This window comes from Salvelinus fontinalis, chromosome 7, assembly GCF_029448725.1.
Source record: "Salvelinus fontinalis isolate EN_2023a chromosome 7, ASM2944872v1, whole genome shotgun sequence".
NCBI lineage: Eukaryota > Metazoa > Chordata > Actinopteri > Salmoniformes > Salmonidae > Salvelinus > Salvelinus fontinalis.
Genome location: NC_074671.1, coordinates 36,966,169 through 37,110,347, shown reverse-complemented (window position 1 = coordinate 37,110,347; position 144,179 = coordinate 36,966,169). Strand labels below are relative to the sequence as shown.

The 144,179-nt window shown below is 40.7% G+C and overlaps 1 protein-coding gene across 1 annotated transcript; it reads right to left on the bottom strand.

The window, feature by feature from the left end:
* Positions 1-37,173: 37,173 nt before the first annotated feature.
* Positions 37,174-83,374, bottom strand: LOC129859457 (cadherin-10-like). Its single transcript, XM_055929271.1, has 12 exons — positions 82,983-83,374; positions 75,578-75,930; positions 57,738-58,032; positions 55,573-55,692; positions 53,201-53,368; positions 52,375-52,562; positions 51,502-51,761; positions 50,333-50,469; positions 49,851-49,972; positions 49,650-49,758; positions 40,304-40,552; positions 37,174-38,290 (listed from the first exon to the last, which is right to left on the bottom strand). Exons 2-12 carry the CDS (start codon positions 75,791-75,793, stop codon positions 37,797-37,799), a joined length of 2,358 nt encoding a protein of 785 aa, XP_055785246.1. The 5' UTR covers positions 75,794-75,930; positions 82,983-83,374; the 3' UTR covers positions 37,174-37,796.
* Between the last annotated feature and the right edge of the window lie 60,805 nt (positions 83,375-144,179).

Below are 144,179 nucleotides of genomic sequence, written 5' to 3'. Positions count from 1 at the left end.
AAATAGGCTACAACATCATAGGCGCTGTATGAGTTTCATGTTTGGGGAAGCAGCTCATACCCAGCTAGATAATTTTTTGGGCGGGGGGGGGGTTTATTTTGGTAAATACATTTCATACAATTTTACGACAAGTCTGGAGACATCATCAGAATCTTTAATAACAGGCACCCTATGTAAATGACAGACTAGGCCAATCTGCTGATACTAACAAACCAAGATCAAGAAAAACATTGAATGCAACCATCTAAACTAGGCCTACAAAAAGGGGGTATGTCATCCATCTAGATTGTATGAGGAAATTATTGTCCTAAAATTTCCAGTGGCGCTGACTCACCCAACGATGAGGACAGCGAATATGTGCACAATATGGTCAACACTCTCTGCTAGTGCCAAGAGATTAGACCTGGTGCGACCTACTAATGGGAAAAAAATACACTTCGCGCTTAAATTATTTTAAAGGATCAATCAGAATGTGACTTTTGTGTTTATCCCGTGATTGAACTTTTGCGATAGGCATAGGGCTAATTTAGATGCTTCTCTATCACGCTCTGACCTTAGATATCTATGTTGTTTTCTTTATATTTTGGTTAGGTCAGGGTGTGACGAGGGTAGGTACGCTAGTTTTTGTATTGTCTATGGGTTTTTGTAAGTCTAGGGTTTTGTAGGTCTAGGTGATGTGTATGTTTATGGTGGCCTGATATGGTTCACAATCAGAGGCAGCTGTTTATCGTTGTCTCTGATTGGGGATCATATTTAGGTAGCCATTTTCCCCTTTGTGTTCGTGGGTCCTTGTTTATGTGTAGTTGCCCGTCATCACTCTTTTGTATAGCTTCACGTGTCGTTTTATTATTTTGGTTAGTTTGTTCAGTGTTCATTCTTAAATTATTAAAGAATGTACGCATACCACGCTGCGCCTTGGTCCGATTCATACGACGAACGTGACATTCTCACTGACAGCCGCAACTGCACAATCAGCTATTTAATATTTGCATGGCAAATTACGGCTTACCCGACTGTAGGCTAAGAGCTTTTGATTTACCATATGATTGTGATACAACCAATTAGATCCCTGGAATCTCCTACTGCATTTTCAACTGTTCTTATTAGTCAGGAGATAATATATCCAATGAATCAAGCATTTTCTTTTAAACAGCCCTGTTCGGTGGACCAATATTCAATCTGGCAGGGCCTGGGCCCAACCATGCTCTGCCATGGCTTCACCCTTGGTTATGGGGCTATTTTGCTTCCATTAGTCCTGGGGCCCTTGTTAAGGTCAACAGCATCATGAACTTTACCAAGTACCAGAAGATTTTAGCCAAAAACCTGCTTGCTTCTGCCAGGAGGCTGAAACTTGGCCGCAAGTGGATCTTCCAGCAGGACAATATCCCCAAGCACACATCCAAATCCACAAATAAATGGTTAATTCACCACAGTCTCCGTACTTGAACCCCATTGAAAACCTGTGGTTTGAATTGAAGAGGGTAGTCCATAAACTCAGACCAAGCAGCGATTATTTATGGATGAATGCTTCCCTCCCAATGTATTCTCCAAAAACATTTTAGAAAAAGGCTCAGCTGCGTTATCCTCACAAGGGGGGTGTGCTGGAGCATTGAAAACAGGGGATCCTGTCACGCCCTGACCTGATATATCTCTGTTTTCTTTATATTTTGGTTAGGTCAGGGTGTGACTAGGGTGGGTACGTTAGTTTTTGTATTATCTAGGGTTTTTTGTATGTCTAGGGATTTTGTAGGTCTATAGTGGCCTGATATGGTTCCCAATCAGAGGCAGCTGTTTGTCGTTGTCTCTGATTGGGGATCATATTTAGGTAGCCATTTTCCCTTTGGTGTTTGTGGGTTCTTGTTCTATGTTTAGTTGCCTGTCTGCACTACTCATATTAGCGTCACGGTTCGTTTTGTTATTTTGTTTGTTTGTTCAGTGTTCATTCTTATATAAAGAATGTACGTATACCCCGCTGCACCTTGGTCTCCTCCTTACAACGGCCGTGACAGGATCCAATAATATTTTAGATTTGTTTATTACTTGTTAAACAAAATCTATTTCTCTGAGCAATTGTGTTAGTATAAAATCATTTTTACAAATATGTTTTTTAGCATACAATATAGCTCTGTATTTGTATCTATTTTATAGTCTTTTTTGCTCATCTCATCAGGGGATCCAATAAATCTAGACCCCACTGTATCTATGCAACAGTAGACTTGTGGACAAACCATTTTCCCCTGTTCTGCAGCCAAATGGCATGATGTCCATGAGGTGCATTTTCCTGAAACATATTACTTACAGATGCCAAGATTGTGAAACCCTAGCTACCCACATCCCATGGGACGATATAGGATAGATCGGCCACAAAAACCCACTGTTGATTCCTTGGTTACAAACCATTTTGTATGCATACTGTACCTGTTCATTTGAACTCATTAGTTTGAAATGAAGTCCCTGCTACTGTTCTTGATATGTATCTATATGAATATAGAGGGGAGGTGTATTAGATACTCAGTTCAGATATAGGTTTAGCTATACTGTATGTATTGCATCGGAAACGATATGCATTACAAACAAACATGACAGTTTAACAAGGTCAAAAGCTAAATGTATACAGCTGCCATGAAAATGGTACACCCAACTTGTCATACATACATATCATTGCTTGATATATGATACAGTATAGGGCATGTGGCAAGGTCAAGGTTGGATCTGCAGTATTGACATATCATTTGTTATCATATTGACATATATCTAATCATATTGAAACATCATCTTTACTCATATTCACTGTATGTCATTGATATAGATATTCTGCCATAAGTGTATTTTCTTGTCCGTCCAGCTCAAAATAAAGATACAGTGTGTTAACCTGTCCAGCTCAAACCGGAGCTGCAATACATCCGCCACTACAAAGTGGTAGCAAACGCTTACAAGACAGCACAGATCAGTGCATCTACAGTCTTCTGTGATTTGGGTAGGGAAGCTCTGTAGTCTCTACTGTACCACATTTAAAAGTGCTGATCCTGATATAATATTGACAGTCTGACTCAGCCAGGGTCTTTTGGGTCTGACATATTAAGGTCATACTACCTTCCTCAAATATGTTCTGCTGGCTGAAGCGCCAGGCTAAATAAAGCACCGGCCCATATCGAAGCCCAACTCAAAAAGTGAGACCTACGTTCCAAATCGCACCCTATTACCTACATAGGGTACTACTTTTGACCAGCGCCCTGGTCGGAAGTAGTGCACTATATTAGGAATAAAGTGCCATTTGGGACACAGACAATGTTTGTAATTAAATATGAATGGCCTTTTAACCTTTCTCGCCCCGGGGTTCCGCTAGCGGAACACCCACAACATTCCGCTGCCTTCGCAGAGCGCGAAATATATATATATATTTTTTGAAATATTTAACTTCCACACATTAACAAGTCCAACACAGCAAATGAAAGATAAACATCTTGTGAATCCAGCCAACATGTCCGATTTTTAACACCTATATCGAATAAAATCAGAGCCGGATATATCTAAGGGCTATAACGGGAGCTTTCTAGAACGCCATCCTGAGGTCTGTCTTGCATCATGGCGAAGGGAAGAAAGAGAGGACCCCACGTTGCCAGCCCATTTATACGGCCACAGATCTGCCTAGCAACTCCATTTCAATTCTCACTATTTGCTGACATCCAGGGGAAGGCGTATGCAGTGCATCTCAACCAATAGAAGACATGCAAATTAATAAACCGACCTCAGAACAGCCTGCAGATTTCAGATTTCTCACTTCCTCATAGGAAAATTGCTCCAAATCGAGTTCAGTTTTACTCACAGATATAATTCAAACGGTTTTAGAAACTAGAGAGTGTTTTCTATCCAATAGTAATAATAATATGCATATTGTACGAGCAAGAATTGAGTACGAGGCAGTTTAATTTGGGAACGAAATTATTACAAAGTGCAAACAGCACCCCCTATTGAGAAAAGGTTAATGATATTTAGATTCTAGTATTTACTTGTGACGCTATGCTAGGCTATGATAGTCAGCTTTTTTACTGATGGGGGTGCTCCCGGATCCGGGATTGTGACCAAGCAGAAGTTAAAATGTTTTACAGCAAAAACACAATATATATTTATGTTAGCTCAGCACAATAGCCAAACACACAATGCTATTTATCCACCGCATAGGTAGCTTTCAAAAAACCGACAAAATATAGATATAATTAGTCACTAACCAAGAAACAACTTCGTCAGATGACAGTCTTATAACATGTTACACAATACTTTTATGTTTTGTTCGAAAAATGTGCATATTTGAGGTATAAAATCATAGTTTTACATTGCAGCTACAATCACAAATAGCACCGAAGCAGCAAGAATAATTACAGAGAGCAACGTGAAATACATAAATACTCATCATAAAAGATTTATGAAAAATACATGGTGTACAGCAAATGAAAGTTAATCATCTTGTAAATCCAGCCAATATTTCAGATTTTTTAAGTGTTTTACAGCGAAAACACAATATAGCATTATATTATCTAACCACAATAGCCAACCACACAAACGCATTTATCAGCAGCAAAATGTAGCGATTGCAAAAACCAGCAAAAGATATTAAATTATTCACTAACCTTAACAAACTTCATCAGATGACAGTCCTATAACATCATGTTACACAATACATATATGTTTTGTTCAAAAATTTGCATATTTAGCAGTACAAATCGTGGTTTTACAATGTGAATACGTAGCCAAACTGCACAAAATTATCCGGAGATATTTTGGACAGTCACCTAATCTAATCAAAGAACTCATCATAAACTTTACTAAAAAATACATGTTGTACAGCAAATGAAAGATACACTCGTTCTTAATGCAATCGCCGTGTTTGATTTTTAAAAATAACTCTAGTACGACATACAGCTTACGTTATAGCGAGACAGCGCCTGCAATGAGGGTGGAAAATAGAACTAAACATTTACCACAGAAATACGAAATAACATCATAAATGGTTCCTACTTTTGCTGAGCTTCCATCAGAATCTTGTACAAGGAGTCCTTTGTCCAGAATAAATCGTTGTTTGGTTTTAGAATGTCCTCTTCGCCTGTCGAATTAGCAACCTTAGCTAGCCAAGTGGCGCGAAGATGTCCATCTTCACCAAACGCAGAGAACGGAAAACGCCAAAACTCCCGATAAACCTTCAATAATCTGATAAAACTATATTGAAAAAACATACTTTACGATGATATTATCACATGTATCAAATAAAATCAAAGCCGGAGATATTAGCCGTCTATACCGAAAGCTTTTCAGAAGGCAATCTGGGGTTCCTTCCCGCGCCTTGGCAGGCAAAGGAAATTGGGGTCACGTCATTCCAAGAGCTCTTGTTCGACCTCAGATCAAGCTAGACACCCCATTCCACCTTCCACTGCCTGTTGACATCTAGTGGATGGCGTATGAAGTGCATGTATATCCATAGATTTCAAGCAATTGAATAGGATGGCCCTGGAACAGAGCCTCGATTTCAGATTTTTCCCTTCCTGACAGGAAGTTTGCTGCAAAATGAGTTCTGTTTTACTCACAGATATAATTAAAACGGTTTTAGAAACTTGAGAGTGTTTTCTATCCAATAGTAATAATAATATGCATATTGTACGATCTAGAATAGAGTACGAGGCCGTTTAAATTGGGCACGATTTTTTCCCAAAGTGAAAATAGCGCCCCCTACACACAGATTAATGTTGAACATGACACCTGACAACAAGGAAATTTAGGTTTCTCTCCAATTTGAAGTAAATGTCAATCAAAGGAACGTGTTGGAATGTCTTATAATAGCCACCGTGCTTCTACATCTGCATTGCTCACTGTTTGGGCTTTTCGGCTGGGTTTCTGTATAGCACTTTGTTATATCAGCTGACGTAAAAAGGGCTTTATAAATACATTTGATTTATTGATTGATTGATAATGGGTGTTCCAATCAAACATGTATTTGTTGGATTGGAACACCCACTAGGTAGGTAGCCTAGTGGTTAGAGTGGTTAGAGCACTGGGCTAGTAACCAAACGGTTGCTGGATTAAATCCCGAGCTGACAAAGTAAAAATCTGTTGTTCAGCCCCTGAGCAAGGCAGTTAACCCACTGTTCTCCAGGTGCTGAAGATATGCATGTTGTTAAGGCAGTCCCCTGCACCTCTCTGATTCAGAGGGGTTGGGTTAAATGCAAAAGACAGATTTCAGTTGAAGGTGTTCAGTTGTACAACTGACTAGGTATCCCCTATATGATTTAGTTAAATACATGGTTTTATCTGTAGCACAAACTGAATTAAATATAGGCCTATCGATGAAGGTGAATGAGTTAACCTACAATTTTATACTGTTTTTTTTAGTTGGGATTGACAATATCTTATCCAATGCATCAGTAAGTTTTCAAATTAAATGTATCCTCTTGGCTGGCATAAATAATGCATCATAGGCTCTCACAGTAAGATAGAGAGGAGGTTATAAATATGAAGCATATGTATTGTATTGACAAGGCCTAGCCTCAGTGGCACCCGTCAACAGCCAGAGAGAGGTTGGAGATGAAACACCAGACAAGTGTCCTCTATCCGCTCTGTTCTCCATCGAAGCACAGCAGGGGTCAGGTTCACACACTGAGCAGGGATTTAGATTGGAGAAACCGTGTCAGATGAGACCAGAGTCTCATTGCTCTGTAGTTGGCCTTTTGCATAAAAAGGAAAGTTTTTTTCGTATGTTCAGCATTGATAAAATATGAATCAGTACACTGAGACGTGCATGATCATAACTAGCAGTTTAGTGGAATTTTAGAGCAATTTCCGAAGAACATTTTCCAAAAATAACGCACAGTTGCTACAGTTTGGTAACAGAATGTCAGTTTGTGTTGTTTGTGCCTTCATTCTGTTACCAAAATGTGCATCTCCACCGTTGTTCAAGTAAATGTCAATTGTTTGGTGGAAATTGTTGAAAGCAATATAAAATTGCCATTGGAGTATATGAAGCTATTGAATGCCTCACATTCTATGGCCTATGTTGTACAGTATCTTGTGTACAATCGTTTAAAAGCTTTGTGCAGTTAGTAGCATACGTCCCATGAAATATGTCTCTATCTGGTCTTTTTTGAGAGATAATATCAAGGTTGTTGTCTTTTCGAGCTAGTATGGGTGCTCTATTACCCCTGCCTTTAGGCCGTTATTATGTTATCCAACTCAAGGGAGTACAGCAGTACGGCACTACTGATCAAATTCCAAGTTTTCCTTTTCTATTTTAATTCATTTTGAAATCTGGCAGTACTACTGTCCCACATGCCATATGCTTCTTGGTGTGAAACCGATAAGCCAATGCCTATTATTAGGAACATAGTATTTGTACAAATTTCAGTACAAACATACCAATGGACAAACATAACGAAAATATGAAAAGGTAAACTAGGTAATAAAAGAGGGAATAGAGAGAAGATTGCTTTGTTAAACAGTTATGCTTTAGTTGTCAACAGGCATACCTGGAGTTTATTTTGGGGCCTTTCACTGACTGCCACCCAGTGTTCACCATGTTGAACTGCAGGGACGCGTACAGAGGCAATGGAATTCATCTGCATCCTTTCTCTTATTTCCCTTACATTATTATTTTATACTGTAATAGTCTTATGGCACTTACAAAATTGAATACAATTACATATCACACATTAGTAAAAATAAATGTTTTATCACAAAAAAAAAAGAGTAAATGACATAACATGGTACACGGAAATTAATATTTTTCTTTGCATGTCCCTGACAAAATACAATGCATCTTCCAAAGACAATTCAACTCTTCAAAAGAATACACAATTCAATTGCCTGATATAGTCCTTCAGACTATCCAACACTATAGAGAGCAGAGCAGCAACCAGATCAGACCAGCAGTCTCTCAATGGCCATCTGGGTAGACTGGATCTGGGGCTTCAGCTTTGCTTTCACGAAAGGTTGCTTTTAATCATTGTAATATGATGAAAGCAGAATAAATGACAAAAACAACAACTGAAAACCCTAGACCTTGACCTAATCCTAGCCCTAACCCAAGGATAATTTTAGCCCAATACATTCCAAGTGCTCCACAGCTGTTGCAATAGAGATAATTTACGCACATGAAGTGAAAATGGCACATTATTCCCTGTATTTAATTTCAGAACTGTAGTTGCAAGTGATTAACATGAAATTATACAGATAACAATAACTACTTTATTCAAAAAGTTGACTCAGCATACTGACATAGCTCAAGCACTTCCACAAAGGGTAAGCTAATTGCCTACTTCAAAGTAAAATGTGTATGGTTAGTTGTCATCCTGTTTCACTTTATACCAATCATATTATATTTATATGTTCATAGAATTGAAATGACAAAATAATAAGAATTCATAATCCAGTACTGCTTACATAACTATTTTCCTTTTTCAAACCCTAACCCTGCTGTACAAACAGCTTTACAGTGACTTGCAAATGTATTCATCCCCTTGGCTTTTTTCCTATTTTGTTGCAATACAACCTGTAATTTAAATGGATTTTTATTTGGATTTTATGTAATAGACATACACAAAATAGTACAAATTGCTGAAGTGAAGAAAAAAAATCAAATAATAAAAAATAATAAAAACCAGAAAAGTGGTGTGTATATGTGTTCACCTCCTTTGCTATGATGCCCCTAAATAAGATCTGGTGAAACCAATTACCTTCAGAAGATACATAAGTAGTTAAATAAAGTCCACCTGTGTGAAACCAATTACCTTCAGAAGATACATAAGTAGTTAAATAAAGTCCACCTGTGTGCAATCTAATTGTCACATGATCTGTCACATGATCTCAGTATATATAGTTCTGTTCTGAAAGGCCCCAGAGTCTGCAACACCAATAAGCAAGGGTTACCACCAAGCAAGCGGCACCATGAAGACCAAGGAGCTCTCCAAACAGGTCAGGGACAAAGTTGTGGAGAAGTACTGATCAGGGTTGGGTTATAAAAATAGAAAAAACTTTGAACATCCCACAGAGCACCATTAAATCCATGATTCAAAAAATGGAAAGAATATGGTATCACAACAAACCTGCCAGAGAGGGTCGTCCACCAAAACTCACAGACCAGGCAAGGAGGGCATTAATCAGAGAGGCAACAAAGAGACTAAAGATAACCCTGAAGGAGCTGCAAAGCTCCACAGTGGAGATTGGAGTATCTGTCCATAGGACCACTTTAAGCCGTACACTCCACAGAGCTGGGCATTACGGAAGAATGGCAAGAAAAAATCCATTGCTTCAAGAAGAAAATAAGCAAACACGTTTAGTGTTCACCGAAAGGCAGGTGGGAGACTCCCCAAACATATGGACGGTACTCTGGTCAGATGAGACTAAATTGTAGCTTTTTGGCCATCAAGGAAAACATGTCTGGAGCAAACCCTACAACTCTCATAACCCTGAGAACACCATCCCCACAGTGAAGCATGGTGGTGGCAGCATCATGCTGTGGGGATGTTTTTAATCGTCAGGGACTGGGAAACAGGTCAAAATGGAAGGAATGATGGATGGTGTTAAATAGAGGGAAATCCTTGACTGAAAGCTGTTTCAGTCTTCCAGAGATTTGAGACTGGGACAGAGGTTCACCTTCCAGCAGGACAATGACCCTAACCAAAGCATTCTGCTAAAGCAACACTCAAGTGGTTTGAGGGGAAACATTTAAATGTCTTTTAATAGCCTAGTCAAAGCCTAGACCTCAATCCAATTGAGAATCTGTGGTATGACTTAAAGATTTCTGTACACCAACTTGACGGGGCTGGAGCAGTTTTGCCTTGAAGAATGGGCAAAAATCCCAGTGACATGGTGTACCAAGGTTATAGAGACATACCCCAAGAGAAGTTCAGCTGTAATTGCTGCAAAAGGTGACTCTACAAAATATCAACTTTGGGCGTGAATAGTTATGCATTCTCAAGTTACTGTTTTTTGTCTTATTTCTTGTTTGTTTTACCACAAAAAATATTTTTCATCTTCAAATTGGTAGGCATGTTGCATGCACGCACCAGTTTTCCATTTAAAAAAAAACTTTTTATGATTTGAAACATGTTATTTTTTTCATTTCATGTCACCAATTTAGACTATTTTGTGTATGTCCATTACATAAAAATCAATTATAAATGACATGTTGTATTGCAACAAAATAGGAAAAACGCCTAGGGGGATGAATACTTTTTCAATGCACTGTAAACCAATTGAGATTTTCCCACTTACTCAGTTCTGTGCATGTCCATTTTCTTGAAAACACCACCTGGTCCACATCACATGCACCCACCACAATACGACTATATCTGTTCAAATGTATATTTTTTTACAGAAAACCCGCCACGCAAACTGCCAGATCATATCAATTGATTTAATGAATTTTACAGCCAGTATCCCCGTGCATTTGTCATAGCCTATTCAATGGTTTGTATCTGAGATAAATAACGACCAAATAACTGTCATCATCAAAGCATGGTGAGTGAAAATCCATCCAGGTAGGCCAACGTCGATGATCAGGCTAATACGTTTCCACTCCTTTAACTTTACTTGTTATGTAGGCTACTTTTTTTCCATGAATTGGAATTCCCCTTCCACTCATGTTGTTATCAAATGCTGACATTGTGAGTACAAGACAAGTTAGCTAGCTAGCTCACTAGCTCATAGGTAGAAACAGTGAGTGTGTGAGCGCATTCCTCCGCGTGCCAGATCTTATATGTGCACACTTCAGATATAGGCCTAGCTATTGCATTATCAGATATCTAGTAAAATATGCTGACCATACTGCTTTGGTCAGTCTTCTCGAAGGGGATGAGGCAGAGCACTGACCGGCTCTGAATGATTTTACTGTCTAGTGTGAGTCATCCCATCTAAAATGAAACACATTAAATACAAAAGACATGGTGATTGACTTCCAAAGGAACGCAACCATGCACACACCATCACTGATAAAAGGTGCGACCATTGAAATAGTGGAGGAGTACAAATACCTTGGGCTAGTCATTGACAACAAGCTGTCATGGGATCAGTGTACTGGCACTATTTTTAAGAAAGGCCAACAGAGACTGTATTTCCTACGGAAACAGATTTTTTTTTTATGTTGATGTAACCATCTTTCATACATCATTCATTGAGAGCATTCTGTCCTACTGCTTGACTGGCTGGTTTGGGAATATCAGGGATGCACAGAAAAAATTGTTGGGCAAGATAGTCAGGACTTCCAGAAAGATCATGGGACAGCAAGAACTGTCATCCCTCTACCTGGGCAGAGCCTTTCATAAGGCAAATAAAATAGTGGTTGACTCTTCCCATCCACTCCAACCTGAATTCCAGCTCCTTCCCTCTGGCCGCAGATACAGACTACCTAAGGTTAAAAAAAATAGGGCCAAGTACTCTTTTATCCGGAATGCAACTCTGCAATTTAACAAAATATTGGATAAATTGTACTTAGCACTTGCACTATGAAACTATACTTACCCTGCCTATTTGCTTGTAAATATCCTTTGCTATTTATTTTTTATTTTTATATGTGAGATGTTTTTTGTCTGATGCAAGATGATTTTCCTCTGACGACATTTTTCTGAATCTGAATCCTCCCTCCCAACCCGGAAACTATGTTTGGTAGTAAATATAGAACGTGGTAAATATAGAAAAAAGAGTTGCCTGGTAATGTGTATGTATCTTTTAAATCTTGGAATGTTCTCAAACCATTACTGTCCATGATATCGTTTAGGGTACAGATTCTACATTTAGACCATTTGGGGGATGAAATATACCACCCTGCATTATTGTTACATTTTGGAATATGCTTGTAAATATATTGGGCATGCCATTTTGATTCCCAGTTAAATAGTTTTTCCATTTTGTGCCAAATATAAATTGTGTGAGCAATAATGTGACAAAAGCGTAGTTTGGATTGTTTAAGGGATATATCAGTGAAGACCACCACTTCTGAGGCAATACGAGACACCATATTTCTCTGTATACTCAGCCAGGGGGTAAAAGAATCATGTGTAAACCAATTGAGGATGGGGTGAAATGCTAGTGCCTGGAAATACAATTTAATGTTTGGTACGGATAGTCCTCTTACATCTTTCCCTCTTTGTAAATGTGTTAATTGCACAATTGGCCCAATGTCGTCCGTGTTAGGGGAGGGTTTGGCCTGCAGGGATGTTCTTGTCCCATTACGCACTAGCGACTCCTGTGACGGGCCGGGCGCAGTGCACGCTGACACGGTCGCCACGTGCACGGTAAAAATAAATAAATAAATAGAAATAATGAAGAAGTGTCTGCCAGCTAGAGAGTTACCAAAGAGACAGCGCAAGCCAGCACCTAAAGTCAGGGAGATGGAACAAGAAGATCCTTCTCATGATGCTGATGACACGGGAGGTTTAAAAAAAAAAAAAAATGTACTTGCACAATTGTTTGTATTGGTTCTGAGCAGTGTGTGGGATTGTTTTTTATATCCCACAATGGTAATTTTGACTGCTCAGTGCTTCTAGTGTTAATGTATTGGTCTTTTCAGGTCTGTTTGCCTTTGAGGTTTGAGGATACTCAGCAAAGATATTTGAAATTCACGACATCCTTCAGGAAAATGAAACGCCCATTTTGCAGTTCAACATCTTGCGGCCTGGCGAAAGTTTTGGCAAAGTGGGCAGATGTCAGATTTTACAGAGCTACAGAAGAATATACAAAAGTCAATGAAGAGCCCAGGAAGGCAACCAAAAAGTAGGTGAAGAAGATTCTGCTGACATATTTTATGGCAAGAATTTAGAACATCCTCTTCAGTGTCATCCTTCCCAGCCGCATCTTCTATACCCCCCACCCCACCAGGATAGTGCACATTTCTCCCCTCCCAAGCTCTAATGGGCCCCCAGCCCCACCTCCTATTCCCCCCACACCACCAGGATGGTGCCCACTTCCCCCCTTCCCAAGCTCCAGACTCGGACTCTCTTGGAGCTGGCCCAAGATTGTGAACCTTGACCAGCAGGTTAACACCCCTTTGTTGAGAGATTTGACTCCCAGGGAGTCATTCACGGGCATGCTGCTGTCATCTGAAGAACCAGGTACACTGAATGCATATCCAGAGCTTCAACACCTTCATCTTCTTCTTCTTCTGCTGACACAGTCGTTATTGACCGCAGTCCACAGAGCGAATATGGGGAGCCCATGGAAGATGAACACAGACCATGGCAGCCATGCCAGATCTGCAGACAGCAAGTTTTTAAACTAATGGAGGAAAAGAGGAAAATGGAAGAGGTGCTGCTTGAGCTTGAGTAAGATGTAGTTTCAATCTTTCACTTTGCTTGTCTGATAAGCAGTACAGTATAGTTGTCATTGTCTCATAATACTCTCAAGTAATGTTTTATTACAGGCCCTGACAAAGTCAAAGCTGTGAGAGGCTTGTGTGACAGTCTTAAGAAATTCCAAGAGGTGGCATCTGCCGCACCTACTAGGATGTGCAAGCAGGAGCTGTATCCGGGCTGTGGTCTATACATATCATCATTTAATCTTGCCGCAATTCATCAAACATCACAGCGTGAATGCCTCCGCCTGTTTCATCTCCTTTTTGACCATTTTTTTCAGTGACAAGGAGTGTGTCAACGCTGTTGGTTTTGGACGGCATGGAAAGTGTCCTGAAGGCAAATCGATGCTGGAGCAGGCCAGAGTGAAAGCAATCCTGAATAAGTATAACCTTTGATAAACTAGGGCAACATACAATATCCACACATAGAACCTCACATATCCATTTGGGAGAGATGGGGGATGGGGGTACTGTTCAGAAGACATGAGTTGAAATGTGGATCTGACATTTAAGGCTTTTAGTTTATACTTTCCACCAAACACTTTCTTAAACAACTTCATTTTCTCAGTTTATCAACTGCAACTTATGTCATGCATTTGCATCCATGGACGGCTGGAAGGGGGTGGAGTCTGGTAAACTAAAGAAGGTGCCACGCCCTGACCTTAGTTATCTATGTTTTCTTTATTATTTTGGTTAGGTCAGGGTGTGACAAGGGTGGGTATGCTTGTTTTTGTATTGTCTAGGGGGTTTTGTATTTCTAGGGGTTTTGGTATGTCTAGGTTATTGTAGGTCTTTGGTGGCCTGAATTGGTTCCCAATCAGAGGCAGCTGTTTATCGTTGTTATTTAGGTGGCAATTTCTCTTTTGGTTTTGTGGGTTCTTATTCTATGTTTAGTTGCCTGTCTGCACTAGCCATATTAGCTTCAAGGCTGTTTTGTTATTTTGTTCATTTTGTTCAGTGTTCATTCTTTAAATAAAGAAGAATGTACGCTTACCACGCTGCACCTTGTTCTCCTCCTTATGACGGCCGTGACAGAAGGCCTTCATTAACAAGTGCCGGCCGGCACCGTGTTGTTATTTTAGTTAATAACTGCATTTGAGTTAGGACTCCATTTTGTCAGTGTACATTTTATTTGTCATGATCTTTGAATTATAAGATTCTATTTGGGTCCTGAGATATTGAGCATCAGAGTTTTCCCATCTCACAAAACTGTAATTTAGTGTAGTAAACTTTTATTGCTCAACAAGGTCATCACCCGGAAGGTACTAAGAGTACCAAATATCCACATTCTAGGACATTTAGATCATGCACAAATAATAACTTCACATACATTTAAAGAACAGATTTTAGATCAATATTATGTCAATAACACCGCCCCCCCCAAAAAAAAAAAAATATATATATATATGCCAGATAGAACCTTATAATTCTAAATTCATGTTGGTAATGCTAAACTTGGTTACAAAAAAGTTTACCTTAAAAGCCCCTTGCACACTGCCCAAAAAAACCCCAACCAATGCCAACAAACTCGAACATAAAACAGTGTTTGCCCAGTGTTCAGCAGCACAGTTGAAACAGCTCTAGCTAAGCTAATGACTTTCTTTAGAAACTGATACTGGTCAGTGTTCCATTATATTTCTCCATTAGCTTGTTGTAAGGGCTGGGTGTCGGAGTGCGAAGTCAGGCGCAGGAAACAGAGGATGCAATAACAAATGTTCCTTTAATGAAGCACGGAGAACTTCGGCCACCCTAATATAAACTGCCCCAGACACGGGGGGAACGAAAACAGTCCAGTAACAAACTCGAACATACACAAACACGTATAGTCCGAAACAAACACCACGCTTACAAACTAACAATCCCGCAGAAAGAAACGGGCGGGCCGGCTGACTGATAAGCCCAACTAATTACAAACAAATACAAAACAGGTGTAACCAATAAACACATAAGGAGGGGGAGAAAAGGATCAGTGGCAGCTAATAGGCCGGTGACGACGACCGCCGAGCGCCACCCGAACGGGAAGGAGAGCCTGCCTCGGTCGGAGTCATGACACTTGTGCTGCTTCCAGTTTACTACAGTGCGTCGTGATGGTATTGATCATAGCGTCGTCTTAATTGAACAAATTTCTTAATTGGTTTCAATATTAATTGTCGAATAGACAGTTTTGTATTACGTACTTGGTTTCCGCTTTACTGTATTCATCTTATTTTCCTTGGAAACAAGGGCACACTCATATTCAATGTGTCTCTGTAGATGATGGGCTCATTTTACATGCGCTCAACATTAAAAACATTACATTAAGAACAATGTGCTACTGTGAATACAGTGTTGTTACTGTTATTAAATACTGTTATTTTCAGCTTTGAAATTGCATTTCATTGTTTCAAAAGGTGTGAATAAAATAATATGGTACCTTACAATTACGTCTCTATTATGTCTCATTTATTCTCCATGTGTTGTCATGTAATTCTCAGGCTATTGCTCCCAAACAATTTCATGAGACACGTATAAGACAAGAGTGAGATACTGGGGAGATTATATATATATATCTTATACTTCTCAGATAGTGCTTAAATGTTAATCTCAAACAAAGATAATTTGTCTCACATAAGTATCAAAATGGCTATTTCTCTCTCATGTCTTTTAATTGCTCGAAAGGACCGTTAGGAGAAAACTCAGTAGTCAATGAGCACAGCTATTCATAAATGAGAGAACTTGGTTTACTTATTTTTCTCCAGTACTTCTCTTGTTTTATTATGGTCCATTCTCTTTAGCATTTTCATTGGTGCTCCTAAGGGGGGTTTTAGGAGAAATACTTTGGACTTAAATGATTCCAAAACAATAGTTTGAGAAACACTTCTATTTCTCTTGAGATTGAGAAAAGTCCACTATAAGCGACTGTTTTTTCCTCTGGTCACACATCCCAGGGTCCTTCGTCCTTTCAGTTCGCTGCAGCTAGTGACTGGAACGAGCTGCAACAAACACTCAAACTGGACAGCTTTATCTCAATCTCTTCATTCAAAGACTCAATCATGGACACTCTTACTGACAGTTGTGGCTGCTTTGCGTGCCATATTTTGGTCTCTATCTTCTTGCCCTTTGTGCTTTTGTTTGTGCCCAATAAAATGTGTACCATGTTTTGTGCTGCTACTATGTTATGCTGCTGCCATGTTGTGTTGCTACTGTGTTGTCATGTGTTGCTGCATGCTATGTTGTTGTCTCAGGTCTCTCTTTATGTAGTGTTGTGTTGTGTCTCTTGTCGTAATGTGTGTTTTGTCGTATATTTTTATTTTTAATCCCAGCCCCCATCCCCGCAGGAGGCCGTTTGCCTTTTGGTAAGCCATCATTGTAAAGCATAATTAGTTCTTAACTGACTTGCCTAGTTAAATAAAGGTTATATAAAAATACAAAATAATAAAAGTGAGGAGTGCAAGAGATGAATATATCGAGGGAAGAGGGTGGAAATAAGAGGGTAGAGGAGAAGGGGGCGATGAGGAGAGGAGGAAGGAGAGACGAGGGGGGAGAGGAGGAAGGGCAGGAGAGAGATGAGAGGAGGAGGCTGGGGAGAGGAGAAGGGGGAGATGAGAAGAGAGGAGAGAGGAGAGGAGGAAGGGGGAAGAGGAGGACATCTTCACTCTTATCTATTTTTTTTATTTTTATCTTTAAACATCAATTATCTGAAATCTCGTAAACTCATGTAAGAACGTAAACGTAAACTCAATGTAAGAACAATGCAGCCTTGTGAATGTTAACATGTTTAAAGGTCTTACTCACATCGGCTACGGAGAGTGTGATCACACAGTCATCCGGAACAGCTGGTGCACTAATGCATGGTTCAGTGTAGAAGGTACAGTGCATTCGGAAAATATTTAGACCAAGTTTTATTCATAATAAAAACGGAAATATTACATTTACATAAGTATTTAGACCCTTCACTCAGTACTTTGTTGAAGCAGCTTTGGCAAGGATTACAGCCTCGAATCTTCTTGGGTATGACGCTACAAGCTTGGCACACCTATATTTCTTTCTTCTCTGCATATCTTCTCAATCTCTGTCAGGTTGGATGGGGAGCATCAGTACATAGCTATTTTCAGTTCTACAGAGATGTTCGATCGGGTTCAAGTCCGTGCTCTGGCTGGGCCACTCAAAGACATTGAGACTTGTCCCGAAGCCCCTCTTGAATTGTCTTGGTTGTGTGCTTAGGGTCGTCCTGTTGGAAGGTGAAACTTTGCCCCAGTCTGAGGTCCTGAGTGCATTGGAGCAGGTTTTCATCAAGGATCTGCTCTGTTCATGTTTTCCTGACTAGCCTCCCAGTCCCTGCCTCTGAAAAACATCCCCACAGCATAATGCTGCCACCACCATGCTTCACGGTAGGGATGGTGCCAGATTTTCTCCAGATGTGACGCTTGGCATTCAGGCCCATGAGTCCAATCTTGGTTTCATCAGACCAGAGAATCTTTTTTCTCATGGTCTAAGAGTCCTTTAGGTGCCCTTTGGCAAACTTCAAGCGGGCTGTCATGTGCCTTTTACTGAAAAGTGGCTTCCGTCTGCCCAATCTACGATAAAGGCTTGATTGGTGGAGTGCTGCAGAGATGGTCATCCTTCTGGATGGTTCTCCTATCTCCACAGAGGTTCTTGGTTACCAGTTCTAGGGAGAGACTTGGTGGTTCCAAACTTCTTCCATTTAAGAAGGATGGAGGTCATTTTGTTCTTGGCCATCAATGCTGCAGATATTTGTAGAAATCAAGTTGTAGAAACATCTCAGGGATGATCAATGGAAACACGATGCACCGGGTATTGTGTGTAGATTGATGACTTGTGTGTAGATCCATGGCTTCTGGTATTTATTGAATCCATTTTACAATAAAGCTGTAAAGTAAGAAAATTTGGAAAAAGTCAAGGGGTCTAAACACTTTCTGAATGCACTGTATTAAGCACGTCTGGTAGTTTCACGTGACTGCACAGCTCACTGCTGGGTTTCCCTTTGTAATCCGTGACTGTTTGCAAACCCGGACACATCTGACAAGCGTCAGAGCTGGTGTAGAAGGATTCTATCTTGGTCCTGTATTAACGCTTTGCCTGTTTGATGGTTCGTCGGAGGGGGATTATTCATAAGCGTCCTGATTAGTGTCCTGCTACTTGAAAGCGGCAGCTGTAGCCTTTACCTCAGTGTGGATGTTGCCTGTAATCCTTGGCTTCTGGTTAGGATAGGTGCATACGGTCACTGTGGGGACAAAGTCATTGATGAACTTATTATTAATAAAGGCCGGGATTGATGTGGCAGAAGGTGGCTCTACAAAGTATTGACTTTGGGGTGGTGAATAGTTATGTGCCTCAAAAATCTATTTTAATTCCAGGTTGTAAGGCAACAAAATAGGAAAAATGCCAAGGGGCTGAATACTTTCGCAAGCTACTGTATCTGACCTCATGGACCGATACCGTCTACCCGACCGTAAGGGAGTGAACAGTTCATTGCTGGTGTGTGTGGGGTCCTTGATGATGCTGCTGGCCTTCCACAGGCACCATTTCGAGTAGATGTCCTGTATGCGTGGGAGCATGGTCCAATAATGTACTGTGCCGTCTTTACCACCGGCTGTAGGGTTTTGCGGTCGTGGACGGAGCAATTCCCGTACCAGGCCATGATGCAACCGGTCAGGATGATCTCGATGGTGCAGTAGTAGTATTTGGAGAGAACCCGTGGTGGCGGTGCCTAATTTCTTCAGCCGCCTTAGGAAGTAGAGACAATGTTGCGTCTTCTTGACAAGAGTGGTGGTGTTGCTGGTCAATGTCAAGTCCTCGGTGATGTAGACGCCGAGCAACATAACTGCTGACTCTCTCTACTGCAATCCCGTTGATGTGGATCAAGGCATGTTCCCTCCTCTGCATCCTGAAGTCAACAATCAACTAATTTGTTTTGCTGAAGTTGAGAGATAGGTTGTTGTCCTAACATGACATTGCTGTAGGACACTTGAGTATTGGAGAAAATATTTTATGAAGTGAAAACTAAAATGGTGAAGTAATTTTTTTATTACCATGATTAATAGGGTATTCACCTGCTTGTCGGGAAACTTCCCTCTAAGGAGATCGTAAGTCCGACAGGATGGTGTTGAAGCACTTTTGAAGTCGGAAAACATTTCTTCAACCAACAAGATGTTTGATTTCTACTGTAGATAAGCTAGCTAACGTTGCTAATAAGAAAGTTAGCTAGCTTGCTTAACATTGCCAATATGGTCAAACTAGCTACATTATCCACATTGACAAAACAGATTTGTTGTCATCTTTTGGTTGAAAAGGTGAAAGGCCAGTGGTGAAACTCCAGAACTTAACAACTCGGGTAACACATTTTTTCTTCTTCGAAGTTTCCCACATGTAAATATGACTTGGAGGGTTGTTCAAGTGAAATTCCCCAGTCGGAACTCCAAATTCCAAACTTACAATTGACCCGCAAATTGGTAATCCAACCCAATGCAGGACTCTAGGCCCACACACCTGTCTCACTCTCTCTTTTTCTCGTTATCTCATCTCTCTCTCCCCTTTTACTCTCTCGATTCTCTTCTGTTTTCTTTTTCTCTTATTCTCTCTACTTCTGTCTTCCTCTCACCCTCTCTCTCTCTCTCTCTCTCTCTCTCTCTCCTCTCCTCTCCTCTCCTCTCCTCTCCTCTCCTCTCCTCTCCTCTCCTCTCCTCTCCTCTCCTCTCCTCTCCTCTTCTCTCCTCTCCTCTCCTCCCCTCGCTTCAATTGGTGGTGGGTGGAGGGAATCGCTGGCACAACTCAATTGCGGGGATGGCCTTGGAAGGTGCAGAACCGAGGGGCATATGACAGCTTATCGTCCACCTCTTTCAATGTCTAACTAATTGATGGCCCACTCTGCTCTGCCAGCTCTGACCCGTGCACATTGACATTGTGTGTATTGTCTTGTGTCTGCCCTGGCTATTTGAACACAGAATGGTCCAGTTTGGATACGCTGAGGAGAATGAAGCTTAACAGAGATGGAATCAGAGCTGACCTCTGGAACACACTATGCTAGTACCGGCCAGATGTAGTTACAGGGATTAGCTGTAGAGGGTGCTGGTAACACTTTTTCATTGTGGTAATATATGACACTGGTGTTTTGAAAAGGCACCTCAAAATTGAATATGTGAAGATGAATTGTTTTGATTGAGTAAGGTGAAAGTCAGATAGGTTTTTCATCCCTGTGTGAAGTTAAGATTCAAACACCGATTCAACCACCTTGTTTCCACCTATGCATGCATGCATGCAGTCACTAACTCACTCACACACTACACTACACTACACTACACTACACTACAGTCAGTCTTTTGTGGACCACTGGCAATTCGTTTTCATGGCGCACGATAGATGTTGACATTTTTCCTAAGGCTGTGAGCACTCGTACTCTGACATAAGTATTCTCTCAGGTCTTTTGTTTGGAAAGGGCTCTCTTTTATGTGCACAGTGAATGGGGTGATGGCAAGGCCATGTCTGAAACAGGAACTATAATTCCAGTTTACAGTAGTAGGAACTGTGTCTAAGTAAGTAGTTATGTTACGGTTAGCTTTTGGAGAGCTGAATTATTGACACTGAACTCCTAGGAGTAATAAAGTTGGTGTGAAGATGGGGAAAGGTATGTGTGGTGGAGTTATTCTAATCAAAGGAGCTACTTTTTTAGATTTCTTCAAAACAATTTAACTTTATTAATTACTGCAGTAATGGAGTTGGTCGGTAACCACCCTGGAGGTGATCAATGAGAACTCAGAAGAGCATAACTAAGTTACAGCTCCTTATAGCAAAGACATCCTTCTGAATACATGACAAACAGAAGATGTGTGGATTTGGTCAAGAGGTTAGGATTTGTATGAAAGAAATGAATATAGTATCTGCTGTGAAGACTGTTCTCATTGTACGGAAACCAGGGTTTGGCCCCCAAAACGAGGTTCCTCTCAACCCGAGCTATCTCTCCTTGGTACCTTCCATTACACAAACACCAATTCAGAATATGAACTGCAAGCTCAGTCAGACCAGAGCCATCTCCCTCACATGAATGGAATGTGGCTTGTTAGGTTTGTCACCTAAGGCATTGTAAATCTACTGTCAGCGTTAACACAGACAGATGAGAGTTCTAAGAACCCTATTCTGTTGCCTCTAAAAAAAACAGTGTGAATGTACTAATATAGGAATACATTGTAATATAAATGTAATGTGATTAACATAGTGTTGTAATTCTACGACATATGTCTGTTGTCTGTTTTGACACAAAGATTAACTGTACTAGTTGTTCGGGCTCTGATTTTGTCCCATCTTGATTACTGTATGGTCAGCTGCAGCAAAGAAAGACCTAGCAAAGCTGCAGCTGGCTCAAAACAAAGCAGCACGCCTTGCCCTTAACTGCACAAACAGAACTAGCATCAATAACACGCATGATAGTCTTTCATGGTTGTCTTGTTCAGAAAAATGTCTGTGTTGAAAATGCTTAACCACTTGTATAATCTATTTGCACACACTTCAAACGGACATACGTAGCCCACCAGACAAGCTACTACTGTATGGGTTTCTTCACAGTAACCAAACTAAAAACATATTTAATGCATTGCTCAGTTGTGTATAGAGCCATGTCATTCTGGAATACTCTGCCACCAGAGGTTACTCAGGCCCAAAGCAAGTTTAGCTTTTAGATTAAAAAATAACATATTGTATCACAGCGCCTCTCCTAATAATCTGAACTCGATTAATGAAATCAAATTCATGAATTTATTCATAATACTGACGACAGCATTCATTCAAATTAGATCAGTGGTACAAGTTACATCCATTGTCATTTTCTCCTACAGAGTCAAACCTAAAAACTTTAGTTGTGTGGATATGGTAGTCCTAATCTAACAGCAAACCTGCTTGAACAGTGCAATTATTTTGCCATTACTTTGCTGCCCTCTAAAGGGGATACAGTACTATGCTGCTACTTTCCGCCAAAGTGTCTTTGTCTTTGAATGTGTGTTCCTTGCAATCTTTGCTGACATAAACATCTGTAAATGCAGTCATTCAAAGCCAATGCCTATTGAGCAGAGATCAAGTAAGGTCCGCTCTGCAGGATTTATGCTGATTGGATGACCTTACTTACTGGCCCAATCGTGATTTCCCATTCTTCTCCAGGACCCCTTCACAAAACGCCTCTGCCAATGAATTTGCTTGGGTAAATATTGAACAGCCTCACCACACGTTTTATTTCAATATTTCCCAGAATCTAATTCCACATGAAATAATGAGGATATGACATTATTGGTCAGGTCTTAGATATCTTTATTTGTTTCCATGGGTCAGGTACCCTGGTTAATGGTTCCATATCAACATGTTTGGAATTTAAAATGATTAGCAGTTATTAGAAATGCTCATCAATTGTATTACTTTATATGGTTGACCAGAATCTTAAAAGCAATAGCATGTCCTTTCCAGAAGATGGTGCCACGTACTAGGTAATGCTTCCTTATAGGTCCATTCTTATAGCCACACTGTAAATGTTGTATATGTACTATAATAAATACCTAATATTACAATAAATACATTACTGAGATTAGTACAGTATAACTGTCTTACCTGGTCATAAGGAAAAAACAGGCTGTAAGGTGTAGGTTGTCAATATGCTGTAAGGCCTATCTTCTCACTTAAAAACCTAAAGTAACATACAATTTAGGATGTTGATTTATCTGCAACAAAATGCCAATTATCAACATTGGTACTTGGTTATTGGACCAGCTAGTGATATCTGCAGCTGTGGGAATGGATATGATGGCTGCATGGTAATTTCAGCACAGCAAGGTTTTGGCTATTTAAACAGCAATTACATAAATCATCCCTTAATGTCTCCCTTCTCAAGTCATCTTCTCTTCCCTCTTCCCTTTCTTTCCGTCTTCCCTCTCTTTTTTTAACAATACCGTCAGCATGGCATCCTCCCTGTCAAAATAATGTGCTACCAGTATTTGTTAGGAATGGCATGATTGGCATGTAACTGCCTCCATAATCATCTGAAATGTGATGAATACATATTACTCCACCATGGAGAGCAGCACACAGTACAAAGACAGCATTGAAACCATTCAAAACAGCAATTACAATCTTCCCCCTAAGAAAATAGCCCGGATGGAGTTGAAATATGCAACAATTTGCTTGGTCATTAAGATGCCTATTCAGAAGTTTCCTCTGCCTGTAATTATAACAAACCAGGCAGTGTGCCTCACCATTGATGCACTCCCTCTGGATTTGGGAGTAATTTCCAGTTCCTGAGGGAAACCTATGTCTTCTATTTTAACATTCTCGTCACGTCCCTCTTTCCACTCACACATCGCAGAACAGAGCTTTACTTGTTTACATGAAAGGATCAGGTTATTTCACTGTTAGTGATGTTTGCGGATGACATAACATAGGGTGCATCCCAAATGGCACCCTATTCCCTATATGGGCGCTGGTCAAAAGTAGTCCACTATATATGAAAAATGGTGCCATTTGGGACAAATACAATAGTGTGCTCTATTGGCTATCTGATTCTTACAGTTACTTCACATGGATTTATCTCAGTGCCAAATGCAAGGGATTTATAATATAATATATCCATGTTCATAATTGGGTTAATGTGTGGGAAATTACCGCTTTCAATTAGACTCTGAACGAGGACTCGAAATTTGGAGGGTTATCACAATGTTAGCGGAATCTGTTAAATTGCTTGGTAATTGTTTTAATTTAACATGCAAGAATTATAATGAGGTATGAATAGTTCTCAGTTTGAGCAAATGTTTGGCTCCAGATATCAATTGGTTGTTGAGATGGATATGATGAGTTCATTGATGCTAGCATATGCCAGTTCATGGGCCTACAGTTTGTGATTTACAGTAGGCAACAAAGCACTACTACAGTTAAACATACTTATGTGCAAGAATGTACCATTTTGATAACAAGGCCTATAACTACAGTGCATTCGGAAAGTATTCAGACCTTTTGACTTTTCCCACATGTTATGTTACAGCCTTATTCTAAATTGATTAAATAAATAAAAAATACTCATCAATCTACGCACAATACCTCATAATGACAAAGCAAAAAAAAAATTTTTTAATAAAAAAACCCCGTCATGAGTAAAATACAGAAAAAAATTATTTACATAAATATTCAGACCCTTTACTCATTACTTTGATGACGTACCTTTGGCAGTGATTACAGCCTCGAGTCTTCTTGGGTATGACTCTACAATCGTGGCACACCTGTATTTGGGAAGTTTCTCCTATTCTTCTCTGCAGATCCTCTCAAGCTCTCTCAGGTTGGATGGGGAGCGTTGCTCCAAAGCTATTTTCAGGTCTCTCCTGAGATGTTCGATCAGGTTCAAATCTGGGCTCTGGCTGGGCCACTCAAGAACATTCAGAGACTTGTTCCGAAGCCACTCCTGCTTTGTCTTTGCTGTGTGCTTAGGGTTGTTACCTGTTATAAGGTTAACCTTCACCCCAGCCTTCACCCCAGCGCTCTGGAGCAGGTTTTCATTGAGGATCTCTGTGTACTTTGCCCATTCATCTTTCACTTGACCCTGACTAGTCTCCCAGTCCCTGCCGCTGAAAAACATCCCCACTGCATGATGCTGCCACCACCATGCTTCACTGTAGAGATGGAGCCAGGTTTCCTCCAGATGTGACGCTTGGCATTCAGGCCAAAGAGTCCAATCTTGGTTTCATCAGACCAGAGAGTCTTGTTTCTCATTGTCTTAGAGTCCGTTAGGTGCCTTTTGGCAAACTCCAAGCGGGATGTCGTGCCTTTTTACATGTGCCTTTATGGCCAGTCTACCATAACGGCCTGATTGGTGGAGTGCCTCAGACATGGTTGTCCTTCTTGCAGGTTTCCCCATCTCCACAGAGGTACTCTGGAGCTATGTTAAATTGACCATTGTGTTCTTGGTCACCTCCCTGACCAAGGCCCTTCTCCCCCGATTGCTTAGTTTGGCCAGGCGGCCAGCTCTGTGAAGAGTCTTGGTGGTTCCAAACTTCTTCCATTTAAGAAAGGTGGAGGCCACTATGTTCTTGGGGACCTTCAGTGCTGCAGACATTTGTTCCCCAGATCTGTGCCTCAACACAATCTTGTCTTGGAGCTCTACAGACAATTCCTTCCACCTCATTGCTTGGTTGTCGCTCTGACATGCACTATTAAACGTGGGACCTTATATACACCACAAATACACCATGACAGCGCAATACACAAGGGGTGGAACAGTGGCAAAGGTACCCACAGGACAAACAGAATAATATTAGTATGAGGAGAGATTAAATAGCATTAATACAACAAAAATAATGCTAAACACACCTTTACTTTACAAAGTTAAACAGATGTATTTTTTCTTCATAATAAGCAGGAGTAATATTCTTAGATCAGAATGACAGCAGACTGTACTTCTATCCATGTCACTAAAGACTAACAGAAACAAAAGACAAATTTAACTAGAATGGCTTTTCTTTTCTGTGCCTTTCCAAATCATGTCTAATCAATTGTATTTACCACAGGTGAACTCCAATCAAGTTATAGAAACATCTCAGGGATGATCCATGGAAACAGGATGCATCTGAGCTCAATTTCGATTCTCATAGCAAAGGGGTCTGAATACTTATGTAAATAAGTTATTTATGTTTTTGCAAAAAAATCAAAAAAAATATGTTTTCTTTTTGTCATTATGGGGTATTGTGTTAAAATTGATGAGGAAAGAAAATAACGTAATCCATTTTTAGAATAAGGCTGTAACTTAACAAAATGTCACTCACCACCTGGATTCGGTCTTATGTAGCAAAATGTGAAATTGTGTTATTTACATTGGATAAAAGTAGAGACTCAGAGCTACAAAATGGTATATCATACACTGCATTTGAGGAACAATGGGAAAGTAATTCTGCTTTGAAAGATGATCAACTTGTAAACTCACTTTTTTTAAATCGCCTTTGAATGTTTTGTTATCTATTGAAGTGCTCCTCTTTGTCTACACCCATTCACCATCGTTCACACCCTGTTAAGCTTTAGCCCCACCCATCTCGTTTCGCTCTCGGAGCACACACTTGATGCTCCACCTGTCTAATGTCCATTGCTCGTGTTTCTTGACCCAAGCAAGTCTCTTCTTCTTATTGGTGTCCTTTCGTAGTTTTTCTGTGCAGCAATTCGACCATGATTGCCTGATTCACACAGTCTCCTCTGAACAGTCGATATTGAGATGTGTCTGTTACTTGAAATCTGTGAAGCATTTATTTGGGCTGCCATTTCTGAGGCTGGTAACTATAATGAACTTATCCTATGCAGGAGAGGTAAATCTGTGTCTTCCATTCCTCTGGCAATCCTCATGATAGCCAGTTCCATCTTAGCTACTGATGGTTTTTGCGACTGCACTTGAAGAAACTTTCAAAGTTCTTGAAATGTTCCGTATTGGCTGACTTTCATGTTTTAAATAATGGACTGTTTTTCTTTGCTTATTTGAGCTGTTATTGCCATAAGATGGACTTGGTCTTTCACCAAATAGGGCTATCTTCTGTATACCCCCCCCCCCCCCCCCCCCCCTACCCCAACGCACCTTGTCACAACACAACTGATTGACTCAAACGCATTAGAAGGAAAGTAATTCCAGAAATTCACTTTTAACAAGGCACACCTGTTAATTTAAATGCATTGCATGGTGACTACCCCATGAACCTGGTTGAGAGAATGCCAAGAGTGTGCAAAGCTGTCATCAAGGCAAAGGGTGGCTATTTGAAGAATCTTAAATATAAAATCATTTTTACACTTTTTTGGTTACAACATGATTCCATAGTTGTTATTTCATAGTTTTGATGTCTTCACCATTATTCAACAACGTAGAAAATAGTAAAAATAAAGAAAAACCCTGGAATGAGTAGGTGTTCTAAAACTTTTGACCAGTAGTGTAGCTAGTTAGCTAAACATTGATCCTAGCTAGGTAAACAATGTTTAAAATCACACATGTCATGTAAAGTTAGCTAACGAGTCAGCCAGCTAACATTAGTTAGTTGAACAATAATGACCAACATTCCAACAACGCCACAGTGCTTTGAGCTAACCGATCAGGTCCAATGTTAGCTAGCTAACATTTGGCTCTAACTAGAAAATCTAATGGCCTTGGGAAACAGATAATAATGTAATCTATGGAGCCAGCCAGCTAAAGTTAAATAGCTAGCTTTCTGTCAAAATCATAAACGTGTAATATCTGAAAATGTAGCTAGCTATCTTACCTGTATACATCATTATGCAGGATGGATGCTTTGCCCTGTCAGGAATGCCATACAACGATTGCCCTTAGTTTGAAGATGTAATGCAGAGACAGGTGTTTTCTCCATCTCTTTAGCTATCATACTCTAATTCCACTGATTTCAAAACTTGATCATCCAGAAAGTGGAGAACAACACTTACGCAGCTCCACTACACAATACATAAAAAAGCGGCGTTTGACAGGATTACCAACACAGACTGACGAGCTCAAATAGACAGAAGCCTTGAATATGGCAGACCAATCTGAACTCCTCTCTCGACATGTCCAGCCCACTCATTATCTCATCCAATCATGGCTAGTGAGAAGGTTGCCAACTTTTTCTGTGGCTTAACCAACAAGGCTCGTAATTTAACAATTGTATTCGTATTTACAGATGGCATACAAGTTTGTTACTAAGGCACATGAAAGATAAGATGTTTGAGAAGGCTGTTCTGCCAAAAAACGCATTTTGATTAAAAAAATGTAATTACGTTCAAACGGCTCTCCTGTGAAGTCGTGATTTGCGACATACGCCTAGTTTCCTGAATCGGGTCACAAATGTGGAGGGGTCTGAATACTTTCCGAATGCACTGCACATTTACATTTTGGCCATTTAGCGGACACTTTTATCCAGAGTGACGTACAACCGGTGCATTCAACTCAGGTAGATAAACAACAACATATCACAGTCATAGCAAGTTAAACATTTCTGAAACCTTTGAGAGTGTTGTTGCTGTGTTATACCTGCTACTTGCAAATGTATTTCTATATTTTAAAATACATGTATTCTAATACATTTCAAAATTTAAAATTCTGTAGTTTATTTTGATACATTGATCTTCATGGTATTTTGAAATTGTATTTTGTACATTTTCGCCTATCCCTGGGTACAGTAGTGGTTGATGCATGATAACTTCTCCCCTGTATGTATGTATGCTGTTTCTGTTTTTTTGTTTTTACCTGTTACAAGCACCATACAGTTGAACATACTGTAAATGCATGCAATTATTTACCCTTGAGAGCTAGGCCTTCAGTCTCTAAAACTATTACTATTAATAAAAATAATAATAATAATAACTTTATTTGTATAGTACTTTTCAGTACACAAAGTGCTTCAAATCCTAGAATAATGTATGTATTCCTAATCCAGTTGTACAGTATATGGTTGTGATCCTATCTCTGTTTTTTGGGGGGATTAAGGAAACAAAGCGCTATTAGAGTTGAACCTACTTACATTTGCAAGAACCTTCTTACAGTTATAACTAGGCCTATGGTGCTCCATAGAGAGTTAGATTAGAATTCATGTTGATGATGCTCAGTATGTTCTCCATGGTGTATCCTGTCCTGGCACAGAATCAGTCTTCAGCTTTTTCACACCATAAAATCCAGAAGGTGACGGGTGGATCGCCGGGGCTGTTTATCATCAAGTCACTTTGAGTATCTTCATCCTGACTGTGCAAGCCTGGGTCTTTAGAAAATTGGCTTAACTGTGTCATGGGTATGCTTTTATGAAGTGAAAAAGACTGAAGGCACTGTCAAGTTTAGAGGGGGAGCTGTAGGCCTAGCCAATATATATGTGCTTCAGTAGTCTGCTATATTCTAGTCTTAGCAGAGTTGCCAACTACCGGATGTATATGGTTTTCAGGGATTTAACTAATTCAACCTACGGTAGATTCCTTTTCCACTGACAAAACGGATGTGGGAACTCCACTCAGGTGTTTTCTTTTACTCCTGCTATGTTAGGTTAGCCATATCCCTAAAATGTGACAGTTTACAAATGGAATGAATTGAGGACCAACCTCCGAGCTGCAAAAGACAAGTCAAGTTGTCTATTCACAGAAAATTGAAAACCATAGGCAACGTAAAATACTATGAGGAGAGAATGGACTATCCACCAATCTGATAGCTGATGCCTGTGCCCCATGCTTGCAACATGTCACGTTCCTGACCTTATTTGCCTTTGTTTTACTTTGTTTAGTTGGTCAGGACTTGAGCTGGGTGGGTATGGCTCTCAATTAAAGGCAGGTGTTTGATGTTTCCTCTGATTGAGAACCATATTAAGGTAGGCTGTTCTCACTGTTTGTTTGTGGGTGATTGTTCCTGTGTCTGTTGCACCACACGGGACTGTTTCGTTTGTTCGTTCGTTTTGCTAGTCTTTCCTGTTCGTGCGTTCTTCGTGTCTATATGTAAGTTCTCAAGTTCAGGTCTGTCTACGTTGTTTGTTGTTTTGTAGTTTGTGTAAGAGTTTTCAAGTTTCGTCTTTCTTTAATAAATATCCATTATGTCTGCATACAACGCTGCGTTTTGGTCCGACCCTTACTCCTCATCCGAGGATGAGGCATTAGACAGCCGTTACACAACAATGTCCCCTTCCTTGTAAACCAAACACTTACTCTTGCAGTGATGGGTCCTTCTAAAAATCAACCATCAGAAAAATCCATTACTTAACATTTCCAATGACTAGAACCCCAGCCCCTTTAGGAAATGTATTTTCGTTATTAAAAGATGAGTATTGCGTCTTCTGGGGCCACCGGCTTCAATGATGACTCACTTGATTAATCGTTACCGTCCTCTGCCCAGACGCATCGCCGGACGCACCGCTTAGCTCCACTCAAGTGTGAGTTCAACCTCTAAACAGGGGACACAGAACATGCCTCCCAAATGACACCATATTCCCTATATAGTGCACTACCTTCTACCAGGGCCCTGGTCAAATGTAGTGCACTAAATAAGGAATAGGGTGTCATTTGGGACGCATACACTCTGACAGGGAGAGCTATTCCCACTCCTCCAGGACCCCACCATGTCTCAGGTGGTCTGGATTCCTTGCCCCAGCCTGTCACATCCCATCCACATGCCAATACTTCACCTGAATTATTGATCACTATGGCATAGCGGTCCATGCCTGACTCAGAAAAATTATTCCCTTCTGCGATTTTCAAACCTGATGCATCATAAAAAATATAATGTATTATACAACTTGACACGCAACCCACTTCTCGCTTCTTCTCGTCTGCTTCACAGGGGGTACAATAACATCCCAAATAAAGAAAGTTTTGGATGTAGTTGCTTCAATGTGCTTGCGGGCAATTATTTACGCTGCATGGAGTAGTGTATGTTCAAACTATGAGAATAACACAGGGGAGGATCCCATGTGAAGAAGACAGTACTAAGTTATCTTCTATCATATCTGAGAGACCTTTTTCTCAGAGTTGCTGATGGGACTATTTGAAGACATGAGAGATATCAAAGTCATAGAGAGTCAATCGATGGGGTGTTACAAAACCGATGTTGTGGAACTATACTCCCAACATCCCCCCCCCCCCCACACACACACACACACACCACACACACACACACACACACTAGTGGATCTAGTGGCACAAAATAATGCTAACATTAGAGACAAAATTCTGAACCATTCTGAATATGGTGACTTGACAAGACATCAGAAGCCACAATGGCCTCGGGCTAGAAAGCAATTTGTTACATCCAAATGCTTGTCACATCTGAGGAAGTTAAAGTGTGGGAAAAAAAGATCAGCGATTGTCATCTGCCGCTTTGCACTTAAAGTGCACTGTGAGCAGTAGAGCATTTGCTTACCATGGGAATCCTCTCACCATAATAAGGTATCTGCCATGTATTATTCCATATGACATGCAAACAGGATATGCAAAACATAAGTACTCACAAGCTGCCACATGTGAGGGAGGGAGGTGGAAGATGTGAGTTCTTCCCCTCTGTGTTGTTTTAATGTGCGTCTGAAACAGCACCCTATCCCCTTTTCAGTGGTCAAATCCCCTATGGGCCCTGTTAAAAAGTAGTGCATTATATAAAGAGATTATATCCAATACGCTATATCCACAGTTTTTCACATTTGTGTTTTTCATCAGAAATTATTGCTTATGGGTACCTTCGTGTGTGTGTGTAAAATATCGGGGGACCGGCGGACCGGGAACCCTCGCTGGAGGCTCCGGACTTGGAACCCTCGCCGAAGGCTCTGGACTTGGAGCCCTCGCTGAAGGCTCAGTGCCATGGATCATCGCTGGAGGCTTCGTGCCATGGATCATAGCTGCAGGCAACGGGCCATGGATCATCACTGGAGGCTTCGTGCCATGGATCATCACTGGAGGCTCCGGGACATGGATTATCACTGGATGCTTCATACGTGGAGCCGGAACAGGTCTCACCGGACTGAGGAGACCTACTGAAAGCCTGGTGCGGGGAGCTGCCACAACACGTCCTGGCTGGATACCCACTCCAGCTCGGTGAGTGTGGAGAGCTGGCACGGGACGCACTGGGCTATGAAGGCGCACTGGAGGCATAGTGCGTAGAGCCGGCGCAGGATATGCTGGGCCGTTGAGGCGCACTGGAGGTCTGGAGCACAGAGCTTGTACAACGCGTCCTGGCTGAATCCCCCTGTAGCACGGCAAGTGCGGGGTGCTGAAACAGGCCGCACTGGGCTGTGCTGGCGAACTGAGGATACCGTGCATAGAGCTGGCGCAGGATATCCTTGACCGAAGAGACGCACCGGAGGCCAGGAGCGCTGACCCGGCACAATCCGCCCTGGCTGAATGCCCACTCTAGCACGTCAACTGCGGGGTGCTGAAACAGAGCGCACCGGGCTATGAATGCGAACAGTTCAATCAGGCACAGATACTAAATGGAAAACAACACCCCACAGAACCCAAACGGAAATTGACAACTTACATACGATCCACAATCAGAGACAACGATAGACAGCTACCTCTGATTGGGAACCACACTATGCAAAAACAACAAAGAAATAGATAACATAGATTCTCCCACCTGAGTCACACCCTGACCTAACCAATCATAGAGAATAAATAAGGATCTCTAAGGTCAGGGCGTAACATAGGTGCATTTGATTGAATCCCTATTATCAACAAAAAAAATGTTCATGCTGTTTAGGAAACATATTTATGAAACCTTATGGCTTATTACAGTACACACAGTACCTTTTAGAACGTTTTTGAATTGTGGTGGCATTTGGGTATGGCATTTGGGTATGGCAAAAAATAAAGAAAAAATGTTTAGCACATTTTTCCTAGATTTTGTCAAACTGAAATGCATCTAGTAACACCAATGATGGTCACACCAATGCTACATTTGAGGTAAATTTAGGTTTTGGGAAATAGAGGCCAAATATTCTCTAAGCTAAGGCCATTAATCCATGAAACATATATGATGACTCATTTTTCTCACAATGTAATTGTAATTTCCCTTTATTGACATTGAGTAACACCAAGTGACACTTGGATTTAGAAACCCCAAATGATAAATGGAATCCTAAAATGTATGACAAACTAAAAGGGTGCAATTAGGCAAGAATTGTAGTTAATATAGACCCCTCCTCCGGTAACAGTTTGCCACTGGAGGGAATGCTCAAGGTTTTGTGTATCTTTGTAATGAATGATTTTTAAGGTGGTAACACCAATGATATAAAACTGAGAGATGCATTTTATATTTGTAAAGAAAAAGTAGGTGTTTCAAAAGCCATCTTTGTTTTTTATTGATCTATACTATATATGAAATACTCTTGTTTACTTTCTAGTGTTCAAAATAATAGATAGATATCGCTAAATCCCCAAAACATGTCACTAAAACTCTACTCGGTCAGTACTGGGACAAGCCAATTAAGCAAAAACATTTATGATGTGTAACTTTTTCATTTTAAAGTGTTTTTCATGGTTCCAAAGGTGAAGATCTGAAAATGCCTCCGCAGTCCAAGAACAACCCATAGGCCTCTATTACGTCAGCATCCAAACGTCATAGACTGGTAAAGTGTGACTTCACTGTGCTGACTAGGCTAGCTGCTACACATAAAACTTAGAATCAAACTACCTCACTAAATATAATGGAAAATACATTGACCTTAGATATAGGTCTCTCCCACTTCACAGCACTGATATCACACCATAACTAATGTTGCATAGTACTGACGTGGTGCTTGGAATATTAATGCAGAATTTTTGGCTACAAACGACATGGACGATTCATAGTGTGCCATATTACCGCCTGTGTGTCCAAAATGGCACCATTTTCCTTTTATAGTACACTACTTTTGACCAGATATAATACATTATATAGGGAATAGGGTGCCATTTGGGATGCGGCCCAAGTCTAAAGGTAATGGCCAGTGACAGTGGCACGTCTTTGCAGTCACCTTGGCTTGTCTCTCTGCCCGAATGCATTATTCAGAAAGGCATACTGTAGTATTGGTCGGGTCTCTCAGTAGAGTCAGGAAGCCCCCCTCTTTGTTCTGAAACTACAGCTCCGATTGTGCTTCTAATCAAATGTCTTGGGTGGCTCCAATGAGGGACATAGTGTTGTTCTACAGATGTAGTATATTCCTGGATAAGGCATCAATTCAATTAAAAAGGAAAGGTAGAATGTTACTTGATTTTTACTCACTGTGGAAAGGGGTGTGATATTTACAGTCCGTCAGTTTGGATAAAATCATCTGGTAAATGACGGTGTACTATTACTGCCATAGACTCCCACATTGTCCATAGCAGTCATTGTGTCTATCATAAATCAAGACACCATCTTGCTGGAGGAATAGTAATACTATTACTGCTAATACTATTAGTATTAGATTTACAAACACTAATACTATTAGTATTAGCATGAGATGAGAATGTTAGCTAACCATGGAGACTTCATTAGTAACCATGTTGTGTTGCCATAAGGAATGGCACTTCAAAGAGATAAAACATTATTATATTGTAAAACTAATCATGACCAACCCCACAGGTATACTTCAAAGTTTGGACTGCGGCTTGGACTACTGTGGCTTGGACTACTGCGGCTTGGACTACTGCGGCTTGGACTGCGGCTTTGACTACTGCGGCTTGGACTGCGGCTTTGACTACTGCGGCTTGGACTGCGGCTTTGACTACTGCGGCTTTGACTACTGCGGCTTGACTACTGCGGCTTGGACTGCGGCTTGTGCGGTAAGTAGATTATATATTTAGTTAAACTCCTGATTTATGTTTGTAAGTCTGAGTACTCTGCATTGACTGTGTCCTCTTAGAAGAAATGTGCTATCTAGAACCTAAAATGGTTATTTCGCTGTCCCCATATTAGAACAGTTTGAAGAACCCTTTTTGGTTCTATGTAAAAACCCTTTCCACAGAGGGCTCTACATGGAACCCGAAAGGGTTCTACCTGGAATCGAAAAGGGCTCTACCATGAACCAAAAATAATTATCCTATGGGGACAGCCAAATAACCCCTTTGGAACCCTTTTTACAAAGAGTTTACACAAAATGAGGGAATAGGGTGCCATTTTGGGACACATCCATTTGCTATATTGGATTTGATTCCACCCGTTTCAAAATATGCATACAGCAACATTATCGATAATTGTGCTTGGACTAAACAAGTAGGAAGTTAATGTTGTGTGTAACCTCAGAGGGAAGAGAGAGAAAGATAGCTGGAATGTAATAAATTGGATGGGGGAAAAAAGAGAACTAATTCAACAAGAGAAAATATGTCCACAAAGGGAGAGTCAAGAGCTGTTGATCGTCTTATAAAATACCTCCCTAGCAGAGCCCCAATAGTTTTGAGACCCACATTTTTAGCAACAAAAAAAATTGCTTTTATCAATTATACATAAATAAAAAATGGGGGGGCTTGCCTATTTGCATGTTATTTTGTCATTAATGCGTGTCACAATATAAAAATATATATATAATTGAGTTAATAAAGCAGCATGCAATCATGGTCTCTTTTTTGTTTTCTTGAGTAAGGCAGCTCCAAAATGCAGGTGTTTCAGCCTAGCTCAGTGCTTTCTGTGGTGGTGGGGCAAGCCAGCAGAAAATAGGAGCTTTGCACCATGATTGGCTCAGTGTTCTGTTACTCATGGGGACACTACGTCACAAGGCTAAGTCCTTAGTAAGAGTAGACATCGACTCTTTGGGTCCTGCCATAGAGTTACATTAGAAGAGCCCTTCCAAGAAGGCTCAAGATCATTGGCCACAGATAAAATGGCATCAAATCTGTTGTAAGTACAGTAGCTTTGATTGGAGATGTAAACATCTTACTTTCAAAATCTTAGCTAGCAGTCATCATAAATCTAGTCGACAATATATTGGCTAATTCTTTTTAATCCTTGTCATAGGAAGATAAATAATTAAGAGAAATTAGAGGTAAAGCGTATCGGTGCTCATCGGCCATTGGACATAAAAATTACACAACAAGTTGGAAATTGCAAATTCAACATTGAGTGGTTTGGAAGGAATCAGAAGTCACGGATCCCCTCGTACTGCTGCTCATTCTGGTCACCATTTCCAGAGGTCGACGTCACCGGCCTAGTTTGCACTGAACTGTCATTACGCACACCTGGTTCCAATTCCTCACTGGTTGTGTTTGTATAAATTTGCCCTTTGTTTCCACATTTGGGTTGTCGATTATTGTTCCCATGTCCGTTGCCGTGTGAGTACCTATGCGTTGTCTCAGCCTGTGCTGCGTGTTTTGTTCATTGTGTATTACGGTTTCTCGCCCCGTGTCGTTCTACGAGGTTTACCCTCACTCTTTTGTTTGGGTACATCCCAGTGTTTTGTATACGTGTTTCTTTTGGGTGTATAAAAAACCCAGATGATGTATTTCTGCACCTGTCTCCAATTCCTTTATACCAGCGTGACATCCGTGGCTAACTGCAAGCATTGCAAAGCAACCACTAGCATTGGCTTGCTATTCAGTGGATAATAATTTGGTCTATTTTCACCCCTTAATTTCGCCTACTGTTCTAACTTGGTGGTGCACATGTAGCCTATAACCTGTTTTTGAGAAATGTAATCATCGAATATTGTGAGAGCTTTCATTGTCTGCTATTATGCCCCCTTTATTTATCCTACAGTTCTGACTTGGTGTACAGCGAGTACACTGTAAGAACGGCCCATGTTCTGTATGCTGTCGCTGTACATTTCAAAAGTGCTGAACAAATAGTTATATTGACTATGTCCGTCGTCGCACGCTCATTAATGTGTTAATCGAAATTACGGATTGCCTCTTATCCACTTGTCTTCCTCTTATGCCATAGTTTGTACATCTTAATTGTCAGTAGAAACCACATTTGTTTAAGCAAGTCAGCCATATCAGTTATGCTTTTTTAAAAGGTAGTAATTGAGGATGAATGAACTGTTTCGCTGCCAGACAAGACTCCGCTGATAGCCAGGTGTAGCAGTTGTAAGGTGTTGGGACTCTGCTGTTGGGACAGCTTTATGTAGGCCCTAACAGTTTTGTGGGCACCATTTGTCACCGTTATAGTGCAATTCATGTATTGTTTAGTGCTGTGTTGTGTAGTGGCTTTGCTGGCAGGCTACCCACCTTTTTTTTGCCACATCAAGATTTACATGCTAAAATTGCCACTGGTTGTAGCTCACGTACAGTTTCCTGTAGTTCATATGTGGCCATGTAAGATTTACAATATGCATCATCTGCTGAACAGTGATGCAACCATATTCCACTGATATGATGTATCATTGTATATTTTATAGAGGGCAAGGCATGAACTATGCACTTATCTATGGAAAAATAGGGAAAAAGTTAGGTGTTTTTGGGGAATTTTTATTAATAAAATAAGTATAAAAATATAAATATAAAACAATATGACTTGGCATTCAAACAACATGAATTCAGTGTGTAACAGTTACCCTACAACGTACACGTCCTTATTACATTGTACACCTATGATAAAATGGATCCACAGTTTGACGAATTAACCTTACCAACCATTCACATGAACATTGTTTGTCAAACAAAGATAGTGAATAGGATATAGTATGTCCATCATGGAAAAACAGTTCATACATGTATCTATTTCAAATGTAATTAGCAGGAAAAGCTATTTTTTTTAAACTTTTTTTCGTGAATATGTTTTCCCATTAAACATTGATAGTATACAAGACTACTATCTCGTTCCTCAGTTACAAAACACATTGTCCACACCATTGTTCACAAAATTTCCTAAAATTCAAAGGCATCTTTACTGATTATACCAAAAACAGTAAAACTGTGAGAAATGTCACCACCAGTATTGAGTGTAATGTTCAAGTCTTGAAATCTACTTGACCATTCATATGAATCAATGGATGGGTGGCAGGAAAGTGTGTGAGAGAGATTATTGAGACACAACGTTGATGATGAGCTGCTTTAGTATAGGCCTAATTGTGATCTAGGTTTCTCTCGCCGTGTCCTTCCCTATATACATATCTGCTAGTTTTTTGAACGGGGGTCCCCAGTTGCTGAGGTAATCGTACTCCTGGTCCCCCTCCACACATCCAGACTCCAGGGAGCTGAGGGACTCGGCTAGCGAGCCGCTCCCCTCATAGGCGTAGGTGGCCAGGGAGTCGTAGGGCGGCGCGGTGGGATCCGAGTCGTTCTCATGGAGTCTCCCATGAATGAATTCTCTGACGTCGGCGTTATCCTTTATAGGTGATGTCCTCTGGAAGGGAAATAGCATCTCTGGGATGATATCCCTGCGCAGCTTGTTAGCGTCCATCACCTCTGGGTTGCGCAGCGTGCCAATATCAAAGGCCTGGGTGTCCTCCTCTCCGCCCCCTTCATCGTTGTAGCTGACGACGTTGTCTCTCACATCCTCTTTGGAGATGATCAGAGGCTCCTTCTTCCTCTGCTGCCTCCTCAGGGCAGCGAACAGCACCACGATCACTATAGACAACAAAGAGAGAAAAGAACTTGAGTATGAGATGGGAGAGGAGTCATGTGTCATGCATTAAGGAGACTCAGAAATGCACAGAAGAGAGAAAGACGCATTTGCTATCAGTGATAAATCCGCTGCACTGCCACGGGCACTCACCTCCTTTTATTAAAGATTCAGCAGAAAAGATTTTCTTTCTCTTTTCCGCTTAACTTCACATTCACTGTAGAAAAGCTGTAGCACTTGAAAGAGTGCCTCCTTTTTTTCTCTCTCAAGTCAGACTACACTTACACACATGATTAAATGCATCTTACCATATTTTCATTTCTGAGCAGGACTTTTAATCAAAACTTGCCAGCATGAGCAGAAATTTGCATCCAGAGAGTGGCGCTATGAGAGTGTGGGATTTTCGTGCGGTACAGCTCATTATTTTCATGAAAAAGGAGCAAAAATAGCTCAAATAATTCCAGCCAGTCAGTGTTACTCCCTCCTCCCCCTCTTCCTCCTCCTCCTCGTTCCACCTCTCAGCAGGTGCTGTAGTGCGCTACCTGCCTCCCACCTAGGTGTTAATTATAAAGCTCTCTCTGCAGGAGGGGCTCTTTAGAGGCCCTGTGACCGGACCTTTCTGACTGACCCATGCTGTGGTTTTGGGCGGTTTGGGGTGGCGAAGAGGAGGAGAAGCAGGAGGGCAAACCGTTCCAGCTCAGTGCCTACTGCCTGCCTGCCTGCCTGTCTGTCGGAGGCATAGTAGAGGTGAATTAGACAGCCTGTCATAGGGGTTCAAGCGAGAACCATTGGATAATGAGCAGATGTCATGATATTTCGCTCAAAAGGCAAGCATGGGGTTCAACCTTCAGCACTTCCAATCTGAGTGAGCCAGAAGCCAGAGCTACAGTTGAGCTCTCTTCAGTGTGAGACAGACAAGTGAAGGGAGACTGTGAGGAGGAACAGGCATGCACTGGAAGAAATGTCAATACTCAATTTGCTAGCGAGGATGCAAACATGGATTCTAGTTAAGTGGAGATCATGAAACAGGTGTTTGTGAAAGAAAGATAGCATACACATGAAGAGGTGAACACATCAATAGATGAGCTGGGTCTCTGCAGTATCGCGTGAGGGCTAAGGGCTGTTCCTAGGCACGATGTGAAGTGAAGTACACAAAGAAAACTCATTGGATATGTATGTTGCCGTTAGGTCACTCTCATGACTTTTAATGGGATAATTGAATTTATCAACATCTTAAATAGGCTCCTCCTATATGGTGCTGTTTTGGTGGCACCGGGGTTATGCTTGGCCAAGTGCAGTACCAGGTTCGAAGTCAGTATTTTGGCCATTACTTATTGATATACTCTTGAACATAAGCACTACATATTTTAGCTTTTTGCCATGGAAAATGACATGCATACTTGCATACAACACAGTTTTGCACTGTGTGCTTTTACAATACTGCATTAGCTCACAAAGGGGGCTGAAGTGGTGCTTTAGGAAGTCAGGAAATAGCATGTGACCTACTTTAGCACGGAAAAACACAAACCTTTTTGTCAAGTGGATATATCCACTAATGAAAGCTTTCATCCCCCTGCACCATTTTCTTGAGGAAACACACTGTATTTACACAAGCAGCCAGCAAAGTATGCCTCATCGAGTGGTCCTACATTCAACTATCTTTAGTTGAAGAATGATGATGAAAGGAATACACACAAAGAAGAAGGTGTAGAGTCACAGAAGTAGCACAGTGGAATTAAAGTGCTGTCGAAGAACTTTGTGGCTACAGACCTGTTCAGCACAGTGCAGTATAGTTATTTGTGGTAGAGTCCAACACAGCCCATAATAATTGCCTCCACTTTGTAATACGTGAATTGGATAGGTGAGTTAAACTTTACCGTGTGTTTAGACTTAAAACTAATCGAGTGCTCTGACTCTGATTTGGGCGTCTCCCAAATGGCACCATATTCCCTATCGTTCACTACATTTGAACAAAGCCGTTGAATGTCTGTACCAGTGTAATTTATAGTAATACTTACACAAGAGGATAATGACACAGAGCAGGATAGCCACCAGGGCTCCAGTGCTCAGCCCGGCAGACAGCAGAGCCTCAGTGTTGCAGGACTGCATGTTCCCCCGGCTGTCGCAGGCACACACGTTCACAGTCAAAGTGCTGGTGCTGCTCTGGATAGGGTAGTCATTGTCCGAGATCACCACGGGCAGTAGGTAGGTATTCATCTCACGCCGGCTGAATCCTGCCCTCCGAGTCAGGATCCTGGCTGTGTTATCTAAGGGGTGGATTGCAGAGGAAAGAAATAGAGGATATGGGAAATTAAAGGTAGTTTGTAATGTTTTGAACAAATGGTCCCCCTAAAGCTTGTATCGTTGCAGCTCCATAGGTTACAAAAAAGTACATAATACATCTCACACCATCACACCACTGTAACAAATTGCTGTAAATGTACAGCAACAAATGTACAGTTAGCTACTGTAATTATATATTACAATACAGTACTGTAAAGAGCAATGTATTTTGGGAGCTCAATGGCACTCCGCTACACTGCTGTAAAATGACATTCAGCCAAAACAGGCCTTTCGCAATATTTCAAATACAATTGTGGGAAAAGACAGATTGGAAAGCAAATGGTTCCTGCGGAAAAGAGAAGCCTAATCAGCCTGTAGGCTCACCAAATAAACTCAGCAAAAAAATAAACGTCCCTTTTTCGGGACCCTGTCTTTCAAAAATAATTTGTAAAAATCCAAATAACTTCACAGATCTTCATTGTAAAGGGATTAAACACTGTTTCCCATGCTTGTTCAATGAACCACAAACAATGAATGAACATGCACCTGTGGAACGGTCGTTAAGACACTAACAGCTACAGACCGCAGGCAATTAAGGTCACAGTTATGAAAACTTAAGACACTAAAGAGGCCTTTCTAACGACTCTGAAAAACACCAAAAGAAAGATGCCCAGGGTCCGTGCTCACCTGCGTGAACGTGCCTTAGGCATGCTGCAAGGAGGCATGAGTAATGCAGATGTGGCCAGTGAAATAAATTGCAATGTCTGTGCTGTGAGATGCCTAAGACAACGCTACAGGGAGACAGTACGGACAGCTGATTGTCCTCGAAGTGGCAACCACATGTAACACCTGCACAGGATTGATACATCTGAACATCACACCTGCGGGACAGGTACAGGATGGCAACAACTGCCTGAGTTACACCAGGAACGCACAATCCCTCCATCAGTGCTCAGACTATCCGAAGTAAGCTGAATAAGGCTGAACTGAGGGTTTGTAGGCTTGTTGTAAGGCAACAACATCGCCTATGGGCACAAACACCCTGTCGCTGGACCAGACAGGACTGGCAAAACGTGCTCTTCACTGACGAGTCGCGGTTTTGTCTCACCAGAGGTGATGGTCGGATTTGCGTTTATCGTCGAAGGAATGAGCGTTACACCAAGGCCTGTACTCTGGAGTGGAATCGATTTGGAGGTGGAGGGTCCGTCATGTTCTGGGGCGGTGTGTCACAGCATCATCGGACTGAGCTTGTTGTCATTGCAGGCAATCTCAACGCTGTGCCTTACTGGGAAGACATCCTCTTCCCTCATGTGGTACTCTTCCTGCAGGCTCATCCTGATATGACTCTCCAGCATGACAATGCCACAAGCCATACTGCTCGTTCTGTGCGTGAATTCCTGCAAGACAGTAATGTCAGTGTTCTGCCATGGCCAGCGAAGAGCCCAGATCTCAATCCGATTGAGCACATCTGGGGCTGTTGGATCGGAGGGTGAGGGCTAGGGCCATTCTCCCCAGAAATGTCCAGGAACTTGGAGGTGCCTTGGAGAAGAGTGGGGTAACATCTCACAGCAAGAAGTGGCAAATCTGGTGCAGTCCATGAGAAGGAGATGGACTGCAGTACTTAATGTAGCTGGTGGCCACACCAGCTACTGACTGTTACTTTTGATTTTGATCCCCCACTTTGTTCAGGTACACATTATTCCATTTATGTTAGTCACATGTCTGTGGAACTTGTTCAGTTTGTGTCTCAGTTGTTGAATCTTATTATGTTCATACAAATATTTACACATGTTAAGTTTGCTAAAAATAAGCGCAGTTGACAGTGCGAGGACATTTCTTTTTTTGACGAGTTTATGTTATGAAATTTTAAATATGCCTGTTGAGCGAACAGTATTGTCTTAAAGTAAAAAAAGAGAGAGGATTTTGACAAAAGGGCATCAGCCATCGCCGGTGATTTAGCTGCGCATCATTGGGTGAGTCAGTGAAACTGGAAAGTTTTTTTAGTACTTAAATGTCCTTCTCATATTGTACAATACACTGTATGTGTCTCCACACACCTAGGCCTAGGCTATTGCTGGATTCAAGACAAGATAGTTTTTATTGATCTCAGTTTGTCAGTGTCTAAGTAGGCTGTAATTTCAATTTGTGAGGTATTAAAAACAATCCTGCTAAAATCTTCAATGATATAAAATGATGTAGAATTGCATGAAATCCGGTCATAAAAGGCCCAAATTCTTCCGGTTCCTAGGCTACAAACTTTTCCCTCATGTGTGCAACTTCTTCAAGTTCCTCTACCCTACTGCTCTATGCCAGTACGCAAAAGCGACAGTAATGCTATTATAAAGGTGATTTTTTTCATGCGTTCTGGTAACTCAAAGCCCCCAAGGTCACCACTGATATGTGTAGGGGACAGATGGGAGAGGCAGTGAAACTCAAACCTGTTATGGTTGCGTGTTTAACTATGTACCCTTGATCTGTTTTGCCCTGTAGTCACTGCCAGTTTAGAAGCCTTTGTTAAGGTCTCTACAAGTGCAAGTAATATAAAACACCAACTATGAATTGGTGTGCTGTAATATATACTGTAATTACATATTCAATGTTAGCAATTGTTGTGATTGTATTACAATACAATTTAACAAAAAAGTACTGTATTGCTGTTTGCTCTATATTTACTGAAGCATTATGTAAATGATGGTGCATTGTGGGAAAAAATGTGTGAGAGGGGAAATAATCGCTGGCTTATTAACATATTTTGAGCATGCCTTGTAAGTGGCTATATTCACCCGTTAGTGAGAATGCTGTACCAACTGAACTGACATGTGGTAGTTGTGACTGATCATTTTAATGTGCATAGGAAACAGATCACAATGGTAACTAGTCTTAAAATGTTACTGATTTGCTAAGATATAGTGGCTTGCAAAAGTATTAACCCCCTTGACATTTTTCCTGTTTTGTTGCTTTACAACCTGGAATTAAAATAGTTTTTTTTTGGGGGGGGGGGGGGTTGTATAATTTGACATACACCACATGCCTACCACTTTGAAGATGCAAAATATTTATTCTTGTGAAACAAACAAGAAATAAGACAGAAAACTGAAACCTTGAGCGTGGAAAACTATTCTACCCCCCCAAAGTCATTACTTTGTATAGCCAACTTTTGCAGCAATTACAGCTGCAAATCTTGGGGTATGTCTCTATAACCTGTTGGGGATGGGGGCGCTGTTTAGACTATTTATGCTAATTTGGCTAATTTTTTAAACGGCTTCCCACAAAATCCTTGATCGTACAATATGCATATTATTATTATTATTGGATAGAAAACAGTCTATAGTTTCTATAGGAGTTGAAATTTTGTCTCTAAGTGGAACAGAGCCCATTCTACAGCAATTTCCCTGACATGGAGTCAGATTTGAGAAATGTTGGCCACTCTTCTGAAGTCAGTTAAAAGGGCACTGTCATTGCTATGACTATACGGACACTTCTTACGTCTTCCCCTGGATGCCTTTACGTGATGACGATTCCAATGGGGTCGATTGCGCGTTCACAGGCCCTACAAATGAAAAAACCCTGAAGCTAGTCATTCTTTTGGAGCTGCGTCATGAGCCTAGAGGACACCGGCGCGCACCTGTTCCAAGCGTTAGTTTAGCCTGTTATATTTCTCCGGTCATCTTTTCACTCGTTATAGGAGTTAAAAACATCATAAGGTAGTTAATTTAAAGCGTTTTATAGCAATTTATATCCGTTTAGTGCGATTTTGGGACATTTATTTTTGCAACGATGTGAAAAGTTGGGCACGCTTTTCAGTTCATCCCGAACGCAGTTGACATTTCCACATGGCAAGAGGACAGCTTTCCACCAAAAGACGATTTCTCCCAAGAAAGGATCCTTTGCCCAAGATACTGATGGAAGAACAGCTCAAGGTAGGACATTTTTATTATGATAAATCGTGTTTCTGTCGAAACATTTTAGTGGCTTAGGACGCCATGTTTTTTGACGTAGCTTCGCTTGGCGCAAACTGTATTGAAAAGTAAGGATAAATTAAAAAATGTAATAACGCAATTGTATTAAGAATTAAATTGTCTATCAATCCCTGTCCACCCTATATTTTTTAGTCACGTTTATGAGTATTTATGTATAAGAGTAGATCACTGTCTAAGTGGCGCAAGGACTTTTTCTTTACCAGCTTGTCTACATTTCACATTGTCTAACCATGATTTTGGTGGCTAAATATAAACATTTTCGATCAAACTGTATATGCATGTTGTAATGTGATGTTACAGGAGTGTCATCGGAAGAATTCTGAGAAGGTTAGTGAAAAAATTTATATCTTTTGGCGATGTTGACTTTTATCGCTCACTTTGGCTAGAATCAATGCTGGGCTGCTAATTGCTATGTGCTAAGCTAATATAACGATTTATTGTGTTTTCGCTGTAAGACACTTAGAAAATCTGAAATATTGTCTGTATTCACAGGATCTGTGTCTTTCGATTCGTGTATGCTGTGTATTTTTACGAAATGTTTGATGATTAGTAGTTAGGTAAACACGTTGCTCATTGTAATTATTCTAGTCCATTTGTGACGGTGGGTGCAATTGTAAACTATGCCATCTACCTGAAATATGCACTTTTTTCTAACAAAACCTATCCCATACCATAAATATGTTATCAGACTGTCATCTAATGAGTTTTTTTGTTGGTTAGGGGCTATAAATATCTTAGTTTAGCCGAATTGGTGATGGCTACTGGTGTTGGTGGACAAATAAAAGATGGTGGATTATGCTAATGTGTTTTTAGGTAATAGATGTACATCTTTACATATTGTGTCTTCCCTGTAAAACATTTTAAAAATCGGAAATGTTGACTGGATTCACAAGATCTGTGTCTTTCATTAGCTGTATTGGACTTTAATGTGTGAAAGTTAAATATTTTAAAAAAATATTTTTTTTGAATTTCGCGGCACTGGTTTTTCAGTGGGGGGGGGGGGGTGTGCCGCTAGCGCCACGCTGATCCTAGACAGGATAAGCTTGGCACATGTAGCCACTGGGATTTTTGCCCAATCTTCAAGGCAAAACTGCTCCAGCTCCTTCAAGTTGGATCGGTTACACTGGTGTACAGCAATCTTTAACTTCTTGTCAATATGGGGGCGCTGTTTCACCATTGGAAAAAATAGTGCCCAAATTAAACTGCCTCGTACTCAATTCTTGCTCGTACAATATGCATATTATTATTACAATTGGATAGAAAACACTCTCTAGTTTCTAAAACCGTTTGAATTATGTCTGTGAGTGAAACAGAACTGGACTTAGAGCAATTTTCCTATGAGGATTTGAAAATGCTGAAATCTGCTCACTGTTCCCAGAACAGTTTATTAATTTGCCTGTCCTCTATTGGTTGAGATGCACTGCATATGCCTTCCCCTGGGTGTCAGCGAATAGAGGGACTTGAAATGGAGTCTCTAGGCAGATCTGAAAGTCTATAAATTGCTTGGAAACAAGGTGTCCTCTCTTTTGACGCTCTGACGCAGGCAGGATCTTGGCATGTCGTGTTAGAAGCTCCTGTTTTAGCTCTTAGATATATCCAGCTCTGTTTTTATTCGATATAGGTGTTAAAGACATCATAATGTTGTTATTTTAAACCGAGTTATATCAGTTTATGTCAGTATATTGCGATTTTCGGGTATTTCATTTTCTGGCGTTCTAGGGGGTTGGGTATCTCTCTCTCTCATGCTATTGTTTACTGCTAATTGCAACGTGGAAGAGGACGTTCTCCAACCTAGCAACGATTGTTCTGGAGAAAGGACACCTTGCCCAAGATTCTGATGGAAGCTCAACAAATAGTAAGCAGTCTTCATGCTGTTAATTCGTACTTATGTTGACAAATGTCAAATAATAATTCCGCCATGAATTATGGTGCGGTCTAGCTTTAGAGCACGCTGTATGCTTGAAGTAACGTTAATTTTAAAAATGTAACCCAGCGATTGCCTTAAGAACTAATTTGTCTTTCAATTGCTGTCCAACCTGTATTTTTTTAGTCAAGTTTATGAATAGTTTTCGATAAGAGTAGGTGGCTTTCCAAGATGGCGCCGGACAGATTGCTTGAGCTCTTGGCTACTTTTCTCATTGTATAAGCACAATTTGTGCCGCTAAATATGCACATTTTTGAACAAACTCTATATGCATTGTGTAATATGATGTTACAGGACTGTCATCTGAAGAATTCTGAGAAGGTTAGTGAAAGAATTTATATATTTTGGTGGTTTATACGTTATAGCTATTTTTGCCTTGAATCAATGCTGGTGTGATGTTCGCTATTGTGCTAAGCTAATATAACGCTATGTTGTGTTTTCGCTGTATCACAAGATCTGTGTCTTTCATCTGCTGCACGCTGTGTATTTTTACGAAATGTTTTATGATGAGTAATTAGCTAATACACGATGGTCTCTGTAGTTATCTAGTGGCTTTGTAATGGTGGCTTGTAAGTTGTAATGAGTTGTAATGGTGGCTGCAATGGTAAACTCTGATTTATACCTGAAATATGCAAATTTTTCTAACAAAACATATGCTATACAATAAATATGTTATCAGACTGTCATCTGATGAGGTTGTTTCTTGGTTAGTGGCTATTTATATCTTTATTTGGTCGAATTTGTGATAGCTGCTGATGGAGTAAAAAATGGTGGAGTATGGGAGTGGTGTCTTTTGCTAACGTGGTTAGCTAATAGATTTACATATTTTGTCTTCCCTGTAAAACATTTTAAAAATCAGAAATGATGGCTTTATTCACAAGATGTGTATCTTTCATTTGGTGTCTTGGACTTGTGATTTCATGAACATTTTATTATATGATATCCCTGTGGCTTTAGGCTAGGCTATGCTAGTCAGCTTTTGTGATGGGGGTGCTCCCGGATCCGGGTTTGGTAGGCGTTAGAGGTTAATCTAACTGTGCTGTTCAATTTACAGTAGCTATTATAGTGAAAGAATGCTATGCTATTGTTTGAGGAGAGTGCACAATTATGAATTTGAAAATGTATTAATAAACCAATTAGGCACATTTGGGCAGTCTTGATACAACATTTTGAACAGATATGCAATGGTTCATTTGATCAGTATAAAACTTTCCACATACACTGCTACTATCTAGTGGCCAAAATCTAAATTATGCCTGGGCTAGAATAATACATTATGGCCTCTTACTTGCATTTCAAAGATAACGGTACAATTTTTAAAAATATATACTTGTATTATCTTTTACCAGATCTAATGTGTTATATTCGCCTACATTCCTTTCACATTTCCACGAACTTCAAAGTGTTTCCTTTCAATGGAATCAAGAATATGCATATCCTTGCTTCAGGTCCTGAGCTACAGGCAGTTAGATTTCGGTATGTAATTTTGAAAAAGGGTCAGATCCGTATTAACTTAAAGAACACTGGTGGTAAATTACTGTGAATTTTAGAATAACGTACTTGTCACTACCCAGAGGTGGGCAAAGATACATCAAAAAGTAGCTTGCAACAAATACATAGAATCTTGAAGACCAATGTATTATTAACTACTAAAGCATTCTCAGTAATGTTTACAGAGATGTTTTACTTGCTATGATTGTGATATGTGTTTATTTATCAACCTTAGTTTAATGCACTGACCGTAAGTCGGTCTGGACAAGAGTGTCTGCTAAATGACCAAAATGTGACAGGAAAATCCTCAAAGCACAGTGCTGGGTATTATTCTAATGAGTTCCACTCTCAAGCTATTTGTATTTTGAAAAAATGTGGCCTTATTTGGGGTCAGAGCTCATTAGAATAATCCCCAGCAGTGTGCTTTGCAAGTGTTTATGTTTACATTTACATGTATTTTGGTCATTTAGCAGACACTCTTATCCTGAGCAACTTACAATCAGTGCATTAAACTAAGGTAGATAAAAAGAGCATATGAATGTAATACTGTGGCAAGAAAAACGTTGTTACAGTTACTTTGTATGCTGTTGTAATTAAGCACGCTACCTGCAAGTCTATCTTTAAAGAGATAGATGGAATGGGCTGAGAAAAACTGAGGGTTGGGATGTGGAATTGGAATTGGAGACAAGTGGGAGTGGAGTTGCTGTGTGGGAGATAGAATGAGGCTCAAAGCTAAAAGTCAAAATAAAACATAATAAAAAGTACATTTGAATGACACTGAGTGGCAGTGTGTTTACAACTAATGCCGGTTTGCCTGAGGCTGATGCCGTGTAGATGTTTCAAATTAACACATACAAGAACACACACATACATATAATAGTGCCAGACATGCACACAAACATATACAGTTGACATTGCTGTTATGATTTTAGTTGTGCTTGATGTCCTTTGTTTTAAATGTATTATTTAGTTTCATTCTTTTTTTTTGCATTGTTGTTTGCTGTTTTCTTCTGTCTTCTTTTTTCTCTTTAGTTCATTCTCTTGGTTGTTGGTGCATTGGGGGGTTCTTGGGGGAGAGGAATGGAATTAATTGTATTTTTATTTCTATTCCTGGGGGGGGAGTGTGGGAGGGGTCTCGAATGGTTGAGGGACAGCTATTGGGGAACTGTGGGGGGGATCTTGGAGGGTTCGGGTTCACATTTTTTAGCCTGGTGGTAGATCTGTCAACGTGCCCTTGAGCAGGGCATTGACCCTGAATGCTTCTGTGTGTCGCTCTGAATGGGAATCTGTTGGATGACTGGTATGATGTAGTTGTTGAGCGGCTTCACTGCAAGTATATTGTATGTATCGGATATTCAATAAAACATATCTTTTTTAAAGTCTATGTTTAAATTTGAAAATACAAGATGCATGAGTGAATTCAACTATTTCAAAATAAATTGTAGGTACTTCAGGTCATTGATATCCAAATGACAAATAAGTCTTGACATATCTATATCAAATAACAGAAATGTGCTGCCAGTATTGCACTATAAAAATTAGAACACATTTTTTTGCAGTGAACAGTATGAACAGATGGCCAGATAAATGGCCAGACAAATGGCCAGATACAAAGCATCATTCACTACTTGTAAATTCTACTAAATTCTACTAGGCAATAAAGAATTACAGAAGACTAACGTTTACCTTCATTGTCAACGATAGTGAAGTTTGGATTGGAGGAGCTGATGCTGAAGACAAACTTATGTCCAACAAGGGGCTCATCTGTGTCAACTGCGCTTATCGTCTGAATCAGCTGTGGATAGTGAAACAAGAAGGCATTCGAAAACACATGTACTTTCTTCAGGCTTTTCCTCAACATTCTTAGTATCACGATGTCTACTTTACCTGTCCTGATTGGACATTTTCACAGACAAATGTCTCGTAATACATGGCAAATTCAGGTGCATTGTCGTTAACGTCCAGGACCTTGATGAACACTGGGACTCGAGTGGTTTGGCGAGGGTTACCTAGACAAGATGTTTGAAGTGTGTTAGCAGGCCCATACAGTAGACCCCTCAAATTTAAATCTGGACCTTGAAGCCAGTTCCGCTGCTTTTTAAAATGTCTTCCGCTCTAATAAAGGACTGATTTAGACCTGGGACACCAGGTGGGTGGAACATAAGCAGATTTTTATATTTTTTATTTAACTAAGCATATGTGAACATCTGCAGCTTTTGCATCCCATTTATGTGTCTTTGTCTATTTTCAAAAGTGCAGAAATGCCTCTAACATCAACAATTTGTGTAATAACAAAGGCCACAAAATTTAGCACACAGGCACAAGATTTTCTTGCCAAAAAAGTAATAAAAAGAGGATGTTTATCTTACTTATTTCAGTTGCAACAACAGAGATGTTATGCCATCTTGACATCTCCCTGTCGAGGCCTTTCAGTGTTGAAATGGTGCCGTTAACAGAATCAATGTTGAACAGTCTCTCCAGATCGGTATGGCGGTCAATGGAGTATCTGCACAGAGTAATACAAATACATCATGTTTGATTGCGTAACAATGTCCCTAATGTTAATTGACCCATACTAATCGAGACATGATTCAAATCAAATTAATCATATGGACATGATGTTTTGCCCCGGACATAAAGCTGTAGTTCTTGTCTCCTGTGATAAATTCCATCAACATCATTCATTATGTTAAAGCAAAACACAGGAGTCTATTAAAAAATACACTACAAATTACCTAATGTTGGCCTGCACAGTATGTATCATTCCTATCATTCTATTTCCTTGGTCAGGAAATAATGAATACTTCTATAATGCTGTCTCATTTATCATTGTCAACTTATATATTCTACTGACATTCCTCATTGTGCTGCACGAGCAGAGACTGGCATGTCTCCATGTTTGAGAGAGAGACGGACGGACGGCGAGATGGACGGACAGACAGACAGATGGGCAGGTAGATACACAGAGACAACAGACAGACAAATACACAGACAGACAGGCGCCATATGTGTGGAACAGCGCAGTGTGAATCGATAGAGAAAATTAGGCTCATTCACTTTGACTTGATGCCGCTACCACACTGGGCTAGCTTATACATTGATGGATTCGATTTAGCAAAGCGAACCACATTTCCACCCCCAAAAATGTAATGGTTGTTATAGACTTATTACCACACCAGGAATTGTTTATTTCTATTGCTACCTTGGTTTCTTACACAATAATAGTCCATTAGGTTATGAAACAATCAAATTACCTAAATTAAAACAGCTTTATTCAGCAAGGGAACATCTATAAACAATCAGTAAGTCAACTAATCGGCCAACTACATGTAATCAATCAATCAATCAACCAATGAAATCCTGTGGATTATCTGAATTTATAACAAAGATGCTGAGCCAGATCAGTTCAATGTATGTTCTGAGTCTCAACTGGCACCATATTACCTATAAGGTGCACTCTTTTGACCAGTGCCTTGATGGGCCAAAATAACTGCACAGGGAATAGGGTGCAAATTGACATGCAGACACAATTACTTACTTGACTGGGTTGTTGTCAGCATCGGGGTCCCTGGCAGACACGACACCAACAAAGCTGCCGGCGGCTGTGTCCTCGTGCACCTCAATGATATAAGGGTTCCTGCTAAACACTGGTGGCTCATCCACATCCTCTATCGTCACCCGCACCATGGCGTCATCTTTGAAAGGAGGGTTTGGACTGTACATGAACCTGGGGTCCAGATAGGTGTTAGTCACCTCCACTTTGAAGGAGTACGTCCTTTGTTTCTCATAATCCAGTTTCTATGAAGAAAATGAAAAAGATAAATTATCAACAATTATTCAATATAATTATTTTACTATCATAACTGAAAGTAAACTGAAAGTTGATGCTTAAGTTGAAAAACTTGGTTGATTATTGGTTGAAATAAAAACTAGTAAATGAGTAAAGCGGAGCTCCACTACTTATCTCCTTACGGCTTTATACCTACTGTATCTATGAGTTTCTTTATATCTTTTTTGCGCACCTTCAGATATAAAGGACCGCTATCAGGGTGTCATTTTTAATCTGAGCCTATGTATACAGTATTTACGCCCCGTCCTCTTTTCACTTAGGCTCTCCAATTTGCATAATTGGCCGAGGCTCTGAAAAGTATGGCCCTGGCTAAGAAAAGAAAAGCTAAACCTGGATTTCAAAAGTCTCAAAGACTCTTTATACAAACTCCCAGGAGGAATAAGGGTCTCTTGACAGTGAACAGAATTAAGTACTTTCATGAAGATGATAATAATAGAAGATGGGTTTAGTTTAGAGAGAGGATAACTCTCTACATACACAAAGTGGTATCTTGTGATTTGAAGCAGTTGGGTCATAAGTGATTAAAACATGAGAGCATTGTACTGGACGTTTAGGGCCTACCTTTTTTACCCTGATAACGCCCTCCTGTGTGTTTTGGTCCGAGATGATAGTGAACATATCCTGTCCGTCTCGGTCGACGATGCTATACTGCATCTCAGCATTCCGCCCCACGTCCGCATCATTAGCCTTGATCCGACCTATGGCTGCTCCTACATCAGCCGACTCCAGAGTGCTCAGACGAAACGTATCTGTGGAGAAGAAGAAAATACGATTACAAAAAATTGAATAGAAACAGAATAAGCACTGGAGTTTTATCCCCCAGATTCTTTGCACTCTGGGACGATGTGATTTGATGTGTATTTTTAAATGTCTGTTTATCTACGTCTCCTGGGGGAGAAGTATATATAAAATGTACTCCACTTTCAGCTTCAATTAAGTAGCGCAGATTTTTTATAGAGTTTGTCTTGTGTAGAAATGTTCCGGATTGTTTTGTCATTAGTTGTGGGACTCATTCAGAAAGGATTATTATTTACAGATTGTTCCCTTTTCGACTCTGATGCCAGTCCTACCCGTAGGCTACGCACATAGCACAATATCTGCCTTTTAACTGGCAAAGTTTCGGTATAGTTGTAGAAAATGAGTTATTAGTTATGTCATAACACATTACTCAAAACCAGATTTTGACAGAGGTCATACCAACACTGACTTGAGAAAGAGCTCACAGGATATTGTCGATGCAAGCCAGATTAACAATTGTCGTCTCAGTTCAAAAAAAATTGCACAGTGATAGTGAAAAGAAAGCACATAGAAAGCTACATGTACAGCACTTTTTGTCTCCACGAAAAACAGAATATCAACAAAGATGAGAAGAGAGAAGGTCTCTTACGGTTAGCAAAGCGCGGTGGGCTGTCATTCTCATCAGAGAGGGTAATGCTGACTGTGGTGGTCCCTGATAACCCACCCATCTGGCCAGCCATATCTTTAGCCTGGATCACAACCTGGTAGTTCTCCTTGGTCTCCCTGTCCATGTTAGGCAGGGCTGTTCTAATCGTGCCTGAATGAGAAAATAGACTTATCAGTATGACTGGTCAGGTTTAATTTGAGATTAAAATAATTTACAAGGACAATATCTAATTTATTTAGAGTAAATACACTGCTCAAAAAAATAAAGGGAACACTTAAACAACACAATGTAACTCCAAGTGAATCACACTTCTGTGAAATCAAACTGTCCACTTAGGAAGCAACACTGATTGACAATAAATTTCACATGCTGTTGTGCAAATGGAATAGACAAAAGGTGGAAATTATAGGCAATTAGCAAGACACCCCCCAAAACAGGAGTGATTCTGCAGGTGGTGACCACAGACCACTTCTCAGTTCCTATGCTTCCTGGCTGATGTTTTGGTCACTTTTGAATGCTGGCGGTGCTCTCACTCAAGTGGTAGCATGAGACGGAGTCTACAACCCACACAAGTGGCTCAGGTAGTGCAGTTCATCCAGGATGGCACATCAATGCGAACTGTGGCAAAAAGGTTTGCTGTGTCTGTCAGCGTAGTGTCCAGAGCATGCAGGCGCTACCAGGAGACAGGCCAGTACATCAGGAGACGTGGAGGAGGCCGTAGGAGGGCAACAACCCAGCAGCAGGACCGCTAACTCCGCCTTTGTGCAAGGAGGTGCACTGCCAGAGCCCTGCAAAATGACCTCCAGCAGGCCACAAATGTGCATGTGTCTGCTGACTACGGTCAGAAACAGACTCCATGAGGGTGGTATGAGGGCCCGACGTCCACAGGTGGGGGTTGTGCTTACAGCCCAACACCGTGCAGGACGTTTCGCATTTGCCAGGGAACACCAAGAGTGGCAAATTCGCCACTGGCACCCTGTGCTCTTCACAGATGAAAGCAGGTTCACACTGAGCACATGAGCACATGTGACAGAGTCTGGAGACGCCGTGGAGAACGTTCTGCTGCCTGCAACATCCTCCAGCATGACCGGTTTGGCGATGGGTCAGTCATGGTGTGGGGTGGCATTTCTTTGTGGGGCCGCACAGCCCTCCATGTGCTCGCCAGATGTAGCCTGACTGCCATTAGGTACCGAGATGAGATCCTCAGACCCCTTGTGAGACCATATGCTGACACATGCACATTTGTGGCCTGCTGGAGGTCATTTTGCAGGGCTCTGGCAGTGCACCTCCTTGCACAAAGGCGGAGGTATCGGTCCTGCTGCTGGGTTGTTGCCCTCCTACGGCCTCCTCCACATCTCCTGATGTACTGGCCTGTCTCCTGGTAGCGCCTGCATGCTCTGGACACTACGCTGACAGACACAGCAAACCTTTTTGCCACAGTTCGCATTGATGTGCCATCCTGGATGAACTGCACTACCTGAGCCACTTGTGTGGGTTGTAGACTCCGTCTCATGCTACCACTTGAGTGAGAGCACCGCCAGCATTCAAAAGTGACCAAAACATCAGCCAGGAAGCATAGGAACTGAGAAGTGGTCTGTGGTCACCACCTGCAGAATCACTCCTGTTTTGGGGGTGTCTTGCTAATTGCCTATAATTTCCACCTTTTGTCTATTCCATTTGCACAACAGCATGTGAAATTTATTGTCAATCAGTGTTGCTTCCTAAGTGGACAGTTTATTTCACAGAAGTGTGATTGACTTGGAGTTACATTGTGTTGTTTAAGTGTTCCCTTTATTTTTTTGAGCAGGGTACATTTGAATTGCCAGTCCTCGATAGTATATGTGCAATATATCACAAGAATGTTGTAGTTATCAAAAGAAGGTATCAAAAGCCGAACACTACTGTAAAATGCTAAATATAACCTAAAAGGATTCTTTGGCTGTCCCCATAGGAGAACCCTTTTTGGTTCCAGGTAGAACCGTTTTGGTTCCAAGTAGAACCCACTTGGGTTCCATGCAGAACCCTTTCCACACAGGGTTGTACATGGAACCTTAAACGGTTCTACCTGACACTGAAAAGGGGTTTCCTATGGGGACAGCCGATGAACCCCAAGAGTGTATATTAACACACCAAGCCATTGAGTTCACAGCAGTCATTGTGTTCACCCACTATTAAAATATCCTTTATTGATGCCATCTGACTAACATAGAGATAGAGAGGAAAATTAAACAAACACCCCATACTGAGTACTGTTGGGTCTCTGTTTGCAGACTAGAGGAGGAGAGATAATATGCACACATGTTGGCTTCTTTCAAGTGTTTGCATGCCCATTGTGGGTGTTGTGATTAGATTACCATTGTCTGAATCCACAGAGAAATATGGTTGACCCTGTAGAATACTGTACACAAGCTTGGCACTGTTCCCATATGTTTGATCATCAGCATCTGCCGCGGTGACTTGAATAACTGATGTGCCTGTGGAGGAGAAGATAGAGACCTTACAATACATAGCAAAGTATAGATAATGCACAAATTATATAATTTGGTGGGTGCTATTTGTCCTATTTCACACATGTACAAGTGTGTATTAGTATGCAATTGGAAATGTGTTTCTTCCATATGCCAACTGTCCCTGAGATACCCTCGGAGAGTGGTGCACGGCCATGGTCTTCCATTATTAACGGCGACCCTGGAGCAATTAGTGTTAAGTGCCTTGCTCAAGGATACATCAACATATTTTCCCCAGTTATTGGCCCAACACTCTACCCGCTAGGCTGCCCTATCTCTGCATCCAACATAATGCACGTTCATACATCCACGAAAATGTACATAGCTATACAGAGCAATTACTAGGAATGATCTAGCATGAATATAATAAAGTAATTATAAGCACAATAACATTTTACAAAATAATTTGAAATGCGATCCAGCTCAAAGGGAGGTAGACGTCGTGTGAGGCCTTGCAATTTATGTTGCACAGGACCTAGTTAACCTTGTCTAGGGAAGTATGAACAACACACTGCTCTTGTCGTTCTAAATATAGCTAAAAACATTTCCACAGAATGCATAATAGTCATCAATGAAAGGGAAGTAAATTGAGCTGAAATGATTCAAGCTCTGCTAAGGGTTTTTTGGGGGCAAAAATGTCATTCTTGTTCTAATACTAAGCCTCTAGGGGCTGGTTTCCCAGATACAGTCCTAGACAAAAACTCATGTTCAACTGATATTCTCAATTGAAAGTGCCACTTAGTCCAAGAGTAGTCTATATCTATGTCTGGGAAACAGGCCCCTAGTGTGTGGGTTCATAGCCCTTTGATGTACTTACATTTACAGCCACTGCTCAGATTATGTTAGCATCCCAAGTGGCATCCTATTCCCTATGTAGTGCACTATAGGGAATAGGGTGCCATTTGGAATGCATTTGTCCTTGGCATTCTGGAGACCTCTGTAACGTCCTGGCTAAGTCTGACTGTCTTCAAGCATACTAATGACTGCAGGAACAGCTGTCTGCAACGAGTACATGAAAGGGACCTACCTGCTGACTCTTCACAGATGCCTGCTCTGACAAACCAGTTTGCACCCTCTAAACACATGCGATGCATTCCTATGGGCCCTGGTCAAAAGACGTGCACCAGGGAAAGAGTGCTATTTTGGATACAACCATGGGCAGTTTGTTAATCTGTTTAGGGAAGCATTGGTGACCGTGACCAATCTTTTGTAAATGGCTATGCACTTAACACACACGAAACGCCATGATAAATGCGTCACTCTTACATTACCGAGGGTATGTATGAATGATTGAACGAACGGAATAACCAATGAATGAAATAATCAATGAAAGAAAGGGAAGGATTAATGAATGAATTAACAAAGAAATAGGAACTGGAAGCATCGACCTTTGAGGGAAATCTGCCTGTTTGTACAACTGGTTTACAGTGCTTTTACTGTACAACGTTTACTGATACAGTACACCTTTTCACAGTGCCCAAACCAGAGCTTGTTGAGTCTGATCTTCAAGAAAAGTGGTTGGTTACCTCACAGAAAGACATGTATTCAATGCATATTACCAATGCTTCATGTTTTAACCGCATCATCCTCTCTCTGGAGTCAGTCAGCAATTCAATCATTATGTGAACACAATAGAGAACCATTATTTTTCATATTGGCAAGTACGTTTTCATTCAACGGTGATTACACTTTCTATTCATTTGTAGGCTCATGATTGGAAATTGATTCCAGTTCTCCTGTTTGCATTTTGAAAGATTTGTTGGTATTCATGCCTACTGGTTAATCTATGTTGTCTGAATTAATTTGAGTGCGATGAAGAAAAACATACACTTTAATGATAGCTTCAATTTCAACCTTCCACTATTATTATATTGTGGAGTGAATGACATGATTTGATTGATATGCAGTTCATTGGTTATCTCTGCCTCTGTGAACTATGTAGGTTTAAGAAAGAATTGTCATTCACATTTCTCCACAGAAATAAAGCATCACAAGAGGACCAACTTACTCACCTACATCAGACATCTCTGGGACACTGGCGAAATAAAGGTCTTTAGAGAACTTTGGCTCATTGTCGTTGATGTCGTGGATCTTGATGTTAAATTCAGTATCAGCCTCCAGTGTCTCATTGGTACTCTTATCCACCACCTTAGCGTGGAGTGTGTATATGGCCCTCTCCTCCCTGTCCAACCTCTTAGTGGCGTGAATGTCACCTGAGTTCTCGTCTATTAAAAACAAGCTTCCCACCCCGTCTCCAGTGAGAATGTACTTCACGTTACCATCGCCTCTGTCCATATTGGAGTGCAGCTGTGGATAGAGAGAAAAGCTGTGTAAGAGTTTTTAATTGAGATGGAGAGAGCATTCAGTGTTAGTCAGGAAATGTGAAATGTACACGAAACTAAAATAACAAAAACAGTTGGCATGGTTTACGTAAAGAACAGATTCAACTTCAAATGGTACCATTCAAACATTACATCTGCCTTGGATTTGTCTCTCTGGACAGATAGTCATACTGTATATAACCAAGCTAGCTGTCTTGCGATCATGAGCTTGAGATCTTGAGCTCACAATATTGTCCTTGGATACATTCAATCCACAGATATTTGATTTCAGCTATTTATTTACTATTGGCCACCAATCACCATCCCTCAGAATTTCTGTATATTTGAGAAATGGAAAAACAAGAATGCTAGCTCACAGACTGCTCTAATGAAAATGGTTATTGTTTGTATCGTGTATGGTTCTTGTATGGACCTTACATTCCACCTGTTAAATGACACAAAAATAAAAACATAAACGGTTTCTCAGAGACTGCTCTAAACAAAAATGGTTCATCTTTGGCATAGAACTCTCATCTAGAATATTGTATTCCAGCTGTTTCTTAGGAACATGAGTGTCTGCTTAAAGTGTCTCCTTCAAATTGATTGCAATACTTCTTATCCTGATTGTGACTGCCCCCTGAAGTTGCCATTTCTAAAGCAGGATGTCCCTGTCTGATCAAAATAGTTCTATTCTGTGAGCAATTTCAAACATACAACCCTTGAGGTGTCATGTATTTCATGTTACAACACAGACACCAATACTGGGACAAGTACCACCCCTTACAAACAGGTCCTACAGGAATCATGCAGGAAGATTCCTTCCTTTCATGTGGCCAGGTAAAAAAACGAAACAAAAATAGGGGATAAATATCCTACAGTAGTATTACAGCAAAAGGCAAAATCTTGATTGGAATGATGTTTGCATCAACTTTTCCTTGAAGCATCAACAGTCACAAAGCAGAGACCATTCTTATTTTCATAATTCCATAATTCAAGACTTTGGTTGAAGACCAAAAATAGACAGAAGCTCAATCTGATACCATATGCCAAGTAGCATAAAATCATGTCACTTTGACTCTAAATCCATTTGGCTCCCTAATGTCTTCCGTCTGCGACGTTGCCTTCAGGGCAGATCCTAAAAATAAAGATTTCTAAGGAGATTGGATGACAGAATGAGAAGACTTGTTTCATATTTGATGGGCAATTTGTTTAGCTGAATGGTTACTTCATTCTTAAAGATACTGGCCTTTGCACCTGCATGTTACCATTCTGTGTAGTCCTACAGCATGGGTGACCCCCTCCTCCCCCTCTGTGTGAGTTTTCATGAGGTTTCCTCCTTCTCAAATCAAAGTTTATTTGTCACGTGCGCCGAATACAACAAGTGTAGACCTTACAGTGAAATGCTTACTTACAGGCTCTAACCAATAGCGCGATCAAAGTGACTAGGAAGTGTTGCCTTGCCACTGTGCTTCCTGCTTGCTTTTTGGGGGTATAGGAAGGGCACTGTTAAGCACTTTCTGACAAATGTTGAAGTGAAATGTCAGTGAACGACTGATAGATCTCAAGTGAGAGGCATGGGTGAAACAAATTGAACATTGTAAGCCTGCCCTGCAAGCACCACACCTCTACATATATACAATGAGACTTCGTAGATAGCCATCAATACTGAACAGTTGATGGTATGAACTCTACACAACAACAGCCCATTGTTCTTCAATGGATGCTTGATACCTCCCGAATAACCCTCCACATGATCCGCAACACAATTGGAGCACATTTCCACAGTCCCAGAAATGTTTAAAAAAATGATGATTCTCTCCCACAAAATCCTCCCACGTCTTACACTGTCACCAACACAGCCGCAAAATCTTCATATCGATGGCAATTACAACATGACATTGTAGGAGGAACTTAAGCCTTGTACATGAAGCTAAGTTACCCTCTGACTGATCCTCTGTGGCAGGCAGGGTATCTTTGCCAAATGTCAGCAACACACTCATGCTACCTGCTATGATGATGATGGCGCCGGAGTGGATTGCTCCAGTTTTATGGGCTCCGAACCAACTGTGCTACTTTGCTAGTTTTTTCGCATTGTTTGTAATTCATTTTGTACATAATGTTGCTGCTACCGTCTCTTATGACCGAAAACAGCTTCTGGACATCAGGACAGCGATTACTCACCTTGAACTGGACAAAGATTTTTTGTTTAATGAGTCCAACGCAAAGGATATACTGCTTTGTCGATACAAGGCCCAAATCCCAGGCATCCGTTGGAAGAAAATACAGAGAAAAGAGGGGAGGAAGGTGGGGAGCCTTGTAAAAATTTGCAGACGAGTAGGTAAACATCCACTACCCTCCGTATTATTGGAAAGCGTGAAATCATTGGAAAACAAACTGGACGATATATGATTAAGACTATCTTACCCAGGGGACATTAAAAACTGCAATTTCTTATGATTCACCGAGACATGGCTAAACAACGACATGGATAATGTAGAACTGGTCGGCTTCTCCGTGCATTGGTAGGACAGAGCATCTAGTCTGGTAAGACGAGGGGCGAGGATGGGTGTCTATTTGTCAATAACTGCTGGTGCACAATGTCTAATATCGAGGTATTGCTCGTCTGAGGTAGACAACCTCATGATAAGCTGTAGACCCCACTATCTACCAAGAGAGTCCACATCTATATTATTCGTAGCTGTCTATTTACCACCACAAACCGATGCTGGCACTAAGACCACAGTCAACAAGCTGTATAAGGCCATAAGCAAACCCTAAAATGCTCATACAGAAGTGGTGCTCCTAGTGGCCAGGGACATTAATGCAGGCAAACATAAATCCACTTTACCTAGTTTCTACCAGCATGTCACATGTGCAACCAGAAGAAAAAAATTCTAGACCACTTTTACTCAACACACAGAGACGCATACAAAGCTCTCCCTTGCCCTCCATTTGGCAAATCTGACCATAATTCTATTCTCCTGACTCCTGTTACAAGCAAAAACTATAGCAGGAAATACCAGTGACTCTCTCAATATGGAAGGGGTCAGATGAAGCGGATTCTACGCTACAGGATGGTTTTTTGCTAGCACAGACAGGCATATGTTCCGGGATTCATCCAATGGCATTGAGGAACATACCACCTCAGTCACCGGCTTCATCAAAAAGCGCATTGATGACGTCGTCCCCACAGTGGCTGTACGTACACAACCCAACCAGAAGCCATGGATTACAGGCAACATCTGCACCGAGCTGAAGGCTAGAGCTGATGCCTTCAAGGAAAGGGACAATAATCTGGTTGCTTATAAGAAATCCCACTATGCCCTCAGACGAACCATCAAACAGGCAAAGTGTAAATACAGGACTAAGATTGAATCCTACAACACCGGCTCTGACGCTCATCGGATGTGGCAGGGCTTGAAAACTAGTATGGACTACAAGGGGAAACCCTGCAGTGAGCTGCACAGCCTACCAGGCGAGCTAAGTGCCTTTTATGAGGCAAGCAACACTGAAGCATGCTTGAGAGCACCAGCTGTTCTGGATGACTGTGTGCTCACGCTCTCCGTAGCCGACGTGAGCAAGACCTTTAAATAGGTCAACATTCACAAAGCCGCGGGGCCAGACGGATTACCGGGATGCATGCGTGGACCAACTGGCAAGTGTCTTCACTGACATTTTAAACCTCTCACTGAGTATGTAATACCTACATGTTTCAAACAGACCACCATAGTCCCTGTGCCCAAGATAGCGAAGGTAACCTGCCTAAATGATTACCGCCCCGTAGCACTCACGTCGGTAGCCATGAGGTGCTTTGAAAGGCTGGTCATGGCTCACATCAACACCATTGTGCCAGAAACCCTAGACCCACTAAAATGTACATACCACCCCAACAGATCAACAGATGACACAATCTCTATCGCATTCCACACTGCCCTTTCCCACCTGGACAAAAGGAACACCTATGTGAGAATGCTGTTCATTGACTACAGGTCAGCATTCAACACAATAGTACACACAAAGCTCATCACTAACCTAAGGACCCTGGGACTAAACACCTGCCTCTGCAACTGGATCCTGGACATCCTGACGGGCCGCTCCCAAGTGGTAATGGTAGGCAACAAAAGATCTGCCACTCTGATCCTCAACACTGGGGCCACTCAGGGGTGCATGCTTTGTCCTCTCCTGTACTCCATGTTCACCCACGACTGTGTGGCCAAACACGACTCCAACACCATCATTAAGTTTGCTGACAACTTGAGGTGCTACAGAGGGTAATACGTATCGCACAGTACATCACTGGGGCCAAGCTTCCTGACATCCAAGACCTATATGCTAGGCAGTGTCAGAGGAAGCCCCAACAAATTGTCAGACTCCTGGCACCCAAGTCATAGACTGTTCTCTCTGCTATCGCATGACAAGCAGTAGAGGAGTGCCAAGTCTAGGACCAAAAGTCTCCTTAAAACTTCTTATGGATCAAATCCCTCTAGCGGGATCGATTTGACAACATCCGGTGAAATGGCAGAGCGCCAAATTCAAATTAAATTACTATAAATATTAAACTTTCATGAAATCACACATGCAATATACCAAATTAAGCTACACTTGTTGTTAATCTAGCGGCAGTGTCAGATTTCAAAAAGGCTTTATGGCGATAGCAAACCGAGCTATTATCTGAGGACAGCACCCCATCAAACAAAGACAGACAATCATAATTCAACCCGCCAGAAGTGACACAAAACTCAGAAATAAAGATATAATTCATGCCTTACCTTTGACGAGCTTCTTCTGTTGGCACTCCAATATGTCCCATAAACATCACAAATGGTCCTTTTGTTCGATTAATTCCGTCGTTATATATCCAAAATGTCCATTTATTTGGCGCGTTTGATCCAGAAAAACACCGGTTCCAACTCACGCTACATGATAACAAAATCTCTCATAAATTACCTGTAATCTTTGTCCAAACATTTCAAACAACTTTCGTAATACAACTTTAGGTATTTTTTTACATAAATCATCGATAAAATTTAAGACGGGTTAAACTGTGTTCAATTTGGGGTTTTAGGCTGGGTTTCTGTATAGCACTTCGAGATATTAGCTGATGTACGAAGGGCTATATAAAATAAATTTGATTGAAACTTGATTGAATACCGGACGAAAACAAAGAAAGCATGTTCCAGGTCGCGTGCACCAAATCATTAGAGTGCACCTGGAGAGACACAGGAAAATAACAGGGCTACTTCTTAATTTCTCTAAAGAAAAACATCAACCAATTTCTGAAGACTGTTGACATCTAGTGGAAGCTATAGGAATGGCAAGAATATTTATATTAAAACCGGCCTTGCCATAGAATACCAATGGAAAACAGATTGACCTCATAAAATGTTTTCCCTGGATGGATTGTTCTCGGGGTTTCACCTGCCAAATCAGTTTTCTTATACTCACAGACTTTATTCAAACAGTTTTAGAAACGTTATAGTGTTTTCTATTCGAATCCACCAATTATATGCATATCCAAGCTTCTGGGCCTGAGTAGCAGGCAGTTTACTTTGGACACACTTTTCATCCGGACGTGAAAATAGCGCCCCCAAGCCATAAGAAGTTTTAACAGCTTCTACCCCCAAGCCATAAGACTGCTGAACAATGGATCAAATGGTCACTTGGACTATTTACATTGACCCCCCTTTGTTTTTACACTGCTGCTACTCGCTGTTTATTATCTATGAAATGTCACTTTACAAATTATCTAGAGTAACCTATATTGACTCAGTACCGGTATCCCATGTATATTGCCTAGTTATTGTTATGTAATTTTCTTGTGTTAAGTTTATTTAGTAAATATTTTCTTAACTCTAGTTCTTGAACTTCATTGTTGGTTAAGGGCTTGTAATTAAGAATTTCACGGTAAGGTGTTGTATTCGGCGCATGTGACAAATAAAATGTGATTTGATAACTGTTTTCCTCCATGAGGAAAACTCTGAAATGTATAGGCCTAAATAACCTGAAGCTTCCTTGATAATATCCAACACCTCCATAACCAATCATGTCAAGGGACACCTAATACACAGCACCTATAGGCAGTGGTGTAAAGTACTTAAGTGACAACACTTTATAGTACTAGATACGTAGTATTTTAGGGTATCTGTACTTTACATTACTATTTATATTTTTGACCAATTTTACTTTCACTTCACTACATTCCGAAAGAAAATATTGTACCTTTTACTCCCTACATTCCCTGACAACCAAAAGTACTCGTTACATTTTGAATGCTTAGCAGGACAGGAAAATGGTTAAATGCACGCACTTATCAGGACAACACATGGTCATCCCTAGTGCCTCTGTCCTGGCGGACTCACTAAACACAAATGCATCTTTTGTAAATAATGTCAGAGTGTTGGAGTGTGGCCCTAGCAATCCATACATTTTAAAAACAAGAAAATGGTTCCGTCTGCTCTGCTTAATATAAGGAATTTTAAATTATTTATTATTTTACTTTTCCATTTGATACGGTATATACTTAAGGTATATTTTAGCAATTACATTTACTTTTGAAACATAAGTAGATTTAAAACCAAATACTTTTAGACTTTTACTCCAGTAGTATTTTACTGGCCGACTTTCACTTTTACTTGAGTAACTTTCTATTAAGGTATCTATGCATTTTACACAAGTACGACAATTGGGTACTTTTTTCACCACTGCCTATAGGGAGGATAAAACCCCTCTGGGAAAGACACCAAGGTTGCATCCCAATAATCTCTCATTCCTTCTGAATTGTGCACTCTTTCACTACGACTCCCCACACATTTAAAAACATTGGATTGGTGTAGGCATGGGCTAGACGGTGTTTCCATGTACCAGTCATTACCTTTCAAATCTATGAAGGGAAATTAAGAAGTACACACTTCAGGGGAAAATGAGAGATAATTGGAATGCAACCAAAGCTGTAAAGAGCCATACTACTAGCATGCACCTTTTCCACGTGCCACAGAGGAAGACCTGTATGGTGTCCATATTAAGAAAGAGGCACATGGACATGGATGTGTGACTCTGTCCTATTATTGACAACGTGCACCTGCATGTGTCCCTATACCCTACTACCTCAGCAGGGTGTCCACTTAAATCTCATCTGACAATAGACACAAAAGAAGCCACCCAACATTGATTTTTAATGTTCAATGTAAAGCACAATAATTCATGTTTGTATAATGCAAGTAGCCTACAAGACCCGGAGACATGAAAATGCAATCATTTCATGGAAAGAAATAGGGGCATCTAAGTGCCTCTTTCTGTACTATTCATCGTATTGAAAGAAAGTAGCATTACCTCAAGCAAGTATGATAAGTGACTGGCTTGAAGCTCATTACTGCACTGTTGATAATAGTGTCAGAGGCTTATATTTAGCTCTATATCTCTTGGGCCATCACATCCTAAATGAAAGTAGTGAGGGACACAGCATCAACATCATACTATTCATGAATATTAATATCAACATACTCAGGGAGAAACTAATTACAGTGCATTGCAAAAGTATTCATCCCGCTTGGTGTTTTCACTATTTTGTTGCATTACAACCTGTAATTTAAATATATATTTTTGGGGATTTCATGTAATGGACATACACAAAATAGTCCAAATTCGTGAAGTGAATTGAAAAAAAGAAAAAATTCAACATAAAAAAAACGGATAAGTGGTGTGTGCATATGTATTCACCTCCTTTGCTATGAAGCCCCTAAATAAGATCTGGTGCAACCAATTACCTTTAGAAGTCACATAATTAATTAAATAAAGTCCATCTGTGTGCAATCTAAGTGTCACATGATCTCAATATATATACACCTGTTCTGAAAGTCCCCAGAGTCTGCAACACAACTAAGCAAGGGGCATCACCAAGCAAACAGCACCATGAAGACCAAGGAGCACTCCAAACAGGTCAGGGACAAAGTTGTGGAGAAGTACAGATCAGATTTGAGTTATAAAAAAATATCAGAAACTTTGAACATCCCACAGAGCACCATTAGATCCATTATAAAGTTTATGGCACCACAACAAACCTGCCAAGAGCCCCACCAAAACTCATGGCACAGGCAAGGAGGGCATTAATAAGAGAGGCAACAAAGATAACCCTGAAGGAGCTGCAAAAATCCACAGCGGAGATTGGAGTATCTGTCCATAGGACCAATTTAAGCCGTACACTCCACAGAGCTGGGCTGTATTGAAGAGTGGCCAGAAAAAAAGCCATTGCTTATAAAGAAAAAAATAAGCAAAAACATTTGGTGTTCGCCAAATGGCATGTGGGAGACTCCCCAAACATATGGAAGAAGGTACTCTGGTCAGATGAGACTAAAATTTACCTTTTTGGCCATTAAGAAAAACGCTATGTCTGACGCAACCCAACACCTCTTATCACCCCAAGAACACCATCCCCACAGTGAAGCATGGTGGTGGCAGCATCATGGCTGTGGGGATGTTTTTAATTGGAAGGGACTGGGAAACTGGTCAGAATTGAAGGAATGATGGATGGCACTAAATACAGGGAAATTCTTGGGGGAAACCTGTTTCAGTCTTCCTGAGAGTTGAGACTGGGATGGAGGTTCACCTTCCAACAGAACAATGACCCTAAGCATACTGCTAAAGCAACACTCAAGTGGTTTAAGAGGAAACATTTAAATGTATTGGAATGGCCTAGTCATAGCCCAGACCTCAATCCAATTGAGAATCTGTGGTATGACTTAAAGATTGCTGTATCCTAGCGGAACCCATCCAACTTGAATGAGCTGGAGCAGTTTCGCCTTGAAGAATGGACAAAAATCCCAGTGGCTAGATGTGCCAAGCTTATAAAGACATACCCCAAGAGACTTGCAGCTGTAATTGCTGCAAAAGGTGGCTCTACAAAGTATTGACTTTTGGGCGGTGAATAGTTATGCACGCTCAAATTGTATTTTTTTTGGTTATTTCTTGTTTTACAATAAAAAACATGTAGCATCTTCAAAGTGGTAGGCATGTTGTGTAAATCAAATCAAATTCAATTCAAAAAATGCCAAGGGGGTGAATACTTTCGCAAGCCACTGTATTTTCTGCAATCTGAAAACTGGGATCAACAACAGTGCAACTGGGGCAAGAAAGTGAGAAGGATGCACACTGTGACCCAACTTATGTCTCAAATGGCACCCTATTCCGTATTTGGTGCTTGGCCCTGGTCAATAGTAATGCACTATATAGGGAATAAGGTGCCATTTGGGATGCTGACTTTGAATACAGCTGCGTCGTTCCCTAAAGATATTGTAAGTAGGAATTGTGCACCAATATTGAATTTTAATAGCATGAAATATTAATGTAATTGCCCTTTAATATAGACCACGTGAAGAATTCAACACCTCTTATTTTAATATGAATAAAGACTTGCTTCAGTGCCAAAATTAATAATTTTCCCTCTGTACACATCTGTAACTTCTAAGAAGATTTTAACCCACTTAAAACCTTTTACTGCAGCGAGGTAAATCAGAGTCACACAGTGTTTCTTGGTAGTTTTAGACAAATCTACTTTAAAACAAAGTTAGACACCTCACACACATGGTTATGGTTTCAAAAAAAGAAGACACCTGTACCACGTCAGATATAGAGTTGAAATGAGTTTTCTTCCCAACATGACACTTGATGTACATCACAGAAGATTGACATATAACAAAACAATTTGACATGGAGACACTGGATTAAAAAAATACAAAATAAAAATAAATAATAGTAATTATGAAATAAAGAACAATGTTAATAACATTCCACCCATGAGGCCTCTAGAGGGTGATTTGTTCATTTGATGGAGGAAAGGGCTACCCTAACGTTTTTACATGTTTTCACCATCATGTCTTTATTTTGTTGCTTTGACAAAGTCATTTCTGAAGATTATTTATTTCATGCAGTCATTCATTTACATATGTCCCTCATTTTAAGGTCAACCCTGTTACTTGAATGAACTCTCGTTTTATGTTGAAACTATTCCAAATTATATATATTTTTATATACATATATTGAACATCTAATAATCAAATCATAGTGTAAAAGCAGGTGTGTTGGTTCTTCTCTTTTTGGCAATTATCCGGTGTTTCGTGGTGTAAAACTGAGCGGGTAGACCAGAACACGTCAACCCTGTTACCAATAGATAGACAATTAAATGAAATTGTAAAGCTTGCATTCAACTGCCACTCCCTATTGCACACAGCAACCTTGCATTCATCCTGTCATAATGGGAATATGGCTATTATTAAGATTAAAATGTCAACCCTGTTACGGTCAACCCTGTTACTTTAATTGGCACTTCATAGGCACTTACTATAGTCATTTTCTTTAACCTCTAAATATGGAAAAAACTGTTGAACATGAGCTCTTTATAACAGAATGTAAGGTGAAATCAATGTTTTTCTTGACAAAGTTACATTTTTCAAAAGGTACAGAATTGTTGGAACGACCCAGCTACAGTCTGTGAATAGTAATATTCATGATGTTCATTGCTGAACATTTAAGAATATGATGAAGTCAATATAATAATTTCAACATAAAACGTACAGCACAGATGTAGGATCTTAATTTGGTCAGTTTTTGTTGCTGGGAATTCTTTTATTATTTAGACTTTAAAATGTGAGACTTGATTTGCCCTAACAAAAAATTTATCAACAACTAAAAACAACAAAAAAATCTGAAATTATAATCTACATGATAAATTATATTTCCTGTTACTGCAGGATTGTTTTCTTGATGTATCAAACTGGCTCAAATTAACATCCTACATCTGTAGCTGCTCCTAAAATGCATTCATATTACTAATTTATACCCTGTGTCTTTTCCGTTCACACTGAACATTCCTCTGATGATTCCTGCAGTATGTCTGTCCCAAATGGTACCCTGTTTCCTATAAGCCCTGGTCAAAAGTACTGCACTATAGAGGGAATAGGGTGCCAATTGGGACATAGTCTATGCTTCTCAGACTCAGTCGTTAATCCCATAAAGAGAACTGACAGGAAGAAAACAAAGAGGAGACCATCAAAGGGAGGTGAAGAGGGAACTCCATACTGTGGAGCCATACTGTCAGGTCTGCCAGCTAATTGGAGTTTGACAATCCTCAGACAACACAGGCCTAAGGGATGTACTGTACACAGGCTTGCAATTATTGAATTAAAAAAGGCAGAAAGTACACAACACGCTCCAACGGTAAACACTAAAAGGTAATTATTGGAGGTCCGCTTATGGACAACTTCACAAGCCATATGGATATTTGGCATGCTGGCACACTAGTATGGGGTAAACAATATAATCAAATACAATTTTATTTGTCACATGCGCCGAATACAACAGGTGTAGTGAAACCTTACCGTGAAATGCTTACTTACAAGGCCTTAACCAACAATGCAGTTTTAAGAAAATAAAGTAACACAATAAAATAACAATAATGAAGCAATATACAGGGGGTACCGGTACCAAGTCAATGGGTACAGGTTAGTTGAGGGTACAGGTTAGTTGAGACCCCTGTGCTGCATGGATTCATGCAGTATTATTGAGTCAATTCATGCATCAGTATGGAGTCGATTCATGCAGTATTTTTAGAGTTGATTCATTAGGTATTATAGAGGTGATTCATGCAGTATTACACAATCCATTCGTGAAACAGTATGGTGTCAATTCATGCAGTGATTCATGCAGTATTATGAAGTCATGTAGTGGCATAGATTCGATCCATGGATCCATGAGTAAAATAAGTAACGTAAACGTATATGACTTGCTATGATATGTACTACTTATGACCTAATGCCCCGCATAGGCTACTCTATATAGAAAGACTGTAGTTTCTATGATCTTGTCCTTCAGAAATGCAGTATTGTTTAATGAGTTTGGTACCAGCATAGAATAGTTAGAATTCAATAGCGATGCATTCTTGATGATTCAAGGTGAGCGAGCACAAGTAACTAGGTAACATACAGTATTATAAGTAAGGCTTGGTGGTTCTCTTTTCTAAAGTTCTTGTTGCACAAAATGAGCCTTTGACAGAGGAGCATTTTGATGACTTAAATCCCTTTGCACAAGCACAGAGGAATAGCCAGTAAAGTAGCTAAATCATTGGCAATTCTTGTCAGGTCTGTAGTGAGCATTGCTTAGTGCTGCAGAGGGGAGATAGGAAAATAGAGCCCAGAACGGATACAGAATAATTATGCGCTCTCTCTCTCTCTCTCTCTCTCTCTCTCTCTCTCTCTCTCTCTCTCTCTCTCTCTCTCTCTCTCTCTCTCTCTCTCTCTCTCTCTCTCTCTCTCTCTCTCTCTCTCTCTCTCTCTCTCTCTCTCTCTCTCTCTCTCTCTCTATCATTACTGTAAGTACTGATAATAAGCAGGTTCATAATATGCAACAGTCACTCGCTTATATTAGAAAGGACGACATTCCAATGCACTTACATTTATTTTTCCATGGATTGTTTACTCATCCGAACATCATCCACCTCAACATACATCAAAATAGTTTGGGTTTTTCTTTATATTTTACTATGTTCTACATTGTAGAATAATAGTGATGACATGAAAACTATGAAATAACACATGGAATCATGTAGTAACCAAAAAAGTTTTAAACATATCAAAAGACATGTTATATTTGAGATTCTTCAAAGTAGCCACCCTTTGCCTTGATGACAACTTGGCACACGCTTGGCATTCTCTCAACCAGCATTATGAGGTCGTCACCTGGAATGCATTTAAATTAATAGGTGGGCCTTCTTAAAAGTTAAGGAGGCATGTATAAGTAAAAAGGGCACATTTTATCATGTTTTTCATTAAAAAAGGTTTGTGATACAAATATTAAAACATTAAACATTAAACATCCTTTCTCCCAATGCAGTTACTATGTGAGAACTGCCAGAACAATCTGAGATACCCAAAATATTTTCCACTCCCGCTGGAGTGCTGGAAAGCCCTTAGTCCTATAATCTATATTGAACAAAAAAATAAACGCAACATGTAAAGTGTTAGTCCCATTTTTCATGAGCTGAAAAAAAAGATCCCAGAAATGTCCCATACACAAAGTTAATTTCTTTCAAATGTTATGCTCAAAATTGCTTACCTGTTAGTGAGCATTTCTCATTTGTCAAGATAATCCATCCACATGACAGGTCTTTACACAGTTACACCTTGTGCCGGGGACAATAAAATGTCACTCTAAAATGTGCAGTTTTGTAACACAATACAATGCCACAGATGTCTTAAGTTTTAAGGGAGTGTACAATTGGCATGCTGACTGCAAGAATGTCCACAGGAGAATTGAATGTTGATTTTTCTACCGTAAGCCACCTCTAACATTGTTTTAGAGAATTTAGCAGTACGTCCAACCGGCCTCAAAACCTCAGAACACGTGTAACCACGCCAGCGCAGACCTCCACATCCAGTTTCTTCCCTTGCGGGATGGTCTGAGACAAGCCACCCCAGACAGCTGATGAAACTGTGGGTTTGCACAACCGTAGAATTCCTACACAAACTGTCAGAAACCGTCTCAGGGAAGCTCATCTGTGTGCTCGTCGTACTCACCAGGGTCTTCACCTGATTGCAGTTCGGCATTGTAACCAACTTCAGTGGATAAATGATAATCTTCGATGGGCACTGACATACTGGAGAAGTGTTCTCTTCAAGTATTAATCCCGGTTTCAACTGTACCGTCGTGTGAGGAGTTTGCTGATGTCAGCGTTGCAAACAGGTGCCCATGGTGGCAGTGGGGTTATGGTATGGGCAGGCATAAGCTACAGGCAACAAACGCAATTGCATTTTATCGATGGTAATTTGAATGCATAGAGATACGGTGACGAGATCCGACATTGTCGTGTCATTCATCCGCAGCTTTCACCTCATGTTTTAGCATGCACAGCCCCATGTCGCAAGGATCTGTACACAATTCCTGTGCGCTGAAAATGTCTCAGTTTGTCCATAGGCCGCATACTCACTAAACATGTCACCCATTGAGCATGTTTGGAATGCTCTGGACCAACCTGTACGACAGCGTGTTCCAGTTCCCGGCAAAATCCAGCAACTTCGCACATCCATTGAAGAGGAGTTGGACAACATTCCACAGTCCACAATCAACAGCCTGCTCAACTCTATGCGAAGGAGAGGTCACGTTGCATGAGGCAAATGGTGGTCACACCAGATACTGACTGGTTTTCTGATCCACGTCCCTATTGTTTATTTTAAGGTATGTGACTAACAGATGCATATCTGTATTCCCAGTCATGTGAAATCCATAGATTATGGCCTAATGAATGTATTTAAGTTGACTGATTTACTTACAGGAACTGTAACTCAGTAAAATCTTTGAAATTGTTGCATGTTGCGTTTATATTTTTGTTTAGTGTATAAACTTGGACATAAACTCACGTTGTTGTACTCGGGGATTATACACATTCAGTAGTGTTATTTCAGATTCTTCATTTTTTCCTATGAACAGTAGAAACTGAATTTGTGAAGAAACTGTAGTGGGAACTGAAGACCGGCAGCATTTGATTACAGACACAAAGCATCACACACTACCACGAGGTTAAAGGGGTTTTGTTCACATGCATAGCTTGGATGGAACTGAATGTGATGTGGGCCACTGCACCCTTACAAAAAGAAACTCCAGACACAAAAGCCGTCTGATTACATTGCAAGTGTTCACACTTCAGAGCCATACTGAAGAAGTAGGCCTCCCTCCACGAGGGCTTGGCTTGTTAAATACTCTCACTCATGCTAGTGGCAGTCTGAAATGGCTCGCTGAAGATCAGGTGATAGTGAATAAACAACTCCAAGATGCACATGCAGTGGAATTTTCTGACAAATACACACCTGGGCAAATTTTTATAAAGTTTTGCGGAGTAGGAGTGCTGATTTAGGATCAGGGCATCCCTGTTCATGTAATCATTAATAACTGATCTTAGATTAGCACTACCCTGAGACACTTTGTGAATTTGGGCCATTCGCAATGTAAAGTTCACCTAATAGAGAAGCCATTTCAGCATCATGAACAGTTGAAATCTTTCCAGCATAATATTTTATATGATGTACATCTATGATGAACCCTAAATGTCTGAGTTGTGTATTGAGACTGCCTACACCATGATAAGATACCAGATTGATCCAGTGTTTAGGTAAACCTGCTCCTAAAATGTACCAATATTGTTCTGGTACCATAAAAGCTGAAGAAACGAGTTCTCAACAAACCGAAACAATAACATCATTATTTATCTTCCCACATTTAAAGATTTTACACCGGCTGATAGACAAACTCAACTGAGAGGAACACTGATGTCTCTTCATTATGCAGACAATGCAGTCTAAGCCACTAGCCTATCTATAGCTATATACAGTATTTAGCTGGTAGCCTATTTATATTGCACATTGGAAGTCAGACTCCACACTGTCAGGTTTTTCCTACTAATTACTCATAGGCTTACCAGTGTTCACAGAAGTGGGGTCGCTCTCATGAGTGCCGCTGGGTCTTAGTTTTCTGGGAGAGAAGGAGCAGGAGAAAGAAGGCCGGCACTCTCACTAGAGGAACTGTCACTATTCTCGAGGGGAGTAAGAAGAAGAGGAGCAAGGCCACTGTCATTGCCAGTCCCGAGCAGTGAGGTCTCTGTCAGGAATGGGAGGTTGCTAGTGGTAGCTGCTACATAAGTAGGCCTACTAGCTTCTATCTGCGATGGTGTTTCGACAGTCGAGGACGAGGTGGTACATCTGTAATTGGCACAAGCTTGATCAGATAAAGCATTTTTGCTGCATTTTCATGCACCACTTTGTCTTGCCTTTTGTTTGTCCATCTTTAACAATGAACTCCCTCTCCGAACTTATTCACCTAACTTTTTTTAACTTGATAGCCAATTATGTGAGGAGGCTGAGGCGGTTTGCCGTTGGCGCAGCTGAGAAATTGGCTAATTGGATGCATTAAACTATATTGTACCCATGTATATTAGACAAAACAAACAGTTTGCTTGCTACATATGGACATTTAAAAGGAGGGTTACTGTCAAAGTTATTTATACAAAATTGTATTACAATTTAGACAGTGTTGGTTGGTCCCCCCACCCTGTGGGGGCTGAGAGGGTTTCCGCTACGCCAGTGGAGAGGAGGCAGATGCTTTAGCTGTATGTGGGTTTAGTGAGAGGGGTGGTGGATGGGCGACTTGATTGGATGTGAAATAAATAAACCCTCCCACAGTGCACTGTAAATGCAATGAAATTATCTTCATGAGAAAGACCTGATGACTTTGGTCCTGGGCCTTTAGGTGCCTGTCCATCGGCCCTGGCTTTTCACCACATTTTCATCACAGAGAACAACTCCAGAGTGAAGTTGATGGAATTAGCTTCCCCAGTAAAGCCAGCATGTGGGCTTTGTTTTTTCACCAACTTTATTCATTGAGACCTCATGTCATTCTGACAGTTTAATTGTGAATGATTTTGGACACTGGGTGAGTCAAGAGCCAGCACATGTGATTGTTGTCATGCAAAGAAACTTGCCAGTGTACCAGCCTAGAGTTCATCCGAGTCAGGAAGAAAGTCTGAATTCTGTGAAGTGAAATGTCATTGGCCTGACTTGATTGATTCATTATTTTTCTCTCCATTACCCACTTCCCTCTTCTCTCCATCTTTGTCTTCTTGTTGTTCCCCTGTCTCCAACGCGTCAGGACGATGCTATCTGCCAAACTGGTAGTCATATCCTCCTACTCCACCCTGTACCGTGACACTTGTTTACTCCTGAGGATGAGGCAGGTGATGAAAGCCAGCTTCCTCTGAGAAAATTGGCTGTCGACAGTCACCTCGTTCCCCTCCCTCAGGATGATAACTGTAACGCCGTCTCTAACACTGCGACTAGCTGTCTCTGTGTTAGCACTAACACTGGTGGCTTGACACGTCACTCCTTTGATCTAAAGTGGGGGGTTATAGCTCTGAGAAATATTTCCACTTTTATGCGTTCTTATCTGGTCCCTGACTGGCTAACACAAGCCTCTGTCAGTTGAAGAGCTGTGTCATCATGACAGAGGAGGATATCAGGCCCTTGGCGATGTGAGGTACTGGGTCAGTTATTTTGTCTAGCCGTTATGTCTGCCTCATGACTTGATTTGGTTAAATTGTCTGTCGTATATGGAACATCTATTCTTCCTCTATTTCTCATGTTAAATCACTATTTTGAGTGACGATTCTTAATTATTTCACTCATTTATAACCAACTTTGTTGTTTTTGAATTGTTGTGTGAATGAGGGAAGGATGGCTGGAATTAGTTGCCTGTTGCTAGGATATAGAAGCCCATTCCCTTCACCTATGATCATTGGCCTAACAAGCTAGTACTTACCTTAAGGGAGTTCTCATTTGGTGCACTCCTCTCTATTTATGTATACATTTTCTGAAACTATTGAAAGTTATGTCACGTACAACAAGCAACAGTCCTTTGGACTGAGTGTACTTTGACATAATCGATCACCTCAAGGCAGCATACCAAGAATGTCCTATAAAAATGGTGCACAAAACCCTTACCTTGCCAACATACTGGTTGTCATTCCCTGTGTACTCCTCCAGAAGAAAGAATTGATTCCACATCCATCCTCTTTTGGAGCGCTGGAGTATCCTTCCATCATCCTTCTCCTGCAATGTTCCCAAGAGATTCACAGTATTTCCAGGTGCCACAGGCAGGGCATTGGTTGGCTGCAGGATGGAGAGCATCAGTAGACCCAGGAAGTGATTGGTTATCATGGTATCCAATCACACGGGGAAATAGTTCTGTATGACTAATGAGTTATGGTAATGGCCTTCTGGTAGGATGCACGCTGGAATGAAATGTAACCAAATCAGGCATTGTAGTCTTCTTCCCTTTGATCCCTTATTGATCCCTGTGAAGAAGAAGAGCATGGCTAAATTAGAGAGATAACACAAGCAGGATATTGACTTGAGGCAGTCATATTGGGTTTCAATATCCTCCCAATGGTCATATTGTCTGATTTTGTCTAATACAGATGTAGGATCTTAATTTGATCACCCGTTGCAGGAGGACTTTTCTGCAATGCATGAAATAAAACATGTGTAGTGCAATTGAGGTTTAAAACGGCTTCTAAAGTTTGTAATTTCCAATTTGAAATGGCAGACTTCCAAACATGTACATGAATTATAATCCACATAATAATTCACATTCGTTGTTGCAGGATCATTTTCCTGCTCGAGCAAACTGGCTCATATTAAGATATTTGATCTGTATCAAGAGATAATTGGTTTCAAAGCTCTTTAGTGTTGCCAGTGTTGTACATTGCTACTGTTTAATCTTCCTAGAGAAAAATACAGGCAACATAAACATGTCACCCCCCCCACCCCTTGGGTCAATTGAGATTGCGTGTGACTAACACATTTTTGTTAATTACTATAGCTCCCGCCTTGGCCCAGTCAGTGTAATTTTTTAAATGCCAGATCTCTATACCAAGCCTCATCATTCACCCAAACTTCGTCAAAATCGGGCCAGTGCCATCTGAAATATCGCGTGTGACTAATGTACGAACGGATGGACAGATGGAGACAGATCCACAGTTCCCTGTCCAATTTGATCGTGGGGGACAATTATGAATTATATGGAATTAGAAACTTCCTTAAATGCGTTCAGTAATTATCTTTGGCGATATTCAATCCATTTTGCATATGTCTAGCGTTACGAAATTTAAGTTCAGCTAAAGACAATGCTCCCGCATTGGCAGAGACTGCTTTCAAGGTAAACGCTGCATATGTTGGCCCAATCAGAAATTACCTTTAAAATGTCTATAGTGTTATCTGTAATGCTTCAGCGATACAGCTTGAATTGAGCTTTTAGTAAAGGAATTTAGTTCCAATCGGCATCTCAAACAGTCATCCATTTTACCTAAGATTAGCTCTGTTAAACTAGCTTAAACTGGCTGGTAGCCAAACATGTAGCAGATTTGATCAATTTGATTGGTAATAGAGTAATGCAGTCCAGAATAATATTTACCCGCAAGGTGTGCAGGTCAAATGATTTGCCATAAACTGTCACACCCTGATCTGTTCCACCTGTCCTTGTGCTTGTCTCCACCCCCTCCAAGTGTCGCCCATCTTCCCCACTTATCCTCTGGGTATTTATACCTGTGTTTTCTGTCTGTCTGGGCCAGTTTGTCTTGTTTTTTTCAGGTCAACCAGCATTTTTCTCTGTTCCTGTTTTTCCACAGTCTCTCTTTTTCACAAAGTCTGCAATTGGGTCTTACCTTGATTCCTGATATAAACATAAGTACCAACGGTTGATAAATAGTGCATAAACAATTGTAAAGGATGAATTTCATAAATACATATGTGAAAATATATCCATGAAAAGATATAAAATCAAGAGTAATTTGTTTTTGGTTACAGTCAAGGACATGTTTTGTATTATTCTACAAAGGCCTACTGCAACACGTTGCCTAGCCTATTTTAATATCCCTTACAGTAAAACATAAATGTAATACATTGATCAATTGTTTTTTTAGATTTGATTAGTAATATAGTAGTAGTAAGTAATACAGTTTAGTAACAGCTATTTTCTGTTTTCATCATTAGTTTAATTTTGCTAGCCAGTTGTGAAATGAAACAATAGGTATTGACAAAGTGAATTAAAATACCGCCAGGCTAGAATAGTAATTGAAGGAAGTTAGCTAGCTTGCTAGCTACTTAGCTAGCTAGCTAACTCAACCACAGTTTTCCTAGCCTGGTTCAAATTCAACTTAAGCTAGCCATCTTCCTGTGTATTGATATATGGTGACTGACCACTGACAAAGCTATATCTACTGGGCTTGCTGGCAGCCAAACCTTGGCTTCTAAAGGTAGCCATTGTATTATTGACTCCATGGCACGTGCTATGTAGACAGTGGGTTGTTTAGCAACAAAACCGATGAGTGCGCAACCGTGTAGCAAAGAGGCTGGGTTGGCTTAGAATCAAAGGATTGCTGACAACATGTAAACTATATTTCCTCTCCAAATCTTTATTGAAATAATAAATACATTTGCACAATGAGCACTTGTTGTCTTTCAAACACATTGTTAATTTTAGCCATATTGTATAAACATAGACGTGACAAGAGTCGAAAAACCTCAAAACAAGACAGACATGGTGTCATAACAAGAGACAACGAGCCACCTACGAATCCCCACATGGCAGCTTCTTGTCATTGTTGTTAGCTGTCTGGCTACCCAGAATCATAAAAAACACAGTCCTCTGCCACCCTCGAAGCGCACACATCGTCTTTGTGACGTTGTCAGCTAACCAGTCTATAGTACCTAGATGAAGCAGAATCCCCACCAGGGCCAGCCTTGATAGGTCATTTGCGGATGCATGCATCATTTATGGACTTTGGAAAGTTAATCCTAATAAATCTTGTCCTCCCTTTTATAAAAGAGCCCATTTAGTGTGACGCTGGTGGAAAGGCCATAGTACCAGCGTCATCCTGACAAGCATTCATTGTGTAACTCACGAGGGGCCTTGAACATGCAAGGACCATATTTGATCATTTCTCTGTTTTTGTTCAACAATCCAAAAAGAAAAATTGAACAAACAAAGGACCTTGTTTGTAGCCAAATGAGTACGGTTCCATTGATGAAACTGAAGCACTGCCACATGTAAATGAATTATTTTCCCATGAATGCAAATCAAATAATTCAGCTAATGAGATCTCAAAATAAAACATGATTCATTCCATCAGTCTTAAAGACCACTGTGGAATGTAATTCATGTCATTAAGGCTAATGCCTATACTGAATCAAACCGTGACTCTCAGAGGCAGGTTATGGCTTATATCCAAATGTTTAAAGGTTAGAACAGTAACAGAGAGAGACAGTTGTGATTGGGGAAACTGGTATGGCCTCAGCTGTCATCCAAGGTCAAGTCTTCAAAATATAAAGTATAACTAAACCATTAAAGTTCATTTTCAGTCAGCAAGACCCCGGTCGAGCAGTTTCCCAGATGTTTAACCTTGTTAAAGTACAAGCACACGATCACTAATTGAATAAAAATGTGCACTACATGAGGACAAAGTAATCATTTTCACAAAACATACAGTACGCTTAACAACATGTACTGTATGAACCAAGAAAATGTGACATCAACTGTAGGTGTCGCTCTCCCTACCACCAGATAGAAGATACAGAATGAAGCCGCGATGATTGGGGGAAGTCGTGGGGTGCCAGTAAGCCATAAGCTGATGATGATGTGCTGTTATCACTTCACTACGTGCCCAGGCTTTGCCATGAGTATGACAGGCGGCATGGCAGGCGCAGAACCCCGGAAATCAGGAAACATTGGCTGGCAATTAATTTGATCTGATTCCTGTGATTGCATTTTCTAATTATCATTCAAGGCTGTCCTTGAGTTTTAATAGCATTCTGGATATTAATCTTTGATGCACCATGTCTATTAAGCATTAGGCCAGTGTGTCTTTTTAAAATCCCCCCCCCCCACCCTGAGCAGAGCGTACTGACTCGATTTCTTGACCAGATGCTATAACTCCTCTCACTGAATCATCTTGATTTGATTAGTCAATTAAATGCCTACAGTATATTAAAAAAGTTGTTTATGATTAGATTAGGTGGTAGGAAGCTTGAGAGGCTTGGCATGCAAACAGACAGAGATGCATGAAACAAACAATTCATTAAATATGCTCTTTAAAGTTAAGTCTTTGAGTAGAGCGTTTGGCAATTTATGGTTGTCCATTCTGGCAAAATTCTGGCTAGTGGAATAAACACTATTTCTATGAAGGCTTATATGGTTATCAACCATTTATCTGTCCTTTGAATATGATTTTTATGAACACACACCGTGTTCAATAAGTTGGGAGTGTTTAGACTCCTAGCAGACACGGTCAGTGGAGTTGCTCTCGCCCTTTATACTGTATGAGTATTCTGGGTGCATTTCTCCTGAGATTCAAAACCTATCTGCAACAGCAGCCTTAATATGAAATAAATGACCACCCTGAGACCAGCTAAGACCATTCCATTTAGCAATACACTGCCGATTGCTCCCTAAGCATCCCTTATAATGGAGTGTTTATATATATATATATATATATATATATATATATATATATATATATATATATATATATATATATAGGCCACTGATGCCCACATACTCTTCTACAATAATCAAACTTCAGTCGCACACACAAATCTTGCTCTGCAATCAGAAAACTCTTACAGACCACCAGTGGTCCACGTCCCACAGTTTGAGAATGTCTTATTTATGTTACATTCTACCAAAATATGACCAAATACATCATGGGCTATATTTTTTGTTCATGTGATGTCCCTGTGGATAGACCTATCTTAGCAAGACGGAGCGATGGTTTGAATAAGTATTTGCCAAAAACAATTTGTGGTTCTTCTTTTAACAAAACTGTGCACTTGAGATTAAGGCAGTTGTGGTGCAATGAGGTCAAGGACTATAAGTGCCTGTTTTGTGATTGACAGATTGAGTGGCTTTAGCAACTGATTGCACACTGACAGACTGCACAATTGACAGACCACCACAGAGCCTAAGTGCTACTACAGTAGGGGTGGTGATGCAGCTGTGAAAAAGCAGCAGACCTGAAAAAAGTGTCCACTTGGTGGAGCCCTAGACCTTTCCAACATCGCTAGCATCCTGGCTGCCTGCTGCAGTCTCTGGCAAGGCTTGACAACTCTTTACAGAACCTGCTGCAAATTTGAAATGCAATTTTGAAATGCTGTCTTCACTTTGTACCCTGAAAACTGGTCCAAAGGGAGGTCGAACTATACAATGTGTGAGGCCATGAACAGACAAAATCCTTTCTATTGCATAAATTGTCACTTAGAGTTAGTGGTGGAATTTTGATGCACTAAAACTGAACGGAAAGCTTACAATTTCATTCACAATTTATTTTGCAGTCCATGTCAGCTCATTGATTATATGTTGTATTATGTGTTTTAGATGAGCTCCACTACACAAAATGTACTTTATTGCCTGATCCAAGCATTTTATAACAATGACAACCCTTCTGATCCGCATGTGATTTTTTCTCTCCAGATTTCCCGATATATATCCAACGTGTTCATTTAGAGTTCGGTCTGTCATGTTTCAATTTGAGCCTGTTGAAAGCATTGGTTGAGTGTTTGGGAGAGAGATGGAGAACCATGCAGTGTCTGTGTGGGAGGGATACAGGGTTTTGCTATTATTCATTCGAACGCTGAAAGGCCATTACATATCTGACAATAATAATTCATGAAAATGTTAGTGGTTAATTTGTGTTAAACAATAACGGCATTACCCAAATGACCCAGTACAAACTGCACCCTTATAAATCACATGTGTGACTATAAGGCGGTCTCTACCAAGCCCCATAGCACACAACAGCGGATAGGGAGAGGAAGAAAGACAAGGAGAGAGAGAAAGAGACAGAGGGATGCAGAGATGGAGAGAAAGATAGAGACAGAGACAGAGACATGGGGATGGAGAGAGAGAGAGATTGACAGAGAGATTAGTTCTGTGCTGTAGGGTATATAGAACATAAACGTCCTAACATACTCATTGCCCCTCTTATTGCAGTGCTCAAAACCCCACAATGAACTCTTTCACCCTTCCATGAATCTGAGCTGAGGTAGGAGCAGTAGTGCAGTGCCTCACCATCAAACCTGCTTACACTTAATTACATGTAAGGTTTTGCCATTGCTACCACACACACACAAATCACTCTTGTAGCTGACGTAAAAGTCTGAATATGAGTTAGCTTATTGGAAGCGTGTGAGGCCGGTCATGAAACAGTTAATCAGAGTGATACACTGGAGGAATCTGTAAATCTGTCGTATGGGCTAGCACAATGCAAGTCCTATTTTGTTTAGGAAGTCTCTAAATTTACAGGTAACTGCCAAAAATAATAAAACTCGAGTAAATGAAGGATGCATATAATTATAAGTATATTGAAGTAGGTGCTTTCACACGTGTGGTTCCAGAGTTAGTAATTAACATCCCATCGTTCTTAGGGTCATGTATAAAAATTCCCAGTAGCCCATTGTGTTGGCTACCATGGTTAGAAGAAGAGCTCTCAAGAGGCGTCTCAAAGGAGCATAGGGGTTTAAAGTGTGTGTGTATGTGCGCACACACACATCAGTCAGTCACCAGATCTCAACCCAATTAAACACTTATGGGAGTGTTTCTGGAAAGTGTTTTCCATCAACAAATCACCAAATGATTATTGTGGAAGAATGGTGTCGCATACCTCCAATAGAGTTCCAGAAACTTCTAGAATCTATGCCAAAGCGAGAAGCATTGAAGCTGTTCTGGTGGCTTGTGGTGGCCCAACGCCCTATTAAGACACGTTGTGTTGGTGTTTCTTTTATTTTGGCAGTTACCTGTATGCAGCTACTGCCCTTCAACATCTGTAAATCCACTGTACGAGCACTGTGCCAGTCCTAGTTTGTTTTTATGAAAAGTCCCTGCATTCATGTAGTTACTGCTCTTCACATCTGTAAAATCTGTAGCATGAGCACTGTGTCCATCCTATTTTGTTTAAGAAAGTATCTGAATGCATTTACAGATGTAGAATCTTAAATTGATAGGAAATGGGAAACCTGTATTGTATTTGAGGTTTAAAAAGGCTTCTAAAGTAATTTCCACTTTGTAATTTCAGGCTTGATTTTCTGTTACAAAAAATGTATCAACCCATGTTTGAACCCCTGCAAAAATGTCCATTAATTATAAACCAAATAATAATTCACATTTCCTGGTGCTGCAGGATTATTTGCCTGCTGTAGCAAACTGGCTCAAATTAATATCCTACGTGTAGCTACTGCCCTTCATCTAGCACTTTTTATTTTGAAGTTGCCTAAGACTGCAGAGATGGAGATGAGAGATTTGATATAAAAAAATCCTGCAAAACAGAGAATAGAAAACAAAACAACAGAACCTTACCTTTGTTATTCACAGCTAGTAGTATTGTCCATCTGTGTTTCTGAGTGTCATGGTACTGTCTCCCCACTCCTCACGTAGCAGTGCTTAGCGGTGGCACTTATTCTATCTCCTCTCGGCTGCACTTACATCCAAGACTGAACAGTGCTGCAAGCGCTAGTATGTGTGTCAGTGTTTGTGTGAGCCTACTGCCTGCTTCCTCTGTCTCTCTCTATGCTCTTCTCCCTCTACCTCCCTCTCTTGCTCCACCTCCTGCCTCACATTTGATCTTCTTCCCCCACCCTCTTTCTTTCTAACCTCTCTCTTCCTGCCTCTCTCTCTTTTTCTATCTTTTCCCTCTCTCTTTCTCTCTGTCCATCTATCGCTCTCTCTCTCTCTCTCTGACTCTCCCTCCTTCACTCTCTTTCTCTCTCGCTGCACCACTTCTGGCTGTGGATGTCAGGGAGGCTGAAGCAAAGGGGCATCTTCTTCTGATTGGCTGCCATTCTCAAGTTTGCGATAAAGAAAGAGAGGGCAAGGGAGAGAAAAAAAAGAGAAAGAAATGAAAAGGAAGCAGAGGGGAAAAGGATAAGGGAGAAAAGAGAGTGCCCTTACTCACAGTGAGAAGCAGCAGTTGACCAAAGCTGCAGTGGAATTGAGGACGGGGGAGGTAAAGTTTATGCCTTTCGAGGGGGTCCACTATTGAATCACATATTCATACATGGCAACACAGATAGACAAAACATTTATCAAAATTAAGTTTGTTTTGAACTCTCTGTCCTATATCTTAGAGATATAAGAAATAAACTAAACTACCTTCAGATGAGGCTTGTGGGCATCCTAGAGCAAAACAACCGACACATACTTGGTCAAGTCTCACTTTTCAATGGAGGGTTCATATTACTGTATAGCCCAAACGGTTCAGACGCTACAGAGGTTTTCGTGAGAAGACAGATTTTTGCAACATTCCACCGCAGATGCAGAAGGCCGTCATCGGCGGATGCGGTAGATTGAGACACAGCCCAGTATTTTTGGAGTACCGGACACTTTTTGGTAACATGACATCCTCGCCGGTCACACTCCCATTCACAAGGGGACAATATCAACGTTTTACATTTTTTATTTATTTGGTAAAAACAAGGTAGAGTCGCCTTCCCTTGCTACTAGTAATGAGCAGCTTGGCTAAAAACATAGCAAGTTAGCTAGCCTTTTTAGCTTCCCACATCTCCATGTGAAATATTCCGATTTATAATGAAAAAAATATGCTGTGGCAAATATTCTTATACTTTACCTGTGTAAACTAAAATATTATCGCAGTTTGATATGCTGCTTGTATATTTATTCCCATATCAGGTAAAAATAGAACGTCATCATGTTTTGGTCATGGAGTAAAAAAGCACATGGCCAGCTATCTGGCTATAATAGGTTCTACCATTTCACAATAGCCTGTAATCATTAGTTATTACTTCTAAATAAAATACATTTTGGGGTGGGTTCTTTTTATTTGGTTTACATTGATTCTTTTTTTAAATGGTCTACATTTTCAGGTTGCAAAAAACTACGTTGAATGTCGGAGCGTATTACAAGGCGCTTTTGGCCCTTTTGTGACGAAAAACGACTTTGGAACACTCCAAATGTTGCGTCTGCGTAGAGCTTGTAGTAAGCTTAAGGAGGCTGTAGAGGGTAGGACTCCTGGAAGGCACAGAATGAACTCCATGTGACTACAGGGAGAAAAGCAGCTCTGTAGAGAGGAGGCACGCGAGTCTAAGCTAGGTTGTCCTGAACAGTCCAGCTACTCTGTGATGTTTGATGTCTCAAGCTATCAGCTCTATCTAATATCCTTTCAATGACAGTGGAATGAAGGAGAGAAAGGCCATAACTTGTAAATCACCCTCTCAGAGGAGGGAGGGGGTTCTCAAACTATCTCCATTGCTCTCTCGTCTGCCTGGGTGACTTGGCCAACCGGACTGCAGTGAAATTGAGCGCGTGCGCTCAGGCAGTTCGTCCAGGCAGGCAGCACTCCATCATATCTTTTCATGATGTGCTTCATCTTGGATGCATATCAATATAGCTCTTCCACAATCCCCTGCCTTTTGAAAGAGATATAGCATTTTAATTGAGTTGAGGGAAATGGAGAGAGTTAATATATCACAGGGGTGTTTGATTCTGAGTACAGAGAAAAAAAGAATGAGAGAGAGAGAACGAGAGAAAATGAGAGTGAGAGAGAGAGAGCGTGATAAAGCATCAAATGCCAATACACATACGTGTACCCTGAGCTGATAAACAATGTGTTGGAGTACCTTTGAAATGCATGGTATGCCACTCAGGTTCTGCAATCTCAATGAATAATTTAAGGTAAGCAGCAGCTGTACCACTAGCCACCCTCAACCCACCGCAAGTTTTATCTCCCACTATCAGTGTGAATAGATGATTAACGCGAAGTCCCAAATTGCACCCTATTTTCTACATAGTGCACTACTTTTTACCCAGGCCCATAGGGGGAAATTAAGACGCAGACAAATTCTTACTGCAAAAAAAATAAATAAAAAAGTAAACAAGCTAAACTAATTAACACAGGCACAGGCACTGAGGTACCCTTTCTCTGATGTGAAGCCAAATCCACATCCTTCATAATTTACAATGTAGTTGTGTTGTTTATGCTGCCATGAGAGAGATAGTGTGTGTGTGTGTACATGACTGTGTGTGTATGCGTGTGGATGTGTGCAGACATGTGCATGTGTGCATAAATGTGTTTGTGTATGTGTGGGTGTATAGGTGGGTGCCACCATGCCCCTATGTCCTACACTAACAAGCCAGGGTAAAATCCAGGCTATTTTGTACATCTGTGCATATCATTGGTTTTAATCTACTTGTTATTTACACCCCTGGGAGGTTACTTATGTTGTTATTACTGAGCCCAAACAACACAGTGCAATCAGAGAAAAACAGCCAAATTGTGTGTCTGACTCAGGTTTACACCTTATTACGAGCATGTGCCAAAACTCTCTCACACAGACCTTCACCGAATCATGCCCCTGCTCTCCCCGAGGTGCAAGACGTATACATAACTCTTAAGAAGTACGTTGGTAGTTAGCTTAGTAAAAGTACACCGCTGAATATTTGTTGCATTAAAACAATGTATATTCCAGGGGCAAAGAAACAATTTACTCCCAGTAAGAGCGTTTCAGGGATGCTATCTCTATTGCCTGACTGCATACCAAATGGCACCCTATTCCCTATATAGTGCACTACTTTTGCCCACCCAAGATAAGCTTTCAGTGAAATCCTACATGGTAGTCCGGTCCCAGACTGTATGAGCTTTAGCCAACTGTTCTATAATTTTCATGCTATTCATGTTTGTCATGGCATGACAATGAACAAACATTGACAGGTTGCTGGCTTAAGCACAAACAGACTGGACCACTAAGATAATCCTATGGGGCATTATGTATTACATATTCAAATATTGTAGAGAGTTGTCTCTTTTTCCTATTTTCATGATGCTTATTCCAACTTGCTTTGGTATGGACTTTTATACTGAACTATAACAATGTACTTATACCAAAAATGTAAACAACTCATTGCCATGTCACCATGTTATGACACCAGGACACAGACATTTTCACCCAATTGATAGGAAGGCACATTTTAATATACATATTAGTACACTGTAAACCCCAAAATCCATCCAGTAAATTGAACTCAACGTCTGTAAAAAGTCATTATTACTTAAAATGGTTATGCGGTACTGACTCAAAGCAAAATGAGAAGTCACATCAACTCTATTTTCAACATCTATTTTTGTTTGAAGTCAGGATAACCAATGATAACTTTTTCCAAGCATGCTCTACTGCAGGTAGATTTTGGGGATTAAAAACATATATATATCTGTGTTTTTACATGTACATTGACTGATTAATCTTATGCTACACAAAGATAAATAGCATACATTTCTTCACAGCTAATCCATTCATTTAGTTAGATTTGTTGCCTTTGCTGAACTGGTTGTTCCAGTTTAAATGAGTCTCCTCACACGGTTACTAACCCTGGCAGTCATTGTGAATGCAGGTTGTGGATGAATAAAAATGTCAACTGTTATCCTAACTCTGTCTGGATTCTAATAGGTTACACATCTTTTTGCAAGCCAGGATAATATGACTTCAAGGTAGGGTTGCAAAATTATCGTACATTTTCCAGGTTCTACAGAAATCCCAGTTGGAATATTCCTGGACATTCTTCAAACAGGAGTTCTTACTAAATCGTGTAATTTTTGGAAAGTTAGTATAATTTTGCAACCCTACTTGCAGGTCTGATATTATGACTTGTAGAGTATCAGGACACTGTAATAAGTTAAAGCTAAAAAATAATGCCTCATGAGATGTGTAACAGATTGCCATCAAGCATTTTATTATTAAGATATCATTCAGCTTGGAACTCTTTTAGTGAAGGCCGCAGACATGCTAATGAATGACTTCAACCATGATGTTTGTCATTAACGAATACAGTCCTGGGTTGTAACTCTACAATTCACTCGAAAAAGCAAGGCACACTGGGAAATTATATTGGAGGCGTGGCTTAGTACAAAAATGTCAAGGTAATACAACTCAAATCTGGATCCCCCAGTGACACTTGGTTTGAGTAATGACTACAAAATCACAAGTAATCATACTCAGATATATTAAGAGCAACGGGTTTCCTAAAACAGTTTTAAGTAATGACAGCATATTGGAGTTTATAGTGTAGGTACAGAGATGAGAGGCCTCCAGAATGAGCAGTGGGATGCTTCAGAATTAACACAACCACATAATGAAACAATCATTTCATGACATGTTTGACTCGAGCAACCGTGGCAGAAACTCGTCTCTCTCATTAGAATTGTGATCTGCCGAGAACTCATTAAATTTGTTACCGTCGACATCATCAAACAGAGGAAGGGTTAGGTGAAACTTGTAGCTGTCTGATCATGAGACCAAACATGTCTCTTAGTGCACACACACACACACACACACACACACACACACACACACACACACACACACACACACACACACACACACACACACACACACACACACACACACACACACACACCCACACACACTCTAAATGTAAGATGAGTATTTAAATGGACCCTGATATACTGTAACAAACTGTTAATGAAAGGTTATCTGAAGTCATCTCTTCCTAAGACATGTGGGGTAGTGATTTATATTTAATTATACAACGGGTGGGTCTAATCCTGAATGCTGATTGGTTAAAACTGCATTCCATCCTGTGTCTATTCCACAAGTTACCACCGGCTGAAGCTATGATGTTGAAATGCCTGTTTACTCTGTTCCATCTGATTGCACAATCCACTGTCTTATCAGCCCAGCCAGGCAATTTATGAACTTGATCTCCAACATAAAAAGCATTTAGACATGATTTCCCGTTTCTTTTAGACTAGCATTTGATTTTCAACAGCAGGGATTTGCATTAACCTTGCTGTCTGTCTCACCAACATTTGCAACATTGTTTCAATATTGAAATTCAGTCTACTGCTGTCCCGTAGTAATGGGAGACGGGACGAGACAAATGTAGGCAGCATTTCTCAGCCAGTTGAAATCATGAATGCGCTGGCATCATATTTATGGGTTTATACAAAGAAATGTCAATAGAAACAGGTAAAATGAAAATAAGTACAGCTAATTTGCTGTCTTTCCAGCTTCAGTGTGCAGTAATTGTGTTAGCTTTGTTGTTGGCTAGCTCCTCTAAACAACAGTGCACTGGCAAGAGAGCACATTTTCAAAAAAAATTGCCTCATTAGTTCATTAATATAGATTACAAATAAATGGCATTAGAAAACAGCGTAAACAAATGCGGCTACTTTGCTATTATTCTGGCTGCACTTTTTGACGTGACTATAAGTTAGTCGCAGGTGGCTAGCTAGCAAGCAAGGGATAAGAATGTTGCCAGCCAGTATGGCAATGGAACATTTAGAACAAACGACTGGGTCGCATCCATAGATACAAAACAGAAAGACTGAATGGCTAAAAGACTGGTTCAAAAAAACAACCTTAGATTTGTTTCGGGACTATGTCTTGTGGAAGGATGAATAAACTCATTAAAATAATGTTTTTAATGAAAATATGTCAATAATTGTTTGAATATGTTGGTAACCCGTTGTATAAAAGTGATATTTGGAGAATATACAGTGCATTCGGGAACGTATTCAGACCTATTGACTTTTTCCACATTTTGTTACGTTACAGCCTTATTCTAAAATTGATTGAATTATTTTCTCATCAATCTACACACAATACCCCATAATAACAAATTCCATCATTCTTAAATTAAAGAAGTTTGGAACCACCAAGATTCTTCCTAGAGCTGGCCGCCCGGCCAAACTGAGCAATCGGGGTAGAAGGGTCCGATGGTCACACTGATAGAGCTCCAGAGTTTCTCTGTGGAGATGGGAGAACCTTCCAGAAGGACAACCATCTCTGCGGCGCTCCACCAATCAGGCCTTGGTAGAATGGCCAGACGGAAGCCACTCCTCAATAAAAGGCACATGACAGCCCGCTTGGAGTTTGCCAACAGGCACCTAAAGGACTCTCTGGTCTGATGAAACCAATATTGAACTCTTTTACCTGATTGCCAAGCGTCACATCCGGAGGAAACCTGTCAACATCCCTACGGTGAAGCATGGTGGTGGCAGCATCATGCTGTTGGGATGTATTTCAGCGGCAGGACCTGGGAGACTAGTCAGGATCAAGGGAAAGATGAACAGACTAAAGCACAGAGAAATCCTTGATGAAAACCTGCTCCAGAGTGCTAAAGACCTCAGACTGGGGCGAAGGTTTACCTTCCAACAGGACAATGACCCTAAGCACACAGCCAAGACAACGCAGGAGTGGCTTCGGGACAAGTCTCTGAATGTCGTTGAGTGGCCAAGCCAGAGCCCGGACTTGAACCTGATCGAACATCTCTGGAGATACCTGAAATTAGCTGTGCAGCGACACTCCCCATTCCACCAGACAGAGCTTGGGAGGATCTGCAGAAAAGAATGGGAGAAACTCTCCAAATACAGGTGTGCCAAGCTAGTAGCGTCACACCCAAGAAGACTCAAGGCTGTAATCTCTGCCAAAGGTACTTCAAAAAAGTACTGAGTAAAGGGTCTGAATAGTTATGTAAATGTTATATTTCACTTTTTATATATTTATACATATGCAAAGATTTATTAAACCAGTGTTTTCTTTGTCATTATGGGGTTTTGTGTGTAGATGGATGATACATAAAAATAAAATAAAAACATTTTAGAACAAGGCTGTAATGTAACAAAATGTGGATAAAAGTCAACGGGTCTGAATACTTTCCGAATGCATTGTATTGGCACGGTTTGCCGGCCTCTCAGGCTTTAATCACTTAACTAATGCTGTGGATCTTAGATTTCAAATTTGCTAAATTGAGTAGTGTTCAATGCAACTGGGGCGGCAGGGTAGCCTAGTGGTTAGAGCGTTGGACTAGTAACCGAAAGGTTGCAAGTTCAAATCCCCGAGCTGACAAGGTACAAATCTGTCGTTCTGCCCCTGAACAGGCAGTTAACCCACTGTTCCTAGGCCGTCATTGAAAATAAGAATTTGTTCTTAACTGACTTGCCTAGTTAAATAAAGGTAAACTAATTTTTTTTTTTTTTAAACTCCCTCCCATCATTAGTCTACCCTGGGCCTGGCCTTATGAGGACATACAATATGTTAGCTTTCAAGTTGTTTCAATCCTCAAATAAAATGTAGTTCATTCAACAACAAATATAGGAACTTTGAATCATTTAATCAGTCATAGTGTGTTAAGACATTCAACCATGTCTTCTAAATATACTCCCCACTGAAAGCTAATTGTGCAGTTTTCGTGTTATCAATGTTTTGGAGAATGACATCATTTCCTCACTCATGCACAAATTCCCACTAATGTATGGTGACATTTGAGGGGAGTGAGGTTGTGAGCGGGAAGCAGGGAGAAGTGTTGCATGGTTTTACGAGAAAAGGCCAGAAGATGCCTCCAACTTCATCCCAGCCAAAGTGCTGACACTTCATTCAGCCTTACTGTGAACACTCACTTATGAAAATGTTCAGTTGGTGATACATCTGCTTTATTGGATAAATTACCTCTCTACCATAAAACTTTATTGTCCACCTCACCTTGTGTCATTTACAATTTTCTTGCACTACTCAACCCATAGTAAAAAATGCACTGAAATGCTACTGTAGCCTACTGAATGTAAAATGGCAAACTACTGAATGTACGGAAATTACTGAATGCATGTATTGCAAACTCTAATTCAATAACTACAACATTAAATGTAACTAAACTCACCTCACATTTCTTTCAACAACATAGTTGAGATCTCACTCGGGTCCAAACCAAGCCATAAAATCTATATTTTTTCCCCTTCCATTTTAGATTTATAAAATATTTGTTTTATCCCTCCCACCAGACTTTTATATTCCTCTCATATCCAGTTAACATTTTAATCTGAGTGGGATGGATGATGGATCCTGTGTGATCTGAGTGAAAGGCAGACTGGCTGGGCCCCGTCCCAGAGGATGGCCTGCAGATACCCTGCAGGGTTTATTCACCAATCAGATGGGGAGGAGGAGGTGACTAACATTTCAATGTGTTATCTAAGTGTCGGTGTGTCGCGTTTGAGTCTCAGTTTCCAGCCGACACCTTTCTGGTTCCCCTAGAGGTTTTCCAAGGATCACTTCTCTCTCCCACACATAGAGGAGAAGGAACGAAAATATACAGAGTATCTCTGTAATGTATATGGTGTGCTGTAGATAGGACTTTATCAACATAGCTTAATAATGTCAGGGTTCTGAATTCTGATATGTAACCGCACCAAGGCAGGTACAGTAGGTTGGTAACATAGTTGAAAGACTATGCCAACTTGTTTTGTGTCGAATTCTGATTTCAGACAGCTGATGTCCAATACACATTTAAATATTAACATCATATAAATGCCAATAAGTCTGCATTGTTTTCCTCACCTATGATCCCTCTACTGCCTTCTCTCTGCATAGATCAACAAGAGCACCTGAGAATAAAAGTGCTACCTTGTCATTTCCCCCCATTTTTACCCTGGGAAATGTATTATACTGTCCTGTACTGTCTGTCTTTCTCTTTGTGCTTAGCCACACATTCATACAATGAAAACACAGACATGGACTCTGACATGTACGTGTGCCAAACATTTTTTTTCCTGTTAATTAATTTTCTAATTAATTTGTAATTCCCTAACCGAGGAGCTGATTAACCAGCAATCAAGACCGAGGCCTTGGGATTTAAGGGTGTGCACAGTCTGTCTGTGGATCCCAAATAGCACCCTATTCCCTATGTAGTTTTTAGTGCACTACTTTTCACCAGGCCCCATAGGGCTACCCTGTGTCCTAGCCCCATATGATAAATGTATTAAAGCATCTACACTCAATTTAATCTTATTTACCCTTATCCATAAACATAATTATTACTAACCGTCGTAGGATGGCTGCATACCTGAGGCATTGAACATAACACCAGCAGCATTGTATGCATTTCTAATTGTGCATGACTTTTTGCACTATTATAAATAACTTGCATTTTACACGTGTTTTATTTTCCTTTAATTGATTTAATTGAATTGATTTAATAGATTTGCAAATATTTACACATACAGCATCTATCAAGACATGTCTATCCACCGGGCCACCATTAGTAAAATATATGCAGCTGCTATTGTAAGTCGCTCTGGATAAGAGTGTCTGCTAAATGACTCAAATGTAAATTCAAAAATCTACTGGTACTCCTCTGGCCAGGTGATATGCCCATCATGTCCCAAATGGCACCATATACTCTGCATAGTGCGGTACTTTGACCAGAGCCCTATGGGTCCTGGTCAAAAGGGGTACACAAGGGAGTGGTGTACTATTCAGACGACAGAAATGCATAACATGCTGATGGAGTTATGTCACTCATATGCCTCATGCATGCAGCCATCCTACTATGGTTAGTAAGTACGTGTTCCTGCACTGAAGGCCTTCTGCCTATCACACTGGTCTAAACCTGGGAAGGATTATCAGTCTTTGTTTAGATAAATGACAGGTTCTGTCTGAGATACAGTGAACCACAAGTGTGACAAGGGCTATCTATGGGAATGTCAACTCTGACCAATGGCCCTGCTCCCGCAGGAGTGTTATTCGCTCAGTCCCCTTCTACCAGGCCCATGATGCATCCCAAATGACATCATATTCCCTACATACTGTAGTGCACTACTTTTGACCAGGTCCCATCAGACCTAGAGTGTGTCCCAAATGACACCATATTCTCTATATAGGGCGCTCCTTTTGACCTTGGCTCCAGTCACTATATAGGGAATAGGAAGCCATTTAGGAGGCATACAAATGTCTCAAAGGCTATTTCATGAGAAGGAAGTGAGTTGGAAACAGTAGCCATGGAACAAAATGGAAGCAGATTGGACATAACATTTTATGTTAATGAATTCTGAAGCTCCTTTCTCATACCGATCAGCTTAGTTTTGAGGAAAACAAAACAGGCTTTTGAAAGTGGGGGCATCAACTGAAAATGACGTGATAACATACTGACTGCATGGCTTCCAATGACATAAATACACTCATCCCATCATTGGACGATGCGTGAAATTGAGCCAAAGACATAGAAAGACATACATTTGACATTGTTTCCCAAATAATGTGTTGCCACATTAGGGGTAAAACTGGACGTACAATTGAATGGGTACAGTGAGTCAGATGTGTATGCGCTCTAACAGTGATGTCCCATATTACTGTTTCACATTAGTAATCTGTTTGCTCGGTTGTAGTATCAATGTCACCCAATGTTATCAATTCTTTCAAAATAAAGAAACAATGTCAATCCTAAACAACACTATTTTGTAATAGGAATAGGAAATGATCGGAAGAAATTCAAGTAGCTTGATTCTAACAAGATGATTGCTCAATGACACCATACCTATGTCTAACAATTGACCATGAAGTCTATAAAATGTGCACTTAGCATCCCATATTTTGCAGGTGGTGACCATGGAGACGAGACGTGACGAAGTAAATTTGCTGAAGGGCGCAGGGCTATTGGGCTATGCAAAATTCTCCTCGTTGACCCAGTGTTCGACAGTCCACAACCCCAATTCCTCATCCCCTATGATCACATTCACCTCCAGGACAAGCAAGATAAGAAAACGAATAAAACTGTAGTCACGCCATCTTATCGTCGCAACAATGACTGATTTATTGCTTCAATATTACCTTGATGATTAAATCTCCTCAATGACATCTATTCTCTGCTTTTTCTGTCACCTGCAATATGTACAGTGCATTTGGAAAGTATTCAGACTCCTTCCCTTTTTCCACAATCTGTTAAAATAACATCAACTTGATAAGAAATACAGATTACAGTGGCTTGCGAAAAGTATTCACTCCCCTTGGCATTTTTCTTATTTTGTTGCCTTACAACCTGGAGTTGAAATTTGATTTTTGGGGGGGTTGTATCATGTGATTTACACAAGACAAAAAAAACAGAAAACTTGAGCGTGCATAACTATTCACCCCCCAAAGTCAATAGCTTGTAGAGCCACCTTTTGCAGCAATTACAGCTAGCTGCAAGTCTCTTGAGGTATGTCTCTATAAGCCTGGCACATCTAGCCACTGGGATTTTTGCCCATTCTTCAAGGCAAAACTGCTCCAGCTCATTCAAGTTGGATGGGTTCCGCTGGTGTACAGCAATCTTTAAGTCATACCACAGGTTCTCATTTGGATTGAAATGTGTCCCCTTCAACCACTCGAGTGTTGCTTTAGCAGTATGCTTACGGTCATTGTCCTGCTGGAATGTGATCCTCCATCCCAGTCTCAAATCTCTAGAAGACTGAAACAGATTTCCCTCAATAATTTCACTGTATTTAGCGCCATCCATCATTCTTTCAATTCTGACCGGTTTCCCAGTCCCTGCCAATGAAAAACATCCCCACAGCATGATGCCTCCACCACCATGCATTGATGTGGGGATGGGGTGTTCTCGGGGTGTGGAGAGGTGTTGGGTTTGCGCCAGACACAGCGCAGTGACAATTGATGGCCAAAATGCAACATTTTTGCCTCATCTGACCAGAGTACCTTCTATCATATATTTGGGGAGTCTCCCACAAGGCTACCATGTGGCTCTCCACACAACTGAGTAAGAGGACAAGTGCATTAGAGTGTCTAGTTTGAGAAACAGACTCACAAGTCCTTAACTGGCAGCTTCATTAAATAGTACCCTCAAAACACCAGTGTCAACTGTCCAGTGTCTGTGTTCTTTTTCCGAACCTTAATCTTGTCTTTTTATTGGCAAGTCTGAGATATGGCTTTTTCTTTGCAACTCTGCCTAGAAGGCCAGCATCCCGGAGTCGCCTTTTCACTGTTGACGTTGAGACTGGTGTTTTGCGGGTACTATTTAATGAAGCTCTTGTGAGGCATCTGTTTCTCAAACTAGACACTCTAATGTACTTGTCCTCTTGCTCAGTTGTGCACCTGGGCCTCCCACTCCTCTTTCTATTCTGGTTAGAGCCAGTTTGCACTGTTCTGTGAAGGGAGTAGTACACAGCGTTGTACCAGATCTTCAGTTTCTTTGCAATTTCTCGCATTGAATAGCCTTAATTTCTCAGAACAGGAATAGACTGACGAGATTCAGAATAAAGGTCTTTGTTTCTGGCCATTTTGAGCCTATAATCGAAACCATAAATGCTGATGCTCCAGATACTCAACTAGTCTAAAGAAGGCCAGTTTTATTGCTTCTTTAATCAGTACAACAGTTTTCAGCTGTGCTAACATAATTGCAAGCAGGTTTTCTAATGATCAACTAGCCTTTTAAGATGATACACTTGCATTAGCTAACACAATGTGCCATTGGAACACAGAAGTGATGACTACTGATAATGGGCTTCTGCATGCCTATGTAGATATTCCATAACAAATCAGCCGTTTCCAGCTACAATAGTAATTTACAATATTAACAATGTCTACACAGTGTTTCTGATCAATTTGATGTTATTTTAATGGACAAAAAATGTGATTTTCTTTAAAAACAAGGACATGTCTAAGTGACCCCAAACTTTTGAACAGTAGTGTAAGGTCCCACAGAGCAAAAACCAAGCCATGAGTTCGAAGGAAGAGCTCTGAGACAGGATTGTGTCGAGGCACAGATCTGGGAAAGGGTACCCAAAACATTCTGCATCATTGAAGGTCCCCAAGAACACAGTAGCCACCATCATTCTTAAATGGAAGAAGTTTGGACCTGGCCGCCCTGCTTAAACTGAGCAACCGGGGGAGAAGGCCTTGGTCAGGGAGATGACAAATAACCTGATGGTCACTCTGCCAGAGCTCCAGAGTTCTTCTGTGGAGTTGGGAGAACATTCAAGAAGAACAACCATCTCTGCAGCACTCCACCAAACAGGCCTTTGTGGTAGAATAGCCAGATGGAAGCCACTCCTCAGTAGAAGAGAAGCAAGATCCTCTGGTCTGATGAAACCAAGATTGAACCCTTTGGCCTGAATGCTAAGGGTCACGTCTGAAGGAAACCTGGCACCATCCCTACGGTGAAGCATGGTGGTGGTAGCATCATGCTGTGGGGATGCATTCCAGGGGAAGGGACTGGGAGACTAGTCAGGATCGAGCGAAATATGAACGGAGCAAAGTACAGAGAGATCCTTGATGAAAACTTGCTACAGAGTGCTCAGAACCTGACTGGGGCAAGGTTCACCTTCCAACAGGACAACAACCCTAAACACAAAGCCAAGACAATGCAGGAGTGGCTTCTGGACAAGTCTCTGAATGTCTTTGAGTGGCCAAGCCAGAGCCTAGACTTGAACCCGATCAAACATCTCTGGAGAGACCTGAACATGGCTGTGCAGCGATGCTCCCCATCCAACCTGACAGAGCTTGAGAAGATCTGCAGAGAAGAATGGGAGAAACACCCCAAATACAGGTGTGTCAAGCTTGTTGTGTCATACCCAAGAAGACTTGAGGCTGTAATTGCTGCCAAAGTTGCTTCAACGAAGTACTGAGTAAAGGTTCTGAACACTTATGTAAAAGTGATATTTCTTCTTTTTTTTTTCTAATACATTTGCAAAAATTTTAAAAAATCTGCTTTTGCTTTGTCGATATAGAGTAGTGTGTGTAGATTGATGAGAAAAAACTGCAACAATTTAGTTAATTTTAGAATAAGCTTGTAAAGTAACAAAATGTGGAAAAAGTCAAGTGGTCTGAATACTTTCAGAATGCACCTGTACATAATATATTTATATTTATATATATATATATATATTTAGCACACGCATATCCATAGCGACTGTATGCCTCCTTCAATTCTACCCCTTCTTTCTAAATGTTTTCAGCAGACAGCTACAGAATAGCATGTAAAACTCAACTTCCACAATGTACCTCTACACTTTCCTGTCTCATGAGCAGTGACAATAGACTGCCAATCCTGACTCACCCATTAAGGAGAGGCTTGCACATTTCCTCACTGTGGGCTGCCAGCATTCTGCTCTTGTCTTAGTATTTTCTTTGAGACTTGTCATGTACAGATAAATCAAATCAGGAAGTATCGAACTACACTGTTCTTTCACACTGGCTGCTCTGACAATGCAGGAGACAAGCTAGGCAGGAGTGTGAACAGCATGTCTACTTGTGGAACAGAAGGTAGCTATGAAAGAGACTGCCCTGGCAGTGCATGGAGAGAGAGCATAAAGTAAAAAGCTGTGGAGCGACTAAACAAATAGATGACTGGATTCGTGGTAACTAGGTACATCAAAACAATAAAATAGTAATCTTTCACTATTGCTGGGTGAAATGCATTCCTCCAACAGAATAAAAAAATAGACAAATTTTTTGTTCCATTGAGGTTTGGAGGAGATGCGGTAGACATTAGACCCATGTTTAGTTTGTCACCCCGACATCTGTAACCTAATACAGTGTAAGACATATACATGTAAAGCATAACACAGACCATTTTTGTCAATAAGTATGTCTTGCCCAAGTCGGAACGGCCAACAGGGCAAGAGCTGTTTTTGTAGCATAAGGCAGCTTGATGTAAGTACACCTCCTGGACAGGATGCTATTTTTGTCAAAAACGTTGCAATAATTATTGCCTATTGTTCCATAGTTTTCTGTAAAATGTTCTTCCCTGATGAGGGTACCCAGGTGCTGTCAGATACTGGATGTCTCACACTGACCTGGAGACAGACCCCAGGGGGACCTCCCAGACTTTGTGTGTGTGTGTGTGTGTGTGTGTGTGTGTGTGTGTGTGTGTGTGTGTGTGTGTGTGTGTGTGTGTGTGTGTGTGTGTGTGTGTGTGTGTGTGTGTGTGTGTGTGTGTGTGTGTGTGTGTGTGTGTGTGTGTGTGTGTGTGTGTGTGTGATTATGCCTTTCTCTGGATGAGGGATATTCCACGAGTACTACTGGAATAACTTAGGTTTTTAGAGTTTGTTATGTTGCACATTATAATTCAAAGCCTTGATTCTCAGAGCCTTCAGAGCGTTAAGGGCTTTATCCCAAATGGAAACCCTATTCCCCATGTAGTACACTACCTCTGACCGTAGGCCCATAGGGCTCTAGTCGAAAGGTAGAGCACTATATAGTGAATAGGGTGCCATTTGGGGTAAATCCTAGGTGTATTGTTAGATCCCACATGACGTGTATCATAGCCTATCGGATAAATATAATGAATCGGGACTGTTGTGACGTCATGCACTTAACCAGAGTATAGCCAATTAAACAGAATGAGTCATAAGATTACAGTTAAATCTCAGTGCATTTGCACAAAAAGAATATCTATTTTCTAAACCACCATCTATTTTTTGAACAGAGATTGTTACTGACGTTGATTGTAGGCTATGGCATAATATCTAGCATCACTACCATTATTAACTTGATGATGTTTTGACAGATACTTTTACAGAACCCTTAGAGATAGCCAGACACCATGAAGAAGGACAGGGACAACTTGCCTCTAATGTCAGATAGCTAGTAAACTGATGGTATAATTTTTTTCTGGAAAGGAAACAACATTATTGAGTAAGACAGCTCCAGAGCAGTTTGTCCTCGGCTATAATTTTTTTTATACTTTGCTTGCAGACAGAGTATGACCTCTATATAAAGTCAATGCAACCGTCCAAGCAGCATGATACTTCATACACAGGCTCTGTACCAAATGGCTCCCTCTTCCCTACATAGTCCTATGGGCTCTGGTCAAAAGAAGTGCGCGATATAGTGAATAGGGTGTCATTTGGAAGGAATCCACAGTCACCACAGTCCCCATCTCCCTGGGAACAGTTGCAGTCTATACCAATGTGGTCAGCCTATACAGAAAAACAGCTACTGTCTCTCCAATTACATAAGGAAAGGAAACTTCTAAATATTTATCAACAGAGTAGACTTTTTGGGGGATTTTTAATTGTTTGGAACGCCCGCTAGTCATAGAGAGACAGCTCTTTGGGAGATGGTGCCAAGTAATAGCTGCCTTTCTCTTTTTTATATAGAGGAAGAGACTGAACATTAAAGAATGAAGACAGCTATGTCGATAAAAAGCAACCCAGAGTTGGTCTCCCATCTATTTCACTGCCTGCATCCAAAATGGTACCCTGTTTTCTATCATAGTGTACCACTCTTTGACCAGGTTCCATTGAGCTCTGGTCAAAAGTAGTATGTAAGGAATTTGGGACGTACCCACTGTCAGAAATGTCCGGTCTTACAATGTTTCAATATGTTATGTTTCCTAGGCATAAATACAGACGTATGAATGAGTCTGCATTATCTTGTGCACCATACATAGATCCAAGTGAATAAAACTTTAAACACATCTGCAGCCATTGATCTCTCCCCTGACTTCATACAGAGAAGAGAGCACTTGTGGCAGCCAGACAGATAAGTGCAGTGTACTTTACAACTAGAAGAGTAGTACTCAACCCATGATAAGTGTGTTGGAGATATACTCGCATGGATCACTGCCTGTGCCACAGTTCCATTCCCTGAACAACAATGGGCTATTTCTATTTTCATCGCTCTACTCCTTGCGTCACATTTGCTTTCTTTTTGTATACACATCTTTATTGTCCCAGCCGGATGACTGGATTGTGGAGATCACGGTTGGGTAATTCATCACAATGCGAGATGGCAACATAAGTGTCCGAGATGGAGGCTCGTACATCATTGCCATGTTTGCCTGTGGATGATTCAATTTGAGGTTTGTCATCAGGTTCCCACAGATGGGGCGCAGAGGGCCAGTAGAGTTAACTGTGCTGTGTGTGTGTGTGTGTGTGTGTGTGTGTGTGTGTGTGTGTGTGTGTGTGTGTGTGTGTGTGTGTGTGTGCGTGCGTGCGTGCGTGCGTGCGTGCGTGCGTGCGTGCGCATGTGTGTATTTGTGTCCGTGTGTCATATCTGATGTGCAGGAGATGTTGCTTTGTGTCTTATTGCAGGAGATCCAGCAGGGGACACTACGGAGAGAGCTTGTACAAGTTGGAAGTATTGGTTCCCAGCACACTGTTACAGTAATGTTTGATCTATTTAGACACATACAGTAATCAGAATATTGACGGGATTATTCACCAATAAACTTTCAGCTTTTCATTAGATGGTGAAGAAATCGATAAACCTGTAATAGGCCATGCAGATATTTATTAAGGTTGGGTTTATTACAAACAATATATTTTATTGACATTGCAAATTTGAAGTATTCATAATGGAAATGACTCCCATATAATTTTATTCCCTAATAAGAAGCAGTGAAAAGGGTAGTTCCAAATGTGTAGAAAGAGGACTCCGAAGACCACCATCGACTGGTCTACACTCAGCTGTATTTCTATCATTCATTCAGCAATCACAAAGACACTGACGGCACTCATAACACTAATCCTGTATGGTGCATCACTATGAGGACAGAGCTAGCTGGCTCAAGTGTGACAGACTAATTGTGTTTCTCTTAGCGCTCCTCCAGTGGAGACATCTCTCTGCTTGCCTACCTGTCTTTCTATGGGTTATTGTTTGCTGATCTCTCTCGCAAACTCATTGAATATTCACAAATAATTGGTTTCCTTCTCAAAAAACCCACAAATGTGACTTTTTTCAAGGGATTCTTTATGTGTGCCTACAGACTCACCCCTTTGTTCATTTGCAGGGAACTAAGAAGACCTTATGTCAGTGTGAGGGCACACTAAATGTCTAAATGTAGGACTTTATTTTCTCCTCGTCGCTACTATTCTTGGAAGAGAGCGAAAAGTCCCCAGAATTGAAAGAGTATCATGCAAATGATATCTTCTCTCCGGCACTCGCCAACGTTCCCTTCAAACATCGGACATAAAGAACTCCTGTCATTTCGATCATTCAGGAAATGCAAATTCACAAAAGGCGCCATAGTTGGCAGATACTTTTCAAAGAGTCAAACATTAAAAAAATATATATTGTTTCTGAAGTTGAGCTTCCGTTCTTCTTTATCCCTCAATTCTAGTGGCAGTTCTCAACAATGCTCTAACAAGTGCAATGTATGGAATATTTAAAGTAGCTGGTTGGTTGTTTCAGATGAGCTGGCATATAGCTGCCACTGTATATCCCCTCAGCACAGCCCTGTAGCACAGAGATTCTTCATTAGCCTGTTGATGACAGGCATTTAGGATAACCCACTGGGTGATAATCCTGCATCCTACCCCACCGAGGCCTCATGTCAAACATGCCCTATGTAGACCCATAGTACTGTCATAGTACTGCAGTTGGTTTAAAAAGGAAGCACCGTTTTGAAATGTTTCAGTGCTGTCTTGTCCATTTCAAACATTTGCTATGTTTATTTTTGGGCAATTATGATGACAAAAAAATATGTTTCCACATGGCACACAGTACACTGGCTTAGGTTAAGTGTAGGAGATTGAGCTCACCTGAGGACTGATAATGGTATAGTGACACACATCAATCAATATTCAGTCAGGAAGTACATGACAGAGGTGCATGTCTATCCTCATTGAGCCTGTTCATACAAATTATTCTGACAAAGACATGTGAACAGATGGAGAGATCATATACGGTCAGACCGTCAGCCCTCCAAAGCATTACTCGTTAGACACAAAAGCTCTGGCTATACACTGTTTACGACTGCCTGATGATCTTAACCATGAAAATATGAAACATGAAAAACTATGTACTACTAAAGTGGTTTTCCTATATTAAACATTCAATATGATTACTAGCTGGATCAGACATGCATACGTAAACAGCATAAATCCTATATATTGCCATTCATGTCGTTAGTAACATTACATAATGCATGGCATACTTTAGAGCTTGGTGATCAACTAGCAGTTTCTTATCTTCTGTTGAGTGCTTCAGCTGTCTGTATTCAGCTCTGTTAGAAGAATGAAGGTTGTTTCTTAATGCAGATAAACGTTACATAAGATAAAGAAATGACCCAAGATTAGACATTTTTTGAAAGGTCAAACTTACATTTCTCCTTTTCATATGACTTTTCCTAAGAACAGCAATCCAATGCATAATTGTGTGTGCGCTCTCTCTCTCTCTCTCTCAAGCGTGGGCCTTGATGACAATGGCATTATACAAGTAAACACAGTTTACGCACCTTCTTTAATTTGCTCAAGCATTTATCTCGGAAAAATGCATTAAAGTTAGATGGACCATTACTTTATTCACTGTCAACTGTGATTTGCATTTAACCAACCATTTTTGGACCACTACATCACTGACTATATCCTCTAAACTGGTGTATTTTACCTTTTCACAGTTGGATCCTCCATTCATCAAATTCAGGAAGGAGTTACTGTTTGCTTGCTGCCATTAAGCGCTCAGACCAGAGATTCAGAGAGAGGGATCTATAAATGAAATATTTTATCTCGGTGTATGCATAATTAACGATAGGGTCATTTTACATTTCAAGCGGAGAGTTATCTTTATCATTGCCCTTGCCAATCACAGTAATGTCACTTCGGCTTCACAAAATTTATGCTCGTCTGGGTCTGACTGACAACGTGTTCGATGACATAAACATCCTGGCACCCTGATAATCTCCATGTATGCATCCCAAATGGCAATATTTTCCCTATATAATTCACTACTTTAGACCACAGCCCTTTGGGGAATAGGGTGCCATTTGGGATGCAGACCATGATACGATGAGGGAAGTAATTTATTTCCAGTTCTATATGAGCCATCCCTCTGCAAGCTCATGGTCATTATTGACTGCATGCATGTCCGTGTTCATACCAACAATCATTTGGGGCCAGATCACATTCAGCAATAACAGGTGCCTTTTTGCTTTTATAAACCGGTTGCCAATACAGCAAGACAACGAAAGGCACATCTAAATTGAAAATGTTGCTTTAATAAATAAATTCATAATAAATACATTCAGCAAGAAAAAGTAGTCAGGAACAAAAGTCTTGTTGCTAGACTGGTTGCTATGCAACATAACCCCAGGCTAGCTAGCAAGCTTACATTAAATGTATGCAAAAACCAAGCACTAGCGCCACATCTACCGTGTCTATTTATTAATGTTGATCTGAATGTTGGCATTTATTGTGTACGAATGAAAAAATTGTCCCATATCATTTTGTCATTTGTTGCCTCCACGCTGCTAGAAATGGAACATGTTTTTTTAGCTGGGGGAGCTGATGCTGTGTTGTCAGAGAGAATAGTGCGCCACCGCTTCTTCGCTTCCCGATTTAGCATCCAGTAAACTTTGAAGAGAGGTTTCTGATCTGTGACCACTGACAGACATTATTTCTCGTGTCTCTAGTCCAGCATCCAGTGGTTTGTGTAAATCTGCAACGAGCTAGATATTTTGAAGATCTTTGGCAACATTGTTGCCAGGTTGATTACGCCCATCGGCAATTTTGTGTACCTGAAACATATAAGACAAAATAATGTTAGCTAATAGTTAGCTAATAGGCCTACATAGCTACCGGTTATATTGCCAGGGTTAATTAGATGTAGCTAGTTATTAACTAACAGTTACATACAATATGGTATCTGTTCACTGCTTTCTGTTTCGGGTAGAGGTACAACGCCAGGGCGTTGGAGGGACAGGTACTTCTTAAGGGAAGCTACCGGGCAGAGGGGGTCAACCGGCAGTTCAAACATGAATCCCTGTCCACTCTCCCTATTCTTCTCCTGGGGTCCTTGTGTTTTTCTGTGGGTTCGTTGAACGAGAGAGTCGCATACTGTAGGCCGTTATTGTCTGTACATATTTTAAATAAATTTGTTTTCAGCAGACGGTTTCCCGTTTCCCTCATTCCCCTTTCGCCCAAAATTAAGTTGAACTTCAAATCAATCGTTGTTTACCAAACACTCGGGTGTTTCAGTGTCCAGAGCCTTGGATTGTTTCATGAGCTGCATGTTGTGTTGAGTTACGGCTGCATGGTGGGCAAACACATTATTGCTAGTTGTGAATTCGGTGTCCTTCTGTATATTCCATGCCAAACTAAGAGGGGGGGTCGTTAATATGTTGGTTCAAACCAGCTCTGAGTCCAGCGTATCTGCTAATCCCACATTCTTCACCATTCATGTTTCTGACTGAACCATAAAAGTCCCCTATTGTTTAGCTCTATTTTTGTTGTATTCCCAAACAAGGTATCCCCTTTTCTGCACACCGTTGAAATAAGGATGCATAAGCGGAAAAGAACCCCATACCTACAGTAAAATATGGAGGTGGATCTTTGATGTTATTGTCACGCCCTGGCCTTAGTATTCTTTGTTTTCTTTATGTTTTTTAGTTAGGTCAGGGTGTGACATGGGGCATGTATGTGTTTTGTAGTGTCTAGGGGTGTTGTATGTGTATGGGGCAGAGTAGAGTGTAGTTGTCTATTTATGTCTATGGCTGCCTAGATTGGTTCTCAATCAGAGACAGCTGTCATTCATTTGTCTCTGATTGGGAGCCATATTTAAGGCAGCCATAGGCAGTAGGCTTTTGTGGGTAGTTGTCTGTGTTTTACGTTTGTAGCTTGTGTTTGCACTTACGTCTTTAGCTTCACGATCGTTTGTTTCGTTTTGTAATAGTGTTCGTTGCGTGTTTTTCCCTTCTCTAAAATAAAAGAGATGTATTTTGCACACGCTGCGCCTTGGTCCTCTCTCTCACCCATAGACTATCGTGACAGTTATGGGGCTATTTTGCTCCCACTGGTCCTGGGGTCCTTGTTAAGTTTAACTGCATCATGAACTTTACCCAGGACGTTTTAGCCAAAAACCAGTACGCCTCTGCCAGCAGGCTGAAACTGGGCCACAAGTGGCTCTTCCAGCAAGACAATAATGGCAATTACACATCAAAATCCACAAATAAATGGTTTATTTTGCAATGGTCATCTCAGTCTCCATACTTGAACCCCATTGAAAATCTGTGGTTTGAATTGAACAGGGCAGGCCATAAGCGCAGACGAAGGATATCAAGGATCTGGAAAGATTCTGTATGGAATGGACTAAGATCCCTCCCGAAGTGTTCTCCAATCCCAATCCCCCAAAATTTTAGGACCTTATTTTATGCATCTTATCCAAGAAGTCTGCTACCTTCAGTGTATTCAGCCATAACTTTATATCCATCAGTCTCCCTTACAATAAGTGCTTACCTTGAAGTTTAACATTAAAACATAAACATCATGGAATAGTACAATACATTGCTATAGGAACTAAATCAACTAAAGTAATGTCCCTGTGGAAACTATTATCCATGTTTCTATTGTCTGAGCATCCATCTCTTCTCTTTATTTATTTAACAAAAAGTTGTCATGGTTCCGTATAGCTTCAAATATGAATTACTGAATATGAGGCGGTGATTGCTGGCCATCCCATTAAGAATCTGTCATGGGAAGTTTCTAGGAGTGACAGAACCAACTGTGAGCTGTCTACTTCTATTTGTGAGCAGCACATGTCTAGACAGAGAGAGTGAGCAAGAGAGAGCATTGGGAAGGAAGCTTCTACACCTGCTTCTACACCTGCATTACTAGCTGTTTGGGGTTTTAGGCTGGGTTTCTGTACAGCACTTCGAGATATTAGCTGATGTACGAAGGGCTATATAAAATAAACTTGATTGATTGATTGATAACAGAGTTCTGGTTTACTTCCTAAAATCTAGAATTTCTGAATCCACAGAACTAGAATGATCCACTATTTTTCTATGTCTGAATCTGAGAATGACATACATGCAGGAAGGAATCTTTGTAAATAGCTTGACATAAAAAATGCATGTTGGGACTTCTATGACAAACACACATCCTCAGTGCATGAGGATCCCCACATTCATTGTGGATCAACTGAACTGTTTTCTAAGCAGCAATCCTGGCACCTTGTGCAATCAATACATCAAATGTTCAATTTCAGACAGTTTAAATAAAAAGCCACCACTGAAAATGATTTATATCATCTAATAATAAGACCCTGGAGATATTTGTGCATTTCAAAGCTAAAACAGAATATTTCATAAAGGGTTTTGTTTGTATACATCCTCACTGTGCAGAATAAGTTTGGGTTCACATCGGTATCCCTAGCTCGTGTGAAATCACCAATACCATTGTGACACCATTATTTGATTTGAACGGAAAAATGCACCATGGGCTAAGCTTATTCTAAAAAGCCCCTCCGATTTTATTAGAGAGAGAAAGCCTGAGGAAAATGAGAGCAGTTTGTGGCTTACCCTCCAAGCATCCCTCGCTCTTGTCGGCCCTATTTCAGGGCGCCACTGCCAACCGACTCCAACAACAGCACCACCAACACTCCTCCCTCTCATCTCACATTGTTGTCCAATATTACACACTGGTTATGTATTGTACGCCGAATGGGCATGATAGATTCACTAGCTGATTGGTGGTGATGGTCATCTTCAAGATACATTTGCCCCACTTTCAGAGAGATGAATTATGATGGCGATGATGATGGTGAAAAAATTATAATGAAAGGGGTGATGATAAAGGATGATGATGACAATGGTGGACTGTCAACATTTTTCTGTTGCTTCAAATTGGTTGGACAACAATGAAAGCTAACATAAGTGGGCAATGTTCACCCAGCATGCCCCTGTAGATGAGGCCCTTTACATTCTAATTGTCATGTGATGACATTACCTATTTTTTTTTTTAAATAGGTAATGCTCCATTTAACATGTACAACCTACCATCTTAGCGTTCCCCTTCTATACCCCATCATAGACTAATTAAACTTGCCAGCCCTTTTGCAAAATGAATCTAATTGGACTCATTAGAAAATAAAGTAGGTCAATTAATGGTCTGGAGAGAACAACGGGAAAAACATTTTTGCTGTTCGTGATGTTCCATTCTGTACTGGGGGAAAAGATATGACTTAGACCTCTATAAAAGCCAAACAACCTGTTTTGGTAGTAGAAGAAGCAGCCAATACCTTTAAAAACAAGAAGCAAAACATGAAAATGGTTCATAATGGGAAAGTTACTGGTGACAAAAAGTATTACGATACCAGCCCCAACACATGAGGATTACATGCAATAGATTTTTGCAAAAAACTTTGTAGTTGAATGTTTTTGCCATTTTACCAAAAACATCTAATGAGGTCCTTAAGGTAAAAAGTGTTTCAGGGTACATGGTGATCCATAAAACGAAGACGGAGGATATTCTACTGATCCAGTTCCAGCCTTTAGGCTAATGGATTCCAATAGAGTTATTGATAAAGTGCTTGCATCATCGACATCGTCATCATCATCTTTCTCAAAATAAGGCTACTTAATGTTAGATCCCTCACTTCAAAGGCAGCTATAGTCAATGAACTAATCACTGATCATAATATTGATGTGATTGGCCTGACTGAACCATGGCTTAATTAAGCCTGATGAATTTACTGTGTTAAATGAGGCCTCACAAGTGGTTACACTTGTGACCATATCCCCCGTGCATCCCGCAAAGGCGGAGGTGTTGCTAACATTTACGATAGCAAATTTCAATTTACAAAAAAACCAAATGACGTTTTCGTCTTTTGAGCTTCTAGTCATGAAATCTATGCAGCCTACTCAATCACTTTTTATAGCTACTGTTTACAGGCCTCCTGGGCCATATACAGCGTTCCTCACTGAGTTCCCTGTATTCCTATCGGACCTTGTAGTCATAGCAGATAATATTCACATTTTTTGTGATTTTAATATTCACATGGAAAAGTCCACAGACCCACTCCAAAAGGCTTTCGGAGCCATCGTCGACTCAGTGGGTTTTGTCCAACATGTCTCTGGACCTACTCACTGTCACAGTCATCCTCTGGACCTAGTTTCGTCCATTGGAATAAATGTTGTAGATCTTAATGTTTTTCCTCATAATCCTGGACTATCGGACCACCATTTTATTAAGTTTGCAATCGCAACAAATAATCTGCTCAGACCCCAACCAAGGAGCATCAAAAGTCATGCTATAAATTCTCAGACAACACAAGGATTCCTTGATGCCCTTCCAGATTCCCTCTGCCTACCCAAGGACGTCAGAGGACAAAAATCAGTTAACCACCTAACTGAGGAACTCAATTTAACCTTGCGCAATACCCTAGATGCAGTTGCACACCTAAAAACGAAAAACATTTGTCATAAGAAACTAGCCCCCTGGTATACAGAAAATACCTGAGCTCTGAAGCAAGCTTCCAGAAAATGAAACGGAAATGGCGCCACACCAAACTGGAAGTCTTCCGACTAGCTTGGAAAGACAGTACCGTGCAGTATCGAAGAGCCCTCACTGCTGCTCAATCATCCTATTTTTCCAACTTAATTGAGGAAAATAAGAACAATCCGAAATTAAATTTTGATACTGTCGCAAAGCTAACTAAAAAGCAGCATTCCCCAAGTGAGGATGGCTTTCACTTCAGCAGTAATACATTCATGAACTTCTTTGAGGAAAAGATCATTATCATTAGAAAGCAAATTACGGACTCCTCTTTAAATCTGCGTATTCCTCCAAAGCTCAGTTGTCCTGAGTCTGCACAACTCTGCCAGGAAGTAGGATCAAGGGAGACAATTAAGTGTTTTAGTACGATATCTCTTGACACATTGATGAAAGTATTCATGGCCTCTAAACCTTCAAGCTGCATACCAGACCCTATTCCAACTAAACTACTGAAAGAGCTGCTTCCTGTGCTTGGCCCTCCTATGTTAAACATAATAAACTGCTCTCTATCCACCGGATGTGTACCAAACTCACTAAAAGTGGCAGTAATAAAGCCTCTCTTGAAAAAGCCAAACCTTGACCCAGAAAATATAAAAAACTATCGGCCTATATCGAATCTTCCATTCCTCTCAAACATTTTAGAAAAAGCTGTTGCACAGCAACTCACTGCCTTCCTGAAGACAAACAAGGTATACGAAATTCTTCAGTCTGGTTTTAGACCCCATCAATGCACCGAGACTGCACTTGTGAAGGTGGTAAATGACCTTTTAATGGCGTCAATCCGAGGCTCTGCATCTGTCCTCGTGCTCCTAGACCTTAGTACTGCCTTTGATACCATCGATCACCACATTCTTTTGGAGAGATTGGAAACCCAAATTACTCTACACGGACAAGTTCTCGCCTGGTTTAGATCTTATCTGTCGTAAAGATATCAGCTTGTCTCTGTGAATCGTTTGTCCTCTGACAAATCAACTGTACATTTCGGTGTTCCTCAAGGTTCTGTTTTAGGACCACTACTGTTTTCACTATATATTTTACCTCTTGGGGGATGTCATTCGAAAACATAATGTTAACTTTCACTGCTATGCGGATGACACACAGCCTTACATTTCAATGAAACATGGTGAAGCCCCAAAATTGCAGACATAAGGAAGTGGATGGCTGCAAACTTTCTACTTTTAAACTCAGACAAAACAGAGATGCTTGTTCTCGGTCCTAAGTGTATGTAAACTTCCGACTTCAACTGTGTATACAGATATGTGTTGTTTATTTGATATATTGATGCAGGGCTCATCCACACAATTATTTATGTAGGGCTCACCCCCTGCTAAAATAAAGATTAAATCAAATAAGTAAAAGTAAACTTGAGTTCTTACTGAATTTTGTTTTAATCCTCAACAGTGGTAGACTCCTCCATCCCCCACCTATTCAACATAGGACCTGGATCCTCCAGTCTGACCCCTCGCCTGTCTCTGGCTCTACACCCATCCCGCACGGCATTCTAGATGTGTGAATGTTTATTTTATGTTGGGAAGCTAATGATCCATCATGTATGACATTCCTGGGAGTGTGTAAACTGACATTTTTTATTACCATAGCATTTGTGTATGTTCTCTATAGTTATGTACTTGGGAATTTATCATTTCACCAATTTGGCCACTTGGGTCCATTTGGGCAAACTTGTGAGGTACACCGGGGAGACTTTATACAAAATATTATGTAGAGCACTCATCCTTGAATGTATCAGTCTGAAACGTTGCAACCACACTGCTGCCCTCTAAATTACAGCCAGATTCCTAGGTCACCGTGTGGCCTTTCTTTTACATCTCAAAGATAATGTAAAGTGTTTTAAAATGCATGTTTTTTGTTTTATCTTTTACCAGATCTAATGTGTTATATTCTCCTACATTAATTTAACATTTCCACAAATTTCAACGTGTTTACTTTCAAATAATATCAAGAATATGCATATCCTTGCTTCAGGTCCTGAGCAAAAGGCAGTTAGATACCCTAGGGGGCGGTCTCTACTCGTTTCCCTACCAGCAGGTTGCGGGAGGACCACAGTGCATCTTTCAGACACGTGAGGGTGGGCCAGAGCTTGGTGAAGGCCTTCGATGGGATAGGCCTTCGGCCCACCCCATACAGCACGAGCTGGGGCGTTAGGTCCTCCCTTGCTGACACGCGGAGATCAGGGGGCCTGCTTCCTTCCACAGGTCCCTGGCGACGTTGCACTCCCAGAGCAAGTGCCTCACTGACTCCACTTGGCTGCAGCCTGGTCATTGGCATGCAGATGTCCTCGCCATGCCCCGGGAGTGCATAACGGCCCTGACTGGGAGGATCTTGTGGGAAACATCCAGGACAGGTCCCGATGCCTATTCAGCAGAGCAGAATAAGCCACATTGTGCCAAACTGTTGTGGGATCGCCTATAGCAAGCCCGCACACTGGACACACTGGTTCATGTTCCTGCACAAGAGAGAGAAGAGAGCGGTGTTTAGTTAAAACAGTGACTAATTCTTTTTCCACTACACATTTCTTTAAAACTTTTGGAGCTGACTGGGGCTCGCAGTTTGACTGGGATCAGCCTCAGGGTTCTGAGGTAAGATCCCAGCCAGAACCGTGCGAGGGCCTGGGCCTTGTTGTTGACCGGGGAGTGGGCAAGAGTAAGGTGTAACGCTGTGTATCGGCTGCCCAGGAACAAGTAGAAGTCAGGCAAGCCTTTCCACCCCTTGGAACTGGGCCTCTTGACCACCTCCCTCCTCAGCCTTTCCCACTTGCTTCCCCACAGGAAGTTAAACAGCATCCTGTCCAGGGCTAAAAACATTGCTTGTGGGGCATAAAAACAGAACGGCTTAATAAAAGCACATGTAAAATCACAGCCGTAATGATTAAAAAACACTCCTATCGCCACTCCCTCCTCCCTCCCTGTCAAACTTTACACCCAGTACCCTTATGTCAGTAATTTTAACTGTCAGGGGTAGTCTGGTCAAGTCTGGGTCTGCCCACCATCCGAAAAATTGGGACTTTGTCTTGTCTCTTTTCAGTCTCGCCCCAGAGGCTCATCCGTACTAGTCAGTCCTGTCCAGGGTCCTGTCAATGGAAAGAAGGTCAGTGCATAAAATGGTAACGTCATCCATGTAAAATACGCACTTTGCAGTCATCCCCCACTCCCCGGGATTCCCACCCCACTGATCTGTTGGTCCCTTCACAAGAACTGTGCCGGTGGATCGATGCAGGCCACACACAGAAGAGAAGATAACGGACAGCCCTGACGAATGCCGCAGTGTTCTCTCACTGCTTTTTACAAATGCCCAATTACGGATTTTGCTGGTGATATCCCCATACAACAATCCCACCCAAGCTAAAAACCTTTCAGGGAACCCCATTTTTGCAGTACCTTGAAGATGGTGCGAGACCCGATCAAAAGATTTTTCAAAATCCAAATTTAGGACTACAAGCCACATGTTTCTCTCCCTCACATAACAGATGGCATCTCTAATCAGTTCCAGGCTGTCCGTGATCTTCCTTCCAGGGATGCCACAGGCTTGGTCCGGGTGGATCACCTCCCTTAAAACAGAAAATGTTTTGAGTGTTAAAAGCGTACTAAAAAGTTTACAATAAAAATGTAAAAGAGTAATCGGATTCCAGTTTTTCAGCTTAGTCCTGACATTTTTCTTAAATAAAAGGGTCACAATACCTACTCTAAAAGTGTCAGGTAGTCTGTCAAGTTGTTCAAAGTCCGTAAAAACAGTTGGAAGTTCGTCGGCTAGACCATCCCAAAGGGTCAGGTAAAATTCCAAAGGGAGGCCGTCCTCCTCCGGTGATTTACACCTCTTAAAATGTCCTAGTCCTTTGTTGAGTTCGGTCACTGTCAAGTCCTTTGTGAGGTCGTCCGTGTTTGGTAAAGTCCTGTCGATGTAGGTTAAACCTCCCCTATAGTTTTATCACACACTTCTTTATCTCCAAACAATTCCCATAAAAATCCTTGACTACCTCTTTACTTCCCTCTGAGACTGTTTTTAAAAATCTTTATTTTTTAACCCTGTCATAAACCTACCCTTGCTCACTATTTTCTTTAAAAAGTACCTCGTACACTTCTCCCCTTCTTCTAATTCTCTTTTTTTACTTCTTAAAATAACCCCCTTACTCTTCTGTTCTGCTAAAAACGCAATTACTTTCTTTACTTCTTTAATTTCATGGTTAAAATCAAAGCCCTGTTGAACAAGATTAAAATACCATTCCAGGCACCTCTGCAGTCCCACCATGCACCTTACTTTTTCTTAGCCTTTTTTCTTTCCTATCTCTCTAAAGAAGGTCCTCGTCTTACCCTTCACCATTTTCCACCACTGTGCTCGTGTCTCAAAGAAGTCCTGTAGCATCTGCCACTGGCTGAACTGCTCCCTGTACTGACTAACTACCCTATCATCTTCTAAAAGGGAGCATTTCAGTTTCCAGGGCCCTCTTCATACAGTCACACCCAAATTAAGTGAGAGGGTGCACGTCAGAATTACGTGATCTGAGAAGATAGCAGGGGTTGTTCTAGCATCAGTTGGGGGACAGTCACGGGTAGACAGATAGTCAATGCGAGAGGCTCTGGTGCCGTCATCACTGGTCCAGGTGAAGCCCTCCTCTCTTGGATGCAGGGTTTTAAAACAGGACGGTAGTGTCCCACCTGGCCAACATCCGGTGAAATTGCAGAGCGCGAAATTCAAAAATAACAAATTCAAATATTTAACATTCTTGAAAATATATGTGTTATACATCAAAATAAAGCTTAACTTCTTGTTAATCCAGCCGCTGTGTCAGATTTCAAAAAGGCTTTACGGCGAAAGAAAAACATGCGATTATCTGAGGAAAGCGCCCCGCAGATAAACACATGAAAATCATATTTCAACCATGCAGGTACGCCACAAAAGTCAGAAATAGTGATATAATTCATGCCTTACCTTTGAAGATCTTCTTCTGTTGTCAATCCAAAATGTCCCAGAAACATCAGAAATTGTCCTTTTGTTCGATAATGTCAATTTATTTTATTTGTCAATTTATGTGTCAATTTATTTGGCGCATTTGATTCAGAAATACACCGGTTTCAACTTGCCCAGCATGCCTACAAAGTATCTAATGAGTTACCTGTTAACTTGGTCCAAACATTTCAAACAATGTTCCTAATCCAACCTCAGGTACCCTAAAACGTAAATAATAGATACAATTTCAGACAGAAAAAACTATTTCCAATACCGGATAAAAACAACGTGAAGCGAGCTCCAGTTCACATGTATCAAAACAGTAGAGTCCACCTGGAGAGATACTTACAATGAATAGCACTACTTCTTCATTTCTCAAAATAAATCATCAAACAATTTCTAAAGACTGTTGACATCTAGTGGAAGCCATAGGAACTGCAACCAGGTCACTAATAATAAGGGTATCCCATAGAAAACAAATGCAATATGCTATGACCTCCAGAACATTTCCCTGGATGGTTTGTCCTCGGGGTTGCGCCTGCCATATCAGTTCAAATCAAATGTATTTATATAGCCCTTCTTACATCAGCTGATATCTCAAAGTGCTGTACAGAAAGCCAGCATAAAACCCCAAACAGCAAGCAATGCAGGTGTAGAAGCAAAGTGGCTAGGAAAAACTCCTTAGAAAGGCCAAAACCTAGGAAGAAACCTAGAGAGGAACCAGGCTATGAGGGGTGGCCAGTCCTCTTCTGGCTGTGCCGGGTGGAGATTATAACAGAACATGTCCAAGATGTTCATAAATGACCAGCATGGTCAAATAATAATAATCACAGTAGTTGTCGAGGGTGCAGCAAGTCAGCACCTCAGGAGTAAATGTCAGTTGGATTTTCATAGCCGATCATTAAGAGTATCTCTACCACTCCTGCTGTCTCTAGAGAGTTGAAAACAGCAGGTCTGGGACAGATAGCACGTCCGGTGAACAGGTCAGGGTTCCATAGCCGCAGGCAGAACATTTGAAACTGGAGCAGCAGCACGGCTAGGTAGACTGGGGACAGCAAGGAGTCATCATGCCAGGTAGTCCTGAGGCATGGTCCTAGGGCTCAGGTCCTCTGAGAGAGAGAAAGAAAGAGAGAATTAGAGAGAGCATACTTAAATTCACACAGGACACCGGATAAGACAGGAGAAGTACTCCAGATATAACAGACTGACCCTAGCCCCCCGACACATAATCTACTGCAGCATAAATACTGGAGGCTGAGACAGGAGGGGTCAGGAGACACTGTGGCCCCATCCGATGATACCCTCGGACAGGGCCAAACAGGAAGGATATAACCCCACCCACTTTGCCAAAGCACAGCCCCCACACCACTAGAGGGTTCTCTCAACCACCAACTTACCATCCTGAGACAAGGCCGAGTATAGCCCACAAAGATCTCCGCCACGGCACAACCCAAGGGGGGGCGCCTACCAAGACAGGAAGATCACGTCAGTGACTCAACCCATTCAAGTGACGCACCCCTTCTAGGGATGGCATGAAAGAGCACCAGCAATCCAGTCTATCTACCTTAAAATCCTCTGCCGCCTCTCTCCCATCTGCTCTACTTAACACAGTTGAAGTCCCCACCCACCACTAGAGGATCCCTCCCTAGCATGTGGGACTGCAGGTCTTCTAAAAGTGCGCACCAGTCATGTTTGTTGTTAAAACCATAAACATTTAGCACATTAAATCATTCTGGACTGCACTAATTTGAAGGAAGGTGTGTTTTTGGTGAGAGATTGAAGGAGATGGACCAAACTCATTTACATACATACTTTAGGGTTCTTATCCTTGCTGGTGTTTTCAGATCCAATGAGGAATCCACATAATCCCTGTGGGATGTAGAAACTGGCAGATAACTATTCTGTGCAACAATATCTCTGGAAATCTTCCACATTATTTTCAGGATTATCCGATTTGATAACCGAGACACCAGACCAGCTCGGCAGCAGAGAGACAAGCTATCTTCAATCAGGTCAGTGTGGGACCAAGTGGGTGGACCACCTTCCCCTGTCTTACAACGCTGGCCCAACGTTACTGTTGATGAGCAACTTATGCCATTTAGGGGCCTCTGCCCCTTTAGGCAGTACATACCGTCTAACTCGCAAAATATGGAATCAAGATCTGGGCTGCCTGTGATGCTGCTTCATCGCATGCGTGGAACTTGCAAGTTTATATGGGGAAGCTAGACTGTGGGAAGCCACAATATCACATGTAATAACTTTTTAACTTCGCACAAACATTTTGTCATACAACGCGTTTGTCATCTGGATGGCGTTGCAGCCAGACTAGAATGGAGGGAATCTTCAGAAGAGACTGCTCTTTATCAAGGGCAAGGCATTGGTAAGACCTCAAATCCAGAGGAGGCAACATATCCCAAGGACCCCATGCAGCCATGGTGAGGAGGATTCATGAGGATGATGCTGGTGCCCCAGCCACCCGACCCAAAGAACCAACAACTCCAATACCGGAAGTCAGTGTGAGTGATGTTGTTGCACGTGTGTGTGTCTGACTTTCCTACCTTGGCCTGCTGTAACTATATATGTGAGTCAGGGAGATGTTAGTAAAATTCCTGAAGTGTTTTCATCATTCTAGATTGCAGCCGGTAGCAACAAGAAGAAGCGCTGTAATGTGGGTGTGGACTAAAGAAGGACAGGAATACACAGTACACATGCATCAAGTGCAATAAATGCATTTTCAACACAAACACAGTAAAACTCTGTTCCTCATGTGGTGTGTAGACTGGCCTTATACTTGTGTTCAATGGGGCTCATTTAACATTTCCATAAAATGCTGTATGTAAAATGTGTCCTTCCAATTTGTTCAGTTCAAAGCAATAGACATTAATAGTGATGATAACATTGTTTGTTGAAGATAAACATAATTTATTCCATCTATATCTTGATAATAATTGATTTTTGTTTACAACAATCACATTTTAAAATGAATACATCTAAAAGCACTCAATAAATGTGATAAATGTGACCTAGCAGCGGTAAATGGCATATATTAACCATGTACAGTGACTTGCGAAAGTATTCACCCACCTTGACAATTTTCCTATTTTGTTGCCTTAAAACCTGGAATTAACATGGATTTTTGGGGGGTTGTATCATTTGATTTACACAACATGCCTGCAACGTTGAAGATGCAAAATATTTTTTTGTGTGTGAAAAAAACACAAAAAACCCCACAAAAAAACAGAAAATCTTCAGCGTGCATAACTATTCACCCCCCCAAAGTCAATACTTTGAGAGCCACCTTTTGCAGCAAATACAGCTGAAAGTCTCTTGGGCTAACCTTTTATGGCTGCATCACTTGTTCTCAATTTCCGCCTGAAGACATACCCTAATCTAACTGCTTGTAGCTCAGCCCCAGAGGCAAGGATATGCATATTCTTGGTATCATTTGAATGGAAACATTCTGAAGTTTGTGGAAATATTAATTGACTGTAGGAGAATATAACACAGTAGATCTGGTGGAAGAAAAGAGAAAGAACGAGCATACGTTTTCTGTTTTTTTATTGTTGTAGCATCATCTTTCACATATACTAGAATAGCCACACAGTCAGATAGGATGCTGGAGATAATTTGGATGGATAACACAAGAGGGCAACTGTAGGTGTGCACAGTTTCAGACTGATAACTTCAGGAATGGGTGAGCTACATGACATTTAGCATGAAGTCACCCAGGTGTCCCACACAAGTTGCCCAAATGTACCCAAGTGGCCAAATTGGTGAAATGACCTATAACTAGATACAACAGTGCAAATAACTATCTACAACATATCAAAAAGCAATTCTAACACACAAAAGAATTATAAAAATGTTTTATAAAATATTAGAAAAAAAACAACAAAAAAAACAGGGGTAGACCCTTTGGAAGTTCTCTACACAATATTTTGCTGCCTGTGCCATGTCCCATCGCAGTCTCTTTCTGATGTAAAGCAGAGGCAAACTGAACAAGTGGTGCAGGTGACGGGGGACTTCATGCGACACAGAACACAACGACGCCTCCATGCTGTGCCCTTTTGGCCCTGAGGCACAGTCATGCCTGCAGTAATGAACTTTGGCATATGATATGATAATATGATAATATATATATATGACATGTAATATATATATATACACACAAACAAACAAACAAACAAACACACACACACCCAAACATACAAAACACACACACTATGTATAACCAATGTGTACTTTACACATTTCATCACACATTTCATTGCAAATTGCAAAAAAATAAAAATAATAATATTTATATTTCAAACAACGGCATTAGCACTTACCAGTCCAGAATTACGTCCTGTCCTTGCAGAAACAGCTCCTCAATGTTTGGATCATAACTGTGTTCACTCAAAGATTCCTCAAACAAAAACTCTCACTTTCCTGATCTTCTATAATCTGGTGCAAATCTGTATACTTAGACTTGGACTTCGCTTTTCTTGATTTATTCGCCATGATGTCTTCAATGAAATCTTTGAAAAAACACTTTCATAAACACTACTTTCCAAAACACTGCTGTGTGTAACAAGCGTGACTGCAACTAGACTGATAGTCAATGGCGAATGAAGTTCATTACGCGTGCGTTTACAAACAAGGGATGGTGGTCCAACCCATAACCATCACATACTGGCGTTTACCTCAGCTCATTGGCTATCTACCCAGCTAGATTTCAAGAAGATCAGTGGTCATTGGGCAGAAATACAGTCAATCAACGAAACTTCGCTAATATTATTGGTGCGCAATGAGGTCTTTGCTCGTTGTCTTCAAATCAGTTCACTTCGGTCAATACTCCCCGCTTAAAAAACAATCACGTTTGGCTGTGTTGCAAACATCCAGAGGATTGCAATGAAACCAGCCATGACCAGGTAAACAATTGTTTACTGTGTGTAATTACGTCGAATACTCCGCAAAAAGTTGATAGAGATGGAATTCACGATATAAACGGTTTACAAAATGTTTTGCTATAGGCTATAAAAATGGATTTTATCAAAGAAAACGGCACTTAATTTGATCACTGGGACCCCAGGAAGAGAAATAAGAGCAAGATATCAGAATGTAAGTCATAATTTTACCTTCAGATGTGAATGTGTCAAAACTGTCATGGCGGAAAATGTTTGTTGTTGTTGATCGCTCTTCTCAAACAAAAGCATGGAATTTGTTCTCTGTAATAGCTATTTTAAATCGGAAAAACGTAGTTTGATTACCAAGATTCAAATTTTTTGAAGGATGTTAGACACTTGCATTTTCAAGCGTTTCAAGCATTTTCAAGCGTCAACGTTGTATTTTTAGTTAGTCACTCTGAAATTTCACCGGATGTTGATCCCTGTACGGGGATCGCAGCCATAAGATCGCAGCCATCTCTATAAGCTTGGCACATCTAGCCACTGGAATTTTGCCCATTCTTCAAGGCAAAACTGCTCCAGTTCCTTCAAGTTGGATGGGTTCCCCTGGTGTACAGCAATCTTTAAGTCATACCACAGATTCTCAACTGGATTGAGGTCTGGACTTTGACTAGGCCATTCCAAGACATTTAAATGTTTCCCCTTAAACCATTCGAGTGTTGCTTTAGCAGTATGCTTAGGGTCATTGTCCTGCTGGAAGGTGAACCTCAGTCCCAGTCTCAAATCTCTGGAAGACTGAAACAGGTTTCCCTCAAAAAATGTCCCTGTATTTAGCGCCATCCATCATTCTTTCAATTCTGACTAGTTTCCCAGTCCCTGCCAATGAAAAACATCCCCACAGCATGATGCTGCCACCACCATGCTTCACTGTGGGGAGGGTTTTCATGGGGTGATGAGAGGTGTTGTGTTTGAGTCAGACATAGTATTTTTCTTAAGTGTGTACCATCAATCACCTACTTCCTTCACAATTTCCTCAGTGACTACCTCACACATGAGCCCAATTATTTCATTCTGGATGTCATGAGATGTGTATGTGGCATCGAGGGGAATTGTGCTTAAAGCACTAGCAAGTTCCTTGTCTTTCCTGAGTGTATAATCAAACATTGCCAGGAATAGTCCACCACCCCCCTTCCCTCTTGCATCCATCGCATCCAAAGTTCCCCTGAGAGAAAGCTCATTGACAGCAAGAATTTCCACAATGTACACAAATGATGACAAATACATACGATTTCTTGCGAACTGTGCAGAATTCACAAGCGTTGAAATCTCCACTCCCTGTGCATTCCTTGCTTGTCTTTCTGTCCAAAGCACCACGCATTTCAAATGTTCTTTGCTTGATGCGTGCCTCCCCAGTCTCTTGCTGCTATCAATGACAAGTCGCCAGTTCTTATATACAATTTGGGTGAATGCCTTATTGTCGTTAGTATTGGAGCCAATGTAAAATTTTCGACAAGGATAGCAGAATGCTGCATCTGCCTTGCAGGAATATTCCAGCCAATCTCTGCCTTTGAACCACATACTACAAAATGCCCGTTTTCTCCCAATGTGCAGACGGGTTGGGTATTTCCCCAGACAAACCTGCGCTGGCTCATCATCACCGAGGTTGTCAGGCACTAACAGAGGCATCGGTGCTTGTAATATCCTGACGGTGCTGCTGCTAGGTTCGGTCTTGATGGCTGCAGGCCCCTTCACGGGTTGGTTACTTTCTATGTCACCAGGCTGCAAGACGGTTGCGCAGGTGCCTTTGCTGCTGGGCTCGACGGCCTTGGCCTCGGTGATTAGCGACGGCTCAGCGGCCTTGGCCTCTGAGGCAGGCTTCTCCCCCTCCCCGCCTCTTTGATCCAATGCTGCTGTTGTGCCCTGGCGAAACAACTTTGTAATATCCATCATGCTATCAGCTGCCTACCTAACTGTTAACATTAGCTAAATTCATCCAGCTGCGCGGTGAAACTTTATTTTTTTCGTAGGGCGTAACTTTGAAAGTAAACCTAAACGGTCAAATTGACCCCGCCCTTCTACTGTGAAGGCCAATCAAAATGTTCAACTGGTAAAATGTGTATGATGCATGCAAGGGAGTTGCATGAATGAAGCATACACAATAAATCGGTTGGGCATGACGGAGAGGGGCAGATTGTGGGACAGAATATGATTACAAAACTGAGGGGGCACAATATTCCAACCAAGGGGGGCAATGCCCCTTTTTGCACCCTCGTGGTGCCGGGCCTGATCTCTCATAAACTCTTTGTCAAGTAACCTTGAGTACTGCTAGTTTTATGTTGATGTTACGTTGGTGGGGATAATTGTTCACTTTTTTTCTTGATTCTGGGCAGTTTTTAGCAAAGTGCAGAAATGCATTCTTGCCAATATGTCACACAATGATCTGGTTCACCTGTACTTGTGACTGTCTCCACCCCCTCCAGGTGTCGCTTATTTTCCCTGGTGTATATATCCCTGTATTTCCTGTCTCTCTGTGCCAATTCGTCTTGTTTGCTAAGTCAACCAGCGGTTTTCCTTGCTCCTACTTTTCCCAGTCTCTGTTTGTTTCTAGTCATCCAGTCATTTCGACCCTTGCCTATCCTGACTCCGAACCTGCCTGCCTGACCACTCTGCCTGTTCTGACTACCAGCCTGCTTATCCCCTTGTACTGTTTTGGACTCGGATTTGGTTTCTGACCCCTGCCTGGCCTGACCTCCAGACTGCCTACCGTCTGGTACTGTTTGGACTATAACCTGGTTTATGAACTCTCGACCTGCCTTTGCCTACTCCCTTTGTTATAATAAATATTGGAGCTCTACCATCTGCCTCCTGTGTCTGCATTTGGGTCTTGCCTTATGCCCTTATACAATAAGTCTGTGGCAAGATCTCTTTTACCTTCACAGATCTGGTGGTGTAACTGCACTGTAGCAGGACAGTACAGGTTGGTAGCGAGCAACAGGTTATTAGTTCAAATCCCATTTAAGGCTGAGTCCCAATTTTATTCAAAGTACAAAATTATACAAGATTTTACAGTAATTTAAATCAGAACACAGCAGCATTCTGCCATTTTACAGAAATAACACCTTCAAGTTGTATATATATTTACTTTATTTTTACTGCAACTTTAGGCAAAGTGCAGATATGTATTATTGGTAATAAATATATAACCAGTCTCCATTATGTTCATAGACCTAATGGTTCAGCAGGAGCTTCAGGTAGCTAGCTCACAATCCCAAGAGAGGTTGGTCCCAAGTAATCACAGCATACTGTTAATTAACACCTTAATTGAGCTGTAAAAATACAGTAATTAGTTGTAGATGTACCATACTTTCACCGCAACCTGACAAAAACCTCCAGGGTACCATGACACAAAATTCTGAAAACTATATAAACATGTTGCTTCACATGTTGTCATATGTGATCAGATACACTTCACATTAAATCGTGAAATACACAAGGTTTTTTTGTAAGGCGAGTGACGCACCCATTGTCTTGTACCAACAACTTAGGGATGCTTGTTGCCCTTACATGGTCCAGTGGTGAATAATCAATCCTATTGATTTCCCTGTTCCGGTAAAAGAGCACAGGGGTGACTTGATACTCTGTGTGTGTGTGTGTGTGCGTGCGTGTCTCCCCACAGGAGGCTGCTGAGGGGAGGATGGTTCATAATAATGGTTGGAACAGAGCAAATGGAATGGCATCAACAACATGGAAACGATGTATTTGATGCATTTGAGTCCATTCCACTCATTCCTCTCCAGCCATTACCACAAGCCCATTACCACAAGCTCCCCAATTAAGGTGCCGCCAACCTCTTGTGGCGCACACATATCCACATGTGGCGCACACATATCCACATGTGGGTGAGTGTGCGTGTGTGTGTGTGCATGTACTGGAATAGGAAGTAAGCAATAGAGCCTGGGCTCACCAACAACGCGATTGATGCCTCTTTAATATACAGTACATTTACCCCACCAGCAGAGAGACAGGAATTTCCAAAGTAAAATAAATAAACATTATAAAGAGCTCATCTGAGGCCTATTCCTTTTCAATGTTGTCACATCTGTGTTTCATAGTAACTGAAGGATAAGAATTTGTTCTCAACTGACTTGACCGGTTAAATAAATAATATAAAGGAGATATATAGTCATACAACCATAACACCTGCAGTGTGGACAAAGCAATGTACAGCCTCGGTCTGTGGCACCAGACGCTGAAAGCCAATTGGATTCCCATTGATTTTAAATGCTATCTACTCTCCGTTGCTTACAAATACTTAAAGTCATGAAAAAAGACAGAAGTTCTGGAACTGTCGACCACAACTGCAGACTTTTTCACGGGTTGACGTTTATTGTCTTGAGTCTTGCCCTAGAGGCAGAAATGAGCGGTTTCCGCAGATGGGCCAGCTGCAAAGTCAAAATTGGTTATATCGTAAAAATTCCTGAAAACAAACATTTGCTTTTGGTCTTAATTTAAGGTTAGGGTTAGCCATTACAGTTAGCAGTGTGGTTAAAGGAAGGGTTAAGTTAGGATAAGGTTTAATTAAAATCTGTTTGTATTACTTTGTGGCTGTGCCAGCTAGTGAACACTGCAGAACTGCCTCCAGTACACACCGACCTAGGCTTATAAAATATGATAATCTTTATCATCCTTACAATCATTCTGAAACTTATAATGATCAAGGAAAAGAGCCAATACAGTACAAGTCAGGTGACTTTTCATGTCTACTTGGCAACCAAAAGATTTCAGATGTTGACTTGAATAGCTTTTCAAGCATGAACTATCAGTCTCAGTGCACAATAAATTAACAAATTCGCATTACGAGCATACATTTATTGCCTGCTTTACACAATTATTGATCAGGCTTATTCTGATGCTGAGACAGGCGCGTCATATGTGTGTGTCTCTGTTATAAGCACCCGACAAAGTACTAAGGCAGCAGACAGCCAATTCATCAGCCAGTAATTATGGGGCCTTATCACGCTACAAAAAAAGTAGAGAGAAAGCCTTGAAATAAATGATAATTCATTACACACTTTGTTTGTGGCATTAGGTTGAACTAATTTCATGGCTGTTATTCTCAGAGGGACAAACACCAGATACACCAGCCTCATAAGAGCACTGATATGGTCTGGATTATACTGTATCATTCTAGCAATGCCAAATCTGAAAATACAATTAAAATGTAAATGTATTTTAATTGTTACAAACCTAGCCAGAGGTCCCACACATCTGTGTAGCCCACATGCCTCATTCTTTCTATATCCCCCTCTCTTTCTCTCTCCTCCTATCGCTCACTTCTCCTTCCTCCCTTGCTTTTCCATTGCTGGGTGAATCTGATTGAAAGTCATAGATCACCAGGGACTTTACAATAATTTATATGCAAATCTGATGCCATCTATTAGCCTTTCATCAAATCAGTTTAGATTATTGGAGAAATTGAGTAATGCCTGAGCCTGACCTTCAGTACATTGGATTCCCCCAAAGATGGAAGTGTATTGGCATAAAACCCCATTTCAAACAGCACCTGGAGATGTTTTAACATATTACTCATGGTCCTGATGCAACATTACATCATAATCCCCATCTCCAGGGCAACTTTGATTGATGTGCCATGGAAATATTGTTAAGAAAACCCTGAATGCCATTGAAATATCTTCATGTGGGGGAGTAATACCAACTAACCCCTTGTAGTCAGTAGACAATCTATGAACTGTAATCTATATCTGTATAGATGGATATTCTATGGATGAAGGATTCACAGTCAAATCATAAATTATCAAGTCCTTTGTAAGATATCTCACAGCTAATAGGATTTTAACTAACATGTCCATGGATGCATGATGTACCATGGTCGAATGGTTCTTTGCAGTTCATGAAAAGGTTCTCTCCTCTTTTAGTGATAATTTAAACACAGGTCAGCAGCTCATTCAAATATTTTGGGGCATGGTTTGTTCACCGCTCTTTTTGTGCAGCCGTGAGTGTGTCATTCCAGTTTATCTAATGTCTTGTTTTATGGAATGTGGAATTGGAGACAAGTGGGACTGGAGTTGCTATGTGAGAGATAGAATGATGGTCAAAATATAAAGGGGAAAAAAAGTCAAAATAGAACATTATAAAAATACATTTGAATGACACTAAGTGGCAGTGTATTTACAACTAATACTGGTTTGCCTGAGGCTGATGCCGTGCAGGTGTTTGTACACATGCATATACACACACTCTCATTCAAATAAACACATACAAGAACACACACATACATGTAATAGTGCCAGACATATAAAGTAGGCATTTCGGTTATGATTTCAGTTGTCCTTGATGTCCTTTGTTTTAAATGTATTATTATATATCTTTATATATATTTTTTTTGCATTGTTGTTTGCTGTTTTCTTCTGTCTTCTCCCTTTTTCTTTTTAGTTCATTCTCTTGGTTGTTGGTGCATGGGGGGGTTCTTGGGGGTGGGGAATGGAATTAATTGTTTTTTTTTTCTTTGGGGGGGGGGCTGTGGGAGGGGTCTCTAATGGTTGAGGGACAGCTATTGGGCAACTGTGGGGGGGATCTTGGAGGGTTCGGGTTTCACAAGATTGTGATCATGAAAAAGGAAACTATGACATATATTTTAGATCACTATCATGCACACGCACCCTCACACATAAGGATGCCTCTGTTGCGGAAAGACTGATACATGTTTGATAGTGTCTTGATGCTGTATTGTTTGTCCTTCATGTTCTAATACTTTAATGTTACCCCTTCCTTGTGTTTTTGTTTTTTGTTAAAAAAAGTCCTTTGTAAGATATCTCACAGCTAATATGATTGTAACTAACATGTGCACACATGTTTATGGACGCATGATGTACCATGGTCCAATGGTTCTTTGCAGTTCATGAAAGGGTTCTCTCCTCTTTTAGTGATAATTTAAACACAAGGGCAGCAGAGCATTAAACTATTTTGGGGCGTGGGTTGTTCACAGATCTTTTTGTGCGACCATGAGTGTGTCATTCCAGTTTATCTAATGTTTTGTTTTATGGAATTACATGTCATGTCTGACTATGCCCAGTGACAGTGTCTTGTAAAAGACTCATGGAAGGAATTGTCACTTGGAAACCATTGACAAAACCTTGGAACCCCCCCTGTTCCTGAGCTAATACACCTGATTCAACGTGTTAATAAATGCAGTACTAAAACCTGTAGAATTCCAACAAAATAATATGGCTGTTAAAACAGAATAACAAAAAATGTATGGTTCTACAAATAACCTTTGAGATTGAGAAAGGTTACAAGTCAAAGAACCCTGATTTGCACCATTATATAGCCATTTGTTTTTAGTGTGTAATCTTTAACTCCAGTTTCAGTGCACCGGCAGAGAGATATAGCATTTGCCTCATCTGCATAGCATGGTAATGATTTCAGTTATAAATTATGTCAATTTTGGAGGCAAGGGAGAGTAATGGCTATGTGTATAGCTTCTCTCATAATTAAATGATGGGGACTAGGCAGATGAGAGAAATGGTTTCATTTTTCAAAGATGACAAGTAACCTAGAATCATTATGAGCCAGATATCAACGCATGTATAACAGGTACAATCAAATGAATTATCATACTTAGCCGACAGGGCCTCTAATGAAAGGTTTATGGTAAAATACATCTTCTCTCTCTGTTGTCAAATTATCTACTCAAATATGAAGAACATTTCAGATCATGTGTGCTTGTTGTAATTGTTTGCACTGTTGTAAACCACAAGCAGTCCAGGATTTCGCAATGTTTTTTTGTGATATCTGCGGCCAAAAATGCTTGATTTGCAGCGGCATTACAGACATTTTTCGATGCAATTCGTAATACTTTTTGTTTAGTAATGTAGATTTCACACAAAGCAATAAAAAGTCATACGTGCTCAGTTCTAGTATGATTTTAAGCAGAATACGTCTCTATGCTCCCTGCAGAATGATCTATTTTCTATTTTCTTCTGCACACACATGATACACAGTTCTCTGAACATGTCTCTGGAGCCGCAGAGCTGGGGGAGAGTATATCAATCCTTCAATGCTATTGATTAATTGTGGCCAGCAAACAAAAAACAATAATGATTCTCAAGTCAGTAAAAAGAGTCATTCAAAAAGAATGAATCGTTTGCAAACTGCACATCACTACAAAAGATTTCCCTACTATTGCTTCGGTCACGGTGATCTGCAGCTGCTGTGGTGGCTGTTGTGCTATTCGTTTAACTTGCTTGCTTTGATGATTCAAAGTGACTTTCTCAACATTGCACAGAGTGCCCAAAAATGTGCACTATCAGCTTCACACACTGAAAGGGGGAAACACGTTTGTTGACGTGTGGTTTGTTTGGACTGTTTACCGCAGTAACAGTGGTCGAAATTGCAAACTCTCTTTTGATTGGACACTTTTGTAATGTAAAAGTGCAGTGATTGTTCAAAATTGCCAGCTCATGCGAATATGCATGGTTTGGTTGATTTTGCATTGAATTATGCAATAGTAGAATCACGGTATCCTGAGGGGTATACTACGAAGCAATCTAAATTAGATTTTGATTTATCAATGCATGTTAAATTGACTTTTTCCTCTCTTTTCTCTGTCAATCCTCCTTATTCCCTAATGAAAATCCAAATACACTACATGACCATAAAGTATATGGACACCTGCTCATTGAACATCTCATTCTCACTGCTGCTATAACAGCCTCCACTCTTCTGGGAAGGCTTTCCACTAGATTTTGGAAGATTGCTGTGGGGACTTGCTTCCATTCAGCCACAATTGCATTAGTGAGGTCGGGCACTGATGTTGGGCGATTAGGCCTGGCTTGCAGTCGGCATTCCAAATCATCCCAAAGGTGTTCAATCGGGTTGAGGTCTGGATTCTGTGCATGCCAGTCAAGTTCTTCCACACCGATCTCAATAAACCATTTCGGTATGGACCTCGCTTTGTGCAGGGGGGAATTGTCATGCTGAAACATGAAAAGGCCTTGCCCAAACTCTTGCCACAAATTTGGAAGCACAGAATTGTCTAGAATGTCATTGTATGCTGTAGCGTTAAGATTTCCCTTCACTGGAACTAAGGGGCCTAGCCCGAACCATGAAAAACAGCCCCAGAACATTATTCCTCCTGCTCCAAATGTTACAGTTGGCACTATGCATTGGGGTTCTTCTGCCATCCGCCATACACTCATTTGTCCATTGGACTCCCAGATGGTGAAGTGTGACTCATCACTCCAGAGAACGTGTTTCCACTGCACCAGAGTCCAATGGTGGCGAGTCCAACCACTTCAGCCAACGCTTGGCATTGCGCTTGGTGATCTTAGGCTTGTATGTGGCTGCTCGGCCATGGAAACCATTTCATGACGCTCCCGATGAACAGTTGATGAAGTTACTTCCATTGCTTCCAGAGGTAGTTGGAACTCAGTAGTGTGTGTTGCAACCGAGGACAGGTCAGACCAGGACAGACCGCACTCGGCGGTCATATTCTGTGAGCTTGTGTGGCCTACCACTTCGTGGCAGGGCTGTTGTTGCTTCCACTTCACAAAAACAGCAATTACAGTCAACCGTGCAGTTCTGGCAGGGCAGAAATTTGACTAACTGACTTGTTGGAAAGGTGCCAGGCATCCTATGATGGTGCCACATTGAAAGTCACTGAGCTCATAAGGCCATTCTACTGCCAATGTTTGTCTATTGAGATGTCATGGCTGTGTGCTCATTTTTATACACCTATCAGCAACGGGTGTGGCTGAAATAGGCAAATCCACTAATTTGAAGGGGTGTCTACGTAGACTATATATACAAAATTATGTAGACACCCCTTCAAATTAGTGGAATTTCTTAAATGTCTCCTGAGATCTCACTTTTTTTATAATGCACATTTTCTATGCATGCTTCCTACAAGAAAACTAGAAAAATGAACTATGCTGCTATGAACTATCTGCTGACAATTTAGGGAATGGAGTTCACAGTTGATAGTTTTTTATATATAGTCTATCAACTGTGAACTCAATTCCCTAAAGTGTTAGCAGATAGTGCATAGTTCAGTTTTCTAGTGTTCTTTTTTGAAGGATGTATAGAAAATGTGCATTATACCAAAAGCGAGATCTCAGGAGACATTTAAGAAATTCCACTAATTTGTCAACACTGCCACTCGATTGACAGAGAAAGATTAATTATTGTCACGATCGTTATATGGTGGAAGAGAGGAGGACCAAAGCACAGCGTAGTTTGAATACATCTTCTATTTTTAATGAAGACGAAAACGAAGAACACTTTACAAACTAAACAAAACAACAAACCGACGAACGTGAAGCTATATAAACAATGTGCTAACATGCAACATAGACATAGACAATCACCCACGAACTACCTAATGAACATGGCTGCCTAAATATGGTTCCCAATCAGAGACAACGATAGACAGCTGTCTCTAATTGAGAACCAATCTAGGCAACGATAGACATACATAACCCTAGACTACACACTGCCCCATAAACATACAAAACCCCTAGACAATACAAAACACATACATTTCCCATGTCACACCCTGACCTAACTAAAATAATAAACGAAACAAAGATAACTAAGGCCAGGGCGTGACAATTATGGCCTTCAACTTCCGTTGTCATATTTGAAAAAGTTGTTAATTTAATTGAAACCATTTTTTTCTCTGCTATCTTTTGCATAAAAATATGAAGGCAAGCTAACTAATTGAATGGGGGCTAACAGGTTAATAATTCATTTTTGGTGAAAGAGAAACAGCTACTTGCAGTAGCTAGCTAGCTACACATGTTTTTATCTACAAAAGCAAGCTAAGATTATATCCAGACAACATTGAAGCTAAACACTGTATACTTTTTTGTTCTCAGATATATTCAAAATTGAATTCAAGCCAGATAGCCTGCATTTCAATTTGTATTTATTAGACATCCCCATTAGCTGCTTCCAAACACATTAAGGCACTTACATTACATATAAAACAAAAGATAAAACAGTACATCACATTACATTAATACACCACTACATATCTACAATAAAAAATTTATAATACCACCATTCAACAATATTACAATGTATGTGTGTGTAGAGTGTGTGTGCTAGCACTTGCTAGCACTGCTAGCCCTTTTTACCTGTTTTTTTTATCTGGATGTACTGCTTGCATCAGTTACCTGATGTGGAATAGAGTTCCATGTAGTCATGGCTCTATGTAGTACTGTGTGCCTCCCATAGTCTGTTCTGGAGTTGGGGATTGTGAAGAGACCTCTGTTGGCATGGGTGTGCATGGGTGTCTGAGCTGTGTGCTAGTAGTTTAAACAGACAGCTCGGTACATTCAGCTTGTCAACACTTCTTACAAAAACAAGTAGTGATGAAGTCAATCTCTCTTCCACTTTGAGCCATGAGAGATGCATATCATTGACATGCATATCATTAATGTTAGCTCGCGGGGAACTTTTAAGGGCCAGGCGTGCTGGCCTGTTCTGAGCAAATTGTAATTTTCCTTCTTTGTGGCACCTAACCACACTACTGAACAGTAGTACAGGTGTGACAAAACTAGGTCCTGTAGGACCTGCCTTGTTGATAGTGTTGTTAAGAAGGCAGAGTGACGCTTTATTACGGACATACTTCTCCCTATCTTAGCTACTGTTGTGTCAATATGTTTTGACCATGACAGTTTACAATCCAGGGTTACTCCAAGCAGTTTATTCACCTCAACTTGCTCAATTTCCACATTATTTATCAAAACATGTAGTTGAGGTTCGGGGTTTAGTGAATGATTTGTCCAAATACAACGCTTTTAGTTTTGGAAAAATTTAGGACTACCTTATTCCTTGCCACCCATTCTGAAATGAACTGCAGCTCTTTGTTAACCTTTTCACACATACCAACAAATGGGTGGGATCATTCTATAGTGGTCCCTGTTGTGTATGATCAAACCGGTGTGATTAGAACGCTTGATTACAATGCTTATATAGAACGTCCATTTTCGATTGACGCAACAACCAGCATTTGAGCTGGCCACAATTTTTTTTCACAGAAACATTTTGCACAAACACAGTCCTTACAAAGGTATGTCCAGAATGTGACCAGTTTTTTTAAACGTAATGTTCAGACATTCAGAGAAATAGCTACAGCATAACACAATCATTCAAAACAGAAAATGTAGGCTTTTTTATGTCCTGACAGATTGACGTAACACAAGCGGTCAGATTTTTATAACTCTCAGCTGACTACATTATGAATTAGCTAATAGCAATTACTAGTTATAATTCATCACATCATGGTGAGCTCACCATTGATCAAATAATTGAGTAAAACACTTTCTAGAAATCGAAAGTAATCCGACAATGGAATGTTTATTTTTCCGAATCAACCAGATTGATAGATAAGATAAGATAATAAGAGGAGACAAGATGAGTTTGGTCTGTTTATAGTATGCATGTTGAAGTAGGTGTGTCGTTGTAACGGCTGTCTAATGCCTCCTCCTCGGATGAGGAGGAGGAGTAAGGGTTGGACCAAAATGCAGCGTTGAATGTAGACATAATTAATTTATTAAAGAAAGATGAAACACGAAAACTCTTACACAAACTACAAAACAACAAACGACGTAGACAGACCTGAACTTGAGAACTTACATGTAGACACGAAGAACGCAGGAACAGGAAAGACTAGCCAAACGAACGAACAAACGAAACAGTCCCGTGTGGTGACACAGACACAGGAACACAAACACCCTCAAACACACGTGAACCCCGGCTGCCTTAGTATGATTCTCAATCAGGGACAACGATTGACAGCTGCCTCTGATTGAGAATCATACCAGGCCGAACACAAAATCCCAACATAGAAAATCACACATAGACAAACCCACCCAACTCACGCCCTGACCAACTAAATAAATACAAGACAAAAGAAAACAGGTCAGGAACGTGACAGTCGTCTACGATCATCCACTTCCCTTCATTCACTTCCGGAAGTTTACCCGAAAGATGAGCAAACCATTCCTTCACCTCATTATAACATCTTTGGTCTGACCGATGACATGACACCCAGATTGCATTGAATAATGTCAACAAAATTGCACCACACATAGTTGGCAAATAGCTTAGCTCATTATAATCAGCACAACCTTACAAAAAAGTATTTTACACACATCATATGTGTCCGTTATAATATATGCAATAATCGGTAAATACATTATGTCACCACTGCTTGAAAACGTGAATAAAACTGTAAATACATTATGCTCCCTACATACATACATACATACATACATACATACATACATACATACATACATACATACATACATACATACATACATACATACATACATACATACTGTTTGCGCCTACAGTAGAAACGACAATACGATATACAGAAAATAAGGAACTTATTAACAAAGCACACATGTTATTATTTGTAAGAAAAATGACAAGGAAGGCAAAGTGAGCGCCAGCAAGAAAATGTTCCAACTCTTGCAAGACTGCGCAAATATATGCATACTTGATCTGCAAAAACATGAGTGAAGTGCGACGGGCTCTCCTTGAAGAGAGAAGTTTATCCGGTTCAGTAAAGCCTCAAACATAAATTGTCCGCAATGCTGAAATGGGCTATTTCTATGTCAATTAAAGAGGAGGCGGAACGCACCTCAATTCAAACTGTTGTTACAATATACAACTTGTTAGAACATAATTTGAAATTGACAAGTTGAAACAGACTATAAATAATTAGCAGGCAGCGCGTGTTAACTGTCCTGTTGTGTAATAATCACATTTTGGAACAGTGAGTGCATTCTGACATCACGTGCATAAAACAACTCACGCTGGTGCGACCATTAGAGATGTTTGGAACTCACACGTGGAAAGGTTAAGTGTTCCAGTCATTTCAGTCGCTGTAGTAGCTGACGTGAATAGCTTTGAGTCATCCACATACATAGACAAACTGGCTTTACGCAAAGCCAGTGGCATGTCGTAAGTAAAGATTGAAAAAAGTAAGGGGCCTAGACAGCTGCCCTGGGGAATTTCTGATTTAACCTGGATTATGTTGGAGAGACTTCCATTAAAGAACACCTTCCGTGTCTGTTCGACAAGTAACTATTTATCCACAATACACCAGGGGGTGTAAAGCCCAAACAGATACGTTTTTCCAGCAGCAGACTATGTCAAAAGCCTCACAAAGTCTAACAAATCAGCCCCCACAATCTTTGTATCGTCAATTTAATTTGTGTAAGTGCTGTGCTTAGATGTCCTTCCCTATAAGCGTGCTGAAAGTCTGTTGTCAATTTGTTTACTGTAAAATAGCATTGTATCTGGTCAAACACAATTTTTCCCAGATGTTTACTAAGGGTTGGTAACAGGCTATTTGGTCAGCTATTTAAGCCAGTAAGGGGGGCTTTACTATTCTTGGGTAGCGGAATGACCTCCAGGCCTGAGGGCACACACTTTCTAATAGGCTTAAATTTAAGATATGGTAAATAGGAGTGGCAATATCGTTCACTATTATCCTCAGTAATTTTCAATCCAAGTTGTGTCTTGTCATTGTTGATAGACAGCATTACTTTTTTCAACTTTTTTACATTCACTTTACGGAATTTAAAAGTACAATGCTTGTCTTTCATAATTCGATAAGATATACCTGGATGTGTTGTGTCAGCATTTGTTGCTAGCAGGTCATTCATAATTATGCTAATCTTGCCAATGAAAAAATCATTAAAGTAGTTGGCAATGGTTTTGTGATGAATAAGAATTTTTTCTTAACTGACTTGTCTAGTTAAATAAAATAAAAAATAAAATAAAAATTGAATGAGCCATCTGATTCAATGAACGATGGAGCCGAGTTTGCTTTTCCCCCCAAAAAATGTCATTTAAGTTGCTCCTAAGCTTTTTACTATCATTTTTTGTATCATTTATTTTTGTTTCATGGTATAATTTATTTTTAATAAGTTTAGTCACATGATTTCTTAATTTGCAGTATGTTTGTCAAATCAGTTGGGCTGCCAGACTTATTTGCCACACCTTTTGCCTCATCCCGCTCAACCATACAATTTTTAAATTCCTCATCAATCCAAGGGGATTTAACAGTTTTTAACAGTCCTTTTCTTAATTGGTGCATGATTATTAGTAGCTGGAATAAGCAACTTCATAAATGTGTCAAGTGCAGCGTCTGGTTGCTCGTCATTACACACCACAGACCAGCAAATATTTTTACATCATCAACATAAGAATCACTACAAGGCTTCTTGTATCACATCTTATACACTATATTAGGCCCAGCCTTTGGAACTTTGGTTTTCCTACATATGGCTACTATATTGGGATCACTAAAGCTAATTTCTGCAGCATTAGTTAAGATGTGATCAATACACACTGTTTGTTACTACCCTGGTAGGTTGCACAGACAACCTGAACCAGGTTGCAGGCCCTGGTTACAGTTAAGTTTTTTCACATACAATATCAAGAATTTGACACATATTATCCAAATACTGACTGTTAGCACTTGGTGGTCTATAGCAGCTTCCCACAAGAATGGGCTTTAGGTTAGGCAGATTAACCTTTAGCCATATTACTTCAACAGTATTTAACATGAGATCCTCTCTATGCTTTACAGGAATGTGGTTCTGAATATAGACCGCAACACCACCCCCTTTGGCATTTATGTATTTTCGGTAGATGCTTTAACCATGTATTGCTACCACTGTATCATCAAAGTTATTATCTAAGTGAGATAATTTGAATATGAATGATCGGTTGCTGACTTCATGAACCTTGTTTCTTAGGATATATGTGTTAATAATATGGGCTATTTTTTGCACTTTTTTCTGGGTTGCTTGAAGGAGGTCTGCAAACCTGACTCAGTTACACGAGCTCTGTCAGTAGGAATGAGCCAAAAATCACCCAACTTATTGTGGGAAGCTTGTGGAAGGCTACCCAAAACGTTTGACCCAAGTTAAACAATTTAAAGGCAATGCTACAAAATACTAATTGAGTGTATGTACATTTCTGACCCACTGGGAATGTGATGAAATAAATTAAAGCTGAAATAGTTCATACTCTCTACTGTCATTCTGACATTTCACATTCTTAAAAAAGTGGTGATCCTAACTGACCTAAGACAGGGACTTTTTACTAGGATTAAGATCTACAGTCCATAATCTGGAATAATTTTCAGCACGGGACAGCTCCTGTAATGGCATAGTTAAGTTTAACTTTGTAACGAGTGCCCTGCGTGGTGTTTTAGGAAACGGGTTTGACCTCTTCGGCAGTTATTTTTATGATGCATTGTTAAAACACTTGTAAACCTAAGTTCCATCGTTATCAGGAAACCGGGCCCTGGTCGTTTTTGGGAGACCTGGTTGAGGTGCTATAAATAGCAACAGCTCTCACCTGCATTTCCCCTGGAGTCTCTTCTGGAGAAAATCATTCTCTCTGGGCAGGTTGGTCTGTTCCTCGTCATTAATGTTGAAATTGTTAACCTTTTCTCAATAGGGGGTGCTGTTTTCACTTTGTAAAAAATTTGTTCCCAAATTAAACTGCCTCGTACTCAATTCTTGCTCGTACAATATGCATATTATTATTATTATTGGATAGAAAACACTCTCTATTTTCTAAAGCCGTTTGAATTATATCTGTGAGTAAAACAGAACTCGAGTTGGAGCAATCTTCCTGACAGCAAGTGAGAAATCTGAAATCCGGCCATCTGTTCCAGGGTCGGTTTATTAATTTGCATGTATTCTATTGGTCGAGATGCACTGCATACGCCTTTCCCTGGATGTCAGAAAGCAATGAGAATTGGAATGGAGTTGCTAGGCAGATCTGAGGCTATATAAATGGGCTTGGAACCGGGGATCCAGTCTTTTCAACATTCGCCATGACGCAAGACAGACCTCAGGATTGCGTTCTGAAAAGCTCTCGTTATAGGAGTTAGATATATCCGGCTCTGATTTTATTCGATATAGGTGTTAAAGACATCATAATGTTGTTATTTTAAACCGAGTTATATCAGTTTATATCAGTATATTGCGATTTTCGGTATTTTATTTGTGCTGCGTTATGGTGAGTTGGACACGTCTTCGCCACATGGCTAATGTTTACTGCTAATTCCAAAGTTGAAGGCGACAATCTACAACCGAGCAACGATTCCTCTGGACAAAGGACAACTTGCCCAAGATTCTGATGGGAGCTCATCAAAAAGTAAGAAGTATTTATGATGTTAATTCGTTGTTCTGTTGAAAAATGTAAAACTACGGTTCCGCAATAAATGTTGGTGCGGTCTCGCTTTAACGCACGCTGTATGTCGTAGTAACGTTAATTAAAAAAATCTAACACATCGGTTGCATTAAGAACTAATGTATCTTTCATTTGCTGTCCAACCTGTATATTTTAGGCAAGTTTATGATTAGTTACTGATTAGATTAGACGCCTCTCCCAAGATTTCTCCCGACATTTTGTTTGCATTTTGGCTACTATTCATATTGTATAACCTGTTTGGGCTGCAGGGGCAGTATTGAGTAGCCAGATAAAAGGTGCCCATTTCAAACGGCCTCATACTCAATTCTTGCTCGTACAATATGCATATTATTATTACTATTGGATAGAAAAAACTCTCTAGTTTCTAAAACCGTTTGAATTATATCTGTGAGTAAAACAGAACTCATTTGACACAAACTTCCTGACCAGGAAGTGGAAAATCTGAAATCGATGCTCTCTTCTAGGTCCTGCCGATAAATGGACATGATACGTATTAGTATACCTGCACGTCATACACCTTCCCCTGGATGTGTAGTTAGAGTTAGAGAAGGCAGTTAGAGAATAAATGGAGTGTTTATCTTGGTCTGAGATGGAATAAATTCTCTTGAAATGACGTGTCACCCATTTCCTGTTTTCAGGAAGGCGCAAGGAGGAACCGGGGATTGCCTTTTGAAAAGCTGTCGTTATAGGCGACAATTATCTCCGGCTTTGATTTTATTTGATACATGTGACAATATCATCGTAAAGTATGCTTTTTCAATATAGTTTTATTAGATTTTTGAAATTTATTTGGGACGTTAGGCGTGTTGCGTTGTGTGCCTTTGTTCAGAAAGGAGAGCTTCGCGCCACTTGGCTAGTGCGCTTGCTAATTCAAGAGGGAAAAAGGACGTTCTAAATCCAAACAACGATTGTTCTTGACAAAGGACACCTTGTACAACATTCTGATGGAAGATCAGCAAAAGTAGGACCCATTTTATGATGCTATTTCATATATCGTCGAACTGTATACTATTAGTTTTGCGCCCAGGTTTTGGGCACTCGGTCGCCATAACGTAAGCCTTATGTCGTAATGAAGTTATTTTTAGAATTCTAACACGGCGATTGCATTAAGAACTAGTGTATCTATCATTTCCTATACAACATTTATTTTTTAGTTATGTTTATGACTAGCTATTTGGTCAGAATATGTGTGTCAGAAAAAGTGTCAGAAAAAAATCTGGACGTTGTGGGAAAAAGTAGCTACGTTAGCACAATGTATAACCACTGATTTCAGCTCTAAATATGCACATTTTCGAACAAAACATAAGTGTATGTATAACCTGATGTTATAGGACTGTCATCTGATGAAGCATATCAAGGTTAGTCAAAAATTATATATCTTTTGCTGGTTTGTTACGATCGCTAACTTTTGCTGCTGGGAAATGGCTTGTGTTTCTGGCTATTTTGGTAAGCTAATATAACGCTATATTGTGTTTTCGCTGTAAAACACTTAATAAATCGGAAATATTGGCTGGAATCACAAGATGCCTGTCTTTCATTTGCTGTACACTATGTATTTTTCAGAAATGTTTTATGATGAGTATTTAGGTATTTGACGTTGGTGTCTGTAATTATTCTGGCTGCTTTCGGTGCAATTTCTGATTGTAGCTGCAATATAAACTATGATTTATACCTGAAATATGCAAATTTTTCAAACATAGTGTACATTTTCCGAGATCTACAAGATCCATGATTCGTATAGGGTTTAAGTTCAATTGTCTAATTCAATTGTTAAAGTCTAAAATTCTTCATTGTATGAACTGCCTTAATTTTGCTGGACCCCAGGAAGAGTATCAGCTTCCTTGGCAGCAGCTAATGGGGATCCATAATAAATACAAATAATGACAAATAAGTGTTATTAATGTAAGGAGAGAAAGGTAATGTTTCATGTCACACGATCTGCATAGACTCCAAGCATTAACTCATGAATTATGGACAACTCATGAACATGTTTTTATTCAAGTCATGTAATATATTGAATATTGGCTACCTATTCTGTGTGTGTTCATGTATTTAAAATTGCCTTGGCAAAGAGGGTAGGCTATCGGCAGTGCTCTAGGCCTAGTGGAGGGTAAACACAAGTAATCAAAGTTTATCCACCTTAAAAACAATAATGCATTGACAGTATAGGGAGCATTACTTTTTTCACCGCAACCGGCAATCAGAGTTGATGGTAACGCATATTGTAGCCTAGACTAGTAAAATGACTGTGTGTGGTTGGTTGACCATCCCGTTTCAGACCCATTTCAGGTTTACGACTTTTCAGGCTACAAAAAAGGCAAATGTGTCAGCAAGACCCATCAATTAATGTAGGCCTAATCAATGGCAAACGCTGAATGTCATTAGGCACACTTTTTGGTGTTTTGTAACAGTTGTCTATTTCCATTCATCAAATGGCGCGAGTTTACAGTACATTTATATGGAATTATTTTGGAGTGGACAACCATGCACTGGTAGCCTCGTTTTTGAAGTGATTTGTTTGACATTCAGATGAAAATATCCTGACTGGTTGTGTTAATGCCACATTAAAAGGTAATGCATTTTATCATTTTTATTAATAAGACCACAATAAAGGTAATGCATTTTATTATTTCTATTATTAAGACCATAAAAATAGAACACCTGCACTCAATCAATCATCTGCTCAATAGCAACTGGAGTATATACAATGTCCCCCCTCGTCTTCCCATCGGCAAATCTGACGGTGACTTCGTTTTCTTACTTCCTGTTTAAAAACAAAAGCTCAAACAGGAAGCACCAAGGATGTGCTCAATACGGAAGGGGTCGGATGAAGCAACAAGACTCTTTTTCTAATACAGACTGGGATATAATTTGGGATTCATCCAATAGCATTGAGGAGTTTACCACAACAGTCATGGACATAACCAATAAGTGAATAGACAATGTCGTCCCCACAGTGACTATAAGAACGTATCCAAACCAAACACCATGTATCAAAGGGAATTTCCACGCTGGACTAAAGGCTAGAGCTACCGCTTACAAGGAATAGGACACAGACATGGATGCATACAAAAAACCTGCTACGACCTCCGATGAGACATCAAACATGAAAAAGGACAATGTAGGAGGAAGGTCAAATCCTATTATACCGGCTTTGACGCTCGTCGTATGTGGCATGGCTTTTAGATGTGGCAGGGCTTTTGATTACAAAGGGAAACCCAGCCGTGATGCTCCCAAATGAGCTAAATGCCTTTTTTACCATAATAACACTGTGCCTTGCGTGAAAGCCCTTGTTTTTCACGGATGACTGTGAGAACTCGCTCTCTGTGGCCAATGTGAGCAAAATGTTTTAACAGGTTAACAATCACTGAATACGAGGGTGAATTCTTAAAGCATGCACAGACCAGCTTGCAAGTGTCTTCACGGATATTTTCAATCTCTCCTTGTCCCAGTCTGTAATCACAACATGTTTCAAGCTGACCACCATTGTCCCTGTTCCCAAAAGCTCCAACGTAACCTGCCCAAATGACTACCCCCCTGCACCACTCACATCTGTAATTATGAAGGGCTTTGCAAGGCTCGTCATGACACACATCAACACCATCCCCCCGGACACCTTAGGCTCACTCCAAAACGCATACTGCCCCAAAAGATCGACAGATGACACAATCTCAAATGCACTTCACACTGCCCTCTCCCACCTGGACAAGGGTAGGCAAAAACAGCTCCACCACGCTGGCCCTCAACAGGTGGGGGGGTGTGTGCTCAGTCCCATCCTTTACTTCCTGTTCACCCATGACTGCGTGACCACGGACAAATCCAATACCACTATCAAGTTTGCTGACGACATGACGGTCGTAGGCCTGATCACCGATGGCGATGATACAACCTATAGAGTAGAGGTCAGATACATAGCAGTGTGGTGCCAGTACAACAACCGCTCCCTCAACGTCAGTAAGACCAAGGAGCTGATTTTGGACTATAGGAGAAAGGGTGGGGAGCACGCCCCCATCCACATCAGCAGGGCTGTTGTGGAGCCCATCGAGAGCTTCAAGTTTCTTGGCATCCATATCACTAAGGACTTAACATTGCCCACACACACCTCACAGTCATGAAGAGGGCACGGCAGTGCCTCTTTCCCCTCAGGAGACTGAAAAGATTTCGCATGGGCCCTTGGATCCTCAAAAAGTTATACAGCTGCACCATTGAGAGCATCTTGACTGGCTGCATCACTGCTTGGTATGGCAAATGCCAAGTGTCGGCTGTAGTGGTGTAAAGCTTGCTGCCATTAGACTCTGGAGCAATGGAAATGTGTTCTCTGAGGTGAGAAATCCCGCTTCATCATTTGGCAGTCCAACGGACTAATCTGGATTTGGCGGATGCCAGGAGAACGCTTCCTGCCCCAATGTATATTGCCAACTGTAAAGTTTGAGGAGGTCTGGGGCTTTTTCATGATTTGGGCTAGGCCTCTTCATTCCAATGAAGATAAATCTTAATGATACAGCATACAATTACATTCTAGCCTATTCTATTCTTCCAACTTTGTGGCAACAGTTTGGGGAAGGCCTTTTCCTGTTTCAGCATGACAATGCCCCTTGTGTACAAAGTGAGGCCCACAGAAATGGTTTGTCAAGATCAGTGGGGAAGAACATGACTGGCACGTACAGAGCTCTGAGCTCTGACCTCAACCCCATCGAACACCTTTGGGATGTATTGGAAAGCCGACTGCGAGCCAGGCCTAAATGCCCAACATCATTGCCCAACCTCACTGTTGCTCTTGTGGCTTATTGGAAGCAAGTCCCTGCAGCAATTTTGCAACTAGTGGAACGCCTTCTCAGAAGAGTGGAGGCTGTTATAGCAGGAAAAGGGGACCACCTCCATATCAATGCCCATTATTTTGGAATGAGATGTTCAACGAACAGGTGTCCACATACCTTTGGTCATGAAGTCTAGCTCATTTTATAAAAGTGTGTGCTGTCTCTTTAACCAGTAATGATGTCATTCAAGAGGCAAGAGGGGGGTCCGTTTGCTGAGGCAATAGATAATCTATGGGAGAGACATGAGAGAGAGAGACCGTGAATGAATAAACTTTTGGTGGCAATCAGCTTGGAAATCAGTATATTTTGTGTTATGTTTTCCATATCATCTCAAAGTACCAGTGTATTGAATTGAAGTTAGCTTCAGCTTTAAGCTAGCAAGATAAGTTAGCTTACAAAGACAGCAGTTAGCAATATCTTCTTGGATTCGAAAGTGTTCTAGCCTGTATTGACATTATTTTTTGAACAGTAATTAACAGTTTCAACATTTCTACATGCCATGTCGTATTATTCAAGTGTGTTGACTTTTGTGCAGCATGATTGGGGAGCTAACATGATACAGCTCAGACTCCCAGTGTAGGCTTAGTGGAGCATGAACGGTACTTTCGTGCTTTTAGACAGAGTGGATCTGTGAGACACATTTTAAAGAAGTACCAAAATGAAATTAAAATGTAGTACCTAACAGTTTTTTATGTTCTTGAATTGAAAAAGTAATGAAGTTTGGGATACCGTGCAACACTAGTGTACTGTTAATGCTAAAATAACTTATTGTATTTGAAAATCTGATCAGTATCTGTATCTTCATATCTGTCATGTGTATTAATATTAATGTTTTACATTAAGAGAATGGAACTGGCAAATCCCATATATTCTCTCTGTGTATTTAGGCCCCTCTTGTCAGTTGAATTATGATTTATGTACATTCGGTTCCTGCACCTTAGACCTCAGTTCTTTTTAAATTGAGGGTTTTAGATCAGTCTATTTTTCATTTACTTCCAATTCAGTTTCTACTTGTCTATTTTAAAACACTAATAGTTTTTTTGCAATTTTGGAGAATAAAATCCCCCCTTTTTATTTTTGACAAAACAAGAGAACCACAACATTGGACCGAAAAAGGACAAAGACAAACCAAAACTTGCACCACCTCTCCACGTGGAAGTTGGGGCTGAAGTCATGGCTTACGGAAGAGAGAGCCGATACCAGGCAATTCAGATATAACCTCATTGGAGGAGTTGGCCCTCCTGTTCAGGACCTTGAGATGCAGTAGTCATGTGATGTGAGGCAGAATCGGTAGGCCAAATGACAGGAGCAAAAGTGGACGGCCCCTGACACTGACCACGTCCTAGGTGGCTCTTCTGAGGCCGATGGCATAGCCTAGGAGCTGCTCCCTCAATGGTGAACCTCTGGATTGACTTTGGGAAACCCTGGTTTTAACATACAGAGCATTCGGGAAATATTCAGACCCCTTGACTTTTTCCACATTTTGTTACTTTACAGCCTTATTCTAAAATTGATTAATTTGTTTTTTTCCTCAATCTACACACAAGACTTCATAATAAAATCAGTTGGAAATGTTAGCAAATGTATTATATTGTATAAAAAACTGAAATAGCACTTTTACATAAGTATTCAGACTCTTTATTCAGTACTTTGTTGAAGCACCTTTGGCAGTAATTACATACTTGAGTCTTCTTGGATATGACGCTACAAGCTTGGCACTATATTTGGGCAGTTTCTCCCATTCTTCTCTGCATATACTCTCAAGCTCTGTCAGGTTGGATGGTGAGAGTGTATGCACAATTATTTTCAGGTCTCTCCAGAGATGTTCGATCAGGTTCAAGTCTGGGCTCTGGCTGGGCCACTCAAGGACATTCATAGAGTTGTCCCGAAGCAACTCCTGCGTTATCTTGGTTGTGTGCTTAGGGTCGTTGTCCTGTTGGAAGGTGAACCTTCGCCCCAGTCTGAGGTCAAGAAGGATCTCTCTGTACTTTGCTGCGGAGACATAGAGGTAAACAGAAGACATTATACACCACTTGTACAGTTTGTTGTTCATTATAATGGTTCAATTATAAAGTTAGATGATTGAGTTAATTAAAGGGATACTTCTGGATTTTAGAAATGAGGCACTTTATCTACTTCCACAGAGTCAGATGAACTTGTGGATACCATTTTTATGTCTATGCTTGCAATTTGAAGGAAGTTGCTAACTAGTGCTAGCACAATTGCTAACTATGCTAGCAGATACCGATAGACTTCCAGTCATTGTGCAAATGTTAGTTAGCGTTGGCTTGCAAAACTACCCTTAACTACCTTCATACTGGACACAGAGACATAAAAATGTTATTCACGAGTTCCAAAATCACAAAGTATCCCTTTAAATTATACCAGTGACTGTTACAACGTAAACTATGAAGTGTGCACTCAACATAGAGAAAAGATAACACAATTTTAAGTCAAACTGTATTTCTGCAATAAAGTTATGTATGGGATATAAGAAACAAAAGTTATGTGTCACATCTTTTATATATTATGTGTATCACCATGTGCATAGTGAAAAGTGAGTATTAACATGCATAAATGATAAAGGATATTCGCTAGCCACAGGTTTTTACTGTATGGTCTGTGGTGCATCCGTCACACTTTATTTTCCGATTTGTCAAACCGTAGTTGTGTACATGATTCACTGTGTTTGTTCAAACAGATCAACAGATTATATAAATAAAGACAACACTGACGTGAAAATGTGGAATATAATTATACAGACAAGCTTTATACATTACACCGTTCTCTAGCAACCAACAGGACTGCACAACCTTCGAGACGCCAACACGGCACGGAGTTCTGAGACGCCAACACGGCAGCGAGCTATGAGACGCCTGCCCTGGTCTGTCTCTCCCCTTCTTGTACAGGTGCCCTCGCCACTTTCTCTCTCTCTCCCCGGACCTTCTCCCCGGACCTGTGGCCTGCTGGAGGTCATTTTGCAGGGCGCTGGCAGTGCACCTCCTTGCACAAAGGCGGAGGTAGCGGTCCTGCTGCTGGGTTGTTGCCCTCCTACGGCCTCCTCCACGTCTCCTGATGTACTGGCCTGTCTCCTGGTAGCACCTCCATGCTCTGGACGCTACGCTGACAGACACAGCAAACCTTTTTGCCACAGCTCGCATTGATGTGCCATCCTGGATGAACTGCACTACCTGAGCCACTTGTGTGGGTTGTAGACTCCGTCTCATGCTACCACTAGAGTGAGAGCACCGCCAGCATTCAAAAGTGACCAAAACATCAGCCAGGAAGAGGAACTGAGAAGTGGTCTGTGGTCACCACCTGCAGAATCACTCCTTTTTTGTGGGTGTCTTGCTAATTGCCTATAATTTCCACCTTTTGTCTATTCCATTTGCACAACAGCATGTGAAATTTATTGTCAATCAGTGTTGCTTCCTAAGTGGACAGTTTGATTTCACAGAAGTGTGATTGACTTGGAGTTACATTGTGTTGTTTAAGTGTTCCCTTTATCTTTTTGAGCAGTGTATGATTGTTTCTCCCTCGAGTATTGTGAGAAACCCCACGCTTGCTCCGGAAATGCACATGAGAACTATGCACATTTCTCCCGAAC

Bases quoted from the DNA above. Each gene is read 5' to 3' on its own strand.
- LOC129859457 (XM_055929271.1), bottom strand. From the start codon at position 75,793: ATGATAACCAATCACTTCCTGGGTCTACTGATGCTCTCCATCCTGCAG. The intron at 58,033-75,577 runs GTAAGGGTTTTG...CTCTATCCACAG, and splicing joins ACAACCAGTATGTTGGCAAG to CTGCACTCCAATATGGACAG. The intron at 40,553-49,649 runs GTAAACGTTAGT...TCCACCCCTTAG, and splicing joins CACTATCGTTGACAATGAAG to ATAACACAGCCAGGATCCTG.